Here is a 144,179-nt window from a genome sequence, read left to right on the forward strand (position 1 = left end):
CAGTTGAAGTCGGAAGTTTATATGCACATAAATTGGAGTCATTATAACTTGTTTTTCAACCACTCAACAAATGTCTTGATAACAAACTATAGTTTTGGGAAGTCAGTTAGGACATCTACTTTGTGCATGACACAGGAACTTTTTCCAACAATTGTTTACAGACAGGTTATTTCACTCATAACTCACAATTCCAGTGGGTCAGAAGTTTACATACACTAAGTTGACTGTGCAATTAATCAGCTTGGAAAATTCCAGAAAATGATGTCATGGCTTTAGAAGCTGCTGAAAGGCTCATTTACACAATTTGAGTCAATTGGAGGTGTACCTGTGGATATATTTCAAGGCCTACCTTCAAACTCAGTGCCTCTTTGCTTGACATCATGGGAAAATCAAAAGAAATCAGCCAAGACCTCCACAAGTCTGGTTCATCCTTGGGAGCAATTTCCAAACGTCTGGAGATATCACGTTAATCTGTTCAAACAATAGTACGCAAGTATAAACACCATGGGACCACGCAGCCGTCAAACCACTCAGGAAGGAGACATGTTCTGTCTCCAAGAGATGATCGTACTTTGGTGCGAAAAGTACAAATCTATCCCAGAACAACAGCAAAGGACCTTGTGAAGATATTGGAGGAAACAGGTACAAAAGTATCTATATCCACAGTAAAACGAGTCCTATATCAACATAACCTGAAAGGCCACTCAGCAAGGAAGAAACCACTGCTCCAAAACTGCCATAAAAAAGCCAGACAACAGTTTTCAACTGCACATGGGGACATAGATCGTACTTTTTGGAGAAATGTCCTCTGGTCTGATGAAACAAGAATAGAACTGTTTGGCCATAATGACCATCGTTATGTTTGGAGGGAAAAGGGGAAGGCTTGCAAGCCAAAGAACATCATCCCAACCGTGACGCACGGGGTGGCAGCATCATGTTTTGGGGGTGCTTTGCTGCAGGAGGGAGTGGTGCACTCCACAAAATAGATGACATCATGAGGATGGAAAATTATGTGGATATATTGAAGCAACATCTCAAGACATCAGTCAGGAAGTTAAAGCTTGATCACAAATGGGTCTTCCAAATGAACAATGACCCCAAGCATACTTCCAAAGTTGTGGCAAAATGCCTTAAGGACAACAAAGTCAAGGTATTGGAGTGGCCATCGCAAAGCCCTGACCTCAATCCTATAGAAAATTTGTGGGTAGAACTGTAAAAGTATGTGCGAGCAAGGAGGCCTACAAACCTGACTCAGTTACACCAGCTCTGTCAGGAGGAATGGGCCAAAATTCACCCAACTTATTGCGGGAAGCTTGTGGAAGGCTACCCAAAACATTTGACCCAAGTTAAACAATTTAAAGGCAATGCTACCAAATACTAATTGAATGTATGTACACTTCTGACCCACTGGGAATGTGGTGAAGGAAATAAAAGCTGAAATAAATCATTCTCTCTACTATTATTCTGACATTTCACATTCTTAAAATAAACTGGTTATCCTAACTGACCTAAGACAGGGAATTTGTACTTGGGTAATATGTCAGGAATGGTGAAAACTCAGTTTAAATGTATTTGGCTGAGGTGTACGTAAACTTCCGACTTCAACTGTATGTACTCTCCCCTACATTTATTTGTACAGGGAATCTGAAACGTTTATCTCTATACTCCAGCATTTTAGATGTGAAGTGAAATGTTTTATATGAGGCAACAGTACAGAATGTCACCATTTATCCCCACTATAAGTGAATTTATCAAAATATTTATAACACTTCAAATGGGGGGACTAGATACCTAAAGTGCTTTCATTTATAAATGGTAAAACAGATACAGTATGTATGAAAATACCCTCAATTAAAAGGTGACATTCTTCTGTCGGCTCACATAAAACATTTGATATCACATCCGAAGTGTTGTAGTATAGAGCCAAATGTAACATTCTAGCTTCCCTATCCCATTAAATATGATGGGGAGTGTATGTATAGAAAGATCAATTGCAGGATTGATTGAATAGCTAAGTCCCTATGAGACTGCCGAATGATACTCCTTCCTGTGCTTGAGAAATGTTGTTCTGATATCACTCATGGCTAAATGGAAGGCCTGCTGACATCTCAGGGAGGTCCTCCATCAAATGATTCTATGATACTTCTATCACATCAAGGACGTCAAATACAGCTGTATTACTTTTTAAATTGGCGCATATTCATGAGTTCCAGGATCCAGATCCTGTTCTTTATAGCGTAATGCTGACTAATTTTGGCAGTGCAACCATTCCTATGACCAGCCAACATATTGGTGAGTCTAAGGCGTGGCAGTGCATGAAGTGGGAATGACCAATCAATGACAACAGGTTAGTTCATCAGTGCAGAGTCCAATTTCGCTGATCTTACATGGTTAGATGGGCTGACATTTCTCCCTGTTGGTTAAATTGATTTTTGTATATAATTTCAAGATTAATTGAAAGCTCCAATACAGTACATACAGTAAGACATACATCAAGACAGGCTTTATTAAAGGGGAAGTTCAGGATTTTACAACTTGTTGTTAGATGGTTTCTCATCCTAAAAGTAGTCTGTGGGCCAGGAAAAACTGTTATCCATTCACTGAACAGCCACCACAAATGCTAGCCACTGCTAGCTAAAAATATATGGAAGTTATGGGGGCATGTGTGCAATTGTCAAAATGTCAAATAAACTGAAAACAACTTCATATCTGGTTTGATGTTACTAAAAGGCGATTAAGACATTTTTTAAAACATGCACATGTGAAGGACGTCACTCTGCTTAACGAGTGCCACCTCCTGATTTGGCTCACACCAAGGCTCAAACCCAGGACATCTGCCTTGCTAGTACGCTTGACTGCCCTCCTGTTTGACCCAAGTGTGGTATTTTTTTTTTGCTTCAACTCTGACCCAACTACGTTTGATGAATGGGACAGTTGAAGTCAGAGGTTTACATACATACCTTAGCCAAATACATTTAAACTGAGTTTTTCACAATTCCTGACATTTTATCCTAGTAACAATTCCCTGTCTTAGGTCAGTTAGGGTCACCACTTTATTTTAAGAATGTGAAATGTCAGAATAATAATTATATAATTATTTCAGCTTTGATTTATTTCATTCCATTCCCAGTGGGTCAGAAGTTTACATACACTCAATTAGTATTTGCTAGCATTGCCTTTAAATTGTTTAACTTGAGTCAGACGTTTTGGGTAGCCTTCCACTGTAACGTTCGTCTGAAGAAGTAGACCAAGGTGCAGCGTGGTAAGTGTTCATGATCTTTAATACTCAGAACACCAAACAAAAACAACAAAAGGAATAACAAACGTTACATTCTGCTGGCTTCACAGAGCTAACAAAAAACAAGATCCCTCAACATAGGTGGGAAAACAGGCTACCTAAGTATGATTCCCAATCAGAGACAACGACAGACAGCTGCCTCAGATTGGGAACCACACTCGACCAAAACCAAAGAAATACAAAACATAGAATGCCCACCCCACATCACACCCTGACCTCACCAAATAGAGAAATAAAACGGCTCTCTAAGGTCAGGGCATGACAGTACCCTCCCAAAAGGTGCGGATTCCCAGCCGCAAACCTGAACCTATAGGGGAGGGTCCAGGTGGGCATCTACCCTTGGCGGCGGCTCCGGTTCGGGACGTAGCTCCCGCTCCGCCTCTGGCTCCCCCATCTTGGTGGTGCCTCTGGTGCGGGGACCCTCGCCGCAGGCCCCGGACTGCGGACCCTCGCCGCAGGGCCCAAACTGAGGACCCTCGTTGCAGGCTCCGGACTGGGGACCCTCGTTGCAGGCCCCGGACTGGACACGTCGCTGTAGGCTCTGGACTGGGGACCGTCGCTGGCGGCTCCGGACTGGAGACTGTCGCTGAAGGCTCCTTGCCATGGATCCTTACTGCAGGCTCTGGGCCATGGATCATCACTGGAGGCTTTGTGCCATGGATCATCAATGGAGGCTTTGTGCCATGGATCATCACTGGAGGCTTCGTGCCATGGATCATCACTGGAGGCTTTGTGCCATGGATCATCACTGGAGACTTTGTGCCATGGATCATCACTGGAGGCTTCGTGCCATGGATCATCACTGGAGGCTTCGGGCCATGGATCATCACTGGAGGCTGGGTTTGTGGAGCTGGCACAGGATATACTGGGCTGTGGAGATGCACTGGAGGTTTGGAGCGCAGAGCTGGCTCAACCTGTTCTGGCTGGATATTCACCATAGCCCGGCAACTGCGGGGCACTGGCACAGGACGTACTGGGCTGTAGAGACGCACAGGAGGCACAGTGCGCAGAGCCGGCGCAGGATATCTTGGACCGAAGAGACGCACTGGAGACCAGATGCGCTGAGCCTGCACCATCCGTCCTGGCTGAATGCCCACTCTAGCTCGACAAACGCGAGGAGCTGGCACAGAACGCACTGGGCTGTGCATGCGCACCGGTGACACACGGCGCAGAGCCGCATGACATGGTGCCTGACTAGTCACTCTCCCCCCACGATAAGCACGGGGAGTTGGCTCAGGTCTATAACCTGACTCCGCCAATCTCCCCGTGTGCCCCCCCAAACACATTTTTGGGGGCTGCCTCTCGTGCATGCTTCCTCGTTACCAACACCTCGTATCTTCGCCGTTCCGCCTTTGCTGCTTCTAGCTCCTCCTTAGGACGGCGATATTCTCCAGCCTGATCCCAGGGTCCCTTGCCTTCCAGTATCTCCTCCCATGTCCATTCCTCCAGAAAACGCTGCTTGGTCTTTTTGTGGTGGGATCTTCTGTAACGTTCGTCTGAAGATGTAAACCAAGGTGCAGTGTGGTAAAGTGTTCATGATCTTTAATATCCAGGACACCAAACAAAAACAACAAAAGGAATAACGGACGTCACGTTCTGCCGGCTTCACAGAGCTAACAAAAAACAAGATCCCACAATATAGGTGGGAAAACAGGCTACCTAAGTATGATTCCCAATCAGAGACAACGATAGACAGCTGCCTCTAATTGGGAACCACACTTGGCCAAAACCAAAGAAATACAAAACATAGAATGCACACCCCACAACGGCTCTCTATGGTCAGGGCGTGACATCCACAAGCTTCCCACAATAAGTTGGGTGATTTTTGGCCCATTCCTCCTGACAGAGCTGGTGTAACTGAATCAGGTTTGTAAGCCTCCTTGTTCACACATGCTTTTTCACCATAATTTGCTAATTAATTCCTAAAAAATCCTACAATGTGATTTTCTGGATTTTTTTTCTCATTTTGTCTGTCATAGTTGAAGTGTACCTATGATGAAAATTACAGGCCTCTCTCATCTTTTTAAGTGGGAGAACTTGCACAATTGGTGGCTGACTAAATACTTTTTTGCCCCACTGTATAAGGCCTTGTTTAAGTGTTTTCCTATTCAACGTAATAGAAGGAGGATATCCTATCGTTGCCGCCTGTTATAGACCACCTTCTGCCCCCAGCTGTGCCCAGGACACCATATGTGAATTGATTGCCCCTCATCTATCTCAGAGCTCATACTGTTAGGTGACCTAAACTGGGACATGCTTAACACCGCCTGCCATCCTACAATCTAAGCTATATGCCCTCAATCTCACACAAATTATCAATGAACCTACCAGGTACAACCCCAGATCTGTAAACACGGGCACCCTCATAAATGTCATCCTGACAATCCTGCCCTCTAAATACACCTCCGCTGTCTTCAACCAGGATCTCAGAGATTATTGCCTCATTGCCTGCATCCGTAATGGGTCTGCAGTCAAACGACCACCCCTCATCATTGTCAAATGCTCCCTAAAACACTTCAGCGAGCAGGTCTTCCTAATGGACCTGGCCCGGGTATCCTGGAAGGATATTGACTTCATTCCGTCAGTAGAGGATGCCTGGTTGTTCTTTAAAGGTGAACTCTTAAATAAGCATGCCCAATTCAAAAAATGTAGAACCAAGAACAGATATAGCTCCTTGTTCACTCCAGACCTGACTGCCCTTGACCAGTACAAAAACATCCTGTGCCGTACTGCATTAGCATCAAATAGCCCCCGCGATATGCAACTTTTCAGGGGAAGTTAGGAACCAATATACACAGGCAGTTAGGAAAGCAAAGGCAAGCTTTTATAGCACCAACTCCAAAAAGTTCTAGGACACTGTCAAGTCTATGGAGAATAAGAGCACCTACTCCCAGCTGCCCACTGCACTGAGGCTAGGAAACACTGTCCCCACTGAAAAATCCACGATAATTGAGAATTTCAAGAAGCATTTTTCTACGGCTGGTCATGCTTTCCATCTGGCTACCCATACCCTGGTCAACAGCCCTGCACCCCTCCACAGCAACTTTCCCAAACCGCCCCCATTTCTCCTTCACCCAAGTCCAGATAGCTGATGTTCTGAAAGAGCTGCAAAATCTGGACCCCTACAAATCAGCTGGGGTAAACAATCTGGACCCTCTCTTTCTAAAATAATCCACCGCAATTGTTGCAAACCATATTACTAGCCTGTTCAACCTCTCTTTCATATTATCTGAGATCCCCAAAGATTGGAAAGCTTCCACAGTCATCCCTGTCTTCAAAGGGGGATACACTCTAGACCCAAACTGCTACAGACCTATATCTATCCTACCCTGCCTTTCTAAGGTCTTCGAAAGCCAAGTTAACAAACAGATCACCAACCATTTCGAATCCCACCGTACCTTCTCCACAATGCAATCTGGTCTCTGAGCTGGTCATGGGTGCACCTCAGCCACGCTCAAGGTACTAAACAATGTCATAACGTCCATCGATAGAAGACAGTACTGTGCAGCCATATTCATCGACCTGGCCAAGGCCTTCGACTCTGTCAATCACCACATTCTTAACCTTCAGACTCAACAGCCTTGGTTTCTCAAATGACTGCCTCTTCTGGTCCAACTACTTCTCAGACAGAGTTCAGTGTGTCAAATCGGAGGGCCTGATGCCCAGACCTCTGGCAGTCTCTATGGGGGTGCCATAGGGTTAAATTCTCAGGCCGACTCTTTTCTCTGTGTACATCAATGATGTCGCTCTTGCTGCAGGTGATTCTCTGATCCACCTCTACGCAAACGACACCATTCTGTATACTTCTGGCCCTTCTTTGGACACTGTGTTAACAAATTTCAAAAAAGCTTTGTTGCCATACAACTCTCCTTCCGTGGCCTCCAACTGCTCTTAAATGCAAGTAAAACTAAATGCATGCTCTTCAACCGATCGCTGCCAGCACCTGCCCGCCCATCCAGCGTTACTACTCTGGACGGTTCTGACTGAATATGTGGACAACTACAAATACCTAAGTGTCAGGTTAGACTAAACTCTCCTCCCAGACTCACATTAAGCATCTCCAATCCAAAATTAAATCTAGAAATGGCTTCCTATTTCGAAACAAAGCATCCTTCACTCATGCTGCCAAACATACCCTCGTAAAACTGACTATCCTACCGATCCTTGACTTCGGTGATGTAATTTACAAAATAGTCTCCAACACTCTACTCAGCAAATTTTATGCAGTCTATCAAATTGGATGCAGTCTATTGTTTTTTGTTTGTTTTTCTGCTCCTTTGCACCCCAGTATCTCTACTTGCACATTCATCTACTGCACATCTATCACTACAGTGTTTAATTGATAAATTGTAATTACTTCGCCACTGCGGCCTATTCATTGCCTTACCTCCCTAATCTTACCTAATTTGCACATACTGTATATAGATTATTTTCTATTGTGTTATTGACTGTACGTTTGTTTTTTCCATGTGTAAGTCTGTGTTGTTGTTTGTGTCACACTGCTTTGCTTTATCTTGGCCAGGTCACAGTTGTAAATGAGATCTTGTTCTCAACTGATCTACCTGGTTAAATTAAATCAAGGTGAAATAAAATAAAAACAAAAAGATCAGAAGTCATGAGTTAGCCATAATAAAGACATTACTATTTAATAAAGAGCATAGTACACAAGTAGCTGTTTCAATGTGGAACTAATAAAGACAGTGTTTTATTTGCATCAATATGCAGCAAGTGCTATTGTCACGTTCTGACCATAGTTCTTTTGTGTTTTCTTTGTTTTAGTGTTGGTCAGAACATGAGCTGAGTGGGCATTCTATGTTGTGTGTCTAGTTTTCCCATTTCTATGTTTGGCCTGATATGGTTCTCAATCAGAGGCAGGTGTTAGTCATTGTCTCTGATTGGGAACCATATTTAGGTGGCCTGTTTTGTGTTTGGTTTTTTGGGTGGTTGGCTTCTGTCTTTGTGTCTATGCACCAGATAGGACTGTTTCGGTTTTTCACATTTGTTGTTTTGTTATTTTGTAGTGTTCTTGTTTATGGTCTTTATTAAACATGTTGAACTCTAACCACGCTGCGCTTTGGTCCGATCCTTCGTCCACAGCAAACCATTACAGCTATACATTGTTGCCATTCATAGTTGATGACCTCATTGGACACATTAAATACCAATGGAGAGCAACACTGTCCAAATTCACATGGAGACCTCTGTACAGTACACTAGCAGCAAGTGATAATACATAGTGGTCATTCTAATTTAAAGATGCTATGGAAAGAAGTTTAGTTGCTAATTGTTATTAGATACTTATGTACTGTACATGCTTATGAACTACACATTAGTGGCTAATATGTGTGCCAAAATATAAAATGTTATTTATTTATTTATTTATTTACATTCAAGGATATGACTGTATGTTTGAATCACAAACTGGTATCAATATCCTTAATAGTCTTGTCAGACTATTAATCTTTCTAACCCTTGTGTGAAATTAATGAATAGCGCAGTGACAATTGCATTTTCTAATCTCAAGTCAAGTGATGATTTGCAACAGGAACAAAGCTTTAACAATACATTCTATTCATTAACAGTTTTAATGGGTGTATTTTGAAGACAAAAAGGGGTTTTCATGCCCAAACGTTTTGAACCTTAGTTCTGGGTTGTTCCATTTGATTTCAATCCGTTTTTGACCGCACCCCTTTTGATTTGAACAAAACTTTCTATAGCTATTTGCTGTGGTAGAAGTGGTCAGAAACATTTATGAGATAGAAGCTCTCAAAGTTGACCCATTTTGCATACCCCACCCTACCATGAGACATCCATATCTTCAGCACTGGAAAAGATAAACGGTTTAATTTTAAATCATTTAAAATCTTAAAAACAGGATTGTAAAGGTACTTTATAATATCTTGAACATCTATTTTAAAATAAAACTAGATTTTTTTTGATCCACCAAGATGGCTTCCGGTCTACACTGTCAACTTAAATAGGAATGGCTATTCAATTATCTATATTTTTATCATTTCAATCGGTTTTGTGTGGAAGATTGACAGCATAATTTAAAACAACTGATATTCCCATTCATGTCAACATTATCTGATGTGTGGACCTCCAACCATCTTTGTGCTATCCTTTAAAAATTGACATTTTGATTTGTTCAGCCAAAACATTACACACAACCTGTATTCAAGAAACCGATATCGGGCACAACACAAACACCTCAGATGATGTAGAATAGGGTCAAGCTACAACATATACAGCAACAAAACATTGCATCAGTTCATGCATTTTTTAAACAATTTATGTCATTTTTTCAAGAAATGATAAACAAGTTTGACTACCATGTTTGCAAGCTTTTAAATTATATCAATCTCAACAGTTTGTCTTTCCATTGACAAAGACATGGATGTCTCATGGTAGGGTGGGGTATGCAAAATGGGTCAACTGTGAGCACCTCTATCTCCTAAATGTTTGGTATTCAGGTCCAAAAAGTTTGTTTCTGACTACTTCTACGATGGGCAAACATGTATAGAAAGTTTTGTTCAAGTTAAAAGAGGTGCAGTCAAAACGTTGTTGAAATCAAATGGAACGACCCTTATACAAGAATATTGATATAAGGACATGAGGTGGTGGAGCTACATTCCACAGCACCACATTATCACATTGTGCATTACAACAATACTAATGGCATTTTGAAAACGTCTCGTGTTTATAAAACAATTCATTAGTAATGTAACCAAGGGTTTTCCTTCATATCAAGTCATGAGCAGTATTGCCATTGTGTGTAAAAACTCTTTGTGATAAGAGAAACAATACGAAATCGTAGCCTCAGTGTAAGGACAATAGATTGAGTCAGTAATCACTCTTATCAGAGGAACACACCTGCAGCGTGTTATGTTGGTCTGTTGAATGAGTCATCAAAAGATAAACAAAACATATTAACACAAACACTTTTTGACCTGTTTTGGTGTTTATTCAGTCCATATATATATACATGTATAAATACAATCAATCTAATGGATAACTAATGCAACAATAATGGTTATGGACAGTGTCTCCTGAATGATGGGTCAGGGATATATCCTCCTGGGTTGTGGTTCAACTGAAGACTAGGTTGACACATGCGTTTATTTGGTTGGTCTCGATAAATATTGGAACTTGGTCACAAGTAAACAAATCTAGGAACCACTTGTTTATTATACCTTTTTCTGTGCAATGAGTTTATTTAATTTAACCGGCAAGTCAGTTAAGATCAAATAGCTTTTTACAATGACGGCCTACCGGGGAACAGTGGGTTAACTGTCCTGTTCAGGGGCAGAATGACAGATTTTTACCTTGACAGCTCGGGGATTCTTTCGGTTACTGGCCCAACACTCAAACCACTAGGCTACCTGCCAACCCACCTACTGTTTAAACCTCTCATATTGGTATGAGAGGGCCATGAAATTCTTGGAACGGAGCCAGCCCTTCTGCCACACCTTCACATCCAGAAGGACCAAGGACCTTCCGTTCACTCAGGTGGTATAAAGCTAAGATCCAAGCAAGTACCTTTCTCATACCACCCGTGTTCACTACCCAGAGGATGACCATGGGGACAACACAGACACCCACATGGGTGTTAATATGGATGGCTCTGGCGATTGGTTTAACTGCCTCTCAAAGTGGTAGGTAGAATCCATGATTTTGATTTACATGAAACCTTGTGCTTTAGTGTTGACAGGGCTAAACTGTATGTTACTGTATGTCATAGCGCTCTCATAATAGCTCCAATGTTTATCTCATTGGACAGCCTAACAATGAGGGAATATGCTCAGTCCTGCCTTTATGTGCCTTTTAAGCATGGGTTATGATTGATGAACAGGTAAATATAGGATTGGAAAGAGAACTACATAACAGAGCCTGAAATATACAGGATTCCATAATGATTTACAGTAAAACTTCATGTAACGTAATAACATACACTTTGATTTCAGAGGATACATCAAAGGCCACAGTTAACATCATCCCCTCAATGTCAAGGATACCTGAGATTGCAGGTAAGCTTCATAATACATGTGCTATACAGATGCATGAGCCCTGAGGATGATGACAATTATTAACACTGCAGCCTTACATATCTATAGACAATGGTGAAAGGACAATAACCATGATGGAGACAGTCATAACAAGTAGTGCAACAGGTTTTGTGGATTAGCTGATTTGAAAACCGTGAAGGAACACTAGATTATTCATTTGTTGTTCAAGTTCATAAATAGAGATTGGAAAGTCTTGGTTGTTTAGTTGATCAAATATTGAATTTGGCATTTACTACTATATCCCATAGAAACGCCTTGAATAACACATTTGTAAATGCCAAAAAATGTATCCTAAGGAATACGGTTTTGAAGTGTCTGGAGACACAAAATCTCAGGAAATATTTGTGTTTTTTGTACACATATTTAACCACCTTTTTATGTTGGCACAAAACTACCTCCATAATTCCAATCATTTGTATGGGTTAACTTCAGACGAGTCCCGTGACACTTGTGGAGGTCGAAGACCAAACTGCTCAGACAGAAGTTGGCACATCGGCGGTACCGACATAAGACGAGTTCCATGACACCATAGAGTGGTCATATTAGCTAGTAGGCAAAATCGTTTGGAGGCTAAAGACGTTTTTGTGAGAATACCGATTTTCAGGATGTACCCTGGTGTGACAAACAGCTCTGTAGCTCTGCCACTTACAACCTCAGATGCGGAAGGTGGACATAGGTGGATGCGGTGGATTGAGACACAGCCCATGCAAAAAAAAAGATATCCTTAGCTTAAACTGACAGATTTTGGTGGGGATTTTTGTATTATGTTAATTAGATTGACACACTGGTGTGTCAGTAGACTCTTATGGTGAGTGAGTAAAGCATATCTAGCAGTCAACCAATGGACTCCTAGTTAAAAGCAAGGTTTTACGAGGGGCAGGGTTTTACTTTACTTTTTCATTTCTTTCTAAATATCTAAAGATAAAACCTGCTGAGTTGTATGCTATCATAGCTGAATTGTTTTTCCTTTTTCCCAGGAGTGAGTCCTATACATAATGGCCAAGTCTGCAGTACGTGGGGTAACTACCACTTCAAGACCTTTGACGGAGACATCTTTCAGCTCCCCTCCACCTGCAACTATGTTGTGACCTCACTGTGCCATAGCAGTTATGAGGATTTCAACATCCAGATGAGGCGGCAGGTGGTGGACAACCAGCCCACCATTAGCAAGATCACCATGAAGCTGGATGGTGTAGTGGTGGAGCTTTCCAAGGGTTCCATTGTTGTTAATGGGAATAAGTAAGTTCCTCAATCATTTCTCATGTAGCTGTTTTTAAATCAGTGCTCAAGTAGTTGGATGTCATATTGTTGTCCCAGTCGCGTTGACTTAACAGATTAGACTCAACCTTATACTGTGTAATTATGCTCAAGCACATATTTACAGTGAAAGAGATGAGAATGTTGTTTTTAAAGTACCAATGAAAATGTCTCAAAATGAAGTCAATTGAGCTAATGTAAAATTGGTTGGTCTGACTAAGTTCTAGTTGAATCTAATGCTTTGTCTTCCTCTTCCTCCAGTGCCACCTTACCATTCAGCCAGTCTGGTATTCTCATTGAAGAGACTCCCTCCTACATCAAGATCAAAGCAAAACTGGGATTGGTAGCCATATGGAACCAGGATGATTCCTTCTTGGTAGTACAACAATTATGCATTTATGAATATTTCTAGGTGGAGTTAGGTTTTGCGGTGTGGTCAATGTCTACATTTGTGCTGTGGTGGGCACTGTGTTAACAACAGTTAAGGTAGTCCTAATCGATAGTTATTTTATTAAGGAATAGGTTGTCACTCCTGTTAAATATTTGTTTTGTTACAGTCATTTCCCATTTTGTTGAGTGTTGTGCGGTTATGGAGGTAAAATGTCACCCTGAAATGTCTAATGGTCTTCTATTTCAGGTGGAGATGGACATCAAATTCAGAAATAAGACCTGTGGTCTATGTGGAGATTTTAATGCAATTCAGCAATTTGATGAGTTCTATAGCCATGGTACATTTTCACTGACATTATCAACACATCAACCATTGCCTATTATTTGGAATACAGTTGACATTTAACAATAATTGGATTTATTTTTATGCCAAAGGTATGAAATTGTCCGCTGTCGACTTCGGAAACTTCTGGAAATTGGATGGTCCCACTGAAAGCTGTACTGAAAACATACTGCCTTCAAATCAGAAATGCCCCAATCTGGTAGGTTACACTTTATTGCTTATGATAAGAATAGGGATATTGGCTAGGCTGCTGTGTACTTAACAACATGTGGGGTCCGAAATTACTGACTCCCTGATAAAGATTTGCAAAAATGACTGTATACTGCTACAGTATATTGTGTGCTCCATTACTTGGAAAATTATATTATTTTATACTAATACAGAAAAAGATTTTGTTTTTAAAGTAATATTTTCTTTCTCTCCAGTCAGGGGTCAAAATAATTGACACCCCTGTTTTCAATACCTTTCAATACCACACCTTGCAAATAATGGCACTGAGCCATTTTCTAAAATGTTTTATGAGTTGGAGAACACATTCTGAGGGATTTTAGACCATTCCTCCATACAGAATCCTTCAAAATCCTTGATATCCTTTGTCTGTGCTTATGGACGGCCCTCTTCAATTCAAACCAGAGATTTTCAATGGGTGTCAAGTTCTGAGACTGAGTTGATTTGATGTGTGCATGGGGTTATTGTATTGCTGGAAGATCCACTGAAGGCCAAGTGGCAGTGGCAACAAGGTTTTGGCAAAAATGTCCAGGTACTGGGTAAAGTTCATGATTGATCTTTACAAGAGCCCCAGGACCAGTGGAAGCAAAATAGCCCCTTTTTGCAATGGCCATCTCAGTCTCTCTTTGAAGCCCATTGGAAATCTGGGTTTGAATTAAAGAGGGCAGTCCATAAGAACAGACAAAGGGACATCAAAGATCCTAAACAGTGAAGGCTGCTGAGGGAAAGACGGCTTGTAATAATGTCGGGAACGGAGTAAAGGGAATACCATTCCACTAATTCCGCTCCAGCCATTACCACGAGCCCGTCCTCCCCAATTAAGTTGCCACCAACCTCCTGTGGTCCTAATTTGTTCTCCAACTCCTAAAACATTTTGGAAAAACGATTATTGCAGTTATCCTCACAAGATGAAGTACTGAAAAAGACAGTGAAAATAGGGATGTCAATCATTTTGACCCCTACCTTTCTGAGATTATTTTTATTTACTTTTCAAACAAAATCTCATTCTAGAAGCAATCGTATAAATATAAAATAATATATTTGACCAAATCTGTTTTGCATTTATTTTATACAGTAATTTCTGCTCTTCTTTATCAAGGGTGTCAATCATTTCAGACTCCACTGTATATGTCCTAATTATAACATCTCTCTGTTTTTGTTTGATAGAAACCAGTTTGTGAGCAGTTGCTCTCCGGTCCTGCCTTCAGCAGCTGTAAGGACTTGTTGGCCATCGACTCATTTGTTGAGGCCTGTGTATCTGACCTGTGCCACTGTGATAACAGCACCAACTCCTTCTGCCTGTGCAACACCATCTCAGAGTACTCCCGTCAGTGTGTTCACGCAGGGGGGAAGCCCAAACAATGGAGGACTGAACAGTTCTGCTGTAAGCATGCCCTTACTCCCCGTATCAACATTCAAATCGCACATTGGTTGGTTGCAACAGAGTACTCATATTTTGACATAACCTTACCTTTGCAGATAAGACATGCCCCTTCAACATGGAGTACCAGGAGTGTGGAAACCCCTGTGTTGACACCTGCTCCAACCCTGAGAGAGGCCAGCTGTGTGAGGACCACTGCTCAGATGGCTGCTTTTGTCCTCCAGGTAGGCAGACATATTTAAACGTTCTCTGCACATCCTCTTCTTCAAAGAGATGTAATAAAAATCCATTGGAATGGAGCAGACTGTATACTGATAGAATGCAAAGCAATTGATTCCATATTGTGGACTGGACTCTGTTGCGTTACAAAGGCAATTACGAGTTTGGTGTTTTGTAATGGCCTGGTATACTATCTGATTAATGTGGTATTTAGTTCCTGACACAAGGACAAGCCAGTTGATCAGAATATGTCATGGAGATTCAGAAATTGTCTGTCGAGACAGAAAAATACTGTGAATTTAGATTTTGGAGTAAAACAAAAGACATCGTTACTAGGTGTTGCCTATGTAGGGCAGTAGGTTGGGATGGAGACATAATAAACACATGTATGCTCTCACCCAAAGGAACTGTTTTTGATGACGTCAACAAGAACGGTTGTATCGCCTTGAGTCAATGCTCCTGCCGCCACAATGGAAAAACCTACGCACCCGGAGAGTCTTATTCAAGCACTTGTAAAGATTGGTAAGAAAACCAGGCTAAGAATTCTGACTTGAGTCTAAAAGGTATTCCAGGGGTGACCATTTGTAAGTTCCATTGAATAATTTATATTTCACCCTTAGTTCTTGTGCTGGTGGTCAGTGGAAGTGTGTGGACAAGGACTGTCCTGGCACCTGTGCTGTGGAGGGCGGATCCCACATCAACACCTACGATGGAAAAACCTACACCTTCCATGGGGACTGCTCTTATGTTCTGACCAAGGTACAGTACAGTTTCCTCACCAAAGCTCTGTGTGCATGAATCTCATTCACATTAAATACATTTTGAAACTTGCTACCTTCTTTGTAGTTATTATGTCTGTATTACAGCTTTGCCTCCATCTTCTTTACTTTTCTTCTGATATATCCAGTTTTTATGATGAAAATTGTAATATAGAAAAGGGCTTTCCAACCATGTTCCCGGAGTGCTACCCCCCTGTAGGTTTTCACTCCAACCCTAATTTAGCACACCTCATTCTAATATTAAGCTGGTTGATGAGCGGATTCAGGTTAGTTACAACAGCGGAATGAGATAAAACCCACAGGAGAGTAGCTCTCCAGGAACAGAGTTGCGGAGCCCTCATATAGAACAGTACTAATCATCTTGCGTTGATACATTTATCTATGGAGAAATGTGGGTTGTTCATGTTTAGTCTGTCTCTTGTTTTACACTGAGATATTCCTTTTTCAAAATAATTCAAAGGATATTTCCTTTCATTAAGGGAAATATTTGTAACAACTTATTTATGTTTTTTTCAGGACTGTGATGGGATGCAATTCACTGTACTGGGTGATCTGGTGCAGTGTGGGCTTTCTGACAGTGAGACTTGTCTAAAGGCTGTTACCCTGTCCCTCTCAGAAGGAGCCACTGTAAGTATTCTTTGACTGACATGCTATCAGCCTTTGACTGCAGTAAATGGTTTTTTTCCCTAGTGTTGTTAGGTTTTAGACTTTAATGTATAATTTGAATATCATGAATAAGCATATGGTTAAACAACGCCCCTCTATGCAGGTGATCAACATGCAACCCAATGGAAAAGCCTTTGTAAATGGAATCTATTCTCAGCTGCCTTTTTCTGCTGGTAAGTTACAGTTGCACATTAAACATACAGTACAATCAATGTAGTCATGACTAGGCATACATGAAACTTGTGTCCTGCAGTTAAAGCACATCATTGTATGGGGAATACATAATGATACATGGGAATGTTGTGATGGTGATGCAGCTTTATCATTCAACACTGACACATATATATTACTTAACATTAAATTCTGAATCTTACTCATTCCTTCCTCTTCCCTTTGTTCCTTATAGCTGGAGTAACTATTTTCAGAGCCTCCTCATTTTTCGTCATTGTCCAGACCACCTTTGGCCTCCAGTTGGAAATCCAACTCTCACCAATCATGCAGGTCTATATTGCTGCAAGCACCGTTTGGCAGCAGAGAACTTGCGGTATGTCTCATCATCCGTTGACCAACCACCACAGTCCACTGAGGTGTTCATGTTCTGGGAATGATTTATATTCCCTGTATATAAATACATGCTCACCCTACAGGTCTTTGTGGAAACTTCAACAACAACCAAGGAGATGATTTCAAGGTCCTGAGCGGAGTGACTGAGGGCACAGCCATTGGTTTTGCAAACACCTGGAAAACACGGGCCAGCTGCCCAGACATCAAGAGTAGCTTTGAAAGCCCCTGCAGTTTAAGTCTTGACAATGGTATCTGCATGGTTTATCACCTTTCCATGTCTGTTTTAATTGTTATGGAGAACATTTACATTTAAGTCATTTAGCAGACGCTCTTATCCAGAGAACGATGCAAGTGTTTCTTAAAGTTGGCCTAACTGTGGTTTATTTTTTCACTTTTTCAGAGAAATATGCCCAGCACTGGTGCTCTCAACTGGCTGATCCTAAAGGGTTGTTTGCTAAATGCCACACAGCAATAAGCCCAGACATGTACAAAGAAGTGAGACCATTTCACCATACTATTCATTTCACACAATTTCCTGAGCAGAACTAATTCACAAATGGATGTAACGTGATGCCAGCTGTTATGGGGAATTTGAGAATTACGTTGCTTGCTGTTAGGTATTGTGTATCTGCACAGAATTTGTGCATATTATGCACACACAATTAATAAAAACTATTGTACAGTATAATATGGATGCTGGTCTGACTGTGGTTTTCTATTCAGAACTGCATGTATGACAGCTGTAACTGTGAGAAGAGCGAGGACTGCATGTGTGCTGCCGTCTCCTCTTATGTCCACGCTTGTGCTGCCGAGGGTATCCAGCTCACTGGCTGGAGGGACACTATCTGCAGTGAGTGACAATCACACCATAATACCTAAGAAGATGTGTCAATTGTGGGAGAATAAGATACAAATATTATAAATATTTACATCAAACACTAATTGTTGCCATCCCCAGACAAATACTCCACCTCGTGCCCTAGCACCATGGTCTACAGCTACAGCATAAAAAGCAGTGATCGCTCCTGCCGCTGCTACAGCGACTCTGACTTTACCTGTTCAATCACCTTCGAGCCTGTGGATGGGTGTGTCTGTTCTGAGGGAACCTACCTGGATGATGAGGGCAAGTGTGTTCCACCAGCCAGCTGCCCTTGTTATTACAAGGGCTCAGTGGTGTCCCCTGGAGAGGTCATCAGCAAGGATGGAACCATGTGGTATGGGCCGAGTTATTTACCTACCTATACTCAAGCTGTATATCAATGTAATTCACTACACATTTTATTTCAAAGGCATATTTTTGAGACTTTATGAACCAAGAGCCTTGGGCCTTGATTTCCCATAGTGAGCATAGCAACATTCAAGTACCATTAACAACATTTTATTTCAGCACCTGCAAGGAGGGAAAACTCCGTTGCATTGGAGATTCACCCGATCAGCCATGTAAGTTCATATATATTAATTGTCAAAACAACTCACAATTTTGAGCTATTGTACTGTGCCAGGCAACACTGAATTTGAAATAAGTCCATTCTTTTAATGGCAATCTTCCAAATCCTATATACATTTATGGTGTGTGATAATAGTATGCTATTGGCAATATAATCAGGCTATGTGCATGTTGAATTATCATCTCTCCATCCTAGTACACACTTTACAGAGCATATTGATTTGGTGAAAGACACAACAGAGTCATGACACATGAATTCCCTTTATTTTCACAGCATGTGTTGCACCAATGGTTTTCTTCAACTGCTCCAATGCAAGCCCAGGAGTGAGAGGGTTAGAGTGTCAGAAGAGCTGCAACATTCTGGATATGGCCTGTGTAAGTCCCCTATTCACCTCGTCTCCAGGCCATTCTGCACAGCGGATATAAGCTTGTGTACAAAACATTAAAAACACCTTCCTAATATTGATATTAATACGCAATCCGTCTCAATTGTCTCAAGGATTGAAAAATCTTCTTTAACTTTCTCCTTTTCTTCATCTACACTGATTGAAGTGGATTTAGCAAGTGACATCAGTAAGGGATCAATGCTTTCTGGATTCCCCTGGTCAGTCTATGTCATGGAAAGAGGAGGTGTTCTTAATGTTTTCTACACTCAGTGTATAGTCATATAATGCCCATAGGATTGTGAATAGAAATTGAGTGTAAAATATAAACTTTCATTTAAAAAAAATATATATTTTTATATTAACATACAGTTAACCACATATCCAAGCTATTGCGCACAGAACATATAAGCTTGGTACATCAACGATTTAATTTTGTCCTTAGTGGGAGTAACCATATACTTCCATGGGAGTATCTTTACTGAGTAAAGTATTTGTTATCATTTAATTTGAGCGAACCATACGACTGCTAGGTGTAGCTCTGTGCTTGTGGTGTGCTAACGTATGGGGGAGGGTTAGGAGGAAGGTGTTGTGGGAGATGATTGGTTGGTAGATTAAGCTGAATAAGCCAATGCCTATGCCCTGGGAGTTTCTCCTGGTCTGTCTGTATTGGCTAATGGCTAATGAAGGCCAAGTTTGACCTTCTGGTCCACCAGACTCCACGCATTTGAGCGGAAGTTAACACAATTTTTACACAGCAGATTTTCAAATCAATCATTTTCACTTTACAGATCAGCACAGAGTGCATATCAGGCTGTATGTGTCCCTCTGGACTGGTATCCGATGGAAAAGGAGGCTGCATCAAGCCAGACCTTTGTCCTTGTTCTCACAATGGAGCTACTTACCAACCAGGAGACAGAATCAAGGTCGACTGCAATACCTGGTAAGGTTATCTTGCCTCAATTGGGGTTTTAAACCAATTAAGACTTCAGTCTGATATCTGTTTTTGCCACTTTCAGCACTTGTAAAGACAGAAAATGGCAGTGCACAACTAACCTGTGCCTTGGAACCTGTGCCATTTATGGAGATGGACACTACATTACTTTTGATGGGAAACGATTCACTTTCGAAGGAGACTGTGAATACACACTTACAAAGGTATGCTTGCAGGGTTTCTTGCTAGTCTAAGTGATCATCACCAATATTACATGCTGAACAATAAGGGTTTGTGTTAATTGTTTTAAGGTATATACTGTAGGTGTTTCTGGGGAGTCTGAATAGCAATATTTGAAACTGTTTGGCCATGATCTGCTGTTGCTTTGTAGATGTTGCTGTAGCATTCCCAACAAGCGGAACCTTTTCACTATTTCAGTGATTGACTTACAACATGTATTGTTGGAGATAATGCTCCATCCACCAAAATACTATGTTGGCTGTTGTTAAATTTATGACTGAAACCTTAAACAGGACTACTGTGGTAGCAACAATGCCAACGGCAGCTTCAGGGTCATCACTGAGAACATCCCTTGTGGAACGACAGGCACCACCTGCTCCAAGGCCATTAAGCTCTTCCTGGGGGTAACTAGATTCCTGCTTTCTTTCTGGCACATACCATTACTGAAGCCAAGACTACTAATATTCGGTCATACACACACACACACACACACACACACACACACACACACACACACACACACACACACACACACACACACACACACACACACACACACACACACACACACACACACACACACACACACACACACACACACACACACATACATACATACACACATACATACATACATACACACATACATACACATACATACACACATACATACATACATACATACATACATACATACATACATACATACATACTATAAAACACATAAATCAAAGCTTCATTAGGCCTGGCAAAAAAATGAACATTATGGCATACATTATAACATGATGAGTAATTACATAAATTAATATCTTAACTGCATACTCAAACTATAAAAAAAAAAATTCTCTTTCAGAACAATGAACTAATTCTGACAGAAGGGAACTACCAAGTCGTTGAGAGAAATACAGGGGAGGCGGTTCCTTACCAGATTCGCACAATGGGCATCTACCTTGTGATTGAAGCCAATAATGGGTTGATTCTCATGTGGGACAGGAAAACAAGCATGTTCATCAAACTGAACCCACAGTTCAAGGTACATTTCAACTTTGATTGGATGACACATTAGATATTAAAATATGGGTGTAGTCAGTTGATGTTCCATCAACTGATATTCACAAGTCTGTTATGACTCCTTTTTATCACTCAACTGAATCTTTTGCTATGTCCTCTTCAGGGACATGTCTGTGGTCTCTGTGGAAACTATGATGGCAATGCAAACAATGACTTCACTACCAGGAGCCAGGCAGTAGTTGTCAACCCTCTAGACTTTGGAAACAGCTGGAAAGTCTCTGCAAGCTGCCCCGATGCAAAGAACAAAAGGAGCCCCTGTACTGCCAACCCTTACAGGCAGTCTTGGTCACAGAAGCAGTGCAGCATCATACAGAGCAAAGTTTTCACAGACTGCCATTCTAAAGTAGGTTTAGACTTTAGTCGTTCACTGAATGTTTTGGAATTTGATGTGATCATGTCAAATAAGATCTGTTTTCCAATTAGGTGGACCCCTCTCCTTTCTACGATGCTTGTGTGACAGACTCGTGTGCTTGCGACAGTGGTGGAGACTGTGAGTGTTTCTGTACCGCTGTGGCAGCTTATGCAGAGGCCTGTAATGAGGCTGGAGCCTGCATAGCCTGGAGAAGCCCACAAATCTGCCGTGAGTTTCTAAATGTTCCATTCATTTAAGTGCTGACATAAAAACAGGCTTCATCCAGTCAGTTTAAACTGAATTGAAGATAATACTTACAGAGAGCTTTTGTCCACCACATACAGCACTGTTCTGTGATTACTACAACCCCCCTGGAGAATGTGAGTGGCACTACAAGGCATGTGGAGCTCAGTGTATGAAGACCTGCAGGAATCCCTCCGGGAGCTGCTCAACTCAGATACCACCTCTTGAAGGTACAGTAGACATTCATTTAGGATCTATTTTGGGTAGCTACAATTTCCTATAACAGGTACTTAGTATTTATTTAATGTTGAAGCTAGAGTCCTTAATTGAAACGATAACAAAGTCGCCACCCCGCCTCTGCTTAGGTAAAAAGCTGAGGGAAGGCCCAGGAAAATTGTAACCACTCTCAAATCCATAGACAGAGCTATGGATGCAAGGGCTGACAATTCATGACATAAAAAGTATTGTTTTAACCATGTTTTGAGGCTATACAGTGTTTGATTTCATTTGTTTTGTTGACAAACATTGGGGTAAAACAAGTGTATATTTTATCTGAACGGAATTGGCAGTGTGAAAGAAATGCAGGCTACATCTTTTACCAAACCATGCTAACTGGAAAGTGATCCAGCAAGTATATGGCTCAGCTTGATAGTAAAGAGTTTGTGTGCCTGGTGTTGGTGGTATAACTGTAGTATAAACTTGATCTCTAGAGAACTTGATCTGTAGTCTATTCATTTATTTTGTCTTTTTGTTGGACTATTCCAGTTTTACAATCATCAAGTATTTAGAAGAATAACTGTCTGAGGTCATTTTTAGATATTCTTACATTTTCACTCCATTTCTATTCACTGTGTTTCTTCACCATATCCCTCTATCAATAAATAGCTTTTTGATCATTAATATTTGACTATTTTTCTTCTTCTTTAGGTTGCTATCCAAAATGTCCTCCTGCTCAACCCTTCTTTGATGAAGATATAATGAAGTGTGTGGAGAAGGAGCAGTGTGGCTGCTATGGCAGAGATGGAAAACACTACAATAATGGAGAAAAAGTACAGACCACAGAAAACTGCCAGACATGGTATGCCTTTTGTAATACAGATAATCTTGGTCTTGGCTAAAATTGTGAACACTGTAACTGTGTTTGAGTGTCAAGAATGAAACTAAGTAGAATTGTAAATGCTTCTTTTTCCAAAGCTATTGTAATTCTGTGACAGTGGACTGCAAATACGATGTACAAGGTATGAACAGATCCTTCAACCAAAAGAACAACACATACGTGATTTCTGCAACATTCCAGTACCCTAACATATATCTTACCCTTTCAGCTTGCACTTGCACCTACAATGGGAACAAATACCCCAATGGGCATATCATCTATCACACCACAAATGGGCACGGCAGTTGTATCACAGCCATCTGTGGGAAGAATGGAACCACTCAGAGGGACATTTACCCATGTTCAACTCCAACTCCAACTTTAACTCCATCTGTTCCTAACTCTACTCCATCCTCTACAGTGACAACAACTGTCTTTACTTTCTCAACACCCACAACTGGTGGGTACTTGAGTCTAAGACTTGAATGACTGTGAATTAGTTGATGTGTGAAATATAAAAACTACAGCAGGTATCTTTTGTGATCAAAATGGCTAAGAACATTGCTAATTATGCCCCATAATTAAATGTTTTTACATAATTTAAAATTGTTTGTTTGTTTTAAGTTCAACTAAATAACTGTAATGTAATCCCTGATTCTATAGCGCCAACCACAACTTCAACAGAGACAACAGTGTCTCCAACAACCTTTACTACTACATGTGGCTATCCATGTGTGTGGTCACAGTGGTTTGATACCACATTCCCTACACTTGGTACTCCAGGAGGAGACTCTGAAATCTACAACAACATAAGAGCAGAGGGACACGATATATGTGAGAAGCCAAGCAAGATCCAATGCAGAGCCGAGAAGTACCCAAATGTTAGCATAAGCCAAGTAGGCCAAGTGGTGCAGTGTAATGTAGCAGAAGGGTTGACTTGCAGAAATGAAGACCAGTCAGGAAATTTCCCACTGTGCTTTAACTACCAAGTTCGAGTCCTCTGCTGTGATGAAGATCTTTGTACATCTAAGCCTACAACCATTTCACCAACAACTACAAGACCACCTGTTACAACAACAACTACAAACGCAACCACCTCCACTATATCAACGACCACGTTGAATACAAACCCCCATAACTGCACAGTTTGTGAGTGGTCACCTTGGTATAATGTGGACTATCCTCAATTTGGTCCTGGGGGTGGTGACAATGAATCAATTAAAAAGATTCTAGAATCTGGAAAACATATTTGTGAAAAACCAGTGGATGTCATGTGCCAAGCAGTGCGATATCCAGGGATCCCATTGTCTGAATTAGGACAGAAGGTAGAATGTAATACAAAGGTTGGATTAATATGCCAGAACAAAGATCAAGGTATTCCTCCAATATGCCTTGACTATGAAATTAAGGTGAAGTGTTGCAAGACTGTGAAATGTCACACTACAACACCAGTCCAAACAACTAAACCTACTGTCACAACAACAACAATGTCAGCATCCACATTACCTACAAAAACAAGAAAACCAACAACAATCACTACACCTCCAACCTCAACTCTACCTCTAACCACAACTACAACTCCTACCACTACTCCAACACCAAATACCGCAATCTTAACATCGACTGCACCACCTACCACATCAACAACAGTTACTCCCATCACTACTCCTACACCCACTACTACAACCTCAACATCGACAGCTCCACCTACAACAAAAACAACAACTCACACTCCCAGCCCTAGTACAACTCCAACCACTACTCCAACATCAACCTCAACAGGAGTAACACCTACCCAATGCAGTGGTGAAGAGAAATGTGTGTGGTCAGACTGGATCAACCTTGGTCAGCCAACGACTGGCTCTGAAGGTGGAGATAATGAATCCATTAAAAACATCATTTCTGCTGGTTATCACATTTGCTCAGCTCCAGAGGCAGTTGAATGTAGAGCAAAACAATACCCTGGACTTCAGATCTCTCAGCTTGGCCAAGACGTGACTTGCAACCCATCCGTTGGACTGATTTGTCGAAACAATAAGCAAGGTCTTCAGCAAAAGTGCTTTGATTACGAGATTCGAGTGAAATGTTGTCAATGTGGAACCATAACACACCTTCCCACCACCACAACAACAACAGTTCCTCATATCACTACTCCTACACCCACTACTACAATCTCAACATCGACAGCTCCACCTACAACAAAAACAACAACTCAGACTCCCAGCTCTAGTACGACTCCAACCACTACTCCTACATCAACCTCAACAGGAGTTACACCTACCCAATGCAGTGGTGAAGAGAAATGTGTGTGGTCAGACTGGATCAATCTTGGTCAGCCAACGACTGGCTCTGAAGGTGGAGATAATGAATCCATTAAGAACATCATTTCTGCTGGTTATCACATTTGCTCAGCTCCAGAGGCAGTTGAATGTAGAGCAAAACAATACCCTGGACTTCAGATCTCTCAGCTTGGCCAAGACGTGACTTGCAACCCATCCGTTGGACTGATTTGTAAAAACAATAAGCAAGGTCTTCAGCAAAAGTGCTTTGATTACGAGATTCGAGTGAAATGTTGTCAATGTGGAACCATAACACATCTCCCCACCACCACAACAACAACAGTTCCTCATATCACTACTCCTACACCCACTCCTACAACCTCAACATCGACAGCTCCACCTACAACAAAATCAACAACTCAGACTCCCAGCTCTAGTACGACTCCAACCACTACTCCTACATCAACCTCAACGGGAGTAACACCTACCCAATGCAGTGGTGAAGACAAATGTGTTTGGTCAGACTGGATCAACCTTGGTCAGCCAACGACTGGCTCTGAAGGAGGAGATAATGAATCCATTAAGAACATAATTTATGCTGGTTATCACATTTGCTCAGCTCCAGAGGCAGTTGAATGTAGAGCAAAACAATACCCTGGACTTCAGATCTCTCAGCTTGGCCAAGACGTGACTTGCAACCCATCCGTTGGACTGATTTGTCAAAACAATAAGCAAGGTCTTCAGCAAAAGTGCTTTGATTACGAGATTCGAGTGAAATGTTGTCAATGTGGAACCATAACACACCTTCCCACCACCACAACAACAACAGTTCCTCATATCACTACTCCTACACCCACTACTACAACCTCAACATCGACAGCTCCACCTACAACAAAATCAACAACTCAGACTCCCAGCTCTAGTACGACTCCAACCACTACTCCTACATCAACCTCAACAGGAGTAACACCTACCCAATGCAGTGGTGAAGAAAAATGTGTTTGGTCAGACTGGATCAACCTTGGACAGCCAACGACTGGCTCTGAAGGTGGAGATAATGAATCCATTAAGAACATCATTTCTGCTGGTTATCACATTTGCTCAGCTCCAGAGGCAGTTGAATGTAGAGCAAAACAATACCCTGGACTTCAGATCTCTCAGCTTGGCCAAGACGTGACTTGCAACCCATCCGTTGGACTGATTTGTCAAAACAATAAGCAAGGTCTTCAGCAAAAGTGCTTTGATTACGAGATTCGAGTGAAATGTTGTCAATGTGGAACCATAACACACATCCCCACCACCACAACAACAACAGTTTCTCATATCACTACTCCTACACCCACTACTACAACCTCAACATCGACAGCTCCACCTACAACAAAATCAACAACTCAGACTCCCAGCTCTAGTACGACTCCAACCACTACTCCTACATCAACCTCAACAGGAGTAACACCTACCCAATGCAGTGGTGAAGAAAAATGTGTTTGGTCAGACTGGATCAACCTTGGACAGCCAACGACTGGCTCTGAAGGTGGAGATAATGAATCCATTAAGAACATCATTTCTGCTGGTTATCACATTTGCTCAGCTCCAGAGGCAGTTGAATGTAGAGCAAAACAATACCCTGGACTTCAGATCTCTCAGCTTGGCCAAGACGTGACTTGCAACCCATCCGTTGGACTGATTTGTAAAAACAATAAGCAAGGTCTTCAGCAAAAGTGCTTTGATTACGAGATTCGAGTGAAATGTTGTCAATGTGGAACCATAACACACATCCCCACCACCACAACAACAACAGTTCCTCATATCACTACTCCTACACCCACTACTACAACCTCAACATCGACAGCTCCACCTACAACAAAATCAACAACTCAGACTCCCAGCTCTAGTACGACTCCAACCACTACTCCTACATCAACCTCAACAGGAGTAACACCTACCCAATGCAGTGGTGAAGAAAAATGTGTTTGGTCAGACTGGATCAACCTTGGACAGCCAACGACTGGCTCTGAAGGTGGAGATAATGAATCCATTAAGAACATCATTTCTGCTGGTTATCACATTTGCTCAGCTCCAGAGGCAGTTGAATGTAGAGCAAAACAATACCCTGGACTTCAGATCTCTCAGCTTGGCCAAGACGTGACTTGCAACCCATCCGTTGGACTGATTTGTCAAAACAATAAGCAAGGTCTTCAGCAAAAGTGCTTTGATTACGAGATTCGAGTGAAATGTTGTCAATGTGGAACCATACACACATCCCCACCACCACAACAACAACAGTTTCTCATATCACTACTCCTACACCCACTACTACAACCTCAACATCGACAGCTCCACCTACAACAAAAACAACAACTCAGACTCCCAGCTCTAGTACGACTCCAACCACTACTCCTACATCAACCTCAACTGGAGTAACACCTACCCAATGCAGTGGTGAAGAAAAATGTGTGTGGTCAGACTGGATCAACCTTGGTCAGCCAACGACTGGCTCTGAAGGTGGAGATAATGAATCCATTAAGAACATGATTTCTGCTGGTTATCACATTTGCTCAGCTCCAGAGGCAGTTGAATGTAGAGCAAAACAATACCCTGGACTTCAGATCTCTCAGCTTGGCCAAGACGTGACTTGCAATCCATCCGTTGGACTGATTTGTCAAAACAATAAGCAAGGTCTTCAGCAAAAGTGCTTTGATTACGAGATTCGAGTGAAATGTTGTCAATGTGGAACCACAACACACATCCCCACCACCACAACAACAACAGTTCCTCATATCACTACTCCTACACCCACTACTACAACCTCAACATCGACAGCTCCACCTACAACAAAAACAACAACTCAGACTCCCAGCTCTAGTACGACTCCAACCACTACTCCTACATCAACCTCAACTGGAGTAACACCTACCCAATGCAGTGGTGAAGAAAAATGTGTGTGGTCAGACTGGATCAACCTTGGTCAGCCAACGACTGGCTCTGAAGGTGGAGATAATGAATCCATTAAGAACATCATTTCTGCTGGTTATCACATTTGCTCAGCTCCAGAGGCAGTTGAATGTAGAGCAAAACAATACCCTGGACTTCAGATCTCTCAGCTTGGCCAAGACGTGACTTGCAACCCATCCGTTGGACTGATTTGTCAAAACAATAAGCAAGGTCTTCAGCAAAAGTGCTTTGATTACGAGATTCGAGTGAAATGTTGTCAATGTGGAACCATAACACACATCCCCACCACCACAACAACAACAGTTCCTCATATCACTACTCCTACACCCACTACTACAACCTCAACATCGACAGCTCCACCTACAACAAAATCAACAACTCAGACTCCCAGCTCTAGTACGACTCCAACCACTACTCCTACATCAACCTCAACAGGAGTAACACCTACCCAATGCAGTGGTGAAGAAAAATGTGTTTGGTCAGACTGGATCAACCTTGGTCAGCCAACGACTGGCTCTGAAGGTGGAGATAATGAATCCATTAAGAACATCATTTCTGCTGGTTATCACATTTGCTCAGCTCCAGAGGCAGTTGAATGTAGAGCAAAACAATACCCTGGACTTCAGATCTCTCAGCTTGGCCAAGACGTGACTTGCAACCCATCCGTTGGACTGATTTGTCAAAACAATAAGCAAGGTCTTCAGCAAAAGTGCTTTGATTACGAGATTCGAGTGAAATGTTGTCAATGTGGAACCATAACACACATCCCCACCACCACAACAACAACAGTTCCTCATATCACTACTCCTACACCCACTACTACAACCTCAACATCGACAGCTCCACCTACAACAAAAACAACAACTCAGACTCCCAGCTCTAGTACGACTCCAACCACTACTCCTACATCAACCTCAACAGGAGTAACACCTACCCAATGCAGTGGTGAAGAAAAATGTGTTTGGTCAGACTGGATCAACCTTGGACAGCCAACGACTGGCTCTGAAGGTGGAGATAATGAATCCATTAAGAACATCATTTCTGCTGGTTATCACATTTGCTCAGCTCCAGAGGCAGTTGAATGTAGAGCAAAACAATACCCTGGACTTCAGATCTCTCAGCTTGGCCAAGACGTGACTTGCAACCCATCCGTTGGACTGATTTGTCAAAACAATAAGCAAGGTCTTCAGCAAAAGTGCTTTGATTACGAGATTCGAGTGAAATGTTGTCAATGTGGAACCATAACACACATCCCCACCACCACAACAACAACAGTTTCTCATATCACTACTCCTACACCCACTACTACAACCTCAACATCGACAGCTCCACCTACAACAAAATCAACAACTCAGACTCCCAGCTCTAGTACGACTCCAACCACTACTCCTACATCAACCTCAACGGGAGTAACACCTACCCAATGCAGTGGTGAAGAAAAATGTGTTTGGTCAGACTGGATCAACCTTGGTCAGCCAACGACTGGCTCTGAAGGAGGAGATAATGAATCCATTAAGAACATCATTTCTGCTGGTTATCACATTTGCTCAGCTCCAGAGGCAGTTGAATGTAGAGCAAAACAATACCCTGGACTTCAGATCTCTCAGCTTGGCCAAGACGTGACTTGCAACCCATCCGTTGGACTGATTTGTAAAAACAATAAGCAAGGTCTTCAGCAAAAGTGCTTTGATTACGAGATTCGAGTGAAATGTTGTCAATGTGGAACCATAACACACATCCCCACCACCACAACAACAACAGTTCCTCATATCACTACTCCTACACCCACTACTACAACCTCAACATCGACAGCTCCACCTACAACAAAATCAACAACTCAGACTCCCAGCTCTAGTACGACTCCAACCACTACTCCTACATCAACCTCAACAGGAGTAACACCTACCCAATGCAGTGGTGAAGAAAAATGTGTTTGGTCAGACTGGATCAACCTTGGTCAGCCAACGACTGGCTCTGAAGGTGGAGATAATGAATCCATTAAGAACATCATTTCTGCTGGTTATCACATTTGCTCAGCTCCAGAGGCAGTTGAATGTAGAGCAAAACAATACCCTGGACTTCAGATCTCTCAGCTTGGCCAAGACGTGACTTGCAACCCATCCGTTGGACTGATTTGTCAAAACAATAAGCAAGGTCTTCAGCAAAAGTGCTTTGATTACGAGATTCGAGTGAAATGTTGTCAATGTGGAACCATAACACACATCCCCACCACCACAACAACAACAGTTTCTCATATCACTACTCCTACACCCACTACTACAACCTCAACATCGACAGCTCCACCTACAACAAAAACAACAACTCAGACTCCCAGCTCTAGTACGACTCCAACCACTACTCCTACATCAACCTCAACTGGAGTAACACCTACCCAATGCAGTGGTGAAGAAAAATGTGTGTGGTCAGACTGGATCAACCTTGGTCAGCCAACGACTGGCTCTGAAGGTGGAGATAATGAATCCATTAAGAACATGATTTCTGCTGGTTATCACATTTGCTCAGCTCCAGAGGCAGTTGAATGTAGAGCAAAACAATACCCTGGACTTCAGATCTCTCAGCTTGGCCAAGACGTGACTTGCAATCCATCCGTTGGACTGATTTGTCAAAACAATAAGCAAGGTCTTCAGCAAAAGTGCTTTGATTACGAGATTCGAGTGAAATGTTGTCAATGTGGAACCACAACACACATCCCCACCACCACAACAACAACAGTTCCTCTCACTATCACTACTCCTACACCCACTACTACAACCTCAACATCGACAGCTCCACCTACAACAAAAACAACAACTCAGACTCCCAGCTCTAGTACGACTCCAACCACTACTCCTACATCAACCTCAACTGGAGTAACACCTACCCAATGCAGTGGTGAAGAAAAATGTGTGTGGTCAGACTGGATCAACCTTGGTCAGCCAACGACTGGCTCTGAAGGTGGAGATAATGAATCCATTAAGAACATCATTTCTGCTGGTTATCACATTTGCTCAGCTCCAGAGGCAGTTGAATGTAGAGCAAAACAATACCCTGGACTTCAGATCTCTCAGCTTGGCCAAGACGTGACTTGCAACCCATCCGTTGGACTGATTTGTCAAAACAATAAGCAAGGTCTTCAGCAAAAGTGCTTTGATTACGAGATTCGAGTGAAATGTTGTCAATGTGGAACCATAACACACATCCCCACCACCACAACAACAACAGTTCCTCATATCACTACTCCTACACCCACTACTACAACCTCAACATCGACAGCTCCACCTACAACAAAAACAACAACTCAGACTCCCAGCTCTAGTACGACTCCAACCACTACTCCTACATCAACCTCAACTGGAGTAACACCTACCCAATGCAGCGGTGAAGAAAAATGTGTGTGGTCAGACTGGATCAACCTTGGTCAGCCAACGACTGGCTCTGAAGGTGGAGATAATGAATCCATTAAGAACATCATTTCGGCTGGTTATCACATTTGCTCAGCTCCAGAGGCAGTTGAATGTAGAGCAAAACAATACCCTGGACTTCAGATCTCTCAGCTTGGCCAAGACGTGACTTGCAACCCATCCGTTGGACTGATTTGTAAAAACAATAAGCAAGGTCTTCAGCAAAAGTGCTTTGATTACGAGATTCGAGTGAAATGTTGTCAATGTGGAACCATAACACACATCCCCACCACCACAACAACAACAGTTCCTCATATCACTACTCCTACACCCACTACTACAACCTCAACATCGACAGCTCCACCTACAACAAAAACAACAACTCAGACTCCCAGCTCTAGTACGACTCCAACCACTACTCCTACATCAACCTCAACTGGAGTAACACCTACCCAATGCAGTGGTGAAGAAAAATGTGTGTGGTCAGACTGGATCAACCTTGGTCAGCCAACGACTGGCTCTGAAGGTGGAGATAATGAATCCATTAAGAACATCATTTCCGCTGGTTATCACATTTGCTCAGCTCCAGAGGCAGTTGAATGTAGAGCAAAACAATACCCTGGACTTCAGATCTCACAGCTTGGCCAAGACGTGACTTGCAATCCATCCGTTGGACTGATTTGTAAAAACAATAAGCAAGGTCTTCAGCAAAAGTGCTTTGATTACGAGATTCGAGTGAAATGTTGTCAATGTGGAACCATAACACACATCCCCACCACCACAACAACAACAGTTCCTCATATCACTACTCCTACACCCACTACTACAACCTCAACATCGACAGCTCCACCTACAACAAAAACAACAACTCAGACTCCCAGCTCTAGTACGACTCCAACCACTACTCCTACATCAACCTCAACTGGAGTAACACCTACCCAATGCAGCGGTGAAGAAAAATGTGTGTGGTCAGACTGGATCAACCTTGGTCAGCCAACGACTGGCTCTGAAGGTGGAGATAATGAATCCATTAAGAACATAATTTCTGCTGGTTATCACATTTGCTCAGCTCCAGAGGCAGTTGAATGTAGAGCAAAACAATACCCTGGACTTCAGATCTCTCAGCTTGGCCAAGACGTGACTTGCAACCCATCCGTTGGACTGATTTGTCAAAACAATAAGCAAGGTCTTCAGCAAAAGTGCTTTGATTACGAGATTCGAGTGAAATGTTGTCAATGTGGAACCATAACACACATCCCCACCACCACAACAACAACAGTTCCTCATATCACTACTCCTACACCCACTACTACAACCTCAACATCGACAGCTCCACCTACAACAAAAACAACAACTCAGACTCCCAGCTCTAGTACGACTCCAACCACTACATCCTACCTCAACTGGAGTAACACCTACCCAATGCAGCGGTGAAGAAAAATGTGTGTGGTCAGACTGGATCAACCTTGGTCAGCCAACGACTGGCTCTGAAGGTGGAGATAATGAATCCATTAAGAACATCATTTCTGCTGGTTATCACATTTGCTCAGCTCCAGAGGCAGTTGAATGTAGAGCAAAACAATACCCTGGACTTCAGATCTCACAGCTTGGCCAAGACGTGACTTGCAATCCATCCGTTGGACTGATTTGTAAAAACAATAAGCAAGGTCTTCAGCAAAAGTGCTTTGATTACGAGATTCGAGTGAAATGTTGTCAATGTGGAACCACAACACACATCCCCACCACCACAACAACAACAGTTCCTCATATCACTACTCCTACACCCACTACTACAACCTCAACATCGACAGCTCCACCTACAACAAAAACAACAACTCAGACTCCCAGCTCTAGTACGACTCCAACCACTACTCCTACATCAACCTCAACTGGAGTAACACCTACCCAATGCAGCGGTGAAGAAAAATGTGTGTGGTCAGACTGGATCAACCTTGGTCAGCCAAAGACTGGCTCTGAAGGTGGAGATAATGAATCCATTAAGAACATAATTTCCGCTGGTTATCACATTTGCTCAGCTCCAGAGGCAGTTGACTGTAGAGCAAAACAATACCCTGGACTTCAGATCTCACAGCTTGGCCAAGACGTGACTTGCAATCCATCCGTTGGACTGATTTGTAAAAACAATAAGCAAGGTCTTCAGCAAAAGTGCTTTGATTACGAGATTCGAGTGAAATGTTGTCAATGTGGAACCATAACACACATCCCCACCACCACAACAACAACAGTTCCTCATATCACTACTCCTACACCCACTACTACAACCTCAACATCGACAGCTCCACCTACAACAAAAACAACAACTCAGACTCCCAGCTCTAGTACGACTCCAACCACTACTCCTACATCAACCTCAACTGGAGTAACACCTACCCAATGCAGCGGTGAAGAAAAATGTGTGTGGTCAGACTGGATCAACCTTGGTCAGCCAACGACTGGCTCTGAAGGTGGAGATAATGAATCCATTAAGAACATAATTTCTGCTGGTTATCACATTTGCTCAGCTCCAGAGGCAGTTGAATGTAGAGCAAAACAATACCCTGGACTTCAGATCTCTCAGCTTGGCCAAGACGTGACTTGCAACCCATCCGTTGGACTGATTTGTCAAAACAATAAGCAAGGTCTTCAGCAAAAGTGCTTTGATTACGAGATTCGAGTGAAATGTTGTCAATGTGGAACCATAACACACATCCCCACCACCACAACAACAACAGTTCCTCATATCACTACTCCTACACCCACTACTACAACCTCAACATCGACAGCTCCACCTACAACAAAAACAACAACTCAGACTCCCAGCTCTAGTACGACTCCAACCACTACTCCTACATCAACCTCAACTGGAGTAACACCTACCCAATGCAGCGGTGAAGAAAAATGTGTGTGGTCAGACTGGATCAACCTTGGTCAGCCAACGACTGGCTCTGAAGGTGGAGATAATGAATCCATTAAGAACATAATTTCTGCTGGTTATCACATTTGCTCAGCTCCAGAGGCAGTTGAATGTAGAGCAAAACAATACCCTGGACTTCAGATCTCACAGCTTGGCCAAGACGTGACTTGCAATCCATCCGTTGGACTGATTTGTAAAAACAATAAGCAAGGTCTTCAGCAAAAGTGCTTTGATTACGAGATTCGAGTGAAATGTTGTCAATGTGGAACCACAACACACATCCCCACCACCACAACAACAACAGTTCCTCATATCACTACTCCTACACCCACTACTACAACCTCAACATCGACAGCTCCACCTACAACAAAAACAACAACTCAGACTCCCAGCTCTAGTACGACTCCAACCACTACTCCTACATCAACCTCAACTGGAGTAACACCTACCCAATGCAGCGGTGAAGAAAAATGTGTGTGGTCAGACTGGATCAACCTTGGTCAGCCAACGACTGGCTCTGAAGGTGGAGATAATGAATCCATTAAGAACATAATTTCTGCTGGTTATCACATTTGCTCAGCTCCAGAGGCAGTTGAATGTAGAGCAAAACAATACCCTGGACTTCAGATCTCTCAGCTTGGCCAAGACGTGACTTGCAACCCATCCGTTGGACTGATTTGTCAAAACAATAAGCAAGGTCTTCAGCAAAAGTGCTTTGATTACGAGATTCGAGTGAAATGTTGTCAATGTGGAACCATAACACACATCCCCACCACCACAACAACAACAGTTCCTCATATCACTACTCCTACACCCACTACTACAACCTCAACATCGACAGCTCCACCTACAACAAAAACAACAACTCAGACTCCCAGCTCTAGTACGACTCCAACCACTACTCCTACATCAACCTCAACTGGAGTAACACCTACCCAATGCAGCGGTGAAGAAAAATGTGTGTGGTCAGACTGGATCAACCTTGGTCAGCCAACGACTGGCTCTGAAGGTGGAGATAATGAATCCATTAAGAACATAATTTCTGCTGGTTATCACATTTGCTCAGCTCCAGAGGCAGTTGAATGTAGAGCAAAACAATACCCTGGACTTCAGATCTCTCAGCTTGGCCAAGACGTGACTTGCAACCCATCCGTTGGACTGATTTGTCAAAACAATAAGCAAGGTCTTCAGCAAAAGTGCTTTGATTACGAGATTCGAGTGAAATGTTGTCAATGTGGAACCATAACACACATCCCCACCACCACAACAACAACAGTTCCTCATATCACTACTCCTACACCCACTACTACAACCTCAACATCGACAGCTCCACCTACAACAAAAACAACAACTCAGACTCCCAGCTCTAGTACGACTCCAACCACTACTCCTACATCAACCTCAACTGGAGTAACACCTACCCAATGCAGTGGTGAAGAAAAATGTGTGTGGTCAGACTGGATCAACCTTGGTCAGCCAACGACTGGCTCTGAAGGTGGAGATAATGAATCCATTAAGAACATCATTTCTGCTGGTTATCACATTTGCTCAGCTCCAGAGGCAGTTGAATGTAGAGCAAAACAATACCCTGGACTTCAGATCTCTCAGCTTGGCCAAGACGTGACTTGCAACCCATCCGTTGGACTGATTTGTCAAAACAATAAGCAAGGTCTTCAGCAAAAGTGCTTTGATTACGAGATTCGAGTGAAATGTTGTCAATGTGGAACCATAACACACATCCCCACCACCACAACAACAACAGTTCCTCATATCACTACTCCTACACCCACTACTACAACCTCAACATCGACAGCTCCACCTACAACAAAAACAACAACTCAGACTCCCAGCTCTAGTACGACTCCAACCACTACTCCTACATCAACCTCAACTGGAGTAACACCTACCCAATGCAGCGGTGAAGAAAAATGTGTGTGGTCAGACTGGATCAACCTTGGTCAGCCAACGACTGGCTCTGAAGGTGGAGATAATGAATCCATTAAGAACATAATTTCTGCTGGTTATCACATTTGCTCAGCTCCAGAGGCAGTTGAATGTAGAGCAAAACAATACCCTGGACTTCAGATCTCTCAGCTTGGCCAAGACGTGACTTGCAACCCATCCGTTGGACTGATTTGTCAAAACAATAAGCAAGGTCTTCAGCAAAAGTGCTTTGATTACGAGATTCGAGTGAAATGTTGTCAATGTGGAACCATAACACACATCCCCACCACCACAACAACAACAGTTCCTCATATCACTACTCCTACACCCACTACCACAACCTCAACATCGACAGCTCCACCAACAACAAAAACAACAACTCAGACTCCCAACTCTAGTACGACTCCAACCACTACTCCTACATCAACCTCAACTGGAGTAACACCTACCCAATGCAGCGGTGAAGAAAAATGTGTGTGGTCAGACTGGATCAACCTTGGTCAGCCAACGACTGGCTCTGAAGGTGGAGATAATGAATCCATTAAGAACATAATTTCTGCTGGTTATCACATTTGCTCAGCTCCAGAGGCAGTTGAATGTAGAGCAAAACAATACCCTGGACTTCAGATCTCTCAGCTTGGCCAAGACGTGACTTGCAACCCATCCGTTGGACTGATTTGTCAAAACAATAAGCAAGGTCTTCAGCAAAAGTGCTTTGATTACGAGATTCGAGTGAAATGTTGTCAATGTGGAACCATAACACACATCCCCACCACCACAACAACAACAGTTCCTCATATCACTACTCCTACACCCACTACCACAACCTCAACATCGACAGCTCCAACTACAACAAAAACAACAACTCAGAATCCCAGCTCTAGTACGACTCCAACCACTACTCCTACATCAACCTCAACTGGAGTAACACCTACCCAATGCAGTGGTGAAGAAAAATGTGTGTGGTCAGACTGGATCAACCTTGGTCAGCCAACGACTGGCTCTGAAGGTGGAGATATTGAATCCATTAAGAACATCATTTCTGCTGGTTATCACATTTGCTCAGCTCCAGAGGCAGTTGAATGTAGAGCAAAACAATACCCTGGACTTCAGATCTCACAGCTTGGCCAAGACGTGACTTGCAATCCATCCGTTGGACTGATTTGTCAAAACAATAAGCAAGGTCTTCAGCAAAAGTGCTTTGATTACGAGATTCGAGTGAAATGTTGTCAATGTGGAACCATAACACACATCCCCACCACCACAACAACAACAGTTCCTCATATCACTACTCCTACACCCACTACTACAACCTCAACATCGACAGCTCCACCTACAACAAAAACAACAACTCAGACTCCCAGCTCTAGTACGACTCCAACCACTACTCCTACATCAACCTCAACTGGAGTAACACCTACCCAATGCAGCGGTGAAGAAAAATGTGTGTGGTCAGACTGGATCAACCTTGGTCAGCCAACGACTGGCTCTGAAGGTGGAGATAATGAATCCATTAAGAACATAATTTCTGCTGGTTATCACATTTGCTCAGCTCCAGAGGCAGTTGAATGTAGAGCAAAACAATACCCTGGACTTCAGATCTCTCAGCTTGGCCAAGACGTGACTTGCAACCCATCCGTTGGACTGATTTGTCAAAACAATAAGCAAGGTCTTCAGCAAAAGTGCTTTGATTACGAGATTCGAGTGAAATGTTGTCAATGTGGAACCATAACACACATCCCCACCACCACAACAACAACAGTTCCTCATATCACTACTCCTACACCCACTACCACAACCTCAACATCGACAGCTCCACCTACAACAAAAACAACAACTCAGAATCCCAGCTCTAGTACGACTCCAACCACTACTCCTACATCAACCTCAACTGGAGTAACACCTACCCAATGCAGTGGTGAAGAAAAATGTGTGTGGTCAGACTGGATCAACCTTGGTCAGCCAACGACTGGCTCTGAAGGTGGAGATAATGAATCCATTAAGAACATCATTTCTGCTGGTTATCACATTTGCTCAGCTCCAGAGGCAGTTGAATGTAGAGCAAAACAATACCCTGGACTTCAGATCTCACAGCTTGGCCAAGACGTGACTTGCAATCCATCCGTTGGACTGATTTGTCAAAACAATAAGCAAGGTCTTCAGCAAAAGTGCTTTGATTATGAGATTCGAGTGAAATGTTGTCAATGTGGAACCATAACACACATCCCCACCACCACAACAACAACAGTTCCTCATATCACTACTCCTACACCCACTACTACAACCTCAACATCGACAGCTCCACCTACAACAAAAACAACAACTCAGACTCCCAGCTCTAGTACGACTCCAACCACTACTCCTACATCAACCTCAACTGGAGTAACACCTACCCAATGCAGCGGTGAAGAAAAATGTGTGTGGTCAGACTGGATCAACCTTGGTCAGCCAACGACTGGCTCTGAAGGTGGAGATAATGAATCCATTAAGAACATCATTTCTGCTGGTTATCACATTTGCTCAGCTCCAGAGGCAGTTGAATGTAGAGCAAAACAATACCCTGGACTTCAGATCTCTCAGCTTGGCCAAGACGTGACTTGCAACCCATCCGTTGGACTGATTTGTCAAAACAATAAGCAAGGTCTTCAGCAAAAGTGCTTTGATTACGAGATTCGAGTGAAATGTTGTCAATGTGGAACCATAACACACATCCCCACCACCACAACAACAACAGTTCCTCATATCACTACTCCTACACCCACTACCACAACCTCAACATCGACAGCTCCAACTACAACAAAAACAACAACTCAGAATCCCAGCTCTAGTACGACTCCAACCACTACTCCTACATCAACCTCAACTGGAGTAACACCTACCCAATGCAGTGGTGAAGAAAAATGTGTGTGGTCAGACTGGATCAACCTTGGTCAGCCAACGACTGGCTCTGAAGGTGGAGATATTGAATCCATTAAGAACATCATTTCTGCTGGTTATCACATTTGCTCAGCTCCAGAGGCAGTTGAATGTAGAGCAAAACAATACCCTGGACTTCAGATCTCACAGCTTGGCCAAGACGTGACTTGCAATCCATCCGTTGGACTGATTTGTCAAAACAATAAGCAAGGTCTTCAGCAAAAGTGCTTTGATTATGAGATTCGAGTGAAATGTTGTCAATGTGGAACCATAACACACATCCCCACCACCACAACAACAACAGTTCCTCATATCACTACTCCTACACCCACTACCACAACCTCAACATCGACAGCTCCAACTACAACAAAAACAACAACTCAGACTCCCAGCTCTAGTACGACTCCAACCACTACTCCTACATCAACCTCAACTGGAGTAACACCTACCCAATGCAGCGGTGAAGAAAAATGTGTGTGGTCAGACTGGATCAACCTTGGTCAGCCAACGACTGGCTCTGAAGGTGGAGATAATGAATCCATTAAGAACATAATTTCTGCTGGTTATCACATTTGCTCAGCTCCAGAGGCAGTTGAATGTAGAGCAAAACAATACCCTGGACTTCAGATCTCTCAGCTTGGCCAAGACGTGACTTGCAACCCATCCGTTGGACTGATTTGTCAAAACAATAAGCAAGGTCTTCAGCAAAAGTGCTTTGATTACGAGATTCGAGTGAAATGTTGTCAATGTGGAACCATAACACACATCCCCACCACCACAACAACAACAGTTCCTCATATCACTACTCCTACACCCACTACTACAACCTCAACATCGACAGCTCCACCTACAACAAAAACAACAACTCAGACCCCCAGCTCTAGTACGACTCCAACCACTACTCCTACATCAACCTCAACTGGAGTAACACCTACCCAATGCAGCGGTGAAGAAAAATGTGTGTGGTCAGACTGGATCAACCTTGGTCAGCCAACGACTGGCTCTGAAGGTGGAGATAATGAATCCATTAAGAACATCATTTCTGCTGGTTATCACATTTGCTCAGCTCCAGAGGCAGTTGAATGTAGAGCAAAACAATACCCTGGACTTCAGATCTCTCAGCTTGGCCAAGACGTGACTTGCAACCCATCCGTTGGACTGATTTGTCAAAACAATAAGCAAGGTCTTAAGCAAAAGTGCTTTGATTACGAGATTCGAGTGAAATGTTGTCAATGTGGAACCATAACACACATCCCCACCACCACAACAACAACAGTTCCTCATATCACTACTCCTACACCCACTACTACAACCTCAACATCGACAGCTCCACCTACAACAAAAATAACAACTCAGACTCCCAGCTCTAGTACGACTCCAACCACTACTCCTACATCAACCTCAACTGGAGTAACACCTACCCAATGCAGCGGTGAAGAAAAATGTGTGTGGTCAGACTGGATCAACCTTGGTCAGCCAACGACTGGCTCTGAAGGTGGAGATAATGAATCCATTAAGAACATCATTTCTGCTGGTTATCACATTTGCTCAGCTCCAGAGGCAGTTGAATGTAGAGCAAAACAATACCCTGGACTTCAGATCTCTCAGCTTGGCCAAGATGTGACTTGCAATCCATCTGTTGGACTGATTTGTCAAAACAATAAGCAAGGTCTTCAGCAAAAGTGCTTTGATTACGAGATTCGAGTGAAATGTTGTCAATGTGGAACCACAACACACATCCCCACCACCACATCAACGACAGGTCCTCATATCACCACTCCTACACCCACTACTACAACCTCAACGTCAACAGCTCCACCTACAACAAAAACAACAACTCTGCCTCCCACCACTACTATTATTCCTACAACTCCTTTTTTTGTAATAACTGGTGAAACAGTGAAACCATCGATTCCAGTTACAATCCCCCTTTATTGTTCTTCTTGCCATTTCAATCATACTGATTTCCTCATTGGTAAGTTTTACTTTTCACCTTTCCAAGTTTGAAACCTTTTGTACTATTAGTTCAGCTGTTAGTGATGTTCAGTTTGTATGTCATTTTACATGTTAAGTTGGAAAACTTGCTTAATGATTACACCTCAAATTACTTTCAGGCTCAATTGTTTATAATGTCTCTGACCATGATGGATGGTGCTACATTGGTCTCTGCAACAAGACTTGTGAAATAGAAACACATTTGACCAGCTGTGGTACATCAACTACCCCAGTTACTCCTACTTCACCAACCACTTCACAGCCCCCAACAACAACAGTTCCACATGTAACATATCCATCTGAGAAGAACTGTGACCATGACCATCCTCCAAGACAGGTTTTACTCTGCTATAGATAATAACTTTTGTTCCATAGGAATTATTATTTACAAAGGGATGATTACATTACAAAAATAATTGAATGATTTTATGGACATTTCATGTAGGCCTACTATATTTCTGTGTTTGTAGAATGGTGACAGCTGGAAACATAACCAATGCACCAACGGAACATGCGCCAACGGGAAGGTTATTTATGAGCATGTACATTGTGAGACTCCGAAGCCTATAGCATGTGAAAATAACTATCCTCCCATCAAAGTGTATGACGAATCTGGATGCTGTTTCCACTATGAGTGTCAATGTAAGTTTACCACCTCCCACCCCAAAAATAGATATGTTTATTCTTTGTGTCACAAAATCCACTTTAGCCATTGATTTTAGTTCAAAGTTATTCTTACTATTTGACTTGTTTAGGTTTATCTAATAGTTACCAGCAGTAAATGTATATGAATGTCTAACATTGGAAAACGTTCAGCACCACACCATTCATTTAGCATAAAACATTCCATATCCGTGTCCATCTAAATGCTAATCGTTCTCTTCTTACTAAGGTATCTGCTATGGTTGGGGAGACCCTCACTATGTCACCTTTGATGGAACATACTATGGCTTCCAAGGAAATTGTTCTTACGTCTTGGTCAAAGAAATCCTGCCAAAGTACAACTTCAGTGTTGTAATCGACAATTACTATTGTGATGCCCCAGATGGACTTTCCTGTCCTCAGTCTCTGACAATTTATTATCAATCTTACAAGATATTCATGACCAAGAAGGACGTTGATGGAGTTTTCACAAATCTGGTAATTAAAATATCTAAAATACTGTATGTTCAAGAGATTTTCAGTTGTTTTTTCGTTTAAGAGGGATTAGTTTTGGGTTTAGCTTAGATATTGATTAGCTTCCATTTAAGATTGATATACTTCCTTTATGTGTTAGATATAGGATACAGTTCTAGAATACTATTGGGTATAAAAATATTGAATTATTGTAACCATTTTGTCCATCTCTTAATCATTTTGTCCTAGATTTATGTAAACCAGAAACGCATCATCCCAGCATATGAGACCAAGGACTTCCGCATCACAGACAACGGAATTGAGACCCTTTTAGTCATACCAGCAATTAATGCCAAGGTGTCTTTCACTGGTCTTATGTTTAGCATATACCTGCCCTGGGACAAGTTCAGTGGCAACACTGAGGGACAGTGTGGTGAGTACAGGTGTTTTATGGTCACTTTGTTACGATGATTACCCCATGATGTCTCATTGTCTAACAATGGTTTTCAATCTTATTCAGGTACATGTGACAACAACCGGACAGATGACTGCCGCTTGCCAAATGGGACTATAGATTCATCTTGTCCTGACATGGCACACCAATGGTATGTTGCTGACCACAATAACAGTCAGTGCACACCACCACCACCAGAGCCGATACCAACACCACCACCAGGCTGTGATCCACCCATTTGTCATCTCATTCAAAGCAAGTAAGTAGCCATTAGTATTTACAGTAAACCTAGCTCTTCTGTAGGATCGATAACCTCCCAATCATAATAATCTCAGTGCCATCAGTAAGTTGACATACTAAAACACGGCAATCATTTGACAAAGCCTGATGACAAAACAAAGTGAATGATCATATTTAAGCATCTACTCTAACTGAAGCGTGACATCTTTTCTAGGGTCTTTGAGAGTTGCCATAAGATAATCCCCTACGAGCCATTCCTTGTGGCATGTATCTTTGATGCGTGTTATATGGATGATGTTACCATTGGCTGCACCAGCTTGCAGACCTATGCTGATGCATGTGCACAAGCAGGAGTCTGTATTGAGTGGAGAAATTATACAAATGGACAATGTGGTAAGTAGGTCACTCCTCAAGACCATAAAGCTCACATAGCCTCTCTATGATTTTGCTTATTGGTTATTAACCTTTTTATCTCCCCCGCTACAGACTTCACATGTGAGAAACCCAAGGTTTATAAAGCCTGCGGTCCACAAGTTGAACCAACCTGTAATGCCTGGTATGTATAATGTTGTTGTTCAGTGGATGGGTATAATGATGGGCAAAAGTCTTTCAGCTATTGATTTTTTTTTGAATATCTCTGCAGGTACAATTTCAAATTCATCCAGACTCAAAATGAGTTCAGTGTCATGGGAGATATACAATTGGAGGGATGTTATTGTCCCCCTGGGACCACTCTTATGAGTTCCAGCTCAAACTACTGTATCCCCAGCTGTGGTAAGAATTGTCAAATAACAGCATTGTATAATGAGGGTGTGGTGACTTACTGTATGGTGCTGTGATAGTAGCTGACCTTCACTTTGGGAAGCACAAAGTGTTAATTGTTCGTTGTTACTGTAGTGGTCTTTTGAAAGCTGGTTTAGCTTTTTGTATAACAAACAAAAAATATCCACAGCATTTTTCACAGATACTTCAATTGTGCGGGTTTTGGTTTATTTTGATTGATATTGATTTCATCAAGTGCTTCCGGTATATAAAATGCATTATCAAAATGAAGTTGTGGAATGTATTTCAATTACTTAGTTTTTGTAATGTATTTTTTTCTCTTTGGTTCATTAGATATTTGCCCATTGCCAAATGGAGAATGGAAAGAGGTAAAATTGTGTTTGAATTTCACTTACAGGTTTAAGCAGGGAAGAGAAACTATTAATTTCTGATATACACATTAACTTAAGGATCGGCGTCCCATCAATGGGACAGTTGTAAATCATGCAGCGCGTTATTGTCAAGATCGCAGTATTTAGAGAAACAACAAACGTCGTTAAATATAAGTGTCTTATATCGGCTGAAAGCTTAAATTCCTGTTAATATAACTGAACTGTCCAATTTACAGTAGCTATTACTGCAAAAAAATGGCATGCAATTGTTTGAGGAGAGCTCCTAACAACAAAACAATTTTTTCACTGTGATAGGTTTGATAAATTCATCTCTGAAGGTAAAATGTATACTTATATTCTGAAATCTTGCTCTGATTTACTATCCAAAGGGTCCCAGAGATAATATGAAGTGTCATTTTGTTTAATAAAATCCCCTTTCCTATCCTAAAAAGGTCCATATAGCACGCACAATCTACTTTGTATTTCCACTCGTTCAATTTGCAAGGAAAGAATCTGTGAAAATCTCACCTTAAATATTGTTTCAACAGGTCAAATCACGTTTGTATGTATTCAGAGATCCTAGAAGGTAACAAGACTTCGCTATATCATTAGGGGTGTAGTATATCCTATAGAACACCATATTTGGTCAGAGAGCGACGCCTTCATGGCACACCGATGACTCGGGCGGCCATCACTTGAACAACTGTATCTTTGTCAAATAAGCACCAATCGGGGTCAAACAAAGCCAGCTAGATAGCCAATGAGCTGGGCTTAACAGGAGTATCCGGAAACCATGTATATGTCGTAAATTGTAGCTACTAACCTTGCACGACAGCATGCCTTTTTCATTTTTGACAAACATTTCCACAAACTTCAAAGTGTTTCCGTTCAAATGGTACCAATAATATGCATATCCTTGCTTCAGTGACTGAGGTACAGGCAGTTAGATTTGAGTATGTAATATAGACGAAAATTGAAAAAAAAGGTCATGTAGCTTGTATTTCACTTTTGGCAATCATGTAAAGTAATGTATGCAATAATAATAATTATAATAATAATAATGTATTACAATTCTATAGTGCTTTCATAAAACCTCAAAGCGCTTCAGTAATTACTAATTCCACACACTGAATGATTGAACTTTGTACTGGTAGTGTCCATACAAATCTTAGTGTACTTAAATTGTTCCTCATTGCAGGCTAATGAGACCTGGGTGAGCAACTGCCAGGAGTGTGTGTGTGACCCGTACAGTCTGGAAATCCAGTGCCAGCCTATGGCATGCCAACATCAGCCTCCTCTCACCTGTGATCAGGAGGGCCAAGTTAAGGGCGTAGAAACCGTTGACTGTTGTCAAAAGGACAAATGCGGTGAGTGACTTGTTTGGATAATGTGCTTTATATGTGGGCTTTTTAACATCTCGGTAAAAACGTTAACATTTTCGGTGATTACCTAATATATCCAACCACTGTGGCCATTCGCAAAGTTTTTAAAACAATCGTTTTTTCTTTCCAAACAGAGTGTGATGTCACACGATGCTCTACTTCCAAGATAACTTGCCCAGTCGGATTCGAGACAGAGGCAACTATGGGAGTCTGCTGCCTAACTTATCAATGTGGTGAGTTTGCGTCTGCATGTGTTTGAGTGTGCGTGTACAGTATTTGTGCATATCCTAGAAATCCCAACATGTTAGTTGCAGTATTGAATGATTATCCATGTTCTTTGCCCCACAGTGCCAAAGGATGTCTGTGTGTTTAACAACACTGAATATCAGGTGAGAATGCATTCTATGCTATTTTCATTTTGGCTAGTCCCACCACTTCTAAATTATCAACTTAATAAAAGAGTACAACGTTATTTTTACCTGCATACATAAATTAAAAAACAAGTTAAACTATGCAAATTCCTCCTTTAAGCAATTAGAGGCCTCTATCAGGGTGCCAACAATGTTTTTTAGTCAATCCATTTATGAGATTAGACAAAAAAAGTGTCTCAATTCATAGACTTTCGATAGAAATATTATATTTTCTCATTCCAGCCTGGTGCCAATGTTCCTGGGGACAAGTGTAAGAATTGTGTGTGTGGTGACAGTGTAGATGCCCAAAGCCATCTACATATCATTGAGTGTCATCCTACTGAATGTGACACTCACTGCCAGCAGGTAAGTGATCTCCATTGACACATCTACACACTTTAGCCTCATTATGTAATTCAACATACTTAGTGTAATGTGAGTTCTTATCCATGTCAGAATATTATAATAACACTGATTCCTCTGTGTCCACTATTGGACTACTTCTGGATAAGTGTAATTACTAGTGAGTTACAAGGATCACACATTGGTATAAGAGAGATCATGTGCACATCATATCAAGGTTTTCTCCTCTCTGGTCTGTCTTTTTACTTTCAGGGCTATGATCATCAAGCCATTCCTGGGCAGTGTTGTGGGAAGTGTGTACAGACAAGCTGTGTGGTTATGCTGCCAGATAACACAACACACACTATTCAGGTAAAATAGCATCAAGACGCATTATTTATCTCTCACAGATTCTCAAATTGTTTATTTTTATTTTTTTACAATTCGTAAAACATATCAGTCCTATTTCAGTTGATTATTTAAGAACATCAATATGTAATTTTACTATAGCCATAAAGTTTTATGCAAAATATCTTAGCAATGATACAGTACATCGTATATAATTTGAAGAATCTCCTGTTGATATCTTTCATATTCGCACCTCTACAGCCTGGTTCCGTCTGGATACCATCGGGAGACAAGTGTGTCAAGTATGAGTGCGTAAAGATTCAGGAGCAATTCATCCCAATCGAGGCTAAGACTGTGTGCCCTGTCTTCCACCCAGAAGACTGCATACCCGTGAGTTACAATAACCATCTGGCAAATGATCTGGGTCCAGATAACTGGCCCATTTAAAAACAACTGGACAATGTGCAAAATCATATTTGTGAAATAAAGTTTGAACATGCCCAGTCACTCAGACCAAGGCCTGTTGCTTAATATAGTATGTCTACTGTGTATTTATGTGAGGTTATTGACACCTGTTGCTTTAAGTGAACAATACAAGAACACTGCACTGAAAAACATGTGGAGACAGTTTGGTAAACGCTACGTCAGTGACTTAAAAATGTTCTTGTTTTTTCTTCCATTTTCTTGTTTTTAAGGGAACTGAAGTCATTGCTCCAGATGGTTGCTGCCATGTCTGTGAGTGTCTTTTTAACACCATCCTTTTTGATAGACATTTGTAAATCATTCTTGCCCTTTATCAGGCATTGGGGAAAGTGTTTTAGCTATTGCCATGGTCCTCAGGATGATTAACGTTAATTCATTTGAAAATGACACTTTTATGTGCAGGTATTCCAATAACTAAGCCATGCAATGTGACAAAGAGCAGAGTGTACCTGGACAGCAATGGCTGCAAGTCTGCAAACAAGGTGGAAGTGACAACATGCAGTGGATCCTGTGTCACCTACGCCATGTGAGTATTTTGATCATTCCTGAAATATTTCAGGAACACTAACACATTATTCCTCCCAATAAAACAGAATTGGGCTGCCTGTCTAAATGCAATCTACAAATTATATTTTCAGCAATGAATTATGTTACAATGGCTGTGTTTACAAAGGCAGCCTAATTCTGATATTTTTCCCAATTATTGGCAAAAGAGCTCATCTGATTGGTCAAAAGATCAGAATTAGGTAGCCTGTGTAAACGCAGCCAATGTTATATAATTACAACTGCTAGCATCATTGCTTCCACATAATGACATCGTCTCTCCTTTCTGTTTTCAGGTATTCTCTTGAGGCCAACATGATGGAGCGCTCTTGTACCTGCTGTCGGGAAGAATCCACCACCAAGAAGGAAGTGGAGATGATCTGCCCAGACGGTTCAAAGTTCAACCACTCCTACATCCACATCAATAAATGTGGCTGCCAGAGGACAGAGTGCGTGACCCCGGAGGAGACCCAGGTCACAAGGTCACGACGCAGGAGAAGATGAATGACTCTCCACTACCATCCCTTTACTGCTTAGATTAGTTCTCTATTTATGTTCAACTTGTTCATGTTCCTGCAAAGTAATCTGCTAAACATAGGAGAAATTGTTTCAGCTTCATATTCATTTTATTTATTTTTTTGCCAAAATAAAGTTGGCAATAGGCTATGCATATATACCACATTCTCGTTTTCATTCCTTTTTGAAATGCTGTTGAGAAATATTTGATTGCAGACACCCAGTTCAACAATGGCCTATCCTTTTCCAGACAAACAACCACAATTCAAAGTGTCAAACACTTATTTCAATCTGAGATGGTGTTAGTTTTGTGGTCCTTCTGTAGCTCAGTTGGTAGAGCATGGCGCTTGTAACGCCAGGGTAGTGGGTTCGATTCCCGGGACCACCCATACGTAGAATGTATGCACACATGACTGTAAGTCGCTTTGGATAAAAGCGTCTGCTAAATGGCATATATTATTATTATATTATTATATATATAGTTTAGAGAAACGGATCAGTAATTAGAAGGTTGCTGGTTTCAGATCCCTGGCACTACTTCCTACTATTGTTCTTGAGCAACACACTTAGTTAACCTCTACATATCTCCAGGGGCAGCACTGAGGCTGACACTGTGCTCATCCCTATACAGTACTAAAGACACATTTTCCACTTTGATGGACAAATAAAGTAATCAAATATTTGTCCAAACTCATCTATCATATTAAATAAATAATTGTCCTTTGGTTTCACCGAAAACAAAAAACAGATCATTTCATTTGAACTGTACTGATTATATAAAACAAATGGAAATACATGGGCCATGTGTGATTATATAAAACAAATGGAAATACATGGGCCATGTGTGATTATATAAAACAAAGGGAATTACATGGGCCATGTGTGATTATATAAAACAAAGGGAATTACATGGGCCATGTGTGATTATATAAAACAAAGGGATTTACATGGGGCTTGTGTGATTATATAAAACAAAGGGATTTATTATGGGGCTTGTGTGTGATTATATAAAACAAAGGGATTTACATGGGGCTTGTGTGATTATATAAAACAAAGGGATTTACATGGGGCATGTGTGATTATATAAAACAAAGGGAAATACATGGGCCATGTGTGATTATATAAAACAAAGGGAAATACATGGGGCTTGTGTGATTATATAAAACAAATGGAAATACATGGGGCTTGTGTGATTATATAAAACAAAGGGAAATACATGGGCCAAGTGTGATTATATAAAACAAATGGAAATACATGGGGCTTGTGTGATTATATAAAACAAATGGAAATACATGGGGCTTGTGTGATTATATAAAACAAATGGAAATACATGGGGCTTGTGTGATTATATAAAACAAATGGAAATATATGGGTCTTGTGTGATTATATAAAACAAATGGAAATACATGGGGCTTGTGTGATTATATAAAACAAAGGGAATTACATGGGGCTTGTGTGATTATATAAAACAAAGGGAATTACATGGGCCATGTGTGATTATATAAAACAAATGGAAATACATGGGGCTTGTGTGATTATATAAAACAAAGGGAAATACATGGGGCTTGTGTGATTATATAAAACAAATGGAAATACATGGGCCATGTGTGATTATATAAAACAAATGGAAATACATGGGCCATGTGTGATTATATAAAACAAATGGAAATACATGGGGCTTGTGTGATTATATAAAACAAAGGGAATTACATGGGGCTTGTGTGATTTTATAAAACAAATGGAAATACATGGGGCTTGTGTGATTATATCAATTATATTATATATTTCACCTTTATTTAACCAGGTAGTCCTCATTTACAACTGTGACCTGGCCAAGATAAAGCAAAGCAGTGCGACACAAACAACAACACAAAGTTACACATGGAATAAACAAATGTACAGTCAATAACACAATAGAAAAGTTTATATATAGTGTGTGCAAATAAAGTGAGATTACGGAGGTAAGGTAATAAATAGGCCATAGCGGCAAAATAATTACAATTTAGCAATTAACCACAAGTGTTAGATGTGCAGTAGATGAATGTGCAAGTAGAGATATTGGGGTGCAAAGGGGAAGAAAATAAACAACATGGGGATGAGGAAGTTGGATGGGCTATTTACATATGGGCTATGTACAGGTGCAATGATCTGTAAGCTGCTCTGACAACTGATGCTTAAAGTTAGTGAAGAAGATATGAGCCTCCATCTTCAGTGATTTTTGCAATTTGTTCCAGTCATTGGCAGTAGAGAATTGGAAGGAATGGCGGCCAAAGGAGAATTTGGCTTTGGGGGTGACCAGTGAAATATGGGTGGGTGCTGCGATGGTGACTAGTGAGCTGAGATAAGGCGAGGCTTTACCTAGCAAGGACTTATAGATGACCTGGAGCCAGTGGGTTTGGTGATGAATTTGAAGCGAGGGCCAGCCAACGAGAGCATACAGGTCGCAGTGGTGGGTAATAAATGGGGCTTTGGTGACAAAACGGATGGCACTGTGATAGACTGCATCCAATTTGCTGAGTAGAGTGTTGGAGGCTATTTTGTAAATGACATCGCCGAAGTCAAGGATCGGTAGGATAGTCTGTTTTACGAGGCTATGTTTGGCAGCATGAGTGAAGGATGCTTTGTTGAGAAATAGGAAGTTGATTCCAGATTTAATTTTGGATTGGAGATGCTTAATGTGAGTCTGGAAGGAGAATTTAAAATCTAACCAGACAACTAGGTATTTGTAATTGTCCACATATTTCAACCGTCCAGAGTAGTGATGCTAGACGGGCAGGAAGGTGCGGGAAGCGATTGGTTGAAAAGAATGCATTTAGTTTTGCTTGCATTTAAGAGCAGTTGGAGGCCACGGAAGGAGTGTTGAATGGCATTTTATCTTTTTTTTTTAGGTTTGTTAACACAGTGTCCAAAGAAGGGCCAGAAGTATACAGAATGGTGTCGTCTGCGTAGAGGTGGAGCAGAGAATCATCAGCAAAAAGAGCTGATGTATACAGAGAAAAGAGTCGGCCCGAGAGTTGAACACAGTGTTATCTCCATAGTGCCTGCCAGAGGTCTGGACAACAGGCCCTTCGATTTGACACACTGAACTCTATCTGAGAAGAAGTTGGTGAATCAGACGAGGCAGTCATTTGAGAAACCAAGGCTGTTGAGTTTGCCGATAAGAATGCGGTGATTGACAGAGTAGAAAGCCAGGTCAATAAATACGGCTGCAAAGTATTGTCTTTTATCGATGGCAGTTATGATATCATTTAGGACCTTGAGCGTAGCTGAGGTGCACCCATGATCAGCTCGGAAACCAGATTGCATAGCGAAGAAGGTACGTGGGATTCGAAATGGTCGGTGATCTGTTTGTTAACTTGGCTTTCGAAGAAAGCTTAGAAAGGCAGGGTAGGATAGATATACGTCTGTAACAGTTTGGGTCTAGATTGTCTCCCTCTTTGAAGAGGGGGATGACCGCGGCAGCTTGCCAATATTTAGGGATCCCAGACGATACGAAAGAGAGGTTGAACAGGCTAGTAATAGGGGTTGCAACAATTGAGGCAGACAATTTTAGAAAAAGAGGGTCCAGATTGTCTAGCCTAGCTGATTTGTAGGGGTCCAGATTTTGTAGCTCTTCAGAACATCAGTTATCTGGATTTGGGTGAAGGAGAAGTGGGGGAGGCTTGGGCAAGTTGCTGTGGGGGGTGCAGAGTTGTTGGCCGGGGAAGGGGTAGCCAGGTGGAAAGCATGGCCAGCCGTAGAAAAATGCTTATTGAAATTCTCAATTATCGTAGATTTATTGGTGGTGACAGTGTTTCCTAGCCTCAGTGCAGTGGGCAGCTGGGAGGAGGTGCTCTTATTCTCCATGGACTTTACAGTGTCCCAGAACTGTTTGGAGCTGGATGAAAATTCTAGCCTTTGCTTTCCCAACTGCCTGTGTATATATTCCTAACTTCCCTGAAAAGTTGCATATCGCGGGGGCTATTTGATGCTAATGCAGTACGGCACGGGATGTTTTTGTGCTGGTCAAAGGCAGTCACGTCTGGAGTGAACCAAGGGCTATATCTGTTCCTGTTTTTTGTAATGAATGGGGCATGCTTATTTAAGATGGTGAGGAAAGCACTTTTAAAGAATAACGGCATGAGGTCAATATCCTTCCAGGATATCCGGGCCAGGTCGATTAGAATGGCCTGCTCGCTGAAGTGTTTAAGGGAGCGTTTGACAGTGATGAGGGGTGGTCGTTTGACCGCATACCCATTACGGACAGGGGCAATGAGGCAGTGATCGCTGAGATCCTGGTTGAAGACAGCAGAGGTGTACTATGAGGGTTTGAGGTTATACCTGGTAGGTTCCATGATCATTTGTGTGAGATTGAGGGCATCTAGCTTAGAATGTAGGACTGCTGGGGTGGTAAGCATATCCCAGGTTAGGTCACCTAACAGTTCCTAACTCTGAAGATAAATCGGGGGCAATTAATTCAGATATGGTGTCCAGGGCACAGCTGGGGGCAGAGGGGGGTCTGTATGTGGCCTGTGTGATGATATAAAACAAACACCGTTTTTTATGCGCTTAAATTATTTCTTTCAAATGAATCTGATAGTGTTTGTCAAACTGCGTGAACAGAAATGGGAAGATTCGCAACCAGTCCTCTGTTACAGATGACTTATCTTACTGATGTTGGAGCCTCACAACAATCACACAAAAAGTGGATCAATATACTCATTCAAATCAAAACTAATATTGCATAAAAGAGCACTCTGCCTGCTTTATAGCATGATCATGTTATACTGACTTGTCTACAACTGGTACAAGTGTTAGTGTCCAAAGGGACATTTAGCTGACAGATTTTGGTTAGTTGAGGCTTCAATGGCTCTTTAAAATGAGAAATACTCTCTACAGTTTCTTGAAACCCCTTATCTTAAACAGAATGATGGATAATGGAATAATGGGACCTTCAATAGACCACCACAGTCAAAGCACTTGACAAACATAAAATCAATTTTAATCAAAGTCAGTGTAGTGCCAATTGCTATGTACAGGACATTACAGATATTTAGAAGATTATGCCTTGAGGTGCCACAGTGGATTAGATATGCATTTAAATTGTAATTAGATTGACTCTGAATCAACATTGAAAGTCCCACCTAAGAAGCTAAACAACATTGTGTGCTCCACACTGGACAGTTAATTATGATTCATTTCTCCCACTCTATTCAACATGTTTTAATATTACACTTACTTTTACATAAAGGTTCCTGTTTCAACCTACCTCAATCTAACCTGTAGTTACACTTAACATTAAGCTGTCACCCATAAATCATCACAGTTTGTTTGAGTTATTCAGAGTGCTCATCAGCTTGCTCTGTATGATATTACTTCTGTATGCTGAATTGAGTTTACTCTCAACCTCAGTCTATTTACCCAGAGCTTGTGTAGTAATGGTTCTATACAAAAAACAAGTGTAGCTATGACGATAGAGCAGCCAAATACACAACCCGGAGCTGCTAAAATCATCAAACATTGTTGAAGTCTTTGGGTAAGGTGGAGCCGCACACAGCCTCTGGCAAGACCAAGGTGGAGATGCGTGGGGAAGGGTGGATAGGCTATTCAGTCAGCGAAGTCTTTGTTAAGAAAGAAACCACCTGGGGTGTAGACACAAGGGCATATGACATAGCCTAGGCAGTGTGAAAGACATTGAAAGGTTGGGCCAATTATCAGGCATAAATCAGTCAATAGCATTTTGGAAGAGCGCCCTAGGTGCGGTAGTGAGGTTTGAGCTCTGTATGAATCCCAGACTGACCACTATGAATATTCCATTGTCAATGTAAAGATGGGTCAGATACAAAAAGAAAGTACTAACCTACAAACCTTTAACAGATTCTTCCCTTTAGCAGATGAATGTAGACATGATCATATACAGATATAATCGGCTCTGGTCGGCTCTGTCGGCTCTTTTTTTATCATCCATTGCTGACAGAGCCTGGTCGGCTCTGGTCGGCCCTGGTCGGCTCTGGTCGGCTCTGTCAGCAATGGATGATTTAAAAAAGTTAGATGATTGACTTAATAAAAAACACATTTTTTCAACAAATGTTGATCACCTGACGGTACAATATTTAATGTCATGTGTTACATTCATGGCAGGAAAACCACTAAAACCAATCAGGATTTGGCTTGACCGAACTGCCAAAATGAAGGAAACACCAACATAAAGTGTCTGAATAGGGCGTTGGGCCACCATGAGGCGCTATATAAGCTTCAATGCGCCTCAGCATAAATTCTACAAGTGTCTGGTGGTACTCCATTGGAGGGATGACAAATTCCATAATTTGTGGTTTTGTTGATGACGGTGAAAAACACTGTCTCGGGCTTCAGAATATCCCATAGGTGTTCAATTGTGTTGAGATCTGGTGACTGAAACACACACACACAGACCATACACACAATCTAAACATGATGGAATGTTAATTGCTTAATTAACTCAGGATCCACATCTGTGTGGAAGCACCTGCTTTCAATTTGCACCCCTCATTTATTCAAGTGATTTCTTTATTTTGGCAGTTACATGTACATCGGTGGTAAAATAAATTATTATCAAAGTAAAATTAAATGTAGAAAGGCATGCCGGTATATCAAACTTGTTTAAATGGGTTTTTAGTCAAATGTGTACTTTCTGGTCGTTTAGCGTGATATTATTCTATTCCGCAACAAAGCCTCCTTCACTCACGCTGCCAAGCTTACCCTAGTAAAACTGACTATCCTACCGATCCTCGACTTCGGCGACGTCATCTACAAAATTGCTTCCAACACTCTACTCAGCAAACTGGATGCAGTTTATCACAGTGCCATCCGTTTTGTCACTAAACCACCTTATACTACCCACCACTGCGACCTGTATGCTCTAGTCGGCTGGCCCTCGCTACATATTCGTCGCCAGACCCACTGGCTTCAGGTCATCTACAAGGCCATGCTAGGTAAAGCTCCGCCTTATCTCAGCTCACTGGTCACGATGGCAACACCCATCCGTAGCACGCGCTCCAGCAGGTGTATCTCATTGATCATCCCTAAAGCCAACACCTCATTCGGCCGCCTTTCGTTCCAGTACTCTGCTGCCTGTGACTGGAACGAATTGCAAAAATTGCTGAAGTTGGAGACTTTTATCTCCCTCACCAACTTCAAACATCAGCTAGCTGAGCAGCTAACCGATCGCTGCAGCTGTACATAATCTATTGGTAAATAGCACACCCATTTTCACCTACCTCATCCCCACAGTTTTTATTTATTTACTTTTCTGCTCTTTTGCACACCAATATCTCTACCTGTACATGATCATCTGATCATTTATCACTCCAGTGTTAATCTGCAATATTGTAATTATTCGCCTACCTCCTCATGCCTTTTGCACACATTGTATATAGACTCCCCTTTTTTTCTCTGTGTTATTGACTTGTTAATTGTTTACTCCATGTGTAACTCTGTGTTGTCTGTTCACACTGCTATGCTTTATCTTGGCCAGGTTGCAGTTGCAAATGAGAACCTGTTCTCAACTAGCCTACCTGGTTAAATAAAGGTGAAAAAAATATATATATATATATATATTTTATATGTCGTAAAGAAAAGCCACCTTTTATGTTGAGACACGTAACATATTGGCATTTTAAAAATGTATGCTTAAAGTGAGGGTTTGAAGGTGTGTCTAACCTTAACAATAACCATAAGCCTTAAAATGACAACCATCAATTGAACAGGGAACGTTTGACAAAAAAAGTAAATCTGTTACATTTTCAAACATGAATTTGGAAAACATAGATACAGTGGGGCAAAAAGTATTTAGTCAGCCACCAATTGTGCAAGTTCTCCCACTTAAAAAAGATGAGAGAGGCCTGTAATTTTCATCATAGGTACACTTCAACTATGACAGACAAAATGAGAAAATAAATCCAGAAAACCACATTGTAGGATTTTTTATGAATTTATTTGCAAATTATGGTGGAAAATAAGTGTTTGGTCACCTACAAACAAGCAAGATTTCTGGCTCTCACAGACCTGTAACTTCTTCTTTAAGAGGCTCCTCTGTCCTCCACTCGTTACCTGTATTAATGGCACCTGTTTGAACTTGTTATCAGTATAAAATACACCTGTCCACAACCTCAAACAGTCACACTCCAAAATCCACTATAGCGCTGTCAAAGGACACCAGAAACAAAATTGTAGACCTGCACCAGGCTGGGAAGACTGAATCTGCAATAGGTAAGCAGCTTGGTTTGAAGAAATCAACTGTGGGAGCAATTATTAGGAAATGGAAGACATACAAGACCACTGATAATCTCCCTCGATCTGGGGCTCCACGCAAGATCTCACCCGTGGGGTCAAAATGATCACAAGAACGGTGGGCAAAAATCCCAGAACCACACGGGGGGACCTAGTGAATGACCTGCAGAGAGCTGGGACAAAAGTAACAAAGCCTACCATCAGTAACACACTACGCCCCAGGGACTCAAATCCTGCAGTGCCAGACGTGTCCCCCTTCTTAAGCCAGTACATGACCAGGCCTGTCTGAAGTTTGCTAGAGAGCATTTGGATGATCCAGAAGAAGATTGGGAGAATGTCATATGGTCAGATGAAACCAAAATAGAAATTTTTGGTAAAAACTCAACTCGTCGTGTTTGGAGGACAAAGAATGCAGAGTTGCATCCAAAGAACACCATACCTACTGTGAAGCATGGGGTGGAAACATCATGCTTTGGGGCTGTTTTTCTGCAAAGGGACCAGGACGACTGATCCGTGTAAAGGAAAGAATGAATGGGGCCATGTATCGTGAGATTTTGAGTGAAAACCTCATTCCATCAGCAAGGGCATTGAAGATTCAATGTGGCTGGGTCTTTCAGCATGACAATGATACACAAACACACTGCCCGGGCAATGAAGGAGTGGCTTCGTAAGAAGCATTTCAAGGTCCTGGAGTTGCCTAGCCAGTCTCCAGATCTCAACCCCATAGAAAATCTTTGGAGGGAGTTGAAAGTCCGTGTTGTCCAGCAACAGCCCCAAAACTGAAGACTTACAGAAAATGTTTGACCTCTGTCATTGCCAACAAAGGGTATATAACAAAGTATTGAGATAAACTTTTGTTATTGACCAAATACTTATTTTCCACCATAATTTGCAAATAAATTCATTAAAAATCCTACAATGTGATTTTCTGGATTTATTTTTCTAATTTTGTGTGTCATAGTTGAAGTGGACCTATGATGAAAATTACAGGCCTCTCATCTTTTTAAGCGGGAGAATTTGCACAATTGGTGGCGGACTAAATACTTTTTTTGCCCCACTGTATGCTATGAAACATAAAAAAAATGCTAATATTTGACTGAAGCTAAGTTAATTTTGCAACAGCATGGGCTGTATGTGCTATATACAAACTAGTTATCCTGTTGAGTTTAAAAACACCCCAAAACTAATAGGTTGATACTGTTGATAGACTTAGTGGCCATATGAGAAAGCTGAAGTGATTAACGTTATAATAGTTTTGAAATAATACTTACAATAGTTGTGCAAAATTGCACATTAGTGTGTTAAAACAAATGTAAAATTATTTTCAATTATGTTTTTTATTATTTTTTATCAGGATGTAGTTCCTGGATCAGCTTGGTGAGTCACACTGGCCTATGAATCCTAACAATGAATACAATTAGCCTGATGGCTCCTTCGAGCAACAGCAGAGAGACAAATGTTTGCATTTGGACAATGTGTGCTCAAGCTACTGAACCAATAAAGTGGATGAATGTATTATTAATCCGTTATACATTGGCTGACTTTACGATGGCTGTGGAGATACACCATTTTGTTCGATCAAACCTCACTACTTATTTATTATGAATATATCTGTAATTATACTTTAAAATATATATATTACATAAAGAAAAAAAAACATGTATTGTGTTGTGGACACCAGGAGGAGTATCTGCTGCTTCCGGGATAATGGGGATCCTAATACAATACCAAATACCAAAAGCTCAAACCACTGGAGTGGAGATGATGCCTGAAATAAATAGATATTGAATGAAAGAAGTAAGGCACCTCTCCTTGTAAAAAAGGAAATCACATACAGTGAGGGGAAAAAAGTGTTTGATCCCTTGCTGATTTTGTACGTTTGCCACTGACAAAGAAATGATCAGTCTATAATTTTAATGGTTGGTTTATTTGAACAGTGAGAGACAGAATAACAAAAAAAAATGTCAAAAATGGTATAAATGTATTTGTATTTAATAAAATAAAATAAAAATAATAATAATAATAAATTAATAAATAAAATAAAGCTAATATTAAAATTATAGACTGATCATTTCTTTGTCTGTGGGCAAACATACAAAATCAGCGGGGGATCAAACACTTTTCCCCCTCACTGTAAGACTATTAAGTAACTTATCTTGTGCAATATAGATATATAGATAGGTCTATAATAAAGGACATTATGAACCACCTGAGTTTATAATCCCAATGATAGAATACTTAATGAACAGCTAAATCTGTATGTAAATGCTCATGCTTAACGTACTGTTGATGTACTTAAAAACCTCATAAGACAGAACATTGAAGTCTTAAAGTCATGTTTAACCTTTGGCCCCACCTTTGTTTTAACCTTTAAGGTTCCTACTCAAATACAGGTGGTTATAAAGACCAGATCCATCCTAAGCACCTCTCTCATATCACCTGTGCAGGACCTGTTCACTACCCACAGGATCGCCATGGGGACAACCAAGGACACACCGATATGGAGGCTGATATGCCTGGTACTACTGATCAGATCAACACAAACAGGTTGGTAGAATATTCATTCATTTGCCTATATCAGAAACTGTTCTGATTATAATTATAATACAATTATTCTACATTTTTAAAATCTGACAAATTTGTAAAATCTACATATTATTTCATAAATCAGACTAATTGTTAATTACAAATAGTACATTTTCAGGACAATACCAAATTATTATGATGATTGACACTCAGCAGGTCGATAGGTTTTAAAAGCTGTAACCACAAGTTTAGTATGATTAGGTCACTTTCAGATTTGATAACATATATATTTTGTGTAAAATCTCATTATGAATTTTTTTTTTTAAATTAGTTACTCAGAAATGTACTGACACACAGAACATTAATTAAATGTATTAGAAAATCATTTTGAAGAATTGGACAGTAGGCATACAGTAGCAGTTGTTACGCAATCGGTAATAACAGTTCAACAATAATAATCAGTTCTCCTGTTTTCTACTTTAGGGCAGCAAACACGATCATATGATTACATTATTCATCCTATTTCTGTTCCTTATACACATTTGTTTATGAGATTGTTTCCATCTAAATTTGAAAATGTTACACGTGGTGAAAAATCTGTAACTTTGTGTCATTATCATTAGTGATTGTTATCATGAGTGGTTGTAGCATAGTTTATAGTGTTATAAATACATAAAGCACTCCCCACACTGGGAGCGAGTTAATACTTTTCAAAGCAAATTTAGATCGGGAACAAAAAAAAGAACAGAATACAGTCAAAAACATATGTATAATCGTTCAAATAATAGTTGTGGTAAGTATGTCTGATATTATTCAAAAAGTACTGACAGGAAGAATTTGATGCCTAAATATGTAAAATAGGAACTGAATCGGAATTCAATGTGTTTGGTTAAGACAGCAGATGGCACTTGATTAAGGAATCTTCAGGCCTGTTGCATGTGTCAGCCAGGGCTGAGCATTTCATAAGATTTGATCCCACCTACGCAATTCATAGAACATCAAAGTAGTTCAGGCACAGAAGACCATGAAACATTGATTTTACAATTGTTAGCCCCTTGCAGCTGTTTGACTCAATTGTCAAGTGAAATGAAGCGCCACAATAACCATGCAGCTTTTGGTAAACTAGGGGCTCGATTCAATCCCTATCGCCGTACTTGAAATGTGAAGGTAATTTCCGATTGAGCCGACATATGCAGCGTTTACCATGAACACAAACTCTGCGAACGCAAGAACAGTCCCTTTAAAATTCAATTGCACGATAGCGCTGAACTTTGGCAATACGGTTTGAATTGAGCCTTAGGTTCGCCGTAAATATTGAATGGGTCACATCATGCTTCAAATGTTCCTTGGTCTGGGCATACTGCTGTGTAAATCAAATAGACTTCTAAAAGCGCAGTGCGACAATCTATATCTGCAATGATTGAATTCCATCCGTAATGTACATATAATATTGTAAAATACTCATGAATTGCTTTTATTTCAGTGAGCCCCACCACAAGTGTAACAATCATCCCGACTATGATCACGACTATACCCACACTTTCAGGTAAATGACTGACAGAATGCACACCAAATAAATGACTGGGTATCCATCAATAAGCTAAGAAGGAACTGACATTTGTATTCCTTGTCCCTCAGGAGTGAATGCTTCACACAATGACCAGGTCTGCAGCACGTGGGGTAACTATCACTTCAAGACCTTCGACGGGGACTTTTTCCAGCTCCCCTCCACCTGCAACCATGTTGTGACCTCACTGTGTAAGAGCAGCTATGAGGCTTTCAACATCCAGATGAGGCGGCAGGTGGTGGACAACCAGCCCACCATTAGCAAGATCACCATGAAGCTGGATGGTGTAGTGGTGGAGCTTTCCAAGGGTGTTGTTGTGGTCAATGGGCAGACGTGAGTTTCCCTGTCATTTGACTTATACGCCATTCTGCAAGCACCTCTCTTGAGGATTTGATGTGCTACATTCTGGAGTTTAATAAAAATGACAATCATAACGATGACCTTTAACTAGCTTCTTCCTCCTGAAGGGTGACCCTGCCGGTCAGCTTGTCTGGAATCAGCATCATGAAGACTACTTCCAATGTGAAGGTCGTAGCCAAACTGGGGCTGGTTGCTGTTTGGAACAAGGATGATTCCCTAATGGTAAAATACCTGCTTTTATCATGTTCTAATCTTCAATGGTTGATTAGTTAACCACGTTAAATTTGTCTTTAGATTAAAAGCATAGCATCTTTGCCATTTGGCAATGATCAGCAGTTGATTGTGAGTGAAAGACACCTATTTTTGGCTGCACTTTGTCTCATGTTGGTTGAACCACTGTCTACTCCCCTCCTAAAATGTTAACATTGAAAGGATCTGTGAAGATGTACACCCTATACACACAGAGGCTCATACTCCAATGTTTATTTGATGAAGTGTTTGCAAATATTTGTACATTTGAATGAGATTTTCTGTCACTCCCTAATACAACGACTAATCAAAATACAGTTTGGTAACGTGGAGGATAGCCAAGACTGAACATGTGAATAGTGCTGAAAAGGATGAGATTTTGTTGAGTAAACACATTGTGTCTGGTCATTTTACAGATTGAAATGAACGATAAGTACAGAAACCAGACCTGCGGACTCTGTGGTGACTTCAATGAAGTCCAAACATACAACGAATTCATCATCAATGGTAAAATAATTTCTGAAACTACCAAAACTATTGAAATGTAACTGTATTAGTGGAAAAGCTAATTGTCAATGTTCGTGTTGTTGCAGGTGGGAAACTCTCTAGCTCTGACTATGGAAACCTCTGGAAACTGGATGGTCCTCTGGAAGTCTGTGAGGAGCCTACACTAACTTCTGATGAGAGTTGTGGAGATGAGGTATTACAATTCAAACCACAGAAGAAGAATACAAAACAATGTTAATAGAAGTTAGAAATGGCAATTATTCCATATGATCCATCAAATGTTTTCTATATGGGAACCTTTTATGGTTTGTCTCTATTTGTAGGAATTTTGTCAGCAGCTGTTCTCCGGTGCAGCTTTCAGTAGCTGCACTAATTATCTGGACAAGGACGCCTTCGTCGAGACCTGCCTGGCTGACCTGTGCCACTGTGATAACAGCACCAACTCATTCTGCCTGTGCAACACCATCTCAGAGTACTCCCGTCAGTGTGTTCATGCAGGGGGGAAGCCCCAGCAATGGAGGACTGAACAGTTCTGCTGTAAGCATGCATATACTCTTCAACATGACCACCAAACACTTAATGATCATGTTCACAATCTATTTTAAGCAAACTGTTAATCACAATGTTTATTTTCTCAGATAAGACATGCCCTGACAACATGGAGTACCAGGAGTGTGGAAGCCCCTGTGTTGACACCTGCTCCAACCCAGAGGCCAGACAGTTGTGTGAAGACCACTGTACAGGCGGCTGCTTCTGTCCTCTAGGTAACACATAGGTTCAACTCTGTTGTACAAGTTAACCTTAATTAAGCACATTGTGAAAACACCACACTTTTACCCATTCTGCCTTTTATGTCAATGTGTGCAAAGTCTTTGATAATGATATAAATAAATATTGATGTTTCTCTCAGTTACTTCCTGGAGTCAATTAAGTTCTCTGTGTAAAGAACACATTATAATAACTTAAATCTACTGAATTCTGCCTGATCTCTCACCAAAAAGGTACTGTTTTTGATGACGTCAACAACAGTGGCTGTATTCCAGTGAGAGAATGCCTTTGTGTCCACAATAGACAAGTATACACATCTGGAGAATCTTACACCAGCAACTGTAAAGAATGGTAGGCCAAGTACATCATCTGATTTAAACATCACATATCCCATGCCTCATTTTCATGAATCATGCCAAAATCTACAGTGTGATAATCAAAACTATATCCACGTAAATATTTCTAAAATACTGTATGAATGCAGTTGTGAGATGAGTATACATGTATAAATGATCCCTTTAGCACCTGTGCTGGTGGTCAGTGGGCCTGTACAGACAAGGACTGTCCTGGAACCTGCTCTGTGGAGGGAGGATCCCACATCAACACCTATGATGGGAAAGCCTACACCTTCCATGGGGACTGCTCTTACATTCTGACCAAGGTCAGTGCATGTGGTGCAGCATAGCAAAGCAATAGAAGCAAGAAGAAACTCTTGATAAGTTTTCAGTGCAAACTAAGGTGAAAAGGTGAGGTAAAATAGCTTTTCCTCAAGCCATATGTTTATGTAGAAATAGGTTCAAACGAGTCACTATCGCTACATATTTCTGCCTTCAAAGTCATGCTTGATTTCTTTCAGCAATGCAATGGAACTGAATTCACCGTGCTGGGAGACATTGTGAAGTGTGGGTTGACTGACACTGAGACGTGTATGAGGGCTGTTACCCTTGCCCTCTCCAGCAGGTCCACCGTAAGGCAACTCTCCAAATATGTTTCAGAGCAAATAACACAATGACCTGTCATCTCATTCCAAAGCAAAACCACTTTGAGTCAACCTTTTTGACTAAACACACAATAACCTTCTTTGAAATTGCCCTGATTAGGCAAATATTGCTGAGCTGTTTGCAATCTTATAAAGTGCTTATGTATGGAGACAAATGAGAATTTAATGAAATATATTATCTTATTTAATTCACAGGTGATCCGAGTCCAGTCATGTGGAAGTGTTTTTGTAAATCAGATTCTTTCTCAGCTCCCACTCTATACTGGTAAGCTAATCCAAATTAAACTGTAGTGTGGATCAGTGTATAAACACCATATCATTTATATTCACTAGATAAAGCATTGATGGTTTCCCTCTATTTATTTAATGTATTGCAGCTGAAGTGACCGTCTTCAAGCCCTCCTCATTCTACATTGTTATCCAGACAACTCTTGGAGTTCAACTTCAGATCCAGCTTTCACCAGTTATGCAGATCTACATAACTGCCATCTCATCCTACAAAGGAACAACCTGTGGTATGCTTCAGATTCATCCATCAGTTTCATACTTTTTCTTCAGTATCTCTATTCACAAAAATCTAATACATCATACGGCTTCAATTATTTTCCACAGGCCTTTGCGGAAACTACAATGACATTCAGGCAGATGAGTTCAGAGTCATCAGTGGATTGGTGGAGGGCACAGCTGTAGCTTTTGCCAACACATGGAAGACCATGTCTAGCTGCCCTGATGTCAAGACTAGCTTTGAAAACCCCTGCAGTTTGAGCATTGAAAATGGTACATATTTATTAAGCCTACAGATTAATCACTTGTTGAATGATTATAACAAATTTATATGAGATAGTATATGCGTATGTTGAAATTATGATTGTCTTTTTCACAGAGAAATATGCCCAGCACTGGTGTTTCATGTTATCAGATCCTAAAGGAGTGTTCTCGCCTTGCCATTCTGAAATAAGACCTGACACCTACAAAACTGTAAGTTAGTTAAGAAGGATACTATCTCAAAGTAATACCATTAAACTCTTATGTGATGAGGTTTTAGTCCTGAAACACTTTGACTCTTTTTTCCAACAGAACTGCATGTATGACAGCTGTAACTGTGAGAAGAGCGAGGACTGCATGTGTGCTGCCGTCTCCTCTTATGTCCACGCTTGTGCTGCCGAGGGTATCCAGCTCACTGGCTGGAGAGACACTATCTGCAGTGAGTAGACTATGCAGCATCAATGTGTCATTTTAATGAGTGCTCCAAATTGATTAGAATAGAATGATTTACTGAAACTGTTATGCAGGTGAATGAGGACCCAAAAGCGACTTAGCGAAAACAGAGTCTTTATTCCAGTAACTGGCAAAAGTATACTCCTGGACAATATAAGAAGAAAACAAAACATGAAAAAACTAAAATCCACTCGTAGTGACGAGGACAGACTGGAGACTCGACCATTGACTGCAGGTTGCCTCGGGAAGGCACCGACCGTAGCAGACTTAGACACCTGCTCACACGCAGCATCCGAAGGAGACAAGACACGACAGGGCGAGACAATGACACAGCACAGCGAACATCATATAAGGATCCGACAAGGACAGAAGCGGAAAACAAGGGGAGAAATAGGGACTCTAATCAGAGGACAAAATAGGGGACAGGTGTGAAAAGACTAAATGAGTGAGTTAGGAGAATGAGGAACAGCTGGGAGCAGGAACGGAACGATAGAGAGAGGAGAGAGAGGGAGGGGGAGAGAGAGGGATAGAAAAAGGGAACGAACCTAATAAGACCAGCAGGGGGAAACGAACAGAAGGGAAAGCATAATGACAAGACAATATAAGACAAAACATGACAGAAACAACAACTGTAGGGTTGAGTTACTAAATACAAATAACCTGAGGAAATAACTGCACAAATACAAAGATATAAGGAAAACAAAAATGGTCTTGCTAATACTAATCATATCTAATGACTTTTCTCAGATACATTTGCCACTTGCCCCAGTCAAACAGTTTATACCTACAACATGACCAGCTGTGGACGCACCTGCCGCTCCCTGAGCATGACAGACCAATCTTGCCAGGTGGAGTTTGTTCCAGTGGACGGATGTGGCTGTGCAGAGGGCACCTACATGGACGAGGCTGGCCAGTGTGTTGCCCCCACCAACTGTCCCTGCTATGACAAGGGCTCGGTGGTCCCTGCAGGAGAGACTATCAGCAGAGACGGTGCCACCTGGTAAGCACCTCCCTCATACGTATAAAGCTAGGAGACCAAAATAAATACAAGTACTAATGAAACTTGATGGATATATTCAAAGCTGTGAATTAAATGATGTCATAATGATATTTGCTGTTAATTTAATTTAATCTAACTATAAGTATTAATACTGTAACTATTTAACTATTTAACAGCACTTGCAGACAAGGGACACTGAGTTGCACTGGGGAAGCAAGACTATTTAGTAAGTTTTATGTTCTTTGCTTCCAATGTAGTAGCTATTTATTAAATATATGGCTCGATATTATGTAACCATTTACATGCATCCTTCACAAAACAGGTACATATGAAATGAACCAAGAGAATTCAAGCAATCCATTTAAGGCAATGTGATTAATTATGATGAATGTGGATATTTCTGGATATATGACAATTATATTCTTCTTGTTTGAGAATTGAAAATCGTTTTTTAAAACTTGAATTCTCATATATCCCCAGTATGCACACTGCCAATGGTTTTCTTCAACTGCTCAACTGCACCTCCAGGAGCTTCAGGTTCAGAGTGTCAGAAGAGCTGCAAAACTCTGGACATGACCTGTGTGAGTCCCTTACTCACTCTAAATGGGATTGTCACGTACTGTCACTATTATACAGATTCGTGTTGAATGAACAAAAACCCTGGAAAATCAAAATGATGTCAAATAGACCCCCCCCCCAGCACACAAAAACATAGTCCACATCTCTTTCATTTGCCATGTCTTATTTATGTACTTTTTTTGTTAAATCCCTTTAGATTAGCACAGAGTGCACATCAGGTTGTATGTGCCCCAACGGACTGGTGTCTGATGGAAACGGAGACTGCATCAAGGAGGAACTTTGTCCTTGTGCTCACAATGGAGCTACTTACCAAGCTGGAGAGACCCTTAAGGTTGACTGCAATACATGGTATGTCTGTTTTGTGTCTTACATCTCATGGGGGAGAAAACATAAAGAACACAGATTTACAAATAATGAAAAACCTGACATTATGTGTGTGTTGTTCACAGTACTTGCAAGGACAGACAATGGCAGTGTACCACACATCTCTGTGATGGAGTTTGTGCAATCTATGGAGAGGGTCACTATATCACTTTTGATGAGAAAAGGTTCAACTTTAATGGAAACTGTGAATACACTCTCATTCAGGTTGGTGTCTCTTTATTTGGTAGAATTGTATCAGCATTGAAAAGTGTGAATTTGAACCATGTTAATAATATTTTTCATTCTTACAGGACTACTGTGGCAATAGTAATGGCAGTGGCAGCTTCAGAGTCCTCACTGAGAACGTTCCTTGTGGAACTAAAGGCACCACCTGCTCCAAGACCATCAAGCTCTTCCTGGGGGTAATGAGCAACTTGACTTCACACAATACTGCACATTCCATCCCTCGTGTAAAGAACAATCAACAAATCATCAACCAAACATCAGGTTGAGATCCGATTTCAGACCAAGTTATGTATGAAAACATATTTCTCTTCTTCAGACCAGTGAGCTCATATTGGCAGATGGGACCGCTCAAGTTGTCAGAAGTACTCCAGAAGAGCAGTTTCCTAAACAGATCAACCTTCTGGGGAATTATCTGGTCATTGAAGTCAAAAGTGGTCTAATCCTCATGTGGGACAAGAAGACCAGTCTCTTTATCAAGCTTAGCCCACAATACCAGGTACATTAAGATACTCTGATAAAGAACTGAATTCAGTATTCAGTCAAAACTGATATTACCAAGACTTTTGTAGAACCCTGCCAAATCAGTCATTTTAATTCATGATCTATTTTCTTCAGGGGCTGGTGTGTGGTCTGTGTGGAAACTATGATGGCAACGCAAACAATGACTTCACCACTAGAGCCCAAGCGACTGTTGTTGATCCGGTGGAATTTGGAAACAGCTGGAAAGTTTCATCAAGCTGTCCAAGTGTATCCGCTGTAGCGCACCCATGTGCCTCCAACCCGTACAGAGCGTCTTGGGCCCAGAAACAGTGCAGCATCATTAACAGTGATGTTTTCACAGCCTGCCAGAACCAGGTATAGATATATTCAACTAGGATATATTAGTAGTGGGGTGGCTTATTTCTGCTTTACCAAATGAGGATAGTTACAAACTTCACATACCAGTCAGATTTATGCTTAAATTAAATTTTTAATAATAATAAGCTTTGCCAAAGCATTTGACCTTCAATGATGCGCTATCTCTAATGAACCATTGAAAGTGACTACAGAAAAGTACAAAGATCTTTTATAGCCAAGATACACCCCTCTCAAATTACATGACGAACCACAGATCTTACAAACAGTTCACAAAGAAATACTTTTACTTGAGAGAGAGAGGAGTATCCCATAGCCAGATAGCTTTCGCTATAAATTATCGTTCAGTTTGGTCCCTAAAACGAGGTTCTAATCTCGTTCCTGGTACTTCATAGCACAGACCCATTACCTCATCCAATGGCATAACTCAATTGTCAACTCTAGATACACCCATCTCAAGTGAATCCCCTCTTGACCCCTCTCCTGGACAAACTCACTGAGGGGAGTGACTTGTGCACAGACAAGTAATTTGTTCCCCCTTAATCACGCCATCCCATTCACATGGTTTAACAGATACATTCACATCCGAAGACAACGTTCCATCCTGTCCTCTTCCCTTTCTGATATTCTGCATAGCACCAGGGGTATGTGAAAGACAAGTCTGACCTCTCCCCTCTCTGGGCCTCAAGTGACAGGCCCAGCTGAGGGAAGAAATGCAACTGCCAACACTAGAGTCTATTAGAAATACATTCTAATAAAATGTATATCCCAAAATAATATTATGCAGATATCAGATCAAATTTATTTATATAGCCCTTCGTACATCAGCTGATATCTCAAAGTGCTGTACAGAAACCCAGCCTAAAACCCCAAACAGCAAGCAATGCAGTTGTAGAAGCACGGTGGCTAGGAAAAACTCCCTAGAAAGGCCAAAACCTAGGAAGAAACTTAGAGAGGAACCAGGCTATGTGGGGTGGCCAGTCCTCTTCTGGCTGTGCCGGATGGAGATTATAACAGAACATGGCCAAGATGTTCAAATGTCCATAAATGACCAGCATGGTCAAATAATAATAATCACAGGCAGAACAGTTGGAGCAGCAGCACGGCCAGGTGGACTGGAGACAGCAAGGAGTCATCATGCCAGGTAGTCCTAAGGCATGGTCCTAGGGCTCAGGTCCTCCGAGAGAGAGAAATAAAGAGAGAATTAGAGAGAGCATAGCCAACCCAGACAGGAAGATCACATCAGTGACTCAACCCACTCAAGTGAAGCACCCCTCCTAGGGACGGTATGAAAGAGCCCTAGTAAACCAGTGACTCAGCCCCTGTAATAGGGTTAGAGGCAGAGAATCCCAGTGGAAATAGGGGAACCGGCCAGGCAGAGACAGCAAGGGCGGTTCGTTGCCCCAGAGCCTTTCCGTTCACCTTCACACTCCTGGGCCAGACTACACTCAATCATATGACCCACAGAAGAGATGAGTCTTCAGTAAAGACTTGAAGTTGAGATTGTGATTCAACAGAAGATCTCTTTGTTTCTTGGGACCTAGAACAAGCATCTCTGTTTTGTGCGAGTTTAAAAGTAGAAAGTTTGCAGCCATCCACTTCCTTATGTCTGAAACACATGCTTCTAGCGAGGGCAATTTTGGGGCTTGACCATGTTTCATTGAAATGTACAGCTGTTTGTCATCCGCATAGCAGTGAAAGTTAACATTATGTTTTCGAATGACATCCCCAAGAGGTAAAATATATAGTGAAAACAATAGTGGTCCTAAAACGGAACCTTGAGGAACACCGACATTTACAGTTGATTTGTCAGAGGACAAACCATTCACAGATACAAACTGATATCTTTCCGACAGATAAACTAGGCCAGAACTTGTCCGTGTAGACCAATTTGGGTTTCCAATCTCTCCAAAAGAATGTGGTGATCGATGGTGGATAGCAGCCTGTAATATGACATCTTAATTACTAATGTTGCCCAACTAATTCAGATTCATCCACTACACTAGTAAGATATGTAGATTTGTGTTTTGTGGACAAAGAAATGTACTTCACCATGCAACTTCTGTATATCTTACAACACATTTCTGTGCTTTTAAAGGTGGACCCCTCTCCTTACTACGATGCTTGTGTGAGAGACTCATGTGCTTGTGACAGTGGTGGAGACTGCGAGTGCTTCTGTACCGCAGTGGCAGCTTATGCAAAGGCCTGTAGTGAAGCTGGAGCATGCGTAGCCTGGAGGACCCCTCGAATTTGCCGTAAGTTTCTTCACAATCAACAGTGAATGTGATTTTCGAACTACATTAAGGCGCTTGTCAATTCAATACTGGACTAGGTTGACACATTATCATATAGGAGAGTTGATCATGAAAAGGCATCATTATTCTAGTTCAAATAATGGCAACTTTTTTCCCACCATATTTTGTACACCACATACAGCACTGTTCTGTGATTACTACAACCCTACTGGAGAATGTGAGTGGCACTACAAGGCATGTGGAGCTCAGTGTATGAAGACCTGCAGAAACCCTTCCGGAGACTGTTCTAGTTTAATTCCAGCATTGGAAGGTAGGGATATGACCGTCTTACTCATATTTTGTCTCATTTTGGATATTATTTCTGAATAACAATTGTAATTGAAACTGACCCCAACAATTGTTATACATCTACATGCTGTGTGTCTGAGCAGCCTCAGTCTACATTTACACTGACTAGTGTTATCCATAACAATACTTTTTGTAACCTCTTGGCTATTGTTCTTATTATAGGCTGCTATCCTAACTGTCCTGCGGCACAACCTTACTTCAATGAGGAGACAATGAAGTGTGTGGAGAGGGAACAATGTGGCTGTTATGACTATGAAGGAAACCAGTACACCAATGGACAGAATCTTCCGGCACAAAATTGTGAAACATGGTATGTTTGAATAATTCAGTTCACAGTACCTGTACTATTTCAGAGCATATTCTGAATGTTACAACTGTGAAAGTATTAGGAACTCAGTGCTATGTTAATTCTGGGGAAGAGGGTAAGAGTTCGGCAAAGGTTGGAAGGGTCATGCTAGTTTTTCTATAGTGATGCTAACTATGGTTGTATGACAATCTGAAAATGTGCCCTGCTCCCCATGCATTTCACAACTTACTTAATTACCAAGTCCTGAATAGTCTTACCTCTTTACTGGTTTTTTGAACAAAACATTTTTATCTATATAATTTGAACCTTTGAATAATTTCAATGTTTAAATATTTTTTCTTCTTTTAAAGCACCTGCACAATGACTGGAGTGAGCTGTAGTTATGATGTAAATGGTAAGGATGCCATCCCCAAATAAAAGTAACATATTTAGCAATAACCAAAGCAACATTGATTAAATCTAATTGTAAAATACTTTCCCTCCTGCAGATTGTACATGCTTGCATAATGGTAAACAACACCCATATGGAGAAACCCTCTACAATACAACAGATGGGATTGGTAACTGCATTGTTGCTGTTTGTGCCTCGAACGGAACCATTACCAGGAACATTTCGCCTTGTAAAGTGACCACAACTACAGTACCAACCACAACATCCCCTCTGACCACAACAACTGTCCATGCAACTACAACACAGACCTCTACAACAACACTAAAGCCCACAACTGTCTTCCACTTCTCAACACCTGGTAAGCAGAGAAGCTCTTGAATGATTCAAGTGCAGCCCAATTTTTGCTAACTACCATACTGATAAATGGAAATCTTGATGGAAATTAATAGCAATTTGTATTTAAGATGGTAGTAGAGGTCTTCTCGGGTCCAAACAGTTGGACCCGGAACCGAACGGACCCAAGGGCAATCAGACCCGGACCTGAACAGACACAATCATTTAAAAGAAAGTGGGACCTGGACCCAAACAGACCCGAGAACAATCAGACCCAAACACTAGACCTAGACCCGGCCCATACCCTAATGGGTCCAGGTCTAGACCAGACCTGATAGGACCCAAGTGACAAACTAATTATATTTATCAGCCAAGATGCTCCTCTGGTTAATTAATAGGTCTTTATATTTTGCCTAGACCTTCTATAAGTCAATAAATTTACCATATTAGCGTAAAATAAATATGGTACAGGCTATGCAGAGCTGTGGTCGGGTCCATTCAGGTCCACTCAAGTCAATCACCTGTAATTACATAGACCCAAGACCCGATGACAATCAAACATGACTCGACCCGACCCCCAAGGAATAGTTAGAAATTTGGACCCGTACCAGCCTGGGACGCTAGTGGGGTCTCGGGTATTCGGGTTCGGGTGGACCCTAGGTGGTAGTGATGAGTTTAATTCATATTGACGATATGTTCAAATTGAATATGGATGGTAAGTATTGTAAATATGAGCTATTTGGTAAATTCAAATGTTATTTTTCTGGACTAGTTAACAAAATATATATATTTTTCAAAAACAGAACCAACATCTACTTGGTCATCCACAACAATGAAGACAACACCTGAAATCACTATTGGCACCATAACTTCATCATTAAATCCTTCAACTACAACATCTGGAGCAAGTACAGTCACAATTCCCAACCCGACAACTGTAACTACAACAACTACGGTACCCTCGACCACAGCTACGTCGACCACAGCTGAAACGTCAACTATGGAAGAAACCACAACTAAGACCATCATATCTACAAAGCCACCTAAAGTAGTCACCACTGGTACCAGAACAACGACATCACATGTCACCACCAAACCTTCAGTGACTAAAATTGAGTCACTTACAAAAACACTACCTTACTTTACAGGTACAATGTGGCCTTTAACATCAACAACACAGCCCTCAACAACAACAGAATCAGTCATAACAGGTGGAATATTGACAACAGAGCCTACCTCCCAGATTACCAATACAACTACATCTGGGATATTCACACACAACACAGTATCATCATCTACAACTGTAAATGTTGAAGCCTCTACCTCAACATCCAAGACATCAACTTCAACTTACACTACAAAGGCACCCACAACAAATGCAGAGGTAACTACATATACTACTACTGAAAGAACTACACAGCCGCCTAAAATTGTCACCGCCGGCCCAACAACCACTTCCACCACTGTAATTGTTGAAACCTCTACCTCAACATCACAGCCCACAACAACAAGTGAAGAAACAACAGGGCCAGTTGTCACAACTTCTAAACCCACAACTTTCACCAGAACTACAAAGGCACCAACTACAACTACAGAGGTAACGACACCTACCACAGGTGGAACAACAACAGTTGAAGAAACCAAGACGGAGACTTTTCCAACGACATCCACAACACCACCTAAAGAAGTTACCTCCGGCCCAACAACAACTTCCACCACTGTAATTGTTGAAACCTCTAACGCCACACCTCAGCCCACAATAATAGGTGAAGAAACAACAGGGCCAGTTGTCATTGATTACAATCCCACGACTTCAACCACAACAACTACAGAGGTAACTACACCTACCACAGGTGGAACGACAACAGTTGAAGAAACCACAAATGAGACAAGTCCATCTACAAAACCACCTAAAGAAGTCACCTCCGGCCCAACAACAACTTCCACCACTGTAATTGTTGAAACCTCTACTTCAACATCACAGCCCACAGCAACAGGTGAAGAAACAACAGGGCCAGTTGTCATTACATCCAATCCCACTACTTTAACAACAACAACAATTGCACCAACAACCACGACACCTACTACAGGTGGAACGACAACAGTTGAAGAAACCACGAATGAGACAAGTCCATCTACATCCACAAAACCACCTAAAGAAGTCACCTCCGGCCCAACAACAACTTCCACCACTGTAATTGTTGAAACCTCTACTTCAACATCACAGCCCACAACAACAGGTGAAGAAACAACAGGGCCAGTTGTCATAACTTCCAACCCCACTACTTTAACAACAACAACAATTGCACCCACAACAACAACACCTACCACAGGTGGAACGACAACAGTTGAAGAAACCACAAATGAGACAAGTCCATCTACAAAGCCACCTAAAGAAGTCCCCACGGGCCCAACAACCACTTCCACCACTGTAATTGCTGAAAGCTCTACTTCAACATCACAGCCCACAACAACAGGTGAAGAAACAACAGGGCCAGTTGTCATTACATCCAATCCCACTACTTTAACAACAACAACAATTGCACCCACAACAACGACACCTACCACAGGTGGAATGACAACAGTTGAAGAAACCACAAATGAGACAAGTCCATCCACAAAGCCACCTAAAGTAGTCACCACTGGTACCAGAACAACGACATCACATGTCACCACCAAACCTTCAGTGACTAAAATTGAGTCACTTACAAAAACACTACCTTACTTTACAGGTACAATGTGGCCTTTAACATCAACAACACAGCCCTCAACAACAACAGAATCAGTCATAACAGGTGGAATATTGACAACAGAGCCTACCTCCCAGATTACCAATACAACTACATCTGGGATATTCACACACAACACAGTATCATCATCTACAACTGTAAATGTTGAAGCCTCTACCTCAACATCCAAGACATCAACTTCAACTTACACTACAAAGGCACCCACAACAAATGCAGAGGTAACTACATATACTACTACTGAAAGAACTACACAGCCGCCTAAAATTGTCACCGCCGGCCCAACAACCACTTCCACCACTGTAATTGTTGAAACCTCTACCTCAACATCACAGCCCACAACAACAAGTGAAGAAACAACAGGGCCAGTTGTCACAACTTCTAAACCCACAACTTTCACCAGAACTACAAAGGCACCAACTACAACTACAGAGGTAACGACACCTACCACAGGTGGAACAACAACAGTTGAAGAAACCAAGACGGAGACTTTTCCAACGACATCCACAACACCACCTAAAGAAGTTACCTCCGGCCCAACAACAACTTCCACCACTGTAATTGTTGAAACCTCTACTTCAACATCACAGCCCACAGCAACAGGTGAAGAAACAACAGGGCCAGTTGTCATTACATCCAATCCCACTACTTTAACAACAACAACAATTGCACCCACAACAACGACACCTACCACAGGTGGAACGACAACAGTTGAAGAAACCACAATCGAGACAATTTCATCTACAAAACCACCTAAAGAAGTCACCTCCGGCCCAACAACAACTTCCACCACTGTAATTGTTGAAACCTCTACTTCAACATCACAGCCCACAGCAACAGGTGAAGAAACAACAGGGCCAGTTGTCATAACTTCCAATCCCACTACTTTAACAACAACAACAATTGCACCCACAACAACGACACCTACCACAGGTGGAACGACAACAGTTGAAGAAACCACAACCGAGACAATTTCATCTACAAAACCACCTAAAGAAGTCACCTCCGGCCCAACAACAACTTCCACCACTGTAATTGTTGAAACCTCTACCTCAACATCACAGCCCACAACAACAAGTGAAGAAACAACAGGGCCAGTTGTCACAACTTGTAAACCCACAACTTTCACCAGAACTACAAAGGCACCAACAACAACTACAGAGGTAACTACACCTACCACAGGTGGAACAACAACAGTTGAAGAAACCACAAATGAGACAAGTCCATCCACAAAACCACCTAAAGAAGTCACCTCCGGCCCAACAACAACTTCCACCACTGTAATTGTTGAAACCTCTACTTCAACATCACAGCCCACAGCAACAGGTGAAGAAACAACAGGGCCAGTTGTCATTGATTCCAATCCCACTACTTTAACAACCACAACAACTGCAGACAACTACACACCTACCACAGGTGGAACGACAACAGTTGAAGAAACCACAATGAGACAATTCCATCTCCACAAAACCACCTAAAGAAGTCACCTCCAGCCCAACAACAACTTCCACCACTGTAATTGTTGAAACCTCTACTTCAACATCACAGCCCACAACAACAGGTGAAGAAACAACAGGGCCAGTTGTCATAACATCCAATCCCACTACTTTAACAACAACAACAATTGCACCCACAACAACGACACCTACCACAGGTGGAACGACAACAGTTGAAGAAACCACAAATGAGACAATTTCATCTACAAAACCACCTAAAGAAGTCACCTCCGGCCCAACAACCACTTCCACCACTGTAATTGCTGAAAGCTCTACTTCAACATCACAGCCCACAACAACAGGTGAAGAAACAACAGGGCCAGTTGTCATAACTTCCAATCCCACTACTTTAACAACAACAACAATTGCACCCACAACAACGACACCTACCACAGGTGGAATGACAACAGTTGAAGAAACCACAAATGAGACAATTTCATCTACAAAGCCACAAAGCCACCCAAAGAAATCACCACAAACCTTCAGTGACCCAACAAAAACTACCACCACTGTAATTGTTGAAATGTGGCCTTTAACATCAACATCACAGCCCACAGAATCAACAGGTGAAGAAACAACAGGGCCAGTTGATTACAATACAACTTCATCTGGGAATCCCACTACTTTAACAATCAACAACAATTGCACCTCTACAACAACAAGACACAACTACCACAGGTGGAACCACAACAAATGAAGAAACCACAAATGAGAAAAATCTACAAAACCACCTAAAGAAGTCACCTCCGGCCCAACAACAACTTCCACCACTGTAATTGTTGAAACCTCTACTCAACATCACAGCCCACAACAACAAGTGAAGAAACAACAGGGCCAGTTGTCATTAACTTCCAATCCCACTACTTTAACAACAACAACAATTGCACTCACAACAACGACACCTACCACAGGTGGAACAACAACAGTTGAAGAAACCAAACCGAGACAATTTCATCTGCAGCCACAAAGACACCTAAAGAAGTCCCCTCGGCCCAACAACCACTTCCACCACTGTAATTGCTGAAACCTCTACTTCAACATCACAGCCCACAGCAACAGGTGAAGAAACAACAGGGCCAGTTGTCATAACTTCCAATCCCACTACTTTAACAACAACAACAATTGCACCCACAACAACGACACCTACCACAGGTGGAACGACAACAGTTGAAGAAACCACAAATGAGACAAGTTCATCTACAAAACCACCTAAAGAAGTCACCTCCGGCCCAACAACAACTTCCACCACTGTAATTGTTGAAACCTCTACTTCAACATCACAGCCCACAACAACAGGTGAAGAAACAACAGGGCCAGTTGTCATAACTTCCAATCCCACTACTTTAACAACAACAACAATTGCACCCACAACAACGACACCTACCACAGGTGGAACGACAACAGTTGAAGAAACCACAACCGAGACAATTTCATCTACAAAACCACCTAAAGAAGTCACCTCCGGCCCAACAACAACTTCCACCACTGTAATTGTTGAAACCTCTACTTCAACATCACAGCCCACAACAACAGGTGAAGAAACAACAGGGCCAGTTGTCATAACTTCCAATCCCACTACTTTAACAACAACAACAATTGCACCCACAACAACGACACCTACCACAGGTGGAACAACAACAGTTGAAGAAACCACAACCGAGACAATGTCATCTACAGCCACAAAGCCACCTAAAGAAGTCCCCTCCGGCCCAACAACAACTTCCACCACTGTAATTGTTGAAACCTCTACTTCAACATCACAGCCCACAATAACAGGTGAAGAAACAACAGGGCCAGTTGTCATTACATCCAATCCCACTACTTTAACAACAACAACAATTGCACCCACAACAACGACACCTACCACAGGTGGAATGACAACAGTTGAAGAAACCACAACCGAGACAATTTCATCTACAAAACCACCTAAAGAAGTCACCTCCGGCCCAACAACAACTTCCACCACTGTAATTGTTGAAACCTCTACTTCAACATCACAGCCCACAACAACAGGTGAAGAAACAACAGGGCCAGTTGTCATAACTTCCAATCCCACTACTTTAACAACAACAACAATTGCACCCACAACAACGACACCTACCACAGGTGGAACGACAACAGTTGAAGAAACCACAAATGAGACAATTTCATCTACAAAACCACCTAAAGAAGTCACCTCCGGCCTAACAACAACTTCCACCACTGTAATTGTTGAAACCTCTAACTTCAACATCACAGCCCACAACAACAGGTGAAGAAACAACAGGGCCAGTTGTCATTGATTACAATCCCACTACTTTAACAACAACAACAATTGCACTCACAACAACTACACCTACCACAGGTGGAACGACAACAGTTGAAGAAACCACAACCGAGACAATTTCATCTACAAAACCACCTAAAGAAGTCACCTCCAGCCCAACAACAACTTCCACCACTGTAATTGTTGAAACCTCTACTTCAACATCACAGCCCACAACAACAGGTGAAGAAACAACAGGGCCAGTTGTCATAACTTCCAATCCCACTACTTTAACAACAACAACAATTGCACCCACAACAACGACACCTACCACAGGTGGAACGACAACAGTTGAAGAAACCACAAATGAGACAAGTCCATCTACAAAGCCACCTAAAGAAGTCCCCACGGGCCCAACAACAACTTCAACCACTGTAATTGTTGAAACCTCTACTTCAACATCACAGCCCACAGTAACAGGTGAAGAAACAACAGGGCCAGTTGTCATTACATCCAATCCCACTACTTTAACAACAACAACAATTGCACCCACAACAACGACACCTACCACAGGTGGAACGACAACAGTTGAAGAAACCACAACCGAGACAATTTCATCTACAAAACCACCTAAAGAAGTCACCTCCGGCCCAACAACAACTTCCACCACTGTAATTGTTGAAACCTCTACTTCAACATCACAGCCCACAACAACAGGTGAAGAAACAACAGGGCCAGTTGTCATAACATCCAATCCCACTACTTTAACAACAACAACAATTGCACCCACAACAACGACACCTACCACAGGTGGAACGACAACAGTTGAAGAAACCACAACCGAGACAATTTCATCTACAAAACCACCTAAAGAAGTCACCTCCGGCCCAACAACAACTTCCACCACTGTAATTGTTGAAACCTCTACTTCAACATCACAGCCCACAACAACAGGTGAAGAAACAACAGGGCCAGTTGTCATAACTTCCAATCCCACTACTTTAACAACAACAACAATTGCACCCACAACAACGACACCTACCACAGGGGGAACGACAACAGTTGAAGAAACCACAACCGAGACAATTTCATCTACAGCCACAAAGCCACCTAAAGAAATCCCCACGGGCCCAACAACCACTTCCACCACTGTAATTGTTGAAACCTCTACTTCAACATCACAGCCCACAGCAACAGGTGAAGAAACAACAGGGCCAGTTGTCATAACTTCCAATCCCACTACTTTAACAACAACAACAATTGCACCCACAACAACGACACCTACCACAGGTGGAACGACAACAGTTGAAGAAACCACAACCGAGACAATTTCATCTACAAAACCACCTAAAGAAGTCACCTCCGGCCCAACAACAACTTCCACCACTGTAATTGTTGAAACCTCTACTTCAACATCACAGCCCACAACAACAGGTGAAGAAACAACAGGGCCAGTTGTCAAAACTTCCAATCCCACTACTTTAACAACAACAACAACAATTGCACCCACAACAACGACACCTACCACAGGTGGAACGACAACAGTTGAAGAAACCACAACCGAGACAATTTCATCTACAGCCACAAAGCCCCTAAAGAAGTACCCACGGGCCCAATAACAACTTCCACCACTGTAATTGCTGAAACCTCTACTTCAACATCACAGCCCACAACAACAGTTGAAGAAACATCAGGGCCAGTTGTCATAACTTCCAATCCCACTACTTTAACAACAACAACAATTGCACCCACAACAACGACACCTGCCACAGGTGGAACGACAACAGTTGAAGAAACCACAAATGAGACAAGTCCATCTACAAAACCACCTAAAGAAGTCACCTCCGGCCTAACAACAACTTCCACCACTGTAATTGTTGAAACCTCTACTTCAACATCACAGCCCACAACAACACGTGAGGAAACAACAGGGCCAGTTGTCATTACATCCAATCCCACTACTTTAACAACAACAACAATTGCACTCACAACAACGACACCTACCACAGGTGGAATGACAACAGTTGAAGAAACCACAACCGAGACAATTTCATCTGCAGCCACAAAGACACCTAAAGAAGTCCCCACGGGCCCAACAACCACTTCCACCACTGTAATTGCTGAAACCTCTACTTCAACATCACAGCCCACAACAACAGGTGAAGAAACAACAGGGCCAGTTGTCATAACTTCCAATCCCACTACTTTAACAACTACAATTGCACCCACAACAACGACACCTACCACAGGTGGAACGACAACAGTTGAAGAAACCACAAATGAGACAAGTCCATCTACAAAACCACCTAAAGAAGTCACCTCCGGCCTAACAACAACTTCCACCACTGTAATTGTTGAAACCTCTACTTCAACATCACAGCCCACAACAACAGGTGAAGAAACAACAGGGCCAGTTGTCATAACTTCCAATCCCACTACTTTAACAACAACAACAATTGCACCCACAACAACGACACCTACCACAGGTGGAACGACAACAGTTGAAGAAACCACAACCGAGACAATTTCATCTACAAAACCACCTAAAGAAGTCACCTCCGGCCCAACAACGACTTCCACCACTGTAATTGTTGAAACCTCTACTTCAACATCACAGCCCACAACAACAGGTGAAGAAACAACAGGGCCAGTTGTCATAACTTCCAATCCCACTACTTTAACAACAACAACAATTGCACCCACAACAACGACACCTACCACAGGTGGAACGACAACAGTTGAAGAAACCACAACCGAGACAATGTCATCTACAGCCACAAAGCCACCTAAAGAAGTCCCCACGGGCCCAACAACAACTTCCACCACTGTAATTGTTGAAACCTCTACTTCAACATCACAGCCCACAGTAACAGGTGAAGAAACAACAGGGCCAGTTGTCATTACATCCAATCCCACTACTTTAACAACAACAACAATTGCACCCACAACAACGACACCTACCACAGGTGGAACGACAACAGTTGAAGAAACCACAAATGAGACAATTTCATCTACAAAACCACCTAAAGAAGTCACCTCCGGCCCAACAACAACTTCCACCACTGTAATTGTTGAAACCTCTACTTCAACATCACAGCCCACAACAACAGGTGAAGAAACAACAGGGCCAGTTGTCATAACTTCCAACCCCACTACTTTAACAACAACAACAATTGCACCCACAACAACGACACCTACCACAGGTGGAACGACAACAGTTGAAGAAACCACAACCGAGACAATTTCATCTACAAAACCACCTAAAGAAGTCACCTCCGGCCCAACAACAACTTCCACCACTGTAATTGTTGAAACCTCTACTTCAACATCACAGCCCACAACAACAGGTGAAGAAACAACAGGGCCAGTTGTCATAACTTCCAATCCCACTACTTTAACAACAACAACAATTGCACCCACAACAACGACACCTACCACAGGTGGAACGACAACAGTTGAAGAAACCACAACCGAGACAATGTCATCTACAGCCACAAAGCCACCTAAAGAAGTCCCCACGGGCCCAACAACAACTTCCACCACTGTAATTGTTGAAACCTCTACTTCAACATCACAGCCCACAGTAACAGGTGAAGAAACAACAGGGCCAGTTGTCATTACATCCAATCCCACTACTTTAACAACAACAACAATTGCACCCACAACAACGACACCTACCACAGGTGGAACGACAACAGTTGAAGAAACCACAACCGAGACAATTTCATCTACAAAACCACCTAAAGAAGTCACCTCCGGCCCAACAACAACTTCCACCACTGTAATTGTTGAAACCTCTACTTCAACATCACAGCCCACAACAACAGGTGAAGAAACAACAGGGCCAGTTGTCATAACTTCCAATCCCACTACTTTAACAACAACAACAATTGCACCCACAACAACGACACCTACCACAGGTGGAACGACAACAGTTGAAGAAACCATAACCGAGACAATTTCATCTACAAAACCACCTAAAGAAGTCACCTCCGGCCCAACAACAACTTCCACCACTGTAATTGTTGAAACCTCTACTTTAACATCACAGCCCACAACAACAGGTGAAGAAACAACAGGGCCAGTTGTCATAACTTCCAATCCCACTACTTTAACAACAACAACAATTGCACCCACAACAACGACACCTACCACAGGTGGAACGACAACAGTTGAAGAAACCACAACCGAGACAATTTCATCTACAGCCACAAAGCCCCCTAAAGAAGTACCCACGGGCCCAATAACAACTTCCACCACTGTAATTGCTGAAACCTCTACTTCAACATCACAGCCCACAGCAACAGTTGAAGAAACATCAGGGCCAGTTGTCATAACTTCCAATCCCACTACTTTAACAACAACAACAATTGCACCCACAACAACGACACCTGCCACAGGTGGAACGACAACAGTTGAAGAAACCACAAATGAGACAAGTCCATCTACAAAACCACCTAAAGAAGTCACCTCCGGCCTAACAACAACTTCCACCACTGTAATTGTTGAAACCTCTACTTCAACATCACAGCCCACAACAACACGTGAGGAAACAACAGGGCCAGTTGTCATTACATCCAATCCCACTACTTTAACAACAACAACAATTGCACTCACAACAACGACACCTACCACAGGTGGAATGACAACAGTTGAAGAAACCACAACCGAGACAATTTCATCTGCAGCCACAAAGACACCTAAAGAAGTCCCCACGGGCCCAACAACCACTTCCACCACTGTAATTGCTGAAACCTCTACTTCAACATCACAGCCCACAACAACAGGTGAAGAAACAACAGGGCCAGTTGTCATAACTTCCAATCCCACTACTTTAACAACTACAATTGCACCCACAACAACGACACCTACCACAGGTGGAACGACAACAGTTGAAGAAACCACAAATGAGACAAGTCCATCTACAAAACCACCTAAAGAAGTCACCTCCGGCCTAACAACAACTTCCACCACTGTAATTGTTGAAACCTCTACTTCAACATCACAGCCCACAACAACAGGTGAAGAAACAACAGGGCCAGTTGTCATAACTTCCAATCCCACTACTTTAACGACAACAACAATTGCACCCACAACAACGACACCTACCACAGGTGGAACGACAACAGTTGAAGAAACCACAACCGAGACAATTTCATCTACAAAACCACCTAAAGAAGTCACCTCCGGCCCAACAACAACTTCCACCACTGTAATTGTTGAAACCTCTACTTCAACATCACAGCCCACAACAACAGGTGAAGAAACAACAGGGCCAGTTGTCAAAACTTCCAATCCCACTACTTTAACAACAACAACAATTGCACCCACAACAACGACACCTACCACAGGTGGAACGACAACAGTTGAAGAAACCACAACCGAGACAATTTCATCTACAGCCACAAAGCCACCTAAAGAAATCCCCACGGGCCCAACAACCACTTCCACCACTGTAATTGTTGAAACCTCTACTTCAACATCACAGCCCACAGCAACAGGTGAAGAAACAACAGGGCCAGTTGTCATAACTTCCAATCCCACTACTTTAACAACAACAACAATTGCACCCACAACAACGACACCTACCACAGGTGGAACGACAACAGTTGAAGAAACCACAAATGAGACAAGTCCATCTACAAAACCACCTAAAGAAGTCACCTCCGGCCCAACAACAACTTCCACCACTGTAATTGTTGAAACCTCTACTTCAACATCACAGCCCACAACAACAGGTGAAGAAACAACAGGGCCAGTTGTCATAACTTCCAACCCCACTACTTTAACAACAACAACAATTGCACCCACAACAACGACACCTACCACAGGTGGAACGAGAACAGTTGAAGAAACCACAACCGAGACAATTTCATCTACAAAACCACCTAAAGAAGTCACCTCCGGCCCAACAACGACTTCCACCACTGTAATTGTTGAAACCTCTATTTCAACATCACAGCCCACAACAACAGGTGAAGAAACAACAGGGCCAGTTGTCAAAACTTCCAATCCCACTACTTTAACAACAACAACAATTGCACCCACAACAACGACACCTACCACAGGTGGAACGACAACAGTTGAAGAAACCACAACCGAGACAATTTCATCTACAAAAAGCCACCTAAAGAAGTCACCTCCGGCCCAACAACAACTTCCACCACTGTAATTGTTGAAACCTCTACTTCAACATCACAGCCCACAACAACAGGTGAAGAAACAACAGGGCCAGTTGTCATAACTTCCAACCCCACTACTTTAACAACAACAACAATTGCACCCACAACAACGACACCTACCACAGGTGGAACGACAACAGTTGAAGAAACCACAACCGAGACAATGTCATCTACAGCCACAAAGCCACCTAAAGAAGTCCCCACGGGCCCAATAACAACTTCCACCACTGTAATTGCTGAAACCTCTACTTCAACATCACAGCCCACAGCAACAGGTGAAGAAACATCAGGGCCAGTTGTCATAACTTCCAACCCCTCTACTTTAACAACAACAACAATTGCACCCACAACAACGACACCTACCACAGGTGGAACGACAACAGTTGAAGAAACCACAAATGAGACAAGTCCATCTACAAAACCACCTAAAGAAGTCACCTCCGGCCTAACAACAACTTCCACCACTGCAATTGTTGAAACCTCTACTTCAACATCACAGCCCACAACAACAGGTGAAGAAACAACAGGGCCAGTTGTCAAAACTTCCAATCCCACTACTTTAACAACAACAACAATTGCACCCACAACAACGACACCTACCACAGGTGGAACGACAACAGTTGAAGAAACCACAACCGAGACAATTTCATCTACAAAACCACCTAAAGAAGTCACCTCCGGCCCAACAACAACTTCCACCACTGTAATTGTTGAAACCTCTACTTCAACATCACAGCCCACAACAACAGGTGAAGAAACAACAGGGCCAGTTGTCATAACTTCCAATCCCACTACTTTAACAACAACAACAATTGCACCCACAACAACGACACCTACCACAGGGGGAATGACAACAGTTGAAGAAACCACAACCGAGACAATTTCATCTACAGCCACAAAGCCACCTAAAGAAATCCCCACGGGCCCAACAACCACTTCCACCACTGTAATTGTTGAAACCTCTACTTCAACATCACAGCCCACAGCAACAGGTGAAGAAACAACAGGGCCAGTTGTCATAACTTCCAATCCCACTACTTTAACAACAACAACAATTGCACCCACAACAACGACACCTACCACAGGTGGAACAACAACAGTTGAAGAAACCACAACCGAGACAATTTCATCTACAAAACCACCTAAAGAAGTCACCTCTGGCCCAACAACAACTTCCACCACTGTAATTGTTGAAACCTCTACTTCAACATCACAGCCCACAACAACAGGTGAAGAAACAACAGGGCCAGTTGTCATTACATCCAATCCCACTACTTTAACAACAACAACAATTGCACCCACAACAACGACACCTACCACAGGTGGAACGACAACAGTTGAAGAAACCACAACCGAGACAATTTCATCTACAGCCACAAAGCCACCTAAAGAAGTCCCCACGGGCCCAACAACCACTTCCACCACTGTAATTGCTGAAAGATCTACTTCAACATCACAGCCCAAAACAACAGGTGAAGAAACAACAGGGCCAGTTGTCATTACATCCAATCCCACTACTTTAACAACAACAACAGAGGTAACTACACCTACCACAGGTGTAACGACAACAGTTGAAGAAACCACAACTGAGACAATTTCAACTACATCTACAAAACCACCTAAAGAAGCCACCACAGGCCCAATGACATATTCCACAACTGCTGAAGTTGTAACTTTGACATCACAGCCTTCAACAACAAGTACAGAAACAACAGAGCCAGTTGTCATCACAGGCCCATTAGAAACAACAAGAAATCCTTCAACATCGCCACAAGTGATTATTACATCAACATCACAAGTAGTCACCACCAGCCAGTGTATGTGCATTGTTAATGGGACACAATATCTACCAGGTAACATGTTATAAATGTCATTTAGACAATCAAAATCAATTTAATTTCACTAATCTTTTAATTAATTTTCATTTGTAAAAGGAAATGTTGTAACACTTGCCTTTCTTAACAATCAGGGAACCTAGTGTATAATGTGACTGATGGTTCAGGGTGGTGCTTCACCGCTTACTGCAAAGCAACGTGTCAAGTTGAAGTGGAATCAAATCCATGTCCTTCCTCTACACCACCCACTGTTTCACCCACAACGTCAGAAGAGACAACGACCACACCACCAACAACTCAATCCTCCCCAGACTGCACTAGCATTCAGCCACCAAGAAAGGTCATTTTAATAAGGTTTTTAATAATAAAATGGGTGAATGGGTATATTTGTCTTTGTGGTGTAATGCTTGTGTGTTCAACCCTGTGTGTGAATGTTTGAGTAATTGCTTTCCCTTATCAAATCAATGGCAGAATGGAGAGTCTTGGCAGCTGAATAGCTGTACCACAGCAATTTGCCAGGACGGTATTGTTGTCCAGCTACCAGTAAAATGCAAGCCAGTGGAGCCACTACAGTGTGAGAATGGTCGTCCACCTGTCAAGGTCTATGATTCAACTGGATGCTGCTTTATGTATGAATGTGAATGTAAGTGACAACATACAACCCAACAATCTGAGTGAAAATAAGACATTAATGCTCATTAGTTTTCATTGTCCTCTGTCAATATCTTAGATCATTATCAACTCATATTTTAACATGTTGCAGGTGTATGCAGTGGATGGGGTGGATCTCACTACATGACATTTGACGGAGTATATTACAATTTCCAGGAGAACTGCTCATACATCTTAGTGAAAGAAATCAACTTCAAATACAACCTTACCATTATTGTTGATAATCACTACTGTGGAAACGCAGACAGTGGATTCTGTCCTCAGTCCCTTATCATTCACTACAATTCCTATGAAGTGATTCTTACCCAGCAGAGATCTGGTGACACAACAGAAAACGTGGTAACTATTTAAAAAATGTCATTCCCATTGCTTGTATTTTTCTATGCTGCTGCGTTTTCATGCATTATTCAAATCCCATAACTTTAAATGAAAACCAATAACGGGGTTAATATTGTCATGTTACTACTTTCAAGATAACACATGACTCAACCATCTAAATGTGTATCCATTTTTGCACAAATGCAGGTATATGTCAACAGTAAACGAATCTACCCAGCTTACAGAATGGGTGACATTGCTCTAACAAGTACTGGTGTGGAAGTCGTGCTGGAGATCACTGATCTTAAGATTCAGGTGTCTTACAAGGGGTCATCATTTAGCATCAACCTTCCTTACTCCCTCTTCCAAAGCAGCACAGAGGGCCAGTGTGGTGAGTATTATAAAAGAGGGTCAATATACATTTCACAGTTTCAAACTGTCTGTAGATGCTCCTATCGAGACCAACCTATAGAAATTGCATACAACAAAAAAACTATGGCCTGGCCTTGCTAACTAGGTTTTACACTATGCAATATCCCTATTTTTTAAGGTACCTGTGATAATTCCCAGAAGAATGACTGCCAGTCACCTAATGGTCAGATACAGAGCTGCTCAGTCGCAGCTAGCCAGTGGCTTATTCCAAACCAGGACTGTCCAACTCCTCCAACAGCACCACCCCCAAGCACATCACCTACCCCCTGCAAGACAGCCGTTTGTGAAATCATGAACAGCAAGTAAGGAACATATCAAACTAAGTCCGAGAAAGGGAACAAGCACACAATGGGAATGGCTAAATGATCATTCACTTCCTAATGTGTTTTATCAATTGTAATGTACATTTTCTGTCATGTTAATTTGCTTGTATTTGAAACTTGTTTCTATCATAATACAGGTACTGTTCCATTGGCATTTCTGGTTAAAGGTTGCACTCCATGCATCTCTCTAAATCACTATGTCCTTTTCTGTCGAAGGGTCTTTGAGGAATGCCATAAAGTGGTTTCTCCTGATGCCTTCGTTCAGGCCTGTAGATCAGATGTCTGCTACAATGCTAATTCTAGCTGCTCTAGTCTGGAGGCGTATGCATCTGAATGTGCAAATAAAGGGATCTGCATTGAATGGAGGAAGTTCACCCATGGAGAATGTGGTGAGCTATGAATCCAAGCATAGTAGTTATGCCACAAATTCATAGGCAGCGACTTAAAACATTTTTTTGCCGGTGTTTAGCATAACTGTGACCTATTTTTGTCCTGCAGAGCATACATGCCCAGCCACGAAGGTGTACATGCCATGTGGTCCAGCAGTTGAACCAACATGTAATACCAGGTAAGCTTTAGTCTGATTGGATGTCATATGAATTTCCTTCATATTCTTTTAAATAAATGATCTCCTGTATAATCCCAAACCTATTTTGTACGCAGATATAATGAGAAGTATTTGAACAACCAAACCCAAATGATCAATAAGACGAAGGAGGGTTGCTTCTGTCCATCTAAAACCGTCTTGTTCAGCACCTACTCTGATACTTGTGTGGTCTCCTGTGGTAAGAATGGGTTATGGGTCATTTTGCAGGTAGCTATCAATATAATAATTAGACATTTCTGTACTTTAAAAAGTTGAATTCAGCATGAATCACGGTTTACTGGCTTTATTTGTAATGGAATAGTTAAAAAATGTGGAGGTGTGAAGAACTTGACCCCAACTACAAACATTTTAAACACACCCTGTATTTATTTTCAGGCTGCACCGGACCTGATGGCAACCCCCAAATGGTAAGAATTTCCTCCATCTAAATATTCTCCAGATATTCATTCTGACATAGACATATCATGAGATGCATTTCACGTGAGTCAGGGAAACTCACATACTTAGGATGGATACTTTTCATTGATAGGTCGTCCTCTTTATTCCTTCCAAAGAACAGACGAGAAAATGTTTAATCTCTGAATAACCGCTTCCAACCCATTCCTTCTCCCCTAATGATGGTTCATCTTAACTGCCATGGTTAAATCCAGTTCATTGCAGAACAACAATATTTGAGTTTGTCTTTTCTATCTATGTATTGACCTGACATTACCCTGTTTTTCCATTAAGCCTGGTGATACATGGGAGAGTGGTTGCCAGCAGTGCACCTGTGACATGGACTCCGTGATTGTCCAGTGCCAGCCTATCACCTGCCCCACACCAGCCACACCCATCTGCAATGAGACTGGTTCCAGACTGGTGAACAAGACAGAAGGCTGCTGCCAGAAATATACATGTGGTGAGTGATGGAACAGACCCTTCGGTAAAACATTAGAAAGCCAACTCTTATTCATACAGTACTAGACCAAGATCATCTGAAGTGTTGTGTAGGGTCATAGGGGTTATTTGACCCTCTATCGGCGTGTCTTTTAATCACTTCTCATTGGTCACCTCTGTAACAGAGTGTGATGCACTGCTTTGCCCCAAAGTCATGATGGACTGCCAGCTAGGGTGGGAGGCAATTATAAGCACATCCAACTCAAGCTGCTGTCCAGAGTATACCTGTGGTAAGACCCTTTGATTTTCTTCATCAGCGGTTTAGTTAGTTCATTGACTTTGTAATTCCCAGGTATCACTGGTTTGAATTACGTTTGTGTTAACTATGACATGAATCACTGGTATCACTGACTGATTCCTTCTCAATGTGTGTCTGTTCAGTTCCTAAGGGTGTATGTGTCTACAATAACATTGAGTACCAGGTGAGAATAAATAATTTCAAAGAAATTAAATTCAACAAGCTTCTGAAAGACACCCACACACATAGCTTGAGATAAGCTGTATTGTGTTTACTGCCCTCATAATTGGATGCATTCTACTATAGAACTGCTCCCTTTGCACTCTGACCCTCCTCTATTCAAACAGTCTGTTATTGTGGATTATAACGTGTGTCTCTCTCTTCCACTCCAGCCTGGTGCTGAAGTTCCTAAAGGAACATGTGAGAATTGTATCTGCAGCTCGACCATGGATCCTAGTACCAAGCTCAACAATATTGTGTGCACAAATATCTCCTGCAACACTACATGTTCACAGGTAGTCATGTCTCTCTTAACAAACATGATACATGGATTCACGTATTTATAAGAAACTTGCAGTAGCCTACTCTGGAGGATTATGAAGTAGGTTACCAATGATTGACTAATATACTCTCCATGCTCGTATTAGGGCTTCCAGTATCAGGCCATACCTGGTCAGTGTTGTGGGAAATGTGTACAGACAAGCTGTGTGGTTAATATGCCAGATAAGACCAAGCACACTATGCAGGTAAGTACCACAAGAGTGTATGAGGATGCATAATCTGTCTGCATGATCTGAAACTCCATCATAATTCTTCATCTTCTTCTCCTTGTGCGACAGGTGAACGAAACATGGTCACCACCTGGTGACAAATGTGTGATGTACACGTGTGACAAAAATGATGACCAATATATACCAGTCGAGGTGAAGACTGTGTGCCCTGATTTCAGCCCAGAGATCTGTGTCCCAGTGAGTTTATGTCCTATCTCACCTCCGTCTTGGGGACAATCAACACTGAAGTTACACTGTTTCCCTTTCTCACTCAGAATGTTACTATCATTCCTAGCACTCTTGGGTCATAGAGATAGATGTTTCAGTAACATTTAGAATGGAAGGGAGCTCACATGTATACAATCTACTGCTTATAAATCATCTCTCCTATTTTTCACTGCAGGGCACAGAAAAGACAGATGCAAATGGATGCTGCAAGACTTGTAAGTAACACGTCCAGCCAAAGCATTCCTAATAACCACCTATCTACAGGTTAATAATAGCATGCTATGTCACCAAAATAAGACCAACAGGAAACATTGTGTGCCTACATACTGGCCAAAAATGTATATGTTGGCTGTTTCTGCTTCATCTACTGTCATACTGTTTCAAACAATAACTCTTGATGCATCTTTCCTGACCAGGCACAGAACGCAGGAATGTCTGTGAGATGAAGTACACCACCACTAGCATTGTCATCAGTGGTTGTGTGACCGCTGAGCCTGTGGAGATCAATTCCTGCTCAGGAGACTGTGGAACCTCTTCCATGTAAGTACTATGGATATTGAACGCAGCACTAGTCAATGTCATGCAGACCCCAGTCAGTCATCACCTATTCACTGTCTAGTGTGCCCTTTATGAACTAGAAGCCAATTTGACTTACTTATTGCTCCTGTGCTCATCTTGTCAAGACAACCCAGGGAATTCAAGCCCTCTTTTCAACTTGTCTTGTGTTTCTGTGAATGTGCAGGTACTCAGCAGAGGCGAACACCATGATGCACTACTGCTCCTGCTGCCAAGAGGCGACCACTAGCCAGAAAGAGGTGGAGCTGCTCTGCCCTGATGGGTCAAAGGTCAAGCACTCCTACATCCACGTGGAGTCGTGCGGATGTCATGTCACAGACTGTGATGCAAAAATGACCGCCGCCCCGGGTACGACGAGAAAGCCCGGAAGGAGGCGCTAAACGTCTAGGGAGACAACATGCACACTGATATAGGAATTATCCTCATGACATTGAATGTTTTACTCCAAATTTGTTTTCTTGTAACATTTTACTTAAATCTGTCATGTCAGTGTATTTCCACAATCGGCAACACTTACTATTATGTTCTTATACTTTCATTGTAGAATGAATGTATTTTCTATGATAAATGTAGTGGGTAATCTCTTTTCTCATTTGTAGTGATTAATAAACAACAGCAACATCATGTGCTTCTGCATGTTGCTTTGCTCTTTCAGCAATTCTCACAATCCTTCAAGCTATTCACAGTGAACATTATAACAGTAACAGTATGCTACTTAGAAGTATGTACAGGTAACTGGCAAAATAACAGTAACAACATAAAGTGTCCTAATAAGGCATTGGGCCAACAGGAGCTGCCAGAAGAGCTTCAATGCACCCTGGCATAGATTCTCAGTGTCTGAAACTCTACTGGAGGGATGCGACACCATTTTTCCAAGAGACATTTCATAATGTGGTGTTTTGTTGATGGTGGTGGAAAACGCTGTCTCAGGCGCTGATTCAGAATCTCCCATAAGTGTTCAATTTGGTTGAGATCTAGTGACTGAGACGGCCATGGCTTATGGTTTAAATAGTTTTTATGCTCATCAAACAATTCAGGGACCACTCGTGCCCTGTGGATAGAAATTATTCATCAGAAATTGAAGGTGAGCACTCAGAATGGTTGTGTTTGTACTGTACTGGTGTTTATCTTGCCCTCTAGGGCAGTGGTATTCAAAGTCAGGGTTGCGACAGAACTGCAGTGGGGTCGCCAAAATGTCAACAACAAAAAAATAGGGTACCAACGATATACAAATGTTTTCGAGAAACGTACCAATAGCATACCAACGATATACAAATGTTTTCGAGAAACGTACCAATAGCATACCAACGATATACAAATGTTTTCGAGAAAGATAATTTGAAAGATAATATTTTAAGTAAATAGGTTTTTTTCTTCATTTTGAAAATACAATGAATATAAGGTTATTTGTTGATGTAAAAATCTGGCTGAAAAAATGTGGGGTTTGCGCTGAAATAATGTGAATACCACTGCGCTATGGGTTGAGTGGTCATTAACCATGGCAGGAAAATGCACCACACCATAACAGAGCCACCAGAACCCTCATTTACTCAAATTTTTCTATTATTTTGGCAATTACTTGTAGCTAGCTACTAGTGACTTTTGAAAATATATTGACGCAACAAAACTTGCCAAGCAGTAAGTCACAAGATAGTAAAGGTATAATAAAATATGTAGCTAGAATAGGGTAGTGATGTTCTTGTATCATTGACAACATGGTGAGGTTTAAAGGGGCAATCTGCAGTTCAGACTGTCTCTATTGATGTACCATCCATGAGTACAAAATTATAGTTTAAGGGCCAGATTCAATCCAATCACGTTTTGTCCACTATATGCACATTTTAAAGGCAATGTTCCAGTGATCGCAGAGACCACATTAACGGTAAACGCAGCACATGTCGGCTCAATCGAAAATGACTTTTATATGTCAATTGCGCTGTAACACAGATGTTCCATAGTCCGGATTAAATGTTGGCCTTAATCATGTTTTGAGTCTATACAGCGTTTAACTATTTCATTGTTTACAAAGATGTAAAACAAGCTTATATTTTGGGTTATGGCAGTTGAACTAAGCTCATGAGTCATTTTTAACTGATATTCTTCAAAAGTCTATGGTATATTTCAATCATCAAGTCCAAAAATGGCATAGCAAACAAACCAGGATGAGATCTACACTACAAGACCAAACACGTGCAGATAAAACATTTATTTCCATAATGTGTCATGAGTAAAAGAAACAAAAGCAAATGTCAAATTGCAAACATAATTTGATGCCAAAAAAGTGTTGTACATTCAAACCAGATAAACTGCTATAGCACGTACCCTTGCCATTCCATTGCAACAGAATCAGAACAACCTTCCTAACTTCTGCTAGAGTGCCTTTGAACATCCTTGTGCACATTGATCTATCTAAAAGGACTGTAAAAGTGAAATAAATGTCATGGTCTCTTTATCTTAGGAAGGTACATTTACTTATGGACTATCACCAACAAGTAGAATGGCTAAATGTTGGAAGTGTTAGGGATTATACAAATGTCTGGCTAAACTAGACACAATCATGTTCAAAATATGTCTATGAGAATGGGACATGTGGGAAAACAGAGAAGAAAACCTAATATTTCAAATGAAAGTGCTTGCTGTGTCTTCACAAAAGTGAAAGTTAGAGGAATGTGTTAAATCAAGAGGGGATAGAGTGCTAAATCAAACACAAGTGCCCAGAATTGGGTCTTTTAAATTTAAACAAGAAGTATTTTTTACATACTGTATGACACTCATGGAGATGGCCTAAGCATAAAGAAATGCACTATATACTTTCTTTAATGAACCACACCAAAACAGAGGATCTTTCCTTGGAAAAATATATGCACATCTTTGAAGATTAAGCTTATACAAATAGAAAATGAAAACCCCATGTTAAAATCAGACCTTTTGGGGGGGGGGGCAACATTCAATACCTCATGTCAATGGATCTTTACAAGTCTCCACTCTATGTGTGGGCCTATATATGGTAGTGGTAGGGCATTACATTTAATTTGTAAGATAGTCATACCAACAATTTTCTGAATATCATGGTATTGGGCTGTGCACACAATTTTGTTTATTAAACCAGCAGGGATTTTCACAGCCTATAACGGTTTGAAATAAAAACCTGTGAATTCAGATAGGGTGATGGGAAAGGATGATATCAATAATATGTTTATTTCTTCACTGCATTCAATCATTTTGTATTACCGTGTCATTATTTGATATTGGATTACCATTATATATTCTTCAACCATAGTTACCCACTCTTACTAAACAACTGACCAGTGATATTGAAACATTCCGAGGCATTTTTGGTTGGAGAAGTACAAAATCATATGGCATTATCCAAAGTAGAGTGGAATGGTGGCAAATGAACCTCAACATTTGAGAGGTTGATAGGCATTGGCTGTGTGGCTATGTGGGAATTTTCACTTGTCCTAAGTCATCGTGGTTTGTTATATTGTGATAAGTCCGCTTTCTGCTCTGAACCGCTGCATACCTACATCTCGTCTTCATAATTTATCATATTTTGAATATATATATATAACTATATTTATATTTATACAGATTGATTGATATATAGCAATCAATCTCAATCAAATACAGATCGGCTCAGGACAGTACTGGTCAATACACATATACAGAGAAGACAGGTTAGGGAGCTCTCAACAATGTCTCACAAAAACTACTTTCATAAAGATCTAAAGCTTCTGCAGGATCAATTCCTTTCTTTATTCCACATACAGTAGCACTGCATCAACATCAATTGTACATAACCCATTCTGAGTGAAGTGGAATGTAACATTGAGAAGCCAACCAGCCATCACAGCACTTATCAATAGGTAAACCAATGTCCCAATCCCAGATGTGGACTGGGAACAAAGCTATACATTGTTTCATAATACAGATGGTAATGTATACAGATGTATACATGTGTGACACCTCAGATATGGACATCTGCTTATGGTAAAAAAAAAAAAACAGCTGGATTTTATTTAGTGTGAGTGACAGTTGAGAGCTCGCAGGCCTGAGTGCATATTTACAGACTGTGCAGGGTGCTGTTGCTGTGAATGGGCAATGTTCTGGCAGCCACAGTGGATTTATTTGTGGCTCCACTGTTACAGCTCTTCTGTCATCTGCAGCAGAGAGTTGATGGCGGCGTCCTTGTTACCTTGCTGGGCCTCAATTACAGTGCGGATCACTTCCCTGTCCAGATTGGGGAACATGTCCTGCAGTGCCTTAAGATCCTCCTCGCTACAGGGAGCCTCTTGTGGGGCGACTGTGGGTGCTGCAGGCATACCCATGGGCACCATTCCCTGGTTGTATACAGTGGGCACTCCTGAGAAGAGCAAACCAGAGAGAAATGGGTAAGCAACAATCTCCTATTAATCTCATATAATTTAAAACAGGTCAGCAGTTCTTAAGGGCAACACACACTAATAAACATCAGCCTTGCACAGTAAGTAGATCACCTGCTGGGTGCCGATGAGCAGTGGCGATTCTACATGTACAATAGTCAGAAAACAGAAAATGACAATGTTCTGTGGTCAGTCAGAGGCGTGGTCTATTTCGTCCTTTAGTTTCACTTACATAAGGCAAGCTATGACCACTTCCATTTGGAAAGTAGACTAGCAATCAAAATAGAATTGGGCCTTAGATGGCTGCAGTGTCTCTGTCCAAGATTTCCTACAGTTGAAGACTGACTTGAACCCGTTTTAATCTGTTTATAATTGTATAATTAGCCTAGCAGTAGTAATTATTATGTTATGGGTTAGATGGAAAGATCTATGTGCATTGTATTTGGGAAGAGGGAAATGGGTCTCTGAGGGCAAGAATGATTCCATAAGGGTGGAATAGAGCAGATGGAGTTCGAGCTGATAGATCATAATTACTGTTCTATAACACTGTCTTGTATCTTTACTGTTTTATATACTCTGAATATGAATATACAGTTTTTATATATTCTTAGAGATCAAAAGTAGTGTTAGATTTAGGCTCTTTGTGTATGAGGAGTGTAATTATCTAGTGGATTGCAGTAGCCTGTAGTCGTGTTATGACCGGTATGTGTGCTTTTGCAGCTGCAACACCTAGTGAGGTGAATTAATCTAGCTTGAGTTTTCTTGGAGTCTCTTTGGATTATTGTATCAAACATTCAACCTAACACTACATCACAGTATGATTTTACTCACCTGCAATGGGTACGTATCCTACCCCCTGCTGATAGACTGTGGGCATGAGGACAACGGGTGGAGACATATGCATACCTGCTGGCATGTTCTGAAAGCATGAGAGCCAAGAGGAATATCAATCAATCACTTTCAAACTGTCCTACAATGACAATGTGAGCATTTTTGTTTTATGAACTCACAGCATAAGACATGACCAGGTTGATCATGCCCTCCTTGTCATCGCCTTGTCTGCCACTGAGGCTGTACCACTCATCAACCACACTGCCCTCTCTCAGGCCTTCTGGGATGGTGACGTGTGTCCATGCAATTCTGTCATCCATGGAGAATGCCCTCTGGAAAAGTGACCAGCACAAACACCTCAAATCAGTAACTTGTCCCTAAAATCAAGGATGATCATCAAGAAGAAACACTCAAAGTAGATTGCTATCAATAACTCCAGACATGACTAGTTGTCGAGCCAATAAGTCATGTTACGATCTTCCTCACCCACCGCCCCCTAATTCCTTCTTTCTCACCTCATCAAAGATCTCCAGGTAGAAGGAGTCTACTCCAGGTGGGACAGTGCACTGGATAACTTTGTTCCATCGTGGATTCTTGGCACCATTATGGGCTGTGGGTGTTTCATAAACAGCATACCCTAGTCGGACCCTGCAGTAAGGGTCCATGCGTGTCATGCCATAGTTTTTAGCTAGCTTGGCCTGGAGAAAAGAGGGACATAACAGTGATTCACAGGAAAACATTCCCACTGCATTAATAACCTTGTGTTCCACAATAAGTCTTGACTATAGGGAAAGACCAAGCAGATGCACAATTAAAAACGCCTTACCTGCACTACAGTGATGCTAAGCCGTCCTACAGTGCCCAGGGATCCCCCATACTGCAACTGCTGCGCTGCTTGGGCATCCAACTGAACTTGTTGCTGCTGCTGGGTGGGAGTAATACGCAGGAAGTCTTGAGGCAACTCCCCAATGTATACCTAAAAAGACAAAACGAGCAGAGGAATTGTAAGAGTGAGGACCGGTAAACCACACTAGAGGAAGAAATGGGTCACAATATGCAGCGATTTCACGGACACACCATTGATATGGTGTTAATGGACGCTAGACCTAGTCAGGTTAATGGACGCTAGACCTAGACAGGTTAATGGACGCTAGACCTAGACAGGTTAATGGACGCTAGACCTAGACAGGTTAATGGACGCTAGACCTAGACAGGTTAATGGACGCTAGACCTAGACAGGTTAATGGACGCTAGACCTAGACAGGTTAATGGACGCTAGACCTAGACAGGTTAATGGACGCTAGACCTAGACAGGTTAATGGACGCTAGGACCTAGACAGGTTAATGGACGCTAGGACCTAGACAGGTTAATGGACGCTAGACCTAGACAGGTTAATGGACGCTAGACCTAGACAGGTTAATGGACGCTAGACCTAGACAGGTTAATGGACGCTAGACCTAGACAGGTTAATGGACGCTAGACCTAGACAGGTTAATGGACGCTAGACCTAGACAGGTTAATGGACGCTAGACCTAGACAGGTTAATGGACGCTAGACCTAGACAGGTTAATGGACGCTAGACCTAGACAGGTTAATGGACGCTAGACCTAGACAGGTTAATGGACGCTAGGACCTAGACAGGTTAATGGACGCTAGACCTAGCCAGGTTAATGGACGCTAGACCTAGACAGGTTAATGGACGCTAGACCTAGACAGGTTAATGGACGCTAGACCTAGACAGGTTAATGGACGCTAGACCTAGACAGGTTAATGGACGCTAGACCTAGACAGGTTAATGGACGCTAGACCTAGACAGGTTAATGGACGCTAGACCTAGACAGGTTAATGGACGCTATGTGAGAATTCTACAAAGAACAGGAGTAAACAAATATACTTTCACCAAATGTCAATAATGTGGTCGTCAAAATACATGAATCATTTAAAAACATTAATGTGGCAGTTGTTAACAATGTCTAAAAATCCCAATACTGTATGTTATGATATTTATGAGTCGAAATCTAAAGCAAGTGCCATGCTGAGAATTGTGTGGGGCAGCTCTTTTTGTGAAACCCGCAAAATCAGCTTGTTCATATTTGCTCTTGGTGTAAGTATTCCTCAACCTACCAGAGTAATGTGTGACATTTTATTGCTAAGAAGTATTGGAAAGTCCTGAGGGTGTTTCATGAGTATTGGACATCCTTGGACTGAAATATAAGGTAAAACTATATTATTTTGGGTCTATCATTACATGTTTTCCTCAGATACACCAAAAAAACATAACAGGTTACAAAGTAGAGCGTCATAGCCAGTGTTGGCAACTATTTTTCAGTGAGATTAACTATCGGCTCCTTGATTTGTCGCTAGTTGACGTTTTGCCTTGCGGCACAGCTGCGGTCCCTGACGAAGCATTTTCGCCCCCTCTCCCGGAGCAAACCCCCTCCCCTTGTGCCTCTGATGTGACTTCTGTTGCAGACAGCTTCTCCCACTCTTGTTTTCGGTAGAATTGATTGGGAAAATATGCTAAATGCCATCAAATCTATAGAGAACCGGGCGGCAGGTAGCATAGTGGTTAGAGTGTTGAACTTGCAACCGAAATCTAATCCCCGAGCTGACAAGGTAAAAATCTGTTGTTCTGCCCCTGAACAAGGGAGTTAACCCACTGTTCCTAGGCCATCACTGAAAATAACTATTTGTTCTTAACTGACTTGCCTAGATAAAAGGTTAAATTAAAAAAATCAAAGTCACCAAATTGTCAACATTGTATCATAGCTACAATTTAATGTATGGGCTGTCAGGGATTGCTCCAAATTCTTGTTCCCCCACCCCCATGATGAGTGCTAGATGTGTGGGAGTCCTTGACACTGTTCCCTGAGGCAACTGGGGCGAGAGGCAGCATTATGCTACTAGCGATTTTTGTGATGAATGGTTTTATTCTTTCAAGTAAAACTACAAGAATTCAGCGGCGACAGGCCTACAACCGATAACAACATAGCTAAGTGAATTGAAAATGTGTCCCATCTATCTTTCTGTGCAGCTGGCTAGCAGGTAGCTCACTGTCTCTTCTGAGTCTAGGCTAATCATTGGTTGGAAATGGTGCAGTTTATCCTCCCTTCGACAGAGAAAATGATCAAAAACCAAAAAATAACATTGCGATATAACCCAACTCAGGCGTAGGCCTACCTTAGAAGTAAGCTATGTTATTAGACTAATAGATTTCTGTGTAACAGTTCAGACTTAGCCTAACACAGGCACACACTTCTCACTATGTGTGACGTGGTGTGTATGTGTTGGTGGGTGCTGTGTGAAGATTCTGAGAAATATGTGTGGGGATGCTGTGTGTGCAGGTGGCACAGGGTTGGGCCTAATATTTGGCACTTTAGGCCTCTTCAGTTGGACAACTAAATCCAACATAACTGTGATATAAACCGCCTAACAGTTGCTAATTGGTAAATACTAAATAGTAAGCCTGCTTTTTGTATTAATCCCAATTACATGTACTCTTGACACCCCTGGTGTGTGTGTGTGTGTGTGTGTGTGTGTGTGTGTGTGTGTGTGTGTGTGTGTGTGTGTGTGTGTGTGTGTGTGTGTGTGTGTGTGTGTGTGTGTGTGTGTGTGTGTGTGTGTGTGTGTGTGTGTGTGTGTGTGTGTGTGTGTGTACACAAACGCATGGGCTCCACCTTACAAAGAACCCAAACCAGCTGCGTGCGTGCGCCATCGTGCACAACAATGCATACATTTATTTGGTCCCCCCACACCAAACGTGATCACGACGGCAGGTTAAAATATCAAAACAAACTCTGAACCAATTACATTAATTTGAGGACAGGTCGAAAAGCATTAAACATTTATGGCAATTTAGCTAGCACTTGCTAGCTAATTTGTCCTATTTAGCTAGCTTGCTGTTGCTAGCTAATTTGTCCTGGGATATGAACATTGAGTTGTTATTTTACCTGAAATGCACTTGGTCCTCTACTCTGACAATTAATCCACACATAAAACAGTCAACCGAATCGTTTCTAGTCCTCTCCTCCTTCCAGGCTTTTTTTTCTATGAAGTTTATATTGCGATTGGCAACTTTCATATATTAGGTGCTTTACCGCCACCGACCTCATTCGTCTTTCAGTCACCCACGTGGGTATAACCAATGAGGAGATGGCATGTGGGTACCTGCTTCTATAAACCAATGAGAAGATGGAAGAGGCTGGACTTGCAGCGCGATCTGCGTCACAAATAGAAAGGACTTCTATTTTAGCCCGTGGCAAAGCAGACGCTCGTTGATGCACGCGAGCAGTGTGGGTGCAATAATTGAATAATATGGATTTCTACATTTATTTCGCGATGCGAGCGGTGTTGTCAGGGTAATACTCCTCAGTGTAAACTCCCAGTTCTGCATAAAACATCAATATATGTTAACAATGACCACCTTAGTTTAAATGAATGGTCTTAACTTGTTGTATTTTCAGTCAATTAGCATATTAAGTATCACATTTTTATAAATCGTACAAAAAGTTGTTCTAATTTCATAAATTGTTACAAACTCTGTTTTGCATTAAACATTAAGATTTGTTAATATGACAATCCCTACTTTAAATGATTGGGATTTATTTACTGTAATTGTGTTTTCCTATGGACTAATTTGTGTATTAAGTGCCACATTCGCATAATATGGCTTTTTAATTTTATACATTACATTTTATTTGAAAATATCATAACAATATGACCACCCTATCTTCAGTTATTGGACAAAAAGTGTGAGGGTTTAATCAGTCTGGGAAACCAGTCCAACATCATCAGATCTTGCTCATCTCTGCCTCTCCATCACTGCCCTATAGGGGTAGTTCAGTAAAATGTTGCTTAATACCTCCTGCCTAGGCTTCAGCTCAAATGGCTAACAGAGGACTCTGGTTTAGCTGTGTCCTGATAAACTCAAGCAAGTAACGTTAGCTAAACTGGCCATATAGACGCAAGCTACAGCCATTTGCCTCACATGCTGACCACTCCGCTCGCGTCACGTGCATTGCAAAATAAAATGTCCAAATACATGTTATTCAATCATTGCACACACACTGCTAGCGAGCGTCTGCGTAGCCAGACGCTAAATAGAACTTGGTTCTATTTGTGACGTATAATGCGCTGCAAGTCCCGCCTCACCCATCTTCTCATTGTTTTTTAGGAGCATATACCACGTGCCATCTCTTAATTGGATTTTAGGAGCATATACCCACGTGGGTGATTGAAAGATGAACTGAGGTCCACAATTAAGTCAGTAGTGACAATGCACCTTAGTTGGTTGCCAACCGCCATATGAAGTCTGAAGAAGCAGCCTGAAGGAGGAGAGATTACTAGAAAAACTTGTACCCTTTTATCTGTGGATTAGAGGAACTTGTGCATTTCAGGTAAAATAACAACCCAATGTTTATATCCCAGGTCAAATTAGCTAGCAATAGCAAGTTAGCTAGCTAAATTGCCATAAATGTTTAATGCTTTTCAACCTGTCCCCAAATTAATATAGTTGGTTCAGAGTTGGTTTTGATATTTCAATCTGCGTGTCCTGATCGTGTCTGGGGAGGGGGGACACAATCAACTCCTGTGAATACAGTAGTTAGCTAGACGGAAGATCGCAGAAACTGAGGTTTTGTTTGAAACTGCTAGTGAGTCGAGTGAAACTAATAGTACAGAAAGTGAGAATGAGTGGGTTACAGTGGTGAAGAAAAAGAGCTTTACTTCTCGTTTCTATGTTGGAAAATAGGAAACCACTAGACTCATTTTTGGTCCGAATCAGGGTTTTGGATCATTGCTACTTGGGAAATCCATTTAAATATGGAATGTGTTGGAAGAAAGTATGGAGTTGGTGAGTCACAATAAGTGGTCTTGTTTAGATTTGTTTGTGTCTGTGGAGCAGAAGAAGCGTGTGTTAGAAGCATGTGTTAAGAGTCAAAAAGATATCGGAGTGGAATGTATCCTGCATGGATTTCCATAGCAGGACGCCTATCAAGGGGGTTATTTCTGGAGTGGCGCAAGAAATAAGGGCAGAGGATATAACTGAAGACTTTGATGGAGTGGTTGGTGCACATCGATTGCCCTGTATAGTGGATGGAGAAAATAAGTTAACATCATCAATGCTACTCTTCTTTGATAAAGAGTCTCTCCCTAGATACCCTGTAAGAGCTTTTGTGCACAAGCCCCTTCAGTGTCATAAATGTAAAAGATTTGGTCTTGTGTCAAGTGTGTGCAGAAGGGAAGAATATCGTATGCCAGTTGAAGGGAAATTCTGCAATTGTGGAGGTGAACATGTGCCTGAATTCTTGGAGTGCACTGTTAGGGTGAAGGAGAATGAGGTGGAAAGGGTAAAGAGTGTCCAGTGTGTCTCCTATCTGGAGGTGGTGAGAAAATTGGAAGGAACAAGTGGCGGGGGGGAAGAAGCAATGGTAGAGCCACCACAACCAGTGAAGGGTTCTCATCAACCGAGAGATAGTGAAATGCTACATATTAAAAAGGTGGACTTTGTATTATTTATTGCAATGGTCATAAACTGTACAGCACAAGTGGAGAAGACGTCTAAAAAAAATTGGAATCATTGTGAATGCTGCTGAACGTTTGTCTTCGTGATTTCACAGCCATGCAATAAATCCTGTCAGTGTATGTAGCCCCATCACAGGGATGTATTTTTGAGTGGACTGTGATTGGGGAAGTATTACGTTTTTTTTTAGTTGACGTGTTTTATTTTGTATGTCGTTTTCTCCCTTTCCTGGAATGTTTTCTTGTTAATTTCTTATTCAATACCCCGTCCAGCTGGAGGCGGTAATGGACCATTAACATTGGAGACCAATCGCCATTAAACCCCATCGAAGAAGTAGTTAGCTAGATAACTGGCTAGTTGACTTTAGATTTACCCAGTAAGTAGCTCATTTTCATAGCTAGTTAGCCGAATGCTAACTACGCCTTTGTGGTTATTGCTCCTGGCAAGCTCTAGCTAAGGAGCGCAAGCTAGCTATATGGCTATATCCAGAGAGACCTGGCAAACTTTAGGCTTCTAAATTAGCTGGCTGTCGTAAAAACGACCCAGCAAGCTAGCCTGAAGTTAGTAAACTACTGTAGCTAGCTAACGTTTGTTAAATTAACTAACGTTACGGTGTTGTTTGCACTAAAACGTTGCAGCTAGCTACAGCTAATCTGGCCAATTTGGGTTAAAATGAAAGAGTGATTATTGAAGCTAACGTTAGCTAAAATGGTGTTTATCCGTGTTCGTTAGCTAATTTAATATTAGCTAGCTTCTATAGCTTGTTATCTAACATTAATCGTTATATTTACCTGTCCTCGTTGGGTGCTAATGGTAGTACTCATTCCGTTTTGAAGTGTGTCAGTTTCACAAATAACGAAAGCCTACTGCAACCGTATACCGTTAGAAAGAAGAGGGGAAATATTACTCGCAAAAAAGTAAACAACTCAAGCTCGCCAGTTATCCAATCGTGTCAAGCCAAGAATTCTTATCCGGGCAGGTTTGATAATCAGCTGACTTGACCTCTTTCCGCTTCTGATGGGTGCGTTGCAGGACATCGGTAAGCGTGAGGTCGCAATTTCAAGTCTGATTTGGGTGAGAGAAACATAGTGCCTCTCAATCGTCCATAATAGTCAATAGCTTTTCTCCTTAATTTTCACAAAATAACAGGACAGCCAGAATTTGCTTTAACCTGTCTTATTTCTTTACCAACATGTGCATAGAGGAAAAGCAGATGACGACAAGCATAGGCTATGCACTCATGCATGGTCTCGAGTTCATCCATCAAATCTATTATGTTCCTCCTATTAGATTGAAGCGAGTTGTGAGTATAAACTCGTATTCACACTGCAGGGCTTAATGCTCAAATCAGTTTAGATTTTCAAATCCATTTAGGAATACTGACTGTCCAAATAGCAAGTTATAGTGACCAAATCGGATTTCAGACAGCAGTCATTAGTTGACGTGGCCAAGCTAGTTGTCATAGTAACGATTGGTGTGCGCACTGGCAGTGGTGTAGGCTGATTGGTGGTGGTGCTCTTACTTCTTCCTATCAATCAGAAGTTATGTAGCAAGCAACAACGACGAGATGGCCTACAGGGAGGAGGTGAGGGCCCTCGGAGTGTGGTGTCAGGAAAATAACCTCACACTCAATGTCAACAAAACTAAGGAGATGATTGTGGACTTCAGGAAACAGCAGAGGGAACACCCCCCTATCCACATCGATGGAACAGTAGTGGAGAGGGTAGCAAGTTTTAAGTTCCTCGGCATACACATCACAGACAAACTGAATTGGTCCACTCACACTGACAGCGTCGTGAAGAAGGCGCAGCAGCGCCTCTTCAACCTCAGGAGGCTGAAGAAATTTGGCTTGTCACCAAAAGCACTCACAAACTTCTACAGATGCACAATCGAGAGCATCCTGGCGGGCTGTATCACCGCCTGGTACGGCAACTGCTCCGCCCTCAACCGTAAGGCTCTCCAGAGGGTAGTGAGGTCTGCATAACGCTTCACCGCAAACTACCTGCCCGCCAGGACACCTACACCACCCGATGTTACAGGAAGGCCATAAAGATCATCAAGGACATCAACCACCCGAACCACTGCCTGTTCACCCCGCTATCATCCAGAAGGCGAGGTCAGTACAGGTGCATCAAAGCTGGGACCGAGAGACTGAAAAACAGCTTCTATCTCAAGGCCATCAGACTGTTAAACAGCCACCACTAACATTGAGTGGCTGCTGCCAACACACTGTCATTGACACTGACCCAACTCCAGCCACTGTAATAATGGGAATTGATGGGAAATTATGTAAATATATCACTAGCCACTTTAAACAATGCTAACTTATATAATGTTACTTACCCTACATTATTCATCTCATATGCATATGTATATACTGTACTCTACATCATCGACTGCATCCTTATGTAATACATGTATCACTAGCCACTTTAACTATGCCACTTTGTTTACTTTGTCTACATACTCATCTCATATGTATATACTGTACTCGATACCATCTACTGTATGCTGCTCTGTACCATCACTCATTCATATATCCTTATGTACATATTCCTTATCCCCTTACACTGTGTATAAGACAGTAGTTTTGGAATTGTTAGTTAGATTAATTGTTGGTTATCACTGCATTGTCGGAACTAGAAGCACAAGCATTTCGCTACACTCGCATTAACATCTGCTAACCATGTGTATGTGACAAATATAATTTGATTTGATTTGATTTGAAGCTAAGGTGACAACAGTGCCTGCCATATACTTTTCACAGTTGCTTCGAATGGTCAAAATCATAGTGTAAGAGCACTTTTAAAGCTTCGAAGGATAAGATGATCCAACATTCAAAACAAGCCAGTTTTGGCCACAGTAGTTAACTAGCTAGCTAGCCGTTTAGCTTTCTAGCAGATTCACTAATTTGTTTGCAAACAATTAATAAGCTAGTTAGCTACCACATGTTCTTGGTAAACTGTCTACAAAGCAGCAATCAAGCAACAAGATATGCCAAATAACAGTCTAAAAACTAGTTGAGGGAAAATCCATAAGAATTGACCGTTCAGACACAAGGTACATGGACAGATTTGTATCTGACTTCAAACCACCTTCATGTGGTTTGATATCTGAGTCCATGTGTTTTTTGGCTGTTCAGACTCAGTAGCTGTACATGGGTAGAATCTCTGGGGAAGCCATATTACAACCGATGTGTTGTGATAACTGTTGTTTGTTCTTTAACCTGTTAGTTCATATGCCTTGCCACCATGATATATATAGGCCTACAGCCGAAACATTAAGAGGACACAATGGGTGTGTTCGTAAATTCAATCTGGAGTGCCAGAGTGAGCTGTTTGTAAATTCAGAGTGTGGTCAGATTGTCCTTTCCTAAATTCAGACCATTTTCTGACTTCACAATAGCATCCAAGCTAACTGGCTAATGTTGGCTAGCTTGCTAGCTTCTTCCAGACACAAATAAGAGTACACCTCTGACCATTTTACTCCCCCTAGTAGAGCTGGTTAGGCTGTTTTCATGTTATCTAGAGCATTGGTGACTGCAACTGTGCTGCTGGCAACAATTTAATTACACTTTTTTGTCAATGTTTACTGACACTGGCCATATTCAACTGGTGTTGAGCGTTGGTAAATTCATCAGTTATTCTGCGCTCTTGCACACTCAGAGAGTGCTCTGGAATCGGAGTAGATAGCCAAAGGGAATTTATGAACACACCCAATGGCTGAATAAATTCAACCACACTTGTTTCATCACAAAACCGGAGAGCAACTGTCAGATGGAGTCCACAAAGCATTTTGGATGTAACAAACAGCTACATTGCCTTTTATTTTTATTTATTTTATTTCACCTTTAACTAGACAAGTCAGCATTGTCAATCAAGTTAATGTTTTCAACATTTTCAGACTACTAAACAACTATTGTTTCCTGTGTGTGTGTGTGCGTAAGTAGAAAAATCATGTTGATTCACCCTACCTGTAGAGAAATACCAATGTGATCTTCCTCTGTTTTTCGGCTTGCTCGCCTAACTTCCTTTCATGGGCAATGATGAGCCAGATAGTTAACATTAACCTACTACATCTAGCTACACTGAACAAAAATGTAAACACAACATGTAAAGTGTTGGTCCCATGTTTCATGAGCTGAAAGATCTCTGATATTTTTCATACGCACAAAAAGCTTATTTCTCTCAAATTTTGTGCACAAATGTGTTTACATCCCTGTTAGTGAGCATTTCTTCTTAGCCAAGATTATCCAACCATCTGACAGGTGTGGCATAGCAATAATCTGATTAAACATTGCGATCATTACACAGGTGCACCTTGTGCTAGAGACAATAAAAGGCCACTCTAAAATGTGTAGTTTTGTCACACAACACAATGCCATAGGTGTCTCAAGTTTTTAGGGAGCATCTAATTGGCATGCTGACTGCAGGAATGTCCACCAGAGCTGTTGCCAGATAATTGTAAATATTAATTTCTCAACCATAAGCCATAATGTTGTTTTAGATAATTTTGCAGTACATCCAATCAGCCTCATAGCCGCAGAACACATGTAATCACGCCAACCCAGGACCTCCACATCTGGCTTCTTCACCTGCGGGATTGTCTGAGACCAGCTGTGGGATTGCACAAACGAAGAATTTCTGCACAAACTGTCAGAAACCTTCTCAGGCAAGCTCATCTGCGTGCTCGTCGTCCTCACCAGGGTCTTGACCTGACTGCAATTCGTAGTCGTAACTGACTTCAGTGGGAAACTGCTCACCTTCGATGATCACTGACACGTTAGAGAAGTGTGCCCTTCACAGATGAATCCCGGTTTCAACTCTACCGGGCAGATAACGTTGTGTGGGCGAGCAGTATGTTGATGTCAACATTGTGAACAGAGTTCCCCAAGGTGGAGGTGAGGTTATGGTATGGGCAGGCATAGGCTACGGACATCGAACACAATTGCATTTTATCAATGGCAATTTGAATGCACAGATATACCGTGACGAGATCCTGAGGCCATTCATCCCTGCCATCACTTCATGTTTCAGCATGATAATGCATGTCGCAAGGATCTCTACACAATTCCAGGAAGCTGAAAATGTCCCTGTTCTTCCATGGCCTGCATACCCACCAGACATGTCACCCATTGAGCATGTTTGGGATGCTCTGGATCAACGTGTACAACAGCATGTTCCAGTTCCCGACAATATCCAGCAACTTTGCACAGCCATCAATGAGGAGTGGGACAACATTTTGCAGGCCACAATTAACAAACAGCCTGATCAACTCTAAGCGAAGGAGATGTGTTGCGCTGCATGACCAAATGGTGGTCACACCAGATACTGACTGGATTTTTGATTCACGCCCCTACCTTTTTTTAGGTATCTGCGACTAACAGATGCATATCTGTACTCCCAGTCATGTGAAATCCATAGATTATGGCCTACTTAATTTAAATTTCCTTATGAACTGTAAAGTCTTTTAAATTGTTGCAGGTTGCATTTATATTTTTGTTCAGTGTACATATTGGACTTTCAACCTCTCAGGCCAGAGGCACAATATATTAATTTATGGTTGGATCAGAATCCAGTACGGAGAATGAAGTAAAACTACAAGTCCAAATCCCTATCTCATTCCTTCGCTAATTTAGCAAAAGTGCCAATGTTAGCTAGCTAGCTAGCCATCGGAGGACAACAACACAGCAAGATGAAACAATGAATATTGTTTTCTGTCAAATTATGTTTGGCTTGATGTGAAGTGATTGGTGTGAAGCCAAATCCAAATTGGCTTCCTTTGCATTCACTGCTATGGCGGTAACAATATCATACTCTTTTTGACCAGACGACATCAGAAAGACATCAGAAAGATGGGTTACACATACACAGACGCTGTTTCCCACATACACAGACGCTGTTTCCCGCGCTTGGATGCTTTCTCAGGTGAGATACAGTCAGCCTCTTGCGAATTGAAGGAAAAGTATGAAATACAGAAATAAAACAGAGTGAAGCTTTGCATAGGCACTTTGTCACTCAGAAACTTATTCCAGTGTCTGCCTGCAAAGTGAAAATCTTTGCTTGTGGATGATTAGGCTACCTGCCCCTTTCCCCTTTCAAAGCATAGGCTACTGTACTGAAGTTACAAGCTTGATTCAGAAGATAGGGAGAGAGATTTGTACTTACAGTGGTTCCTCCTTTAAAAGTTGCGAGCTTACACCGCGTGACTTAGAGGTGCCCAGTGTCACGGCTTCATTGCTCCAGACCCACACAAGGGGGAGTTTGAACACTCATTATGCATTTGCGTCCCAAGGTTTTTATATGACCAATCATATCGAGTGGTTCCAATGACGAATTTGACGCAAGCCACCCGTCCCTGGTGGCTTTCTTCAACAAAGATGGCTGACAAAACATTACAGGGGAAGCAGATGTAAGTAGTTATAACATCTTAACGAGTCAAGCTAAAAGGTACAATTGAGAGGAATATGTTTGTTAATGTAGAGACAAACGATTGTGCGTATTTTTTTGTCAAAGTTAATTTACGAAAAGCACAACTATGAAATAACACAAAATCAGTTAAGAACTCATTCTTATTTACAAGGACAGCCTACTCCTTCCTCCCCTTTGGGAGACCGGGGTTCAATCCCCCGTGTGTCTGCAATATGGTAGACTATCAAATGCTTCTCAAAGATGCCCTCTGGTGTTCAAACTAGCAATAACTTGCAGTAACAGAAAAAATGGCTGAAAATTAAAGCCACAGGATTTTGAGGCAGCACGCAAGGTTTGCCGCAGTATGACGCAACTTTTGAAGGAGGAATCGCTGTAGAAGAATGGATAATATAATAATATATAATATATGCCATTTGGCAGACGCTTTTATCCAAAGCGACTTACAGTCATGTGTGCATACATTCTACGTATGGGTGGTCCCGGGGATCGAACCCACTACCCTGGCGTTACAAGCACCATGCTCTACCAACTGAGCTACAGAAGGATGATGAACTTTTTCAGTGCTAGTGAAGGATAGTCTAGGCCTCGTTATCACATTTCAAGTGTTAAGTCAGTTAAGAACATTCACAACAACAAAAAATGTGGTTCTTTTCAGAACAAAAGGATTGGAAAATAATTTGTTCCAACCCCTGGTTGTCAACTAACCTGAATTCAATGTGAAATCAACAAACAATGTCACCATGTTAGATGACAAAAATATGACTTTTTGCAATGAGTTTCTCACATTGATTCACCGTTATGACATTTAAGTTTTTGGTGAAATGATGGAAACAATTTTGATTCAAACTATTTGTGTTTGTGTGTATGTGATGTCAGTAGCCTGTAGTTAGTGAATTTATCTTTCCAGCAGGGCTGTCAAGTGTCAGTTGTGCAGAGGTGAGGACGGAGTCAGGCTCAGGACACAGAACTGAGTAAAATAATGTACTTTACTTTACTTTAACAAACCCTAACACAAAACCAGGAACAATCACGCACAAAACATAATGAGAACCAGAGGGTTAAATAGGGAAATAATAATAATGTAATGGGAACCAGATGTGTACAATCAAGACATAACAAATGTAAAAATAAACGTGAATCGGTGGCAGCTAGATAGCCGCTGACGACGACCACCGAACGCCGCCCGAACAAGGAGAGGCACCAACTTTAGGGGAAGTCATGACAAGGGCTCAGCAAAGAGTTGCCCTGGATCTTTCCCTTTAGTAACCGATAGAGAAGGAACAATCCACCTGTTTCTTTTGAGTAATTTGATAGTCCTGGAACTGATTTGGGAGTGATCATCATCATTCAGCTATATAAGTTGATACATTGACTGAGCTTATAAAATGGAGTTGAATATTTTTCCCTTAGTAAAACCTAATTAACTAAATGTTATGACACCCAGTTGAGCCTGAGCCCCCTGCTCTTCTCAGTGTGTGATTGGGTGTGGGCCTGAGGAGTGTGACTCTCTGTGTGCTCTTTAACAGCTTCCCCATGGCCCTTATAAGCTTTTCAATTAGGGGCGGTGTAGGGTTTAGCGGGCCACGACGCTGTTTCTAGCCTGCCCTAGAGCACTCATGTAATAATAATATACTAATATATGCCATTTAGCAGACGCTTTTATCCAAAGCGACTTACAGTCATGTGTGCATACATTCTACGTATGTCACATGGGGAGATACGAAGCCCCCCCACCTCTACTCTCTCTACCATTTACTCAATTAGGACAGATTGCATGGCAGCTTTGACTAACATCTCCAGACATTTCAGAGAGGGCTGACGATTCTGAGAAATCCTTATTGTTCCACCAATGGGAATTACCATGCAGTGATATTATATATAGTGCATCACAGAGAAATACAGAGACAAAGAAAGCATAAAATGAAAGATAATCCTTTTCATAACACAGCAGGAGGACATGTCTAAGCCGGAGTGGGTGAAGAAATGATTTTCAATGTTATTCAAAGATGTGTTGAGAAACTGTCATAACTAAAGAGTACGTTGGACCTGTATCTAACACAGCACAATGAGCCATAGAAACAACTGTGCATTGAATATATGTTGTGCTTAAACTATATGATAGGAACATATAATTCAGTATGTTGTGTATGTTGAACTATTTCACCAGAAGAGGACACATATTTTATCAACTCAGTGGCAAATCATCAAGTGTGTGTGTGTGAGGGAGAGAAGAGGAGGTAACATGGACGCAGACACAGCAGGGGGTGTGGGTCCCTGAGGATTCTGGGCTAGGGAAAGGCTGCATGACCTCTGACCCTGCAGAGGACTTGACCTATCAGAACCCTAAGCCCACGATCACTCCTACACAAGGTGAGCGGGAAAGGAGGAAGAGGGGGAAAGAACAAAAAGTCAAACCAAGAAGGGCGAGTATGAGTCCCAGCAGAGCCAACACATACTCCAGAAAGTCAGGAAGAAAGAGAGATAGAGAAAGGGAGAAGGAACTCTGTCAACCCTGTCATATTTAATCTCTCACACTCAGTTTACAGTGCATCTATTACACTCAGCCTACAATGTATTGCTTGACCCCAAACAAGACCTTTTCCAAAAATAAATGCTTTCATAAGATCTTTTCAGGTCTTGGAGTAAGTAAAGTTTTGTAATTCTCCATGTTGGCTCTTGGAAATGGTCCGTGAGATGTACTGGGTGGTTAAAAATCCTGCTCTCTTTACAATTTAAAAATAATAATAATGTTTTGTTATCTTAGTCACGATGTTGCCCAATGGGAATGCTTTGTGTGGGTCTTGCAGCCGTGGCTAAATATGCCATTTGGCATTTTTTGGGATGACTCATGTACTGGAGGCAGCCACAGCTCTGCAGGGTAGTCACAACTGGCACAGCAACAAAGTTATAAAATCTGATTTGAAACCTAACCCTTACCGTAACCCTAACCTTAACAGCACTGCTAATGTGCAAGATGGCACCGACAGAGATGGTCGCCTCACTTCAGGTCCTTAGAAAACGATGAAGTTATTTGTTTTTATATTGATTCTTTCTTACATTGTTAGCCCAGAAAATCTCAAGTGTTATTACATACAGCCGGGAAGAACTATTGGATATAAAAGCGATGTCAATTTACCATCATTTACAACCAGGAATACGTCTTTCCCGAAGCGGATTCTTTGTTTGGACCTCCACCCTGGACATGTGATCATATCCCAGAAGCCAACCCAAAACAACGTGGTGGACGCAGCGGAGGCAGACGGTGCGGCCTACTGGTCAGACTCAGAAGGCGAGCACACCATCCACCATTTCCGAGCAGATTACTCGCCAATGTCCAATCTCTAGATAACAAGGTGGACGAAATTAGGGCACGAGTTGCCTTCCAGAGAGACATCAGAGATTGTAACATTCTCTGTTCCACGGAAACATTGCAAATTCAGGATATGTTGTGAGAGTCGGTACAGCCACCCGGTTTCTTCATGCATCACGCCGACAGAAACAAACATCTCTCTGGTAAGAAGAAGGGTATCAGCACAGCACCCAATGTCACAGGAAGGCCAAATCGGTGTATGCCATTAACGACTCATGGTGTAATCACAACAACATACAGGAACTCAAGTCCTTTTGTTCACCCGACCTAGAATTCCTTACAATCAAATGCCGACTGCATTATCTTCCAGGATAATTCTCTTCGATCATAGTCACAGCCGTGTATATCCCCTTCCCCTCAAGCAGATCCCTCGTCGGCCCTGAAAGAACTTCACTGGACTCTATGTAAACTGGAAACCATACACCCTGAGGCTACATGTATTGTTAACAAAGCTAACCTAAGAACTATACTTCCTAAATTCTATCAGCATATCGTATGCGTGACAAGAGCTGGTAGCTTTCTGGATCATTGCTACTTGAACTTCCGTGATGCGTACAAAGCCCTCCCCCGCCTTGCCTTCGGAAAATCTGACCATTACTCCATTTTGTTGCTACCAGCCTATAGACAGAATCTAAAACCGTAAACGCCAGGGCCTCAGGTTAATACAACGCTGGTCTGACCAATCGGATTGTACGCTTCAAGATTGCTTTGATCACGTGGAATGGGATATGTTCCGTATAGCCTCAGACAATAACATTGATGTATATGCTGGCTCTGTGTTGATGGAATTTATATGAATGACTAGAATATTCCACCCTGAAGCCATATAATTGTATGAAATTCATTAGAATTATGTGTTACCATAATCTGTACAATATGTCTATAATAGTATCTTAACAACAGACTGTCTGGGCAAGATTCGGTGCCGACCTTGGCTGGGGCCACAGAGTACTTCCCAGGGTCTCGGTCTCCCTATCTTGAGGGAGGGAGTTTCACGGATTCCCGTAATCTGTGTCGGCTGGGTAGCAGGACATAATTCCCGTAATCTGTGTTAGTGTGAATGTGTGTGCGGCTGGGTAGCAGGACATAATGTTGTGCTAATGTTAGGCTCTGATGGCCCTAAAAATAAGTGTGTGGCCTGTATGTTTGTGTGAATGTGTGTGCGTGAGAAGTTGTGCTAATGTTAGTGTGAATGTGTGTGCGTGTGTTTGTGTGAATATGTGAGAAGCCAGTGTAAAATTAATTGTTTTGTACAACATACTAGCGCTCTCGGGAATAAATCTTATTGACTATTTCAGCTGGGCCTCTGTTTTTAATTTCAATCAGTATCTTACAAATCCTGATTTAGCAGACTGAGTAGTTTAATTGAATTGGTTTATGAACATTGAGAACATAATTCTCGTATCACTCTGTGAGCGAGTTTATTAGCAAGTGCATTGGAGATGTCGTACCCTCTGTGGCCATTAAAATCTTCCCTAACCAGAAACCGTGGATTGATGGCAGCATTGCAGCCAAACTGAAGGTGCGAACCACCGCTTTTAACCATAGCAAGGCGACCGGAAACACGACTGAATACAAACAGTGTAGCTGTTCCCTCCACATGGCAATCAAACAAGCAAAGTGTCAGTATAGAGACAAAGTAGAGTCGCAATTCACCGGCTCAAACATGAGACGTATGTGGCAGGGTCTACAGTCAATCACGGATTAAAAAAGGAAAACCAGCCCCGTCGCGGACACCGACGTCTTGCTCCCAGACAAATTAAACAATTTCTTTGCTCGCTTTGAGGACAATACAGTGCCACTGACACGACCTGCTACCAAAGCCTGTGGGATCTCTTTCTCCATGGCCAATGTGAGTAAAACATTTAAATGTGTTAACCCTTGCAAGACTGTCGGCCCAGACAGCATCCCTAGCCGCGTCCTCAGAGCATGCGCAGACCAGCTGGATGGTGTGTTTATAGACATATTCACCCAATCCCTATCCCAGCCTGTTGTCCCCACATGCTTCAAGATGGACACCAATGTTCCTACTCCCAAGACAGCTAAGGTAACTGAACTAAATAACTATCGCCCCATTGCACTCAATTCTGTCACCATGAAGTGCTTTGAGAGACTAGTCAAGGACCATATCACCTCCACCCTATCTGATACCCTAGACCCACTCCAATTTGCTTACCGCCCCAATAGGTCCACTGCTGATGCAATTGCCATCACACTGCACACTGCCCTATCCCATTTGGACAAGAGGAATACCTACAGTATGTAAGAATGCTTTTCATTGACGACAGCTCAGCATTTAACACCATATAGTACCCTTCAAACTCGTCATTAAGTTTGAGACCTTGGGTCTCGACCTCGCCCTGTGCAACTAGGTCCTAGACTTTCTGACGGGCTGCCCCCAGGTGGTGAAAGTGGAAAACAACATCTCCACCCTGCTGATCCTCAGCACTGGGGCCCCACAAGGGTGCGTTCTTAGCCCCCTCCTGTACTCCCTGCAGGGAGGAGGTGAGACAATTGGTGGCTGACTAAATACTTTTTTGCCCCACTGTATACTGTATTCTACACCATTTACTGCATCTTGCCTATGCAGCACGCCATCGCTCATCCATATATTTATATATTCTTATTCATCCCTTTACATTTGTGTGTATTTGTGTGTATAATGTAGTTGTTGTGAATTTGTTTGATTACTTGTTAGATTTTACTGCATGGTCGGAACTAGAAGCACAAGCATTTCACTACACTTGCATTAACATCTGCTAACCATGTGTATGTGACCAATACAATTTGATTTAATTTGAACCTTAGGCCTAACCCTAACCTTAAATGAATACCAAAAAGCATATTTTATGACTTTTGCAGTTGTCCCATCCAGTGGAAATCATTTGGCTTAGCCTCCAGGACCAGATTCTTCCCAATAAACGTTAACCTGCGTTAAAGGTGCTGTTTTGTTTATAGGGTTGATTTGTTAGCTCATTCTCATTCTTATGCAAGTCTTGTCCCCTGGGAATGGCTCTTCAAGGAACGAAAACTCTGGTAATCTACTCAGAGGTATGTATAATCTTGAATCTTTATTCTATATCTCACACACGTGTTTGGGAATTTCCACAATATTGCTCCTATCAGGTGACTGTAGACCTGTCTAGTGGGTCAGGGCTAGGGACGCTGAGCTAGAGGGTCTGGGATAGATGGTTATGGCTAGGGGGTCAGGGCTAGGAGGTTTTGACTAGGGACTCTGGGCTGGAGGGTCAGGGCTAGGGATTCTGGGCTTGAGGGTCAGGGATAGGGGCTAAGGTTGAATTCTGGATATGTTCATCTCACACATGTGTAAGGTTTGTTTCTCAGTGTGTTCTTTCTCGCAGGTAGGTTGTTCAGGCCTAATTTGGCCGACTTGATGAGGTATGATGTGCCTCTGAAGGTCCATTATCTCTTAATAAGGCCTAGTTTAAGTAATTATGGTACAGGGGTCCTGAGCAGTCGACAGGCCTCATCATTACACTGATGAAGGTGGGCAGTCCAAGGACGGGTTGAGGAAAAAAGACACGTGAACATGTGTGAGTGAATAAACTTTTGGAAGGAACTTTATCTGATGCATTCCGTTGTACTCTGTTGAGGGAATGAAATGTAGGAGCACTGAGGTTTCAGATACTCATAATACTGTCTGATGATGATGGTGTTCTGTTTCTTGTGTATTTGTCTCCCCCTGCTGGTGGTTCTCTATAAGAAGTTTCTTCCTATTGTGACCGTAATCACATTAAACAGGAAGTTTGTTTCTCTAATGGAAGTGGCAAAGATGGTGGCCGTTTACCATTGAACAAAACATCATCATTTCCGGGGGGTGGCTCTCCCATAGTCACCAATGCAATAGCAGCTGTGTCCACCTAGTTAATTGACATCCATTGAAACAGAAAAAATGAGGCAGTGGGATGTCCTCGCTTCCTCTTCTGTCTCTGGAAGAGGGTGGTTGATTCTGCATACAGCATATTTGTAATTGTCATCAAGTGGCGCAGCGTTCTAAGACACTACATCTCAGTGTAAGAGGTGTCACTACAGTCCCTGGCTCAAATCCAGGCTGTATCACATCCGGCTGTGATTGGGAGTCCCATAGGGTGGCGCACAATTGGTCCAGCGTCGGCCGGGGTAGGCCGTCATTGTAAATAAGATTTTGTTCTTAACTGACTAGTTAAAGGTTAAATAAATAAAAAACGGCATTGCGTGTTATGCCTTTGGTAGCATTGTTGGTATGTAACATATTCTTTAAAGGTGTATTATGCAGAATTCGCTCCGCCATTTCCTGGTTGTTAAAGTTCAAATAGTTGTAGAATGCTCAAAAAAATAAAGGGAACACTAAAATAACACATCCTAGATCTGAATGAATGAAATATTCTTATTAAATACTCTTTTCTTTACATTGTTGAATGTGCTGACAACAGAATCACACAAAAATTATTAATGGAAATCAAATGTATCAACCCATGTAGGTCTGGATTTGGAGTCACACTCAAAATTAAAGTGGAAAACCACACTACAGGCTGATCCAACTTTGATGTAATGTCCTTAAAACAAGTCAAAATAAGACTCAGTAATGTGTGTGTGGCCTCCACGTGCCTGTATGACCTCCCTACAACGCCTGGGCATGCTCCTGAGGAGGTGGCGGATGGTCTCCTGAGGGATCTCCTCCCAGACCTGGACTAAAGCATCCGCCAACTCCTGGACAGTCTGTGGTGGAATGAGCGAGACATGATGTCCCAGATGTGCTCAATTGGATTCAGGTCTGGGGAACGGTTGGGCCAGTCCATAGCATCAATGCCTTCCTCTTGCAGGAACTGCTGACACACTCCAGCCGCATGAGGTCTAGCATTGTCTTGCATTAGGAGGAACCCAGGGCCAACCGCACCAGCATATGGTCTCACAAGGGGTCTGAGGATCTCCTCTTGGTACCTAATGGCAGTAAGGCTACCTCTGGCGAGCACATGGAGGGCTGTGCTGCCCCCCCAAAGAAATGCCACCCCACACCATGACTGACCCACTGCCAAACCGGTCATGCTGGAGGATGTAGCAGGCAGCAGAACGTTCTCCACGGCATCTCCAGACTGTCACGTCTGTCACATGTGCTCAGTGTGAACCTACTTTCATCTGTGAAGAGCACAGGGCGCCAGTGGCCAGTCTTGGTGTTCTCTGTCAAATGCCAAACGTCCTGCACGGTGTTGGGCTGTAAGCACAACCCCCACCTGTGGACGTCGGGCCCTCATACCACCCTCATGGAGTCTGTTTCTGACCGTTTGAGCAGACACATGCACATTTGTGGCCTGCTGGAGGTCATTTTGCAGGGCTCTGGCAGTGCTCCTCCTGCTCCTCCTTGCACAAATGCGGAGGTAGCGGTCCTGCTGCTGGGTTGTTGCCCTCCTACGGCCTTCTCCACGTCTCCTGATGTACTGGCCTGTCTCCTGGTAGCGCCTCCATGCTCTGGACACCACGCTGACAGACACAGCAAACCTTCTTGCCACAGCTCGCATTGATGTGCCATCCTGGATGAGCTGCACTACCTGAGCCACTTGTGTGGGTTGTAAACTCCGTCTCATGCTACCACTAGAGTGAAAGCACCGCCAGCATTCAAAAGTGACCAAAACATCAGCCAGGAAGCATAGGAACTGAGAAGTGGTCTGTGGTTATCACCTGCAGAACCACTCCTTTATTGGGGGTGTCTTGCTAATTGCCTATAATTTCTACCTGTTGTCTATTCCATTTGCACAACAGCATGTGAAATGTATTGTCAATCAGTGTTGCTTCCTAAGTGGACAGTTTGATTTCACAGAAGTGTGATTGACTTGGAGTTACATTGTGTTGTTTAAGTGTTCCCTTTATTTTTTTGAGCAGTGGTATAATCATTCATCTGAGCTAACTAGAATTAAAAACACATTGATTTGCAATTTTGCATTGTGGGATAACAAGGAGTACAGCAACACTTTCCATGCTTATCTATCTTTTTTTAGTCTGTGTCCACGGAGGTGCTCATGTGTTGACCTCGGACCGTTACTAGGAGATGGGAGAACAGGCCTTCTCAACATTATATTAAGGTTAAATGCCAACAGCCCTTATCATCATTATATTAAAGCTAAAGGAGAACAGGACGGTGATTATGAAAGGCATGATGATGAGGAGGAGTTCAACCCCTAGAGATAAAGATACAGGCAGACTCTTATACATGCCCTGTTTTCTGACAGTCAGCCTCTTCACTCTAGTCCGCCCTCTCTGAAACTCCAGGAACACTCTGAACACTTCCACAGTTGGGGAAGCTGGGGAGTCACAGAGTGTTTGTGTAATGGAGCGCTACATCAGTCTCTGTAGTATTACACAATGTAGACAGAGTCGGGAGGTCTCACTTAAAAGAGATAAATGATGAACCATTAGTCCTTTACATAATCTGACGGCTGTGGTTTCCATTTTTAAATACAGTTTGATTCAACTCATCTCCCTCTCATTTGGGTTTAAGTAGACAGAGGGCTCCTCTTCTTTTTTCTTCTACAACTTTTTACCCCTGAGTTAACTTACCGTGAAATGAGAGCCACCCTCATCTCAGTATCATTGAGTAGACTATCCCCACACTATCAGTGGTTGAAGATGCTATCATTTAAGAAGAAAAGGTGAAGCTGCACACTCTAGTAGCTCAAATTCAATCAATTGCAGATAAAGGAACACACCATTTCAGGTTCACCACTGATTACTATGAAATCATCACTGTTACTTTAAGATATACAAATGAAGTCCAGCAGTCGGAACAAAGTAGCAGTGCATTTATTATTCAACTAGTAGGAGAATATCACCATGCCAGCTCATTATCCATGTATGGTAATGGATGGTCACTTATTAAGAGTCTATTTAAGTACCGAAGGTGCACAGCTCCTTCAACTGTCAACGCATTCAAATGAATAGTGGATGCGTACCAAAATACTCATTGGTTGGGAATTGTGGTAAGGTGCGTGTTCAGGCTGTGCGTCCCACATGGATGGTGGTCTAGCTACAGTGCATCCAGAAAGTATTCACACCCCTCCACGTGTTACAGGCTGAATGTAAAATGGATTACATTGAGATTTTGTGTCACTGGCCTGCACACAATACCCCATAATGTCAAAGTAGATTTATTTGTATTTTTACAAATGAATAAGAAATGTACAGCTGAAATGTCTTGAGTCAATAAGTATTCAATCCCTGTGTTATGGCAAGCCTAAATAAGTTCTGGTGAAAAAAATGTGCTTATCAAGTCACATGATTCATTGCATGGCCTCACTCGGTGTGCAATAATAGTGTTTAATAATAGTGTTTAAAATGATTTTTAAATTACTACCTTATCTCTGTACTCCACACATACGTAAGGTCCCTCAGTTGAGCAGTGCATTTCAAACAGATTCAACCACAAAGAACAGAGCGGTTTTTCCATTGCCTCGCAAAGGAGGGCACCTATTGGTAGATGGGTAAAACTGAAACAAAGCAGACATTGAATATGCCTTTGAGCATGGTAAAGTTATGAATTACACTTTGGATGGTGTATCAATACACCCAGTCACTACAAAGAGACTGGTGTCCTTCCTAACTCCTTTGCCAGAGAGGAAGGAACCAGATTTCACCATGAGTCCAATGGTGACTTTAAAACAGTTAGAGTTTAATGGCTATGATAGGAGAAAACTGAGGATGGATCAACAACATTGTAGTTACTCCACAATACTAATTTAAATGACAGTGTGAAAAGAAGGAAGCTTGTACAGAATAAAAATATTCCAAAACATGCATCTTGTTTGTAATAAGACAGTAAATTAAAACTGCAAAAAATGTGGCAAAGCAATTAACTTTTTGTTCTCAATACAAAGCCTTACGTTTGGGGCAAACCCAATGCAACACATCACTGAGTACCACTCTTCATATTTTCATATTTTCAAGCATGGTGGTTGCTGCATCATGTTATGGGTATGCTTGTTTTCCGCAAGGACTAACGAGTGTTTTAGGATGAAAAGAAACAGAATAGAGCTAAACACAGGCAAAATCCTAGAGGAAAACCTGATTTCCAAAAGACAGTGGAACACAAATTCACCTTTCAACAGGACAATAACCTAAAACACAAGTCAAACACAAAGCTCTTAGCGACTTACCGGAAAGACTCTGCCAAGGGTGATTCTAACGTACTGACTCAAGGGTGTGAATACTTATGTACATTTGATATTTCTGTATTTCACTTTCAATACATTTGCAACATTTTTTAAAACATGTTTACACTTTGTCATTATAGGGTATTGTGTGGAGATGGGTGAGCAGTGTGTTTATTTAATCGATTTTGAATTCAGGCTGTAACATAAAATGTGAACTAAGTGTGAATGGATCAGCTTGTCCGAAGCACCCTAACACAGGTGGGGAGGCATAACATGAACAGGACAGAAGCAGTGGTTGTGGTTCCTTTTATTTTTTTATCGTTTACTAAACCGGTCATCTTTTGCCCGACAAAAATAACTCCAGTACAGGGAAAGTCCAATGCTGAAACACCAGCATAACAAAACAAATATACATAAACTAAGCCATTGACCAAAAGGCTGTAACCAAAAAGGGAAAGCAAAACAACAAATGCCTACTCCTGTCTTTGGACTATCTTCTACACATAATAGTTACAGGAGGAACGCTTCTCTCTACCAATAGCTTGCCTTCGTTAACAGAGAGACAAGGTGCCACATACAGACGCTTTCTCTGAGGCAGGGAAGAAAAAACCCACCGTCCTAACAGGTCCCTGTCTCTACTCCCAATTCTACCCCTGCTCCTCTCCTGGCACACCTATATAGAGGAAGACACAAAGCAATTAGTGAGTCCAGCTGTGTACTAATTGGCTGTACACTGAATACCTATCCCCTGAGGAGGGTGCTATCGTATCGTCTTCCTCTGGCTGGTCACTGGACTCTCGCATAAGTCAGTGATCTAGAATATTGGACCTTTGGCTTTCATACTTTTCAAATTCTCAGAGCAGCTCAAGCAATTTCTCCAACAGTCAACACATTCAAATTAATAGAGGACGAGTACTGGAGACATATTGTTTGGGAATTATGTATCCCCTGCAGATTTTGGGGAGGTGAGGGTTCCAGCTGTGTGTCCCCTGTGGATGGTAGTCTCAGAGACAAGTAACTATGTCACAATGGGACGCTGAACTATCGCATCTGGGGCGGCAGCGTAGCCTAGTGGTTAGAGCGTTGGACTAGTAACCCGGAAGGTTGCGAGTTCAAACCCCCGAGCTGACAAGGTACAAATCTGTTGTTCTGCCCCTGAACAGGCAGTTAACTGTTCCCAGGCCGTCATTGAAAATAAGAATATGTTCTTAACTGACTTGCCTGGTTAAATAAAGGTAAAATAATAATAATAATAATAATAAAAAATAAAAAAATCTGTGTCCTTGGACTATGATTTACTCTAAGAGTAAGTCATAGTCCATGGACGCAGTGATGTGATAGTCCAGCATCCCATTGTGACAAAGCTACTTGGCTCAGATACCCACCCAGTATGTGTTCCCAACCAACATGTCTCTGGTACATGTTCTCTATTCATTAGAATGTGTTGACAGTTGGAGAAATTGCTTGAGCTACACTGAGAATTCAAAAAGTATTAAAGGCAACGGTCCAAGTCCAACATTCTAAAACACTGCTGTGATAAATAATTAGTAACCTTTTAGTTAAGCAACAAGCATGCCCCACCCACCTGAGGATCTATCTTTTTCAGCTGTTTGTTTCCTGTGTTTGAGGGGTGCAAAATGAACTCGTCACTTAAATCTCGCTGGATTGATTGTTTTCATTTTAAACCTGCGACTCTTTCATACTCTCACTCCCTTCATACTCTCTCCTGCGACTCTTTCATACTCACAAGATTGTTAATGTTGTAAATGACTATTGTAGCTGGAAACGGCAGATTTTTTATGAAATATCTACATAGACGTACAGAGGCCCATTATAAGCAACCATCACTCCTGTGTGCCAATGGCACGTTGTGTTAGCTAATCCAAGTTTATAATTTTAAAAGGCTAATTGATCATTAGAAAAACCTTTTGCTGAAAACTGTTGTCCTGATTAAAGAAGCAATAAAACTGGCCTTCTTCAGACTAGTTGAGTATCTGGAGCATCAGCATTTGGGGGTTCGATTACAGACTCAAAATGGCGAGAAACAAAGAACTGTCTTCTGAAACATGTCAGCCCATTCTTGTTCTGAGAAATGAAGGCTATTCCATGCGATAAATTGCCAGGAAACTGAAGATCTCGTACAACGCTGTGTACTACTCTCTTCACAGAACAGCGTAAACTGGCTCTAACCAGAATAGAAAGAGGAATGGGAGGCCCCGGTGCACAACTAAGCAAGAGGACAAGTACATTAGAGTGTCTAGTTTGAGAAACAGACACCTCACAAATCCTCAACTGGCAGCTTCATTAAATAGCACTCGCACACACACACATATGTATATGTATATAAGTATGTATGTGTGTATCAGTCAAAAGTCTGGACACACCTACTCATTCCAGGGTTTTTTATTTTTACTATTTTCTACATTGTAGAATAGTGAAGACATCAACTTTGAAATAACACATGGAATCATGTAGTAACCAAAAAAGTGTTGAACAAATATATATCAAATATAAATATTATATTTGAGATTCTTTAAATCTTTCACCCTTTGCCTTGATGACAGCTTTGCACAGTCTTGCCATTCTCTCAACCAGCTTCATGAGTAGTCACCTGGAATGAATTTCAATTACCAGGTGTGCCCTGTTAAAAGTTCATTTGTGGAATTTCTTTCCTTCTTAATGCGTTTGAGCCAATAATTTGTGTTGTGACAAGGTATAGGTGGTATACAGAAGATAGCCCTATTTGGTAAAAGACCAAGTCCATATTATGGGATGAACAGCTCAAATATACAAAGAAAAACAACAGTCCATCATTACTTTAAGACGTGAAGGTCAGTCAATCCGGAAGATGTCAAGAACTTTGAAAGTTTCTTCAAATGCACTTGCAAAAACCATCAAGCGCTATGATGAAACTGGCTCTCATGAGGATCGCCACAGGAAAAGTTAGAGTTACCTCTGCTGCAGACGATAAGTTCATTAGAATTATCAGCCTCAGAAATAATTTATTCAGAGGTCAAGTAACAGATACATCTCAAAATCAACTGAGATTATGTGAATCAGGCCTTCATGGTCAAATTGCTGCAAAGAAACCATTACTAAATGACACCCATAAGAAAAGGAGACTTGCTTGGGTCAAGAAACACGAGCAATGGACATTAGAGTCCAAATTCAAGATTTTTGGTTCCAACTACCGTGTCTTTGTTAGACACAGAGTAGGTTAACGGATGATCTCTGTAGGTTAACGGATGAACTGTAGCTCAGTTGGTAGAGCATGGCGCTTGTAACGCCAGGGTAGTGGGTTCGATCCCCGGGACCACCCATACGTAGAATGTATGCACACATGACTGTAAGTCGCTTTGGATAAAAGCGTCTGCTAAATGGCATATATTATTATTATATATTATTTGTGGTTCCCACCGTGAAGCATGGAGGAGGAGGTGTGATGGTGCTTTGCTTGTGACAATATCAGTGATTTATTTCTAATTCAACATACACTTAACCAGCATGGCTACCACAGCATTCTGCAGCAATACACCATCCCGTCTGGTTTGCACTTAGTGGGACTATCAATTGTTTTTCAACAGAACAATGACCCCAAACAACTCCAGGTTGTGTAAGGCCTATTTTACCAAGAAGGAGAGTGATGGAGTGCTGCATCAGATGAACTGGCCTCCACAATCACTCAACCTCAACCCAGTTGAGAATGTTTGGGATGAGTTGGACCTCAGAGTGTTGGAAAAGCGTTCTAGGTGAAGCTGGTTGAGAGAATGCCAAGAGTGGCTACTTTGATTTGATTTGTTTAACACTTTATTCTACAATGTAGAAAATAGTAAAAGTAAAGAAAAACCCTTGAATGAGTAGGTGTGTTCAAACTTTTGACTGGTACTGTATGTGTTTAATAAACTATCCAGATAAGAAATTGTCTGATCACGGAACATTCACATAATTCTAGAAAAATGTCACTGTTCACTAAAATAGCTGTAACTCATCCACGGTAAAAGGTATTACTATTCTGATTTCAGATGTCCAGTTCTCACACAACCAGGAAGACTCTATATTCTTCTCTAATGGCAGTTGTTGGGAAACAAGTGTTGATTTTCAAATATAACATACACATTTTGACAGGTGTTTTTTCTTGACTGATTACCATTTGATTGATGTGGTGTATGTCATATCATTTGAAAGAGCTGTTTCTCTGCTTTCAAAATATGTATAATGTTTTCATATATGGTTTGACACCAACACATTATGCTAATAAATGCACCCAGAGGTCATGTTCTCAGTCAATTCAGGTATTCCAAAAACCTCCTGCCAGTGATGTAACAATGTCAATATGGCGATTTAAAATTACAACAGGTCGTTATCAACACAATTTCGATTTGGCAGCTGGGGGGCAAAGAGACCACCAGCACCTCTAAAACCATTGACAACTACATGCCTTTTTCAAGGGATTGTTAAATAAATGTTTTAGCTATTTGGTTTTAATATCATCACCTTTTGAAGAGCATAGTCAGAACTACACATTTCCAATTATTCCACATTTAGCTCTATGATCAGCAAGTAACTGCTTGCTTTTTATGATAAGTTAACATCAATTGATCATCTATTTTCAGATAAGTGAGGATAGCCGATCAGATAAGTGAAGGTAGCATATCCAACGTGTCATTTAGCTTGCCTCAGAGATTAGGCTTTTGGATAGAGCTTGACATCGGCAAGTCCTCGTCCTGGTTAAATTGTCAGTCAGACTACTCTCATCACCACTGTAGATGGCAAGCAAATCAAACAATATTTGGATATTGCCATCTATATATCCTTAGTTTCTCTCCAAATTGGTATACTATGTCACACGTTTCCTCCAGAAAGCATATCATTGTCACTCTTTGCTTTCCTCCTCTGGTGGTCATTGTCATAACAGTATTGAACTGTCCATGGTACCTGTACCGACAGCATCTGTTACAACCTGAGAACAAGCTGAGAACAGTAGGTGTTGTTTGACCATATTAACCATATTAAAAGTGCCAATCTGCATGAAAAGGAGATTTCTCGCTGTGGGTACACATGCTTTTATTGGTATTCAGCAAAAGGTGTACTGTGAGCTACATGTGGAACTACACTTCCACTTTATAACCAGTAAGTGGAGCTATGAGTCTCTAGAAATCCAGAGGTTTGCATTGTTTTTATCTGTGCCTTTTCCACTGGGAGTTGAGTAGAACAGTGTAGAACACTGTAGTGTGTTTATTTGTGTGTACTCTAGAACAAGTGTGTGCATGCAGTGCAGCAGGGATTCTATTCAAGTGTGTGTTCAGTACAGAACAGGTAAACAAATCAATCCTGGGCAGGAAGCTGTGTGATTGTCCCCTACCTCCTCCAATCTCTCTGTAGTCTCTGTAATCTGCACAGTTCCACAGTGTTATGCACATATTTAGTCTTATATTGGCTTATACAGCTCTCTGATTAACTTATGGTATAGCTGTTATATTGAAATGACACAAGGCCATGTGACACAAGTACATCTGCAGAGCCACCCCTCACCTTTCACAGACACACCCAACGACACACACACACACACACACACACACACACACACACACACACACACACACACACACACACACACACACACACACACACACACACACACACACACACACACACACACACACACACACACACACACACACACACACACACACACACACACACACACACACACACACACTAGCTGTCCTAATGTTCACCCAGGGGTAATTGACTGTCTGTGCTCAGCTGAAGAGGTCTGAGGTCTGTCTCATCAGTCTGGGTAAATAGGAGGAGATGAAGAGAGAGAGCAACAGGGATAAAAGGCAAGGGATGGATGGATGGAAAGATGGAGTGAGTATAATCAAACCATAGGGAGAAGGTCAATGGAGGAAAGCCCACTCACTGCATCCCAATCTCTCACTCACCTTCTCTCTCTCTACCCATTCGGGAGTCATTGAAAACATAATTACTAGACCTAGAAATCATTCCTTTGCTCACAAGCCATTGTCCTTATGCCTACCAGGGTAAACAATAAGAGAGTACATTTCTTCAGCACTTGGAGAAGGGTGGAAAAGGGTCACCGCAGATGAACCAGAAGAAGAGGAACACAGAGAAGAGAGGGATATACACACACACACACAGCCAAGTATTGCCCTGCCTTCACTACTCTTACTCTAGTTCAGCTAGAATCAGACTGGGGAAATTCATAGTGAGAGAGAAAGAAATAATACGATTTTTTAAACCTTTTTACAGTATTTCAAAGGTCAGAAAGGAGGATATTACCTTCTGAATCAAATCTTTAGAAAATTGGGCTGGAGATTGTGAGTGTATTCTGAAGGCAGAGTGGAGTGAAGAGAGAGATGTGTGATTTAGACCAGCAAGCCAAAAAATGAGTGAAATATGACAGATAAATTGAGACTCAAGATGGAAGCTAAAAATTCTAACCAAATAAAACAGGTAAATGGTTGTGAAAACGCAGGGACGGTTGTGATTCACTGCTGTTTTAATGAGGATGTTGTTAGAGACCACTCAGAAAGATAGAAGAGAGAAGGTCTTCTTTCTGGAGACCCATCTTAAATGTAGTCTCTTTTCCTCCCGTGTACTTCTTAACATCCCTTCCCAAGACATCCTTTCTCATTCACCCAGGCCCAGGCTTCAGCAGGCTGCCACCCAGCAGCATGTGGGCATCTGTCTGGCAGAGTTATTTTAGGATGCGCTCCTGTATCTGTCGTACATTGAGCAGTAACAGCTTGCATTGAGGTTTAAAGAGAGAAGATAACTCAACCTCATCCCACATTGCAAGATGGAGAGACATTTATCCTCTACATGGTTACTTGGGAGTGAACATGTCCTATTTCTCTGCTAGCCTCTCAAAATAGTTTTAGATAGATTTCAAGAGCGAGCTCTGTCGGCACATTTGCCTGAATTGAATGGCTGTGTGTGTGTGTGTGTGTTTTGAAGTGAAAACAAGATACAGTCTATTCATCAATATCTATCCATTCATCTCATCTGCCCTACTGTACCCTCATCTGTTTCTTTCACAAGATGAATATGGTGTGTCAGGGAAGGGTTATGTGTTGTTTCATTTAACTTAAACTTTCAAGGTCTCTGATTGTTCTATGTGTTTAAAAGCTGTATGGTAGATAGTGTGTCTCCCAGAGTCTGAGTTTGTCTTTGGCATCTGTTCCATAGTGTTGTACCGAACAAATTTGCATCCTGATAAGAATAAGGAAAAGTACATCAGTTGATGTTTGTCAGCAAAGCAGTGAGGACACAATCAGACCTTTTCTGAGAACTTCAACCTGGAACACTGAGGAAGGAGGACATGATGAGCTTTCAAGTGATTCAAGGCACATACTGTATATGGAATGACAACATTGAAATGATCACGTTTGAAGGTAAAACCCGGTTACAAACAGTGTCGAAGTAACAAAAGTGTATTAATTCGAACACGGGACGGCAGGCAGACTCAGGGTCAGGGCAGGCAGAAAGGACAAAACTAGAAAATAGACAAGGAAGGAGCAAGGGGAATACCGCTGGTAGGTTTGAGGAACAAAACAAACTCGCACAGACAGACAGAAAACACATATATAAGTATCCAGAGGATAATGGGGAAGATGGGTGACACCTGGAGGGGGTGGAGACAAGCACAAGGACAGGTGAAACAGGGTGTGACAGTAGCCCTCCCGCCCCCCTCTCTAGGTGCACCACTTGGCATCCTACCTGGGCGCATACCTGTTTGAGCAGGGTGCTGGCGTTGGAACTCAGCGATGAGGCCTAGGTCCAGCATGTCCCTAGTGGAGACCCAGCACCTCTCCTCCGGGCCATAACCCCCCCAGTCAACCAGGTACTGGAATCCCTTGCCCCGAGGTCAAACCTTCAGGAGACGTCTCACCATGTACGCCGGTTGGCCATCGATGAGACGGGGGAGAGCGGTGGGCCTGGAAACAGGAGACAACGGGCAGTCAGACATGGTTTTAACTCTAGACATAGAAAAGGTATGAAAAATACAGAGGGTACGGGGCAACAGAGGACATACTAATGATCTTAGAGTGGGGAGGGAAGGCCTCGGCTTCCGGGGGTGTAGCCTCGGCACCATAGCGGCCTCAGGCTTGACCTTCTAGGATACCGGGCAGTGCTGCGGAAGTGAAGTGGCCCGGGACTTACTGAACCCCTCTCGGAGGACCTGGTACTGCGTGGGACTGGCGGAGAGGTAAGGGGCAATTTCCAAGCTCCCAGGAAGACGGACGGGCTCCAGCCCACGATGACACCAGTAGCCCAATCAATAGAGGGATTGTGTTGCTGGAGCCAAGATAATCTCAACACCACGGGAACCTGTGGAGACTCAACCAGTTTGGAGTTTGCCAAAAGACACCAGACCATGAGAAACCATATTCTGTTGTCTGATGAAACCAAGATTGAACTCTTTGGCCTGAATGCCAAGCGTCACAATGGCAGGAAACCTGGTATGATCCCTATGGTGAAGCATGATGGTGGCAACATCATAGGAGACTCGTCAGGATCGAGGGGAAGATGAACGGAGCAAAGTACAGAGTGCTCCTTGATGAAAATCTGCTCCAGAGCATTCAGGACCTCAGACTGGGGAGAAGGTTCACCTTCCAATAGGACAACGATCCAAAGCACACAGCCAAGACAACACAGGAGTGTCTTTGGGACAAGTGTCTGAATGACATTGAGTGTCCCAGCCAGAGCCCGGACTTGAACCCGATTGAACTTCTCTGGAAAGAGCTGAAAATAGCTGTTTAGCAATGCTCCCCATACAACCTGACAGAGCTTGACAGGATCTTCAGAGAAGAGTGGGAGAAACTCCCCAAGACAGGTGTACCGAGCTTGTTGCGTCATGCCCAAGAAGAAGGTGCTGCAACAAAGTACTCATTACATTTACATTTACATTTAAGTCATTTAGCAGACGCTCTTATCCAGAGCGACTTACAAATTAAGGTGGGGAGGGGGGGTGAGAAGGATTACTTTATCCTATCCTAAGTATTCCTTAACTTTACTCAGTAAAGTGTCTGAATACTAACAATACCAGTCAAAAGTTTGGACACAAAACAGGGGTTTTCTTTATTTTTACAATGTTCTGCATTGTAGAATAATAGTGAAGACATCAAACTATGAAATACACATATAGAACCTAGAGAAGTGTTAAACAAATCGAAATATATCTTATATTTGAGATTCTTCAAAGTTGCCAACCTTTGCCTTGATGACAGCTTTGCACACTCTTGGCATTCTCTGAACCAGCTTCACCTGGAATGCTTTTCCAACAGTCTGGTTAAGTGTGACTTGAATTCTAAATAAATGACCGACAGTGTCACTAGCAAAGCACCACCACACCATCTCACCTCTTCCTCCATGTTTCACGGTGGGAACCACACATGCAGAGATCATCCTTTCAACCTACTCTGCATCTCCCAAAGACACTGCAGTTGGAACCAAAAATCTCAAATTTGGGCCCAGCAGACCAAAGGACATATTTCCACTGCTCTAATGTCCATTGCTCATGTTTCTTGGCCCAAGCAAGTCTTTTTTTATTATTGGTGTCCTTAGTAGTGGTTTCTTTACAGCAATTCGACCATGAAGGCCTGTTTCATGCAGTCTCTTCTGAAAAGTTGATGTTGAGATGTGTCTGTTACTTGACCTCTGTATTTAGCATTTATTTGGGCTGCAACTTGGTTTTTGCAAACTGCACTTGGAGAAACTTTCAAAGTTCTTGAAATGTTCTATATTGACTGACCTTCATGTCTTAAAGTAGTGATGGACTGTTGTTTCTCTTTGCTTATTTGAGCTGTTCTTGTCATATTATGGACTTTCATAATATGTCATAATATGGTATATTTTCTGTATACCACCCATACTTTGTCACAACACACATGATTGGCTCAAACGCATTAAGAAGGAAATAAATTCCACAAATAAGCTTTTAATGCAGGATCGGTGTTCCTATACCGGGATGGTTGAGCTAACGTGCGTTAATGTGATTAGCATGACTAATATGGGCAGAAAGCTTAAATTCTTGTTAATCTAACTGCACTGTCCAATTTACAGTAGCTATAACAGTGAAAAAGTACCATGCTATTGTTTGAGGAGAGTGCACAACAACAACAAAAACTTAGCACGGCAAATGGTTTGATACATTCACTTGAAGGTAAATAATGTACTTCCATTCAATAATCTTTCTCTGATTTGTCATCCTGAGGGTCTCAGAGATACAATGTAGCATAGTTTTGTTTGATAAAATACATTTTTATTTTCAAATGTTGGAACTGCGTTCTACAGTTTGAAGCCATGCTGTCTCTGGCTCCACACCCACCCCGCCATCTAGATATGTGAAAGTCAGTGTATAAGCCAATGATCCATCATGTATGACATTCCTGGGAGTGTGTACAACTAAATGTTGTATTACCATATCATTTTTGTATGTTCTTCATAGTTATGTAATTGAAAATGTATCAATTGACCAACTCGGCACATTTGGGCAGACTTATTTACAAAATATTTACCAGTATTGCAATGCTTCACTGGATCAATCTGAAACTCTATTGGAAAAATCTAAATTGCGCCTAAACTGCAGTATTCTCTTGCATTTCAAAGATGATGGAACAAAAAAGAAAAATAGAAAACAAATGCTTTTTTGTTTGTATTATCTTTTAACAGATCTAATGTGTTAAATTCTCCTACACTAATTCCTGAGCTACAGGCAGTTAGATTTGCGTATGTCATTTTAGGCTAAAATTGAGAGAAAAAAAGGGTCCGATCCATAAGGTTTAATCAGTTTCTTGATATGCCACACCTGTCAGGTGGATGGATTATTTTGCAAAAGGAGAAATGCTCACTAAACAATTTGTGCACAAAGTTTGAGAAAATTAAGCTTTTTGTGCATATGGAACATTTCTGTGATTTTGTATTTCAGCTTATGAAACAGGGGATCAACACTTTACATGTGTTTATACAGTGGGGCAAAAAAGTATTTAGTCAGCCACCAATTGTGCAAGTTCTCCCACTTAAAAATATGAGAGAGGCCTGTAATTTTCATCATAGGTACACTTCAACTATGACAGACAAAATGAGAAAAAAAATCCAGAAGATCACTTTGTAAGATTTTTTAATTAAATTATTTGCAGATTATGGTGAAGAATGGCCCCATTCATTCTTTCCTTTACACGGATCAGTCGTCCTGGTACGTGTAAAATTACAGGCCTCTCTCATCTTTTTAAGAGGGAGAACTTGCACAATTGGTGGCTGACTAAATACTTTTTTGCCCCACTGTATATATTTTTTCAGTGTAGATACAGTTTACACTGTATATGTATTTGCACTAGATCACTTCTCATCACTCTTCTTACCTCTAATATTGCTATGGCAGTAAATTTCTCTTGCACCAAAATTATCTTAAAGAACCATTTTTTGTCCCACTGCTGTTGCTTGGCAGCTGGACAGGTCTTTGAGGGACTAGGAGTCCTTATTCACTTTACTGGGTAATGGGCCAAATTGGCTGACAAACACTCGAGGAAGCATTCCGCCCAATCAGAGCAAAGCCTTCCTGATTGTCTGGAAATCCATTTCTGTTCCCTGTAATTTGAGAAAAGGACTGAGGAGAGCCATTATTGCAGTAGGGACACATACTAACACACACACACTCATGCGCACACACGCACATACACACACTCACACAGTCCATCCCTGAAATTTCAGTTAAAATAAACTCATTTCAAAACGAAAGTGTGTTCTGTCCCTCAGGAATCTGATGAGTGAGGAGGTGTGTCGACCAACAATTTGGTCGACACACCAAACAGACTAGACAATCAGCCATACTGTCTGTAGGCTGACAGTTTCATTTCTCTGCCATGGTTCAGTGTCCTACATGACAGCTCCAATGGAGGCTTAAGACACATCACAGAACACCCTCCCTGCTACAACTTCATGTAATGTAACACTTCCTTGAGCCAGACCTCTGATCTGTGTGCTGTGTCTGTCTATTGCCCTCTATCATAGTGGATCAGCCATCTGTGGGGATGGTCAAGTCAGAGCACAGCAGCAATCAGTCCCTCTCATCCTGGCTCCTGCCGATGGTGTCTCTCTCTCTCTCTCTCTATCGTTCCTCCCCTCTGACCTTCCTCTGGTCTCTTTGGCTCTAATGGAGTCTATCTTGCCTCTTCTGCTCTGCTGGATCTGTAGAGCATCAACCACTGGCTGGAGTAGCAGAGAGAGAGAGATGGAGAGACAGAGAGAGGGCAAGAGCAGAGAAAGCAGCCCTATCAGGATGAATTTCTTCCAGACCTGGCTTTGGGAAATTAATGGGTTTTAAGTTCTCCCCTCTTTTTTCCCTCTCCTGCTCTGATTGGCGCTCTTCCTTCTTGTTCTCCTTCACTCTCTCCCTCTCTTCCCCTCTCTTTCTCTCCCTCTTTCCCCCACTCTCTTTCTCTCTCCCCCATTCATTCTCTCTCTCCCTTTCTCTCTCTCTCTCTGGATGTATTGCCCATTGTGTCTGTGCTGTTTAATTGGCCACTGTGAAGTTCCCCAACCAGCTGTTAGAAAGTGGGGCAGTCAGCAGGATCTGGCTTGCCTCTCTCGATCCCCAGCTTCCATGACTTCTCTTTCCTCTCTCCCTCCATCTCCTCTCGTACTTTCCTCTTCTCCTCTCCCCCCCCCACTGGTAGATTGTACTGTTCTGTCAGTCCCTATTTAAACGTTTTCTAGAGCATTTGGTCCTCCACCACCTTATGAATGGAAAAATATGCCCTGCCTTTACACTCCATAGAAAACAATGGGTGTGACATACTTTAATGGTTGTCTCAAGGAAACATGCAGTTTGTTTCCTACGTGTTCTCATTAAAAAGTTTCCTTAGGCCCGCTTCACACCCCACTTTCCCTGCTCCTAATAAATGGTTCATATTTAGAACCATATGCCATTAAATTAGAAGTGAACTCTTTGAAAATATAAAACACACTTCATCACTGTGTTGATATGCCTCTTGAAGATAAAAAAAAAAGTCTCATTGTTCTACAAGTTTTCAATTATCAATTCAAATCTGCCGCTTTGCACCATCACCCTCCTCCAGTTTTCCCGACTCACATACTCCAGCACACTGTCAGATAGTTTGTCCAGAATAGCATTTAGTGTATAAGGTCCAATGGCACAGTACAGTGCACCACCTGACTAGAGTACAGTAGGACAATGTACTCTCACTTTTCTGGGACACCTTGCGTGGCAGTCTACTTTCCACGCTGCTGCTTTACGGAGGGGAAGGAGGGAAGTAAAAGTCAGAGACCCTTATTGAATACATAAATCACTTCCTTGTTGCGAACTGTGTTGTTTCACTGCTAATGGATCTATCCCACAGCACCGTAAATCAACGCATACACACCGAGACACAACACCCCTTCGTACTCTGTGTGTGGAAGAAACACTCCTTCACAGGTAAAGGTACTACTCTGTGCTTTCCTTTTCTCTCCATCTTTCTCTTCCTGTTCCGCTCAAGGGCTTTTTCATTCTCCAACACAACAGCACAAACACTATTCAGGTGTACTCTGTGTCTGCCTCCCACTATCCCCTTTCCACTCTCTTGTAATGGGGCAGTTACTCAACTCAGTGGGGTGGCATTAATCCCTGACTGGTGTCAAAATCACAGAAAGTTCAAAGCTGGCTGGGCGGCCTTACTTCCTCTTCACAGTACAGTAGTGTCCGGAGCACCTTGGTCCAAGATGGTATAGCAGTCAGATGTGTGTGTTTGTCTTATCCCGTGTCTTGTCCCTTGTAAATAGCCTGTTTTTTGTCTGTATAGATCTTAATCTCACTTTCTATCTACGAACTAAATATACTTTCCTGCAACCCGCCTCACCCAATGTGGTACGGATCTGCTATTTTTATTTCTTATAACTGGAACCTCCATCAGGAGCTAGCCAGCTAAATAGCTCTTTGTTAGCCAGGCTAGCGATCTTCACCTTTTTCTCGGTCACCAGCCAACCATCTGCTAACCACGGCCCGCTAGCTTTCTGAATGCTGTGTCTCCTGCTAGCCCAGCGTAGTAGTGACTACCGAACGGCATGTTCATCCAGGTCCGGAGGCAGGTCCAGATCTGGTCCGGAGGCAGGTACAGATCTGGTCCGGGTGGTGGATCCAGGGCTGTCTCTGGATCAGGCGGTGTTGCAGGGGGAGGACTGGACATCAGACTCAGTGCTGGTTGTGGGTCTGGCATTGATGTGTCCTTGGTAGCCGGTGAAGGCAGCGGACCCAGAACTGGCGCTGAGTCAGCCGATGGAGTTTGACCCAGGACAGGAATTGATGGCTAGAACAGGACTTGAGCCTGGTTGGCTGGTGGGTCCAGGGCAGATCTGGACATCGGACCCAGGGCTTGCATATCTGCAAGGGCAGCAGGTGTAATATGGACCAGGACCGGAGTTGAGTCCGGTTGGTCAAGGGAGACATCAGCTGTCGTTTGGGGTGCCAGCTGAGGCACCTGTGGCTGCAGGGCTGACTAAGAGTCTGTTGGCTGAGGAGGTTGGAGCTCTGCCACTTGCTGAACCGGTTGGGGTGCGGAGTGGAGCTCTGCCGGCTGCTGGGATGATTTGGGCCTTGGTAGCTTTCGCAGGGCAGGCTTGAGCATTCACAGTCGCCAGTCTGGCTACACTGCTGTCATCGGGTTGGCTAGCTGGAGCACTTTGGACGATATGGTTAGGTGCAGTTCTGGCCACTGCTTGGCTGGCGCGTGGACTGGTGAAGAGAGCCATGGAGGTTCCGGTGCCGAACTGGCCTTTAAAGTGATGCCCGCTGTGGCATCGGTGTGGGTGACAGGATTCAACTCTGGCAGCTGCTGGGCATACTGGCATGCTGGAGGCTGGATTGACGGCTGGACACGCTGGGCCCCGGGTGGATATCTGTTAACCAAAGGAGCTGGTGAGGACAAATGGCTGGAGCACCTCCATGGGCATCCGTGTTCACTCCACATGAGTGAGTTGCGGCTGGGCCAGCGGCCGTGACACCTAAGCTGTTTAAGGCTGGGTTGCGTCTGGTCGATCCTGTGGTACTTAGGGAGGGGAGATGAAGGCCAGGAATTGCGGTGCCTCAAGTAGCCAGACAAAGGTTTGGTAGCTGGTGAGTTCTGGACATGAGGGGGACTCAGGGCCGCCACGTTTATGATCACAATGTTTGATGTACACATGGCAAAATACCCTGGCTTATTTTAAACAGATTGAGCCTATGTTTGTTTATTTTGAAGGAAATTTGCCGCAGTACATGACTCCTTTCTATGCACACCAAAATTACAATCTGTTTCTGTAACTTGCCTTGTGAAAGCCTAACACTGTAAGATCATATTTTATAACTTTGCTAGTTAAGTTGGCAATAGAACAAACTTTCAAATCATGCACACCGGTCTCATATTGCGATTTATAATGTATTGTTTTTGGATTGCCGGCTTATCGACTTGTAGTGCAGCCTAATCAGCCACGCAAAATGGTCTTGCATGGAAACATATCTGCCCAATAAGCTGATTCATTTTCACTACTTTTGATACACCCACTCGCTCATACTCCGGTCGCCATATTGGGTTGCAGCTATCCATGCTCAACTAGCATGCAGCCAGTTCACATACAGCACTGGTAAATAGAGACAGATTAACAATAGCCTAAGAATCAAAATATTTACAAACATTGATAAATTAGCGACATGATAGATAAGACTCTGCAATTTGTTCTTTACAATACACAATGTTTGATGGGACTAAGATATAGCTTAGCAAACAATGTTTGTAGCAAACACTTAGTCTCTTGACTATAACCAAAAAAGTTGCGTCACTTGAGTGGGTTGATTCACTGACATGATCTTCCTGTCCAGGTTGGGTTGTGCCGTGGCGAAGATCTTCGTGGGGTATACTCAGCCTCATCTCAGGATGGTAAGTTGGTGGTTGAAGATATCCCTCTAGTGGTATGGGGCTGTTCTTTGGCAAAGTGGGTGGGGTTATATCCTGCCTGTTTGGCCCTGTCCGGGGGTATAATCGGATGGGGCCACAGTGTCCCTGACCCCTCCTGTCTCAGCCTCCAGTATTTATGCTGCAGTAGTTTATGTGTCGGGGGGCTGGGGTCAGTCTGTTATATCTGGAGTATTTCTCCTGTCTTATCTGGTGTCCTGTGTGAATTTCTCTCTCTCGGAGGAGGACCTGAGCCGTAGGATCATGCCTCAGGACTATGTGAAGTCCAAGATGGACAAAGGGGGTGCTGTTGGGGCTGTGTTTCTGGACCTAAGGAAGGCTTTTGATACTGTTAACCATGAGATTCTCATCACAAAATTGTCCAAGTTCAACTTTTCCCCTGATGCCTTGAGATGGATGAAATCATACCTTGAAGGCAGAACTCAGTGTGTCAGAGTGAGCAATGAGCTGTCGCCCACTCGTAGCTATGATGTGGGCGTGCCCCAAGGGTCAATACTGGGGCCCCTCCTGTTCAGCCTGTACATTAATGATCTGCCTTCTATCTGTACTGGGTCTGAAGTTCAAATGTATGCAGATGATACAGTGATATATGTGCATGCAAAGAGCAAACAACAAGCTGCACAAGAACTCACTACTGTAATGGTCCAGGTTACAAAGTGGCTCAGTGACTCGTGTTTGCATCTCAATGTGAAAAAAACTGTTTGCATGTTCTTCACAAAGAGGGCAACAGATGCTACTGAGCCAGATGTCTATGTGTCAGGGGAGAAGCTCCAGGTGCTATCCGATTTTAAGTACCTTGGCATCATACTTGATTCCAACCTCTCTTTTAAAAAGCATGTGAAAAAGGTAATTCAAATAACTAAATTCAATCTAGCTAATTTCCGATTTATACGAAATTGTTTGACTACAGAGGTAGCAAAACTGTACTTCAAATCTATGATACTCCCCCACTTAACATACTGCTTGACTAGTTGGGCCCAATCTTGCTGTACAACATTAAAACCTATTCAGTCTGTCTACAAACAGGCTCTCAAAGTGTTTGATAGGAAGCCCAATAGCCATCATCATTGTCACATCCTTAGAAAACATGAGCTCTTGAGTTGGGAAAATCTTGTATTCAAGATCCTAAATGGCTTGGCTCCCCCTCCACTCAATTTTTTTGTTAAACAGAAAACCCAGACATATGGCAGCAGATCCACAAGGTCTGCCATGAGAGGTGACTGTATAGTTCCCCTAAGGAAAAGCACCTTTAGTAAATCTGCATTCTCTGTGAGAGCTTCCCATGTCTGGAATACACTGCCATCAGACACACATAACTGCACCACATATCACACTTTCACAAAATGCTTGAAGACATGGCTAAAGGTCAATCAGATTTGTGAACATGGTCCCTAGCTGTGTGCTGCCGCTTTCCATGTTGTCTGTAGCTTGTGAGGTATGGAAACACTTTGTTGCTTTTATGAATTTTGTCTTGCTGCTTTTTGTTCTATGTTGCTCTGTCTGTATGCTATGTCTTGCTTGTCCTATGTTGCTATGTCTATGGTGCTATTGTCTATATTGTAATTGTTTTTAATAACCTGCCCAGGGACTGCGGTTGAAAATTAGCCGGCTGGCTAAAACCGGCACTTTTACTGAAACGTTGATTAATGTGCACTGTCCCTGTAAAAATAAAATAAACTAAACTAAACTAAACTACCTGGCCTGATGACTCCTTGCTGTCCCCAGTCCACCTGGCCGTGCTGCTGCTCCAGTTTCAACTGTTCTGCCTGCGGCTATGGAACCCTGACCTGTTCACCGGACGTGTTACCTGTCCCAGACCTGCTGTTTTCAACTCTCTAGAGACAGCAGGAGTGGTAGAGATACTCTGAACGATCGGCTATGAAAAGCCAACTGAGATTTACTCCTGAGGTGCTGACCTGTTACACCCTCGACAACCACTGTGATTATTATTATTTGACCCTACTGGACATTTATGAACATTTGAACATCTTGGCCATGTTCTGTTATAATCTCCAACCGGCACAGCCAGAAGAGGACTGGCCACCCCACATAGCCTGGTTCCTCTCTAGGTTTCTTCGTAGGTCTTGGCCTTTCTAGGGAGTGTTTCCTAGCCACCGTGCTTCTACACCTGTATTGCTTGCTGTTTGGGGTTTTAGGCTGGGTTTCTGTACAGCACTTTGAGATATCAGCTGATGTACGAAGGGCTATATAAATACATTTTATTTTATTTTGACCCTCGCCACCGACCTTGAACTGGCAACCCTACTGAAGGGCAGTTCCGGACTGAGGGGCAGCTCGGGACTGAGGGGCAGCTCCGGACTGAGGGGCAGCTCCGGACTGAAGGGTAGCTCAGGACTGGCTGGCAGCTCTTGCAGCTCCTGGCTGGCTGGCGGCTCTGGCAGGTCCTGGCTGACTGGCAGCTCTGGCAGGTCCTGGCTGACTGACGGCTCTGGCAGGTCCTGGCTGACTGACGGCTCAGGACAGACTGGCGGCTCTAGCAGCTCAGGACAGACTGGTGGCTCTAGCAGCTCAGGACAGATGGGAGACTCTAGCAGCTCTGGACAGACGGGAGACTCTAGCAGCTCTGCACAGACGGGAGACTCTAGCAGCTCTGCACAGACGGGAGACTCTAGCAGCTCTGCACAGACGGGAGACTCTAGCAGCTCTGGACAGACTGGAGACTCTAGCAGCTCTGGCCAGACGGGAGACTCTAGCAGCTCTGGACAGACGGGAGACTCTAGCAGCTCTGGACAGACGGGAGACTCTAGCAGCTCTGCACAGATGGGAGACTCTAGCAGCTCTGCACAGACGGGAGACTCTAGCAGCTCTGGACAGACGGTAGACTCTAGCAGCTCTGCACAGACTGGAGACTCTAGCAGCTCTGGACAGACTGGAGACTCTAGCAGCTCTGGACAGACTGGAGACTCTAGCAGCTCTGGACAGACGGGAGACTCTAGCAGCTCTGGACAGACGGGAGACTCTAGCAGTGCTGGAGAGGAGGACAGCACCTGGCTTGATGCCCACTCTAGCCCGGCCAATACAAGGAGCTGGAATGTACCACACCGGGCTATGCACCCGCAACGGGGACACCGTGCGCTCCACAGCATAACACAGTGCCTGCCCGGTTCTCTCTCGCTCTCCGGTAAGCACAGGAAGTTGGCGCAGGTCTCCTACCTGGCTTCGCCAGACTCCCTGTGTGCCACCCCTCAATACATTTTTGGGGCTGCCTCTCGTGCTTCCTACCACGCCGCCGTGTTGACTCCATTCACCGGTATCCCTCCTCACACTGCTCCAGAGAATCCCAGGCGGGCTCCGGCACTCTCCCTGGGTCGACTGCCCACCTGTCTATCTCCTCCCAAGTAGTGACACAGTCCAGATCTCGCTCCCATGTCCAGAAATCCTGACATCGCTGCTGCTGCCCATTACCACGCCGCTTGGTCCTTTTATGGTGGGTGATTCTGTAACGTCTTCATCTGAAGAGGAGTAAGGATCGGACCAATTCGCAGCGTGGTAAGTGTCCATGACGATTATAAAAAGAAAAGCCTGAACACTATGAAATACAAAACAATAAACGATAACGTGAAATAAACCAAACCGAAACAGTCCCGTGTGGCACTGACACAGGAAACATAGACAATCACCCTAACCCACAATGACAAAACAGGCTACCTAAATATGGTTCCCAATCAGAGACAATGACTAACACCTGCCTCTGATTGAGAATCATAATCAGGCCAAACACAGAAACAGACAAACTAGACATACAACATAGAATGCCCACTCAGATCACACCCTGACCAAACAAAACATATAAACATACAAAGCAAACTATGGTCAAGGCGTGACATTGTTGCCATAGAAATGTACCTGGCTAAAAAGTAAAACACTTTCGTATGACCGGTTATCCCGAGTTGAACTCAGAATTGAACAAAGTTATCCCGCTTACTCCTCAAAACTGCTTTGTAGGATACCCCTCCGGTAAATTTCATTCTTGTCCACCTGATTGTGGTGTTATGTTTATTCATGGTTCTTAAAATGTAAATTAGGTTTTAGGAAGGGCCTTCTGTTCTGCTTTACTATTGTGTAGGCTATTTTCACCCTGCAGCATTCAGAGGATATTTTTGAATGACTGCCAATTCAGGTCAAACTCTTGGACCTTGGTTCAGAATACTCTGCATCCATTATGACCCCAGTTTTAGAAGAGGCATTCTCCTGATTGTTTCCAAATTCTGGGAAACAATCAGGTGGACTAGAGGAGAAGAACACAATGAGTCTGCCCCTCCCCTGCCCCTTAATTAACTGCTGGAATAAAATACAAAATACCATGTACAATTTCCTGCAGCCGCCTCCTGTAGAAAGACTGTAATAATGCTATTGTCGTGGTGGTAATTTGATTCATTGTAGAGAGAAAGTGTGTATTGCTTTGTATTTTGGTCCTTCTGGTAGACTAGAATTTTGTTCTTCAATTTACGGGACACCAAGGACACAATAAGATGCTGACATTGCCTGACTCTCTCCACTGGCTTCCAGTTGAAGCTCGCATCCGCTACAAGACCATGGTGCTTGCCTACGGAGCTGTGAGGGGAACGGCACCTCAGTACCTCCAGGCTCTGATCAGGCCCTACACCCAAATAAGGGCACTGCGTTCATCCACCTCTGGCCTGCTCGTCTCCCTACAACTGAGGAAGTACAGTTCCCGCTCAGCCCAGTCAAAACTGTTCGCTGCTCTGGCTCCCCAATGGTGGAACAAACTCCCTCACGACGCCAGGACAGCGGAGTCAATCACCACCTTCCGGAGACACCTGAAACCCCACCTCTTTAAGGAATACCTAGGATAGGATAAAGTAATCCTTCTCACCCCCCTCCCCCCTTAAAATATGTAGATGCACTATTGTAAAGTGGCTGTTCCACTGGATGTCATAAGGTGAATGCACCAATTTGTAAGTCGCTCTGGATAAGAGCGTCTGCTAAATGACTTAAATGTAATGTAAATGTAATTTCAGGGCTCCATACGTGCAACGGAGATTAAATAAAGTCCATTCATATTTCAAAGAGGGAAACGGCAAAATGTTCTGCTTATTACAGAGTTATGTTCTTGTTTTAAGAGTGGGACCATTCAGAGTGAATTTGTTATAAAAACAAAGGCTAACGGTAAAGTTGGCAGACAGAACAACCGTTCATCCTACAGTTTGAACAACAGGGGGAAACAATGTTATGTGACCTACTAGTATAATCCTTTTGCGTGTAGGGGGCATTATTTTAGTTTTTGGCTAAAAACGTACCCATTTGAAACTACTTATTTCTCAGCCCCAGAAACTAGAATATGCATATAATTGTCAGATTAGGATAGAAAACACTCTATAGTTTCCAAAACTGTAAAAATATTGTCTGTGAGTATAACAGAACTGATATTGCAGGTGAAAACCTGAGGAAAATCCAATCAGGAAGTGCCTCTTATTTTGAAACCTCTCTGTTCCTATGCATGCCTATCCTCCATTTAATGGGATATCAACCAGATTCCCTTTTCTATGGCTTCCCTAAGGTGTCAAGAGTCTTTGGACATAGTTTCAGGCTTTTATTTTGAAAAATGAGCGTGAAAGATCACATTGCGTAAGTGGATAGGCAGGGGCTCTCAAACTGAGTTTTGCGCTACAGAGTAAATCGCCCATTGTTTCTCCCAGTGTTATTGAAGAACCTACACTGTCATGTTTTGTCTTAGATTGTCTTGTCATTATGCTTTCCCTTCTGTTCGTTTCCCCCTGCTGGTCTTATTAGGTTCGTTCCCTTTTTCTATCCCTCTCTCTCCCCCTCCCTCTCTCTCCTCTCTCTATCGTTCCGTTCCTGCTCCCAGCTGTTCCTATTCCCCTAATCATCATTTAGTCTTCCCACACCTGTTCCTTATCTTTTCCCCTGATTAGAGTCCCTATTTCTTCCCTTGTTTTCCGTTCCTGTCCTGTCGGATCCTTGTCTATTGTTCACCGTGCTGTGTCTATGTATTGCCCTGTCGTGTCGTGTTTCCCTCAGATGCTGCGTGGTGAGCAGGTGTCTGAGTCTGCTACGTTCAAGTGCCTTCCCGAGGCAACCTGCAGTTCTTGATCAAGTCTCCAGTCTGTTCTCGTCATTACGAGTAGTATTATGCCTTTTGTTTGTAAAGTAACTTTACTGGATTAAAAACTCTGTTTTCGCCAAGTCGCTTTTGGGTCCTCATTCACCTGCATAACAGAAGGATCCGACCAAGGAATGGACCCAGCGACTACAGATGCTCATAACACTGCCGTCGAGATCCAAGGAGCCATGCTCGGCAGACACGAGCAGGAATTGTCTGCTGCTCGCCATGCCGTGGAGAACCTGGCCGCTCAGGTTTCCGACCTCTCTGGACAGTTCCAGAGTCTTCGTCTCGTGCCACCTGTTACTTCCTGGCCTGCCGAGCCTCCGGAACCTAGGGTTAATAACCCACCTTGCTACTCCGGGCAGCCCACGGAGTGCCGCTCCTTTCACACAAAGTGTGATATTGTGTTCTCTCTCCAACCCAACACATACTCTAGCGAGAGAGCTCGGGTTGCTTACGTCATTTCACTCCTTACTGGCCGGGCTCGAGAGTGGGGCACAGCTATCTGGGAGGCAAGGGCTGATTGTTCTAACAATTACCAGAACTTTAAAGAGGAGATGATTCGGGTTTTTGACCGTTCAGTTTTTGGTAGGGAGGCTTCTAGGGCCCTGGCTTCCCTATGCCAAGGTGATCGATCCATAACGGATTACTCTATAGAGTTTCGCACTCTTGCTGCCTCTAGTGACTGGAACGAGCCGGCGCTGCTCGCTCGTTTTCTGGAGGGACTCCACGCAGTGGTCAAAGATGAGATTCTCTCTCGGGAGGTTCCTTCCAGTGTGGACTCTTTGATTGCTCTCGCCATCCGCATAGAACGACGGGTAGATCTTCGTCACCAAGCTCGTGGAGGAGAGCTCGCGTCAACGGTGTTTCCCTGCTCCGCATCGCAACCATCTCCCTCCTCTGGCTCAGAGACTGAGCCCATGCAGCTGGGAGGTATTCGCATCTCGACCAAGGAGAGGGAACGGAGGATCACCAACCGCCTGTGCCTCTATTGCGGATTTGATGGACATTTTGTCAATTCATGTCCAGTAAAAGGCCAGAGCTCATCAGTAAGCGGAGGGCTACTGGTGAGCGCTACTACTCAGGTCTCTTCATCTAGATCCTGTACTACTATGTCGGTCCATCTACGCTGGACCGGTTCGGGTGCTACATGCAGTGCCTTGATTGACTCTGGGGCTGAGGGTTGTTTCATGGACGAAGCATGGGCTCGGAAACATGACATTCCTTTCAGACAGTTAGACAAGACTGTAAAAATATTGTCTGTGAGTATAACAGAACTGATATTGCAGGTGAAAACCTGAGGAAAATCCAATCAGGAAGTGCCTCTTATTTTGAAACCTCTCTGTTCCT

At 42.3% G+C, this 144,179-nt stretch overlaps 4 protein-coding genes across 4 annotated transcripts; 3 read left to right on the top strand and 1 right to left on the bottom strand.

The window, feature by feature from the left end:
- Positions 1–10,900: 10,900 nt before the first annotated feature.
- Positions 10,901–27,899, top strand: LOC124035651 (mucin-5AC-like). The gene is made up of 30 exons (XM_046349212.1): positions 10,901–10,953; positions 11,263–11,325; positions 12,342–12,603; positions 12,883–12,997; positions 13,259–13,349; positions 13,447–13,553; positions 14,750–14,966; positions 15,062–15,187; positions 15,587–15,704; positions 15,803–15,941; positions 16,478–16,588; positions 16,731–16,800; positions 17,034–17,171; positions 17,275–17,439; positions 17,592–17,686; positions 17,915–18,041; positions 18,150–18,405; positions 18,579–18,631; positions 18,913–19,013; positions 19,813–19,964; positions 20,041–20,179; positions 20,489–20,599; positions 21,049–21,228; positions 21,370–21,609; positions 21,690–21,846; positions 21,963–22,091; positions 22,789–22,939; positions 23,056–23,099; positions 23,187–23,417; positions 23,621–27,899. Exons 1-30 carry the CDS (start codon positions 10,917–10,919, stop codon positions 27,658–27,660), a joined length of 7,965 nt encoding a protein of 2,654 aa, XP_046205168.1. The 5' UTR covers positions 10,901–10,916; the 3' UTR covers positions 27,661–27,899.
- On the top strand, positions 27,768–48,514 carry LOC124035427 (mucin-5AC-like). Its single transcript, XM_046348875.1, has 20 exons — positions 27,768–31,020; positions 32,960–41,341; positions 41,481–41,698; positions 41,832–42,003; positions 42,254–42,501; positions 42,727–42,910; positions 42,998–43,190; positions 43,386–43,564; positions 43,658–43,727; positions 43,815–43,945; positions 44,288–44,322; positions 45,524–45,692; positions 45,842–45,940; positions 46,056–46,096; positions 46,361–46,483; positions 46,733–46,831; positions 47,069–47,197; positions 47,503–47,542; positions 47,693–47,816; positions 48,130–48,514. The coding sequence occupies exons 1-20, from the start codon at positions 27,768–27,770 to the stop codon at positions 48,335–48,337; spliced, it is 14,097 nt and encodes a 4,698-aa protein (XP_046204831.1). The 3' UTR covers positions 48,338–48,514.
- A 12,126-nt stretch (positions 48,515–60,640) lies between these two features.
- LOC124035428 (mucin-5AC-like) lies at positions 60,641–91,697 on the top strand. Its single transcript, XM_046348876.1, is given in 49 exon segments — positions 60,641–60,668; positions 60,761–61,022; positions 61,157–61,271; positions 61,715–61,805; positions 61,892–61,998; positions 62,129–62,342; positions 62,444–62,569; positions 62,807–62,924; positions 63,096–63,234; positions 63,430–63,540; positions 63,769–63,838; positions 63,951–64,088; positions 64,186–64,350; positions 64,457–64,551; positions 64,651–64,790; positions 65,549–65,791; positions 65,968–66,000; positions 66,252–66,372; positions 66,567–66,718; positions 66,820–66,958; positions 67,045–67,155; positions 67,296–67,475; positions 67,595–67,834; positions 69,933–70,089; positions 70,271–70,399; positions 70,600–70,747; positions 71,095–71,138; positions 71,233–71,493; positions 72,272–72,724; positions 72,727–72,771; positions 84,060–85,991; positions 86,108–86,313; positions 86,445–86,616; positions 86,737–86,984; positions 87,171–87,354; positions 87,514–87,697; positions 87,935–88,107; positions 88,217–88,286; positions 88,382–88,503; positions 88,701–88,732; positions 89,055–89,223; positions 89,387–89,491; positions 89,643–89,683; positions 89,892–90,014; positions 90,147–90,245; positions 90,339–90,467; positions 90,673–90,712; positions 90,914–91,037; positions 91,240–91,697. Coding segments are annotated over 49 exon segments (8,742 nt in total). The 3' UTR covers positions 91,454–91,697.
- Positions 91,698–93,264: 1,567 nt separating this feature from the next.
- Positions 93,265–103,978, bottom strand: LOC124035654 (toll-interacting protein). Its single transcript, XM_046349215.1, has 6 exons — positions 103,599–103,978; positions 97,113–97,262; positions 96,802–96,984; positions 96,466–96,618; positions 96,287–96,374; positions 93,265–95,436 (listed from the first exon to the last, which is right to left on the bottom strand). Exons 1-6 carry the CDS (start codon positions 103,629–103,631, stop codon positions 95,216–95,218), a joined length of 828 nt encoding a protein of 275 aa, XP_046205171.1. The 5' UTR covers positions 103,632–103,978; the 3' UTR covers positions 93,265–95,215.
- Between the last annotated feature and the right edge of the window lie 40,201 nt (positions 103,979–144,179).

Source organism: Oncorhynchus gorbuscha, linkage group LG05 (assembly GCF_021184085.1).
Source record: "Oncorhynchus gorbuscha isolate QuinsamMale2020 ecotype Even-year linkage group LG05, OgorEven_v1.0, whole genome shotgun sequence".
Classification (NCBI taxonomy): domain Eukaryota; kingdom Metazoa; phylum Chordata; class Actinopteri; order Salmoniformes; family Salmonidae; genus Oncorhynchus; species Oncorhynchus gorbuscha.

What these genes read in the sequence shown, in the direction of transcription:
- LOC124035651 (XM_046349212.1), top strand. Translation starts at nt 10,917, where the DNA reads ATGGCTCTGGCGATTGGTTTAACTGCCTCTCAAAGTG. An exon ending in ATCAGAAATGCCCCAATCTG is followed by an intron (nt 13,554 to 14,749) that starts GTAGGTTACACT and finishes TTTGTTTGATAG; the next exon opens with AAACCAGTTTGTGAGCAGTT. An exon ending in GCTCTTATGTTCTGACCAAG is followed by an intron (nt 15,942 to 16,477) that starts GTACAGTACAGT and finishes TGTTTTTTTCAG; the next exon opens with GACTGTGATGGGATGCAATT.
- LOC124035654 (XM_046349215.1), bottom strand. Translation starts at nt 103,631, where the DNA reads ATGAGTACTACCATTAGCACCCAACGAGGACAG. An exon ending in ACCTGGTCATGTCTTATGCT is followed by an intron (nt 96,375 to 96,465) that starts GTGAGTTCATAA and finishes TCATGCTTTCAG; the next exon opens with AACATGCCAGCAGGTATGCA. An exon ending in AGGATACGTACCCATTGCAG is followed by an intron (nt 95,437 to 96,286) that starts GTGAGTAAAATC and finishes TGCTCTTCTCAG; the next exon opens with GAGTGCCCACTGTATACAAC.
- LOC124035427 (XM_046348875.1), top strand. Translation starts at nt 27,768, where the DNA reads ATGATTTCTGCTGGTTATCACATTTGCTCAGCTCCAGAGGCAGTTGAA. An exon ending in CAACACTGAGGGACAGTGTG is followed by an intron (nt 42,911 to 42,997) that starts GTGAGTACAGGT and finishes AATCTTATTCAG; the next exon opens with GTACATGTGACAACAACCGG. An exon ending in ACCCAGAAGACTGCATACCC is followed by an intron (nt 47,198 to 47,502) that starts GTGAGTTACAAT and finishes CTTGTTTTTAAG; the next exon opens with GGAACTGAAGTCATTGCTCC.